The sequence below is a fragment of the Pelobates fuscus genome, chromosome 1 (genome assembly GCF_036172605.1).
Source record: "Pelobates fuscus isolate aPelFus1 chromosome 1, aPelFus1.pri, whole genome shotgun sequence".
In the NCBI taxonomy this organism is placed as follows: Eukaryota; Metazoa; Chordata; class Amphibia; order Anura; family Pelobatidae; genus Pelobates; species Pelobates fuscus.
This window is the reverse complement of record NC_086317.1, coordinates 85,044,012-85,165,907: the sequence shown is the minus strand read 5'-3', so window position 1 is coordinate 85,165,907 and position 121,896 is coordinate 85,044,012. Positions and strand designations below refer to the sequence as shown.

The window sequence follows — 121,896 nt, the reverse complement described above, 5'->3', positions numbered from 1 at the left end:
TAGTGAAATTAAAACTGAATTACAAAATAGCTGATTCAGAAACAATTCTGACTCAATACACTACAATTTTTTGTTTAGTAAATAAACCTTCTAGCAAGAGGTTAATGTTTATACAGCTAGGTAGGTTGGTTTATTCTACTACTCTGCTTGAAGGATCCCACCAGGCATATCATCTCATCAGTCCAAAGGACATCCATCATAAGATGTACCAGGGCACTGCATGCTAGGTTGACCTCAGACTGAAATACCCACATGTTCTACAATCAACCTTCCTCCCCCAATGTATCCTGTGTCATAGATATTGGCCTCCACTGTTTCATTGTAGTCCTTCAGCCATAGGAAGCCCTGGCAAATGGAATAGCCGAGGAATGATGGGATGTGGAATTGTGGAAGTACAGACCTCTGATCTTTCCATAATGCCACCAAAAATGCAAATCGCACCTTGCAGGACACTCTGATCCCTTGAACAAATCTCAGTCTTATGAGGAATTTTGTTTCTTGCCACCCACTTGAAAGCTCCTTCCTCTCTTTCACTTATTACTATATAGCATTGTTAAATATTCTTATTGTTTCTACAGAAGGATTTCACTTAATTTTACCTATTCATTTAAAAACACCGAAAAAACATTTTTTCATATATAAAAAATGTGAGAGATATGAAAACACAACAAACAAAACAACATTGATTTTATGCATTGCATTTTAGTGAAGCTTTATACAAATGTAATGTTATTATAATACAAAACTTTGAAATCAAACCATGTCAAACATGGTTCTTGTGCCATATCAATTGAAAGGGGCTATGTACAAATGTATTGGCAATTACCGAAATGGGGATGACATCGCTAATATATTTCATTTTTATACTGAGTAAGTATCAGTCTGTTAACAATTGTGCAAAACGATAAGGCAGCACTGTTATTGGTTAATAGCTAAGATGCATTTATAGTCAATAAGTAACTCCCATCAACAAAACATGAACATCAGTTTCTCAATTTAATACACAGATACAAGATACTGTGAATTATTTTGTTTTACAATTTTCATTTTTGAAGGTTTTTGTTTTGTTCAATGTAAGCTAACCCCTTCCCTCCAATTGTTTTGTTATTTTAGCAGGGCTGTTCTTGTAACAACGGAAGGATCACTAAAGGAACCCAGAACTCTTCATCTCAATGAAGTGGTCTTGGTGCAGTAGACCATTAGTTCTAATGCTGCAAAGTAAAACATTGCCGTTTAGTTGATGCAGCAATGCTTACGTTGCAGGATTAAACATGCCTCTCGTGGATATATTCCTGACTGTCACAAACTCGCAGATAACCTCTATTTCATTGGAGGAGTGCAACGCTGGGGCACATGTGCTTTTCGCCACCAATGCACTTCTATGAGGAGCATTGGATTGGATGAAAGACATAAGTATTCCTAGTGCTATTGCGTTCCTTTACTGTTTATAGTGAAATATTTAAAATCTAGAATCTTTTAAATTAGTGCAAATCTTTAAAACACATCAGGATTAACCACTCTCACGCACTGAAGCCAAGTGACTAAAATGCGCAAATGTCGTGGATTGACCGGGTTAATCTGGACAATGACACTGATGTGCCTGTAAAAGTAATTAATTAAAAGTCTTTGTACACATGTCAAAAAAAAAAAAATTAAGTTAGCGGAACATTTTAGAAAAGGGATATGAATTCTTAGTCTGGCAATTCAAGTACTGCTATTTTTTATTTTTTTTTGATGAAAGTGAATTCAGTAGGCATTAAATTGTGCTAAACATCTGACTTTTACAAACGGGAGTGTAGTCTATGATACAGGTAATTTAGGGCCCAGTCTCTATCTAGAGGATTTACTTACTAAACTGAAATATTTGTGAGAACCATTGAACCTACTGGCAATTTGAGGCCACAGTAGACCAAACTGGAAATATAAACATGTCTAAGAATTTTCCAGTACTTTGAGTTAAGCCTACATTTCGTATTTTCCTTGCAACTTCTCCACTAATTCCAGTTAAGCAAATAAATCCCGATGTTTAGTATTATCAAGTATGAACCCCCCCCCCCCCAAATCTTCTATTTGTAAAGATATATGGAGCAAGTCAATAACTAAGAAATCTGTTACCGCCAGTAAGATTGGGCCCATGCTCCACTTTTTCAGCCACAAATATTTACACAATAAAACTGAAGTTTATTACAATTTTAACAATTCTAGTTGCTATCTACAATAATATTAGGCAGAATTAGCACTTTGTATTATCTGCTCTGTTATCAAATACATATCGGTTTTTATAACACTGAAAATACATATTTTTCCAACAATAACAGCTGGTTTCCCCAACTGTTGAAATCTCTCAGAATCCTCTTCTTGCAATTTGTTTGCGGGAGTTCTAGAGCAGAGCAAATAACACAGGAAGAGTTCCGCCCACCTCCGCCTGCATTCTAATAGTGAAATAATATTGTCAAGTATAGATAACAGGTTCCTTTATATTCCCTAACATTGAAGACATGTGAGAAGACAATGTCATTTTGAAAAAAAGTGCAATGGGAAAATCCACCAAAAAGCAAGGAGTGCACAGCTAAAACCTATAAACGCCACACCTGCTTTATGAATACCATACAAATTAATGGGTATATTTTTTGAAAATGAAAGAAAAAAAAATTCTGAGTACAACTGAAATGTTTCTGAGTTCCTTGTATCAATATGTAGGTTCCAAACAAGAGTGCGCAAGTTCCGACTGCATGACTCTTTTGCATATATTAGGACTCTCTGAAATTCTCGAAAATTTACATTTCTGTCTTCTTATTTATCTTTAAATTGGTGACTTGTTCCTCTGTGCCATTTAAAAAAAAAGCAAATGAATCCTAAATGTAAATCGTTTGAAAGTTTTCTGTTTTCCTCTTCGATCTGATGAAACTGGAAGAAAATGAACTATTTACAAGTAACAAATATACATTAACACTAGACGTTAAAAGCTAACATATGATGTGATTGTCCTGAACTCTCTCTTTTAAACTAGAGTTCGATTATGCGTACACTAGGACAACTGCCGCAATTATTCACCCAATGCTGTAATGGACTGTTAATTTCAGCACAGAAATAGTAACGGCTGAAATGTAATATTAATTAAAAGAATCATTTAAAAAAAAAAAAATATCACTCTGTGCTTGCAATTCGCTTGTATACATAAAATCTTTATATATATATAAAAAAAAACAAGAACTCCTGTTGATAATATTAAGGATGAATTTGAGAACGATGACGTTATCTAGACTCAATGTCCAGGGCTGAAACGATTACAATGGGCTGCTGTGTTTTTAAATTTTATTTCTAGAAAAAAATAACTTAATGCTTGTAATAAGTTATGTTTCTGTGTACGCATGTGTACATACAGAATTAAAAGATTTTAATTATATTTCAAAATTAATTTTATTTTAATGATCTTTTACAGTCAGCATGATGTTTGCATTTTATTAACTATTATTGACTGACTGTAAAGTGAACATTTTCTTTAAACTGTGTACAATCAGTCATCTGACACAGTTGCTTAATATTGGTATTTTTTGTAATAGTAAGCCTTCATTTTACAGGTTACAATTATAGAATAATGGCCTAGGCCTGCTAGCCACTTACACCTTCAGATACTGTCAATAGAATTGTGATCCCTTAAAATGGGGAAAAGCCACATTAAGACAGCTATGTTCAAATTAAACAAATTATAAAAGTGGTTCTTTAAAATACAGTAAAAAAGAAAGGAGATTAAAGGAAAATAAATATTTCAACCGTTACTATTTCCTTTATTAATTAACAGTAGATTTGTTCCTTGTTAAGTGGTAAATTATAAAATTTAGAAAGCTCTAGGGAATTGTAGCTCCACGTAGCTTTTTCTTTAGTTCAGTCTAGAGAGAAAAATGTATTGGGTGCTTTGGAAATTTCTTTTGGTTTACACGATTGCAACATGCTTGGAGCCAGACGTGTTAATGTATGATGGCATCGCAGTATCCAGTTCCATGAAAGACGAATACACGGTGGTTAGATGGATGTCCCCTAATCCCATTTGTGAAGCACTAGTAGGGGAACTAATGTCAACGCTGTTGCCAACACCGTTTCCATTGTGAAGGTAATACTGCGGCGGAGGTGGAGTTGGTGAGGAAGAAATAAGATTCAATGGATCCAAAGCCAAGCTGTCATCCTTTAACTCCTCCCAAAGATTCCCTGTCAATCCAAACAGAAATACTTATTAATTTCATTAAAATTAGGATGCAAATCAGTAAATTATTGAAAAATGATGGAGAAATCTTTCAGGTGCTAAATTTATCTACAATACAGTAATGACTTTTTTTGAGAACCATACAATTTATATTGCATATCCATAAAAAAAACTGTGCAAATCCACCTGTCTCTGGGGAATTTAACACTGCCCTACACCTGCCTGGCTACAACCCCAAAATTACACCACTCCTTTGTGCTAATTAAGAGACTGTCCATGTTGTCTGGTCTTGTTCACTAGAGTTCGGTGGCTCCCTTACAAATAGGTCCAAACCCCAATGATTCTTGGTCATTTGTGGCTCTATTAACTGTGAGGATGACTAAGTTACTTAAGTGAGCTTTACCCACTCTTTAAACTATATTAAACTATTTTGACATTGATGAACACATGGTTGACATCAATACCGTTATGCAGATATTGCACTAAATATGTACACTTTTATTTGAGCACTGAACTGTTAATTTATATGTAAGAGTTACACCATATGTAACTGCAATATGTCTTACTTTATTACACTATACGATTGTTCTAAAGATAAATAAATGTCTTTCACTGCACTTGCAAATCCAAGGATGTTTATTAAGCGAAAGGACACAAACATTCAACATTTTCTACCTAATGCAAACCTTACCCATCGCCATCCCCGGCCACTTCTTCAAGACCATAACCCGCCTTTTCAACACCTTCATATAAGCAACCAAGGATCACACAAAAAATTCTCACATGTCCTAAGCTACAGGGTGGTCTCGGGCTGCCCGACATCGAACATTACCACAAAGCTATGATCCTAGCCAGAATCTATGAATGGGCAAATCCCAAGAATCCGAAACACTGGGTGTACCTGGAAAGCCTGGGATTCCAGGACCAGATATGTACAATCCCATGGCAGGAGAGAGCAGGCCCATCCCTCACCCCGAAATACACATCCCACCCCACTATACCAGCTATGCTGAAGGTATGGAATAAACTCCGATCACAACATAATGTCTCAGCCCACCCGTCACCGCTTTTCCCCATACCCAAGCCCCTACAGCTCCACCTGAATCAAAAGGGGACCCAAGACGCCACAGGCCATAATCTGCCCTACCTTAGACTAGGTTCTCTGCTCAGTACTCAAGGTCTGAAACCCATGACAGAGATCTTACCAACCATAACACCCCATACCCCCCTACAAAGATTTAGCTACTCCCAACTAACACACCTCTTCAAATCAAATCCCACCCTTCTGAAGGGCAACAGAGAACTCACCATGTACGAAACCACATGCTGCGCCTAAACCATTAGAAAAAAACATTTATCCACTTTCTATAAACTACTACAACAAAAAGAAACACTTACTTATCCGAAATTCCTAACCCATTGGGCCACAGAACTCAATATCACATTCAATGAAGAAGAACACAAAAACATAATGACCAACATCTTCCGCACCTCAGTTTGCACTGCTATCCATGAAAGCAATTACAAACGAGTTTCTAGATGGCACTACACGCCCTCACACCTCCAACATCTCTTTCCCAATACCCTGGACACATGCTGGAGATGCGGTCAATCACAAGGTAACGCAGGGCATATATGGTGGCGATGCGGGATAATCCAAAGCTTCTGGACATGCATGCTGACAATAATTCACATGATCACAGGCAAACAATTACCTCCTACACCAAAGTGACAATATTTCTTCTATATCCCATACCCATACCTAGAGACAAACGTACACTACTGAACCACTCCTAACCGCAGCAAATCTCTTAATTCCGATGCATTGGAAAAAAACGCAAGCCCCAACTATACGAGATTGGATAACAAAGGTAGAAACACTGAGGGTAATGGAAGAACTAGACTATTCCTTATCAAACCGGTACCAAATCTACCTAACATGCTGGCGACCATGGCAGATTTACCTGGAAAAAGCAGGCAACTCTCCACCACAGGCAACTTTCCTCCCTAGGCAGCAACCCAACCCATCACTTTCTAAATGGTAAAGGCCGATCTACAACCCCTACACCACCACCCTCCATCCACCCTCCCCTCCCCCCCTTAATCCCAACCTACCACAAGGGATCAACACATACTGGTTCCGAAACCTGTTATAGCCACCAAGGCAACGCCACCAAGGTTTTAGTGACCACCCTCCACAAAGTCATGTTAATTAATTAATTAATTAATTAATTAATTAATTAATTAAAATAATGCAAGAAACAGCACAGTCTATGATCCAATGTTCTAATATAAATCCACTCCAGGCTACGTTACTACTGCTCTCGAGCCAACTAGAAAAGCAATGTATTGTTAGAAATGACAAAACGACACTGTTATACTATATTGGTATAATGTATCATTGTATTAATAACAGGCATATCGCTTGCTAAACGTTGTTTATGTATCATGCAAATCTTTCAATAAAAAAAAAAAAAAAAACTTAAAATCCCCCAAAAAAACCACACACACACACACACACACACAAAACATTCAACATTTTGGACCTTTGGCCTTAATAATTTACAACGTATAACTACTTGTTGAGGATTGTTGGTACCTGCCACATAACCCAGGCTGCTGGTGATACTTTACATAACGTCTTTTCCTACGTTCCTAGTTCCTAGTTCCTACGTGCAACACTTCATCCGTTCTACTACTAGATTATTTTATCTCTTCTCATTTTACGCATTCTCATCTACAATCAGGTTTGGTTGGTTGTTTGTTTTTTGTCATTTTAATAATTTATGGTGCTGTTACTAATGCTGTGGAAGAACTTCTATTTTAATAATCTGGTATATTTGTTCCTCTTGACCATTCAAGTCAATTCCTCTTGTACTAAAGTCAATGTGGATCATGCACCAAAATTGTAAGATTAGATAGGTGGCAAAAAAAGTATTGTACATAAATCAGTTAATCCCTCAATTCTGACAAGTGCAAAATTTAACAGTGAAGAAAAGCAGTACATGACATCAGGATAAAATAGGAAAAAGAAGGGGAAATGGTGATAGCGAGGACACAGACTAATAGTTCTGGAATTGTGTATGTGATTATTTCAAATAATTTGTTAAGCTTTGTGAAATGCTTTTTTTTTTTTTTTTGTGAAATCCTTATTTGGACTTCATTCCTGTTCACCACAACCTTAATTTAGCATAGGTAAAAATCACATCCAATTCTAAAACGCTAAAACCATTTAGTAGAAAGTCACTTTATAAATATATATATTCAGGGAATCATTTATGTAAAGAATGTAATCCACAATTTGTACGATTTTGAAACTGTAACTAAACCATTAGGATATGTGTAAATCTCAGCACAAGATGCAAAAAATACAAGGACTACACCCTAAGTGGTGGTAATGAATAAGAATGAACTGAATTAACGATTCATTCTCTCAAGCTTCTCTTTGAGTTTCACACATCATTAAGATAGAACTAATTTCATATAATTTTGGCAAGCTGTGGAGTCAGATCTGGCCAGAGGGAGTGTGAAAAGACACGGTGAATTCCATATGGGCTTAAATCCTAGACAGGTCCCACAAACAGTTGTGTAAGCCTTTTAAACTGGTTTTTAATTTGTATAAAAATATAAATGGTATAATGTTATGTTATATACTTTTGTTGTTCATTATTTGTTCGAAAATAATGTTCTGGATATTGGGCAAATAGGAATCAATGTGTCCTTGAAGGAACACTATAGATATACATCTCAATGAGGTGGTGTGGATGCCATATCCCGTGTTTTAAGCCTGCAAGTCTTTTCATATGCCTCTAATGACTGTCACTTCGACAGCCACTAAAGGTGCATCAACAGAAATAGCAGAATATAATTATATTTCCATCAGATTTCTATCAGATGCTCTCAGAGAAACCATCAGATTGGTGCAGGGTGTTTTTTTTTTTTACCATGCATGCCACTACCCTTACAATGCACAATAGGAAAGCATTGGATAGGCTGAGGACATCAATCTCGATGATCTCAGCCAAAGAGGTGGAGCGGCATGCTGGAGATCAGAGCTGCTAGGGAGAAAAGGTATATATATATATATATATAGTGCATTTGTGGTTTATACATAAACAATGTGCATGTGTAAGTAAAATATTGAATGCATATATCTAGAGCTATATAAAGATTCAGAGTAGAATGTTCATAGTTTTATTCTTACCTTGAAGGTCAAAGTCTGTAAGGGATGGATTGAGGGCATCAATGTCGTTGCTAAGCTCCCCTTCGTTGAGATGCTCTTGCATGGTTCTGGCTGGAGAATGCTCGGTCAGCATCTTTATGTTATGCAGAGGTGGAGTGTGGGCAGGGATTGGAGAGTCCTGGGGGTTGATAGGCTGTGCTCTCAGTTCAGTTTGGTTATCTTGAGGTGAGAAGTGATTTTGAGGGAGGCAATGAGGTTGCTGTATCATTGCAGGAGATAACTGTGGGTAGCCATGAGGTAGAGAAGAATAACATGGCGGCTGGTGACCAGTTAGTTGCTTTTTAACGTGTAAAGACCCGGACACGTCATGGACGGACTGCAGTGATGTGGGCACAGAAGGTGACATGCTGGATTCACACAGTGTTGTCTGCATAGACATCTGCATTGCAACAGAAGAGTTTACAAGGCCAACTGAATTGCAAGCCATGAGCGAAGACCTCAGTTTCTCGGTTCTCTCACCTATTAGCTTATCCAGATCTTCTAGAAATAAGATAGGGGATACAACAAAGCTCTATTATTGACTGTCTAATCTCAATTAACAAACCCCAAGCTGTCAATGAAAGTTCCACGTTGTTTGGCACACAGCATTCTATGCCAAAAAAATAATTCCAAGATATAACACTTTGAAGTGTTCTTTCATTTAAGTTTAAAGGAACACCATTTTTACTACAGCTCGCTATAATAATGCATAGACTAAAAGTGTCAGCTGATCACTCTCAGCCAATGAGCTAATCCCTGCACTGCCGGGCTTAGCTCAATGACTAGATGTTCTGACTTCCACTAAGCAGTAATGGAGAAAAGAAGGGACATCCAGATAACAGGTCAAACCATTCAATTCAAACTGACAGTTCCTGTTAATATAAATCTTAAATACAATTTTCATTTTTTTCATGGGTTTTTTATCTTTTGCAAATAATTAAACTACTTTGTTGTGAATGATATATGTTAATAATATTCACCCCTCCTCCCCCCCTCTTTTTGCATTGCATCAATATCTATTAACAGCATTTACATTGTAAACATGACCACATTGAACATAGTCAATTCTCATAGATCTATGAGACAGGATAAAAGGATTACATTTGTTCTAAACTCACCTGGCTTTGCCATGCTTTTTCTCACAGTGATGGGATCTTTTCGTTTCCATTTCTGCAATTCCTCTTGCATTTTATCGATTTTTGCAGGGTTGAGGGCCCACAAACATCCTTTTCTGGAAGAACTTCCAGATTTGTTTTCAACTTTCTCAAAGCACTTATTCAGGGAAAGGTTGTGGCGCACTGAGTTCTTCCAACCATCTGGAGCCGTCTAACAAGGGAAAGAGAGCACACCTCTTCAGTTTCTCATGAAACAATAAAATAGATTGGTTTGAAGTGATTTATCAGAATGAGAACTACTATAAATACATGAAATAAACGAACATTTTCCTTACATAATCACATTTGCAATGGCTTACTCCATACGTACAGAATCAGAAATGTACTTTTAAAAGGAAAACGATTACTTCTCAGGATTTTTAATATTATGTTTACATATTCCCTGAATTTTACAAAAAATTGTATTTGTGAAGTTTGCTCCACATTGCTCTGTCCTTTAGCCGAGTCTATCTGGGCTCCCTTGACATTTCCATCAGATTTTATCCAATCATGAATTATGCTGGGAAAGGTCACTATATCTACATTTATTTATTTATAAAATATTTTACCAGGATTAATACATTCAGATTTCTCTCGTCTTCAAGTATGTCCTGGGTCCACAAAACATTACATTGTTACAATAGGATACAATATTACAAAAATACAATATACAAGCTACCAATATATATACACATACACACATATAAATGTAATACATAACAGGTAATAAATATATTCACCAAATATAAAAAACAGAGAAATTCCCCTTGATCAACAAAGATCAACAAAGAGTTGAATCTGTGGCTAGGGAAATGGGTCAGAGTAGGTGGTACCAGCTCCACCAAATATGGGCATGAACCCTTTATTGTAGAAATAATGAAAAACACACACTGGATGGTAAGGTTGTGCCCCTTTAAAAGAGAAACTACCCAGCAAGCTGGTAAGATGACAAACAGACACTAATATTGAGCCTAATAAATCTTAAGATTTGGAGTCCAGCAGATAGGAGAAAAATAGGGGAGAGAAACTAGGAAATACCAAATAGTGCTAGATATTATTAATACAGTGCATAGAAAAGTATCTCAAAATCAACAGTGATTCACTGAAACTTTATTAAACTGCTTATAGAAAGAGATACAATCGCACCTGTGTATCCAAATATAATTCTGTATCCTATAAATGGTTATAATATCTATCCTTGGTATACAAATGAACACTTTGTTCAAAATGCTGTTCCCAGAGGAGTATAAGACGATAATCCCCTAAACAGTGTGGTCCCTTGAGGTATCTCTTATGCAATCTATAAATATGACCATGAAAAACACAGTATTGAATAAGGGAGGACGTATAGCCAATACTGATATAAAGTTGTAAAGTAGAAGGGAAATGTCTAATGGCATACAAAAGCAGCGAAAATCATGATGTATAATGAAAAAGGTTGTATCTGATAAAACAAATCTATCACTGGTCTACTGTAATTCCCTTGCTTCTGCTAATAAACACCTTCGTGGGTGTTCTAAGCTAGATGGCTAAGCTAAATACTGTTTCCCATCAAATTATATCAGACTCCAAAAAATTAATAACCAAAGAGATAATTGTTAACAAAAATTAAACATAACGAAAATAGTGCAGAGAGGGTTTCCCTTAGTGCATAATAGGTGGTGCACGGTGAAGTGTCAAAGTGCAGTGGCTGGAAATATTCGGGGGGATAGGTTTAGCAATTGCTGGCGCACTGAGCTTCAGCAACATTGCTGGGATTTGATCTGGTCCACACTGGTTTTTCATTTTTATATTATTAAGATGCTTATTAACGACACTAACAGGCACAGGTCTAAGGTTGAATCTCTCTATATGAGGATTTTTTAAGATTTGTCCGGGACTGATCTTTATTTGCGGTCTGAAAACGAGTGTCATTTGTTAGATGCATTTTGTTTTGTCTGATTAGTTGATGTTCTTTCAAAGACAACTTACAAAACAACTTATTTTTTCCCCACTTACCTGCAAAGAAATTGAGTCACGTCAATCAGACAAATGACAGATTTCATGGCTCACTTTATATAGCTGCGTCTGAGACTTGCTATGTAATAGCTATATTCATCTGTCTATCAAGTACATTCCGCCCCAGATAATTGCAAGGAATTTTTATTTCTACTAATACATCATTAAACACTGGGAGGTGCACATATTTAGCAAAGAAAAAAAAAGATTTAATTGCACTAGTAAAAGAAATCAAAAATTCCTGTTCTATGTATACTCTGTATGAATGGGGGTGGAAATCAAGCTTACTTGGAAATTGAAATAAAGCGAAGTTCAAAGGCCAACCATGAAAGATAATTCTATGGTGTACTTATATAATGGCATATTGTGCCCAAATTATACCATGGAAATGATATACGGAAAGGACGTGGCAATCGCAAGTGAAATGTTTATTATTAAACTATGGCACAAGGTTTCTGTATAAAATGTGTGGATTTCCGCTGTTTTTGCTTTATCCTCATGCTCTCCCCTGATTTGGGATTTCTTGTTTAGTTATTGAGTATCTCACTGACCCCCCACACATGCTGATTTCAAAAGGAGAGCAAGTGTAAGGTTTTACTTCAGGTGTGCCCAAAAGGAAGATCCCCAGATGTTTTGAAAACTGCAGCTTCCACGATGCTTTGCCATTCTAAAGGCATTCGAAAGGCATGCAGAGCATCATGGGAGTTGTAGTTCTACAAACATCTGGGGATCTACCTTTTGGGCCACCCTGCAGTAAGCAAAGTTCAAAACTAAAAGTTGAGTTGGAGATACAGCTGAGTTGGCGATTTTTTAAATCTTCATCGTAATTCATTGTTTAGCGATTAGACCCCTATGTATCAGGGATTAGGTAAATCATTTCACAAATATTCAGGAATATACTCATGTTTAAATGATGTGGGGCAGAACACGTATTTGCATCAACATGAGGCTTTCCTAAACCTTTAATCAACACAAAAATCTGACGGATTAGATTTAAGTGACTAAATTAGATGGAATGATTTATAGGAGAAATAAATGACGTGCGTGGCTTACCTTGAAGTAAGGAAAGTGTTCAGTCATAAAATTATAAATCTCACTCACAGGTAGGCTCCCCGTTTTGCTGTTCTTCAAAGCCATGAATATCAGAATGCTAAGAATATAAAGGGACACAATCTCATTATGTGTATAATGTAACTACAAATGCAATCAAATCTGACTTGTTATCAGACATTTTCATGACGTAAATGATTTTAAAACAATTCACTTAAAATATTAATACGTTTTTTAATTTAACATGCCATCGTAATTGCTTGTTGAGGATGTGACCATATTCCAGAACCGAGCTTGCCATTAGCGCTGGACAAAAACTCAGTTGCCATCCTCTCCTGAATGCTACACCGTAACTGATTAACCAATAATTCTTTTAGCCCGTCATGTTGGTAACTTACTTACAACCCATTTCTTTTGCGTTTTTAGGAGAGAATTTACCCGTCTAGGTGTGCTGCCTCCCCCCTAGTTATTTAGCGCTGTTTCATCCCTCTTTTTCCTTTCTTTTTTTAACTTACAAGGATACTCCAGTCCCACTCCGAACACCAACTTAATTTAGTGACGGAAAGGAAAGTGTCAACACTTTCATTCTTTCTTTATATACCTGAAAGATCATTCTTACTTTATTTAACTAAAAGATCACAAACCAAATTCAACATAGCTGCAATAGAATACAAAACTAAATCCTGATTCACATTAATTGTTGCGTGAATCTCAGATGTTGTATCTGTATTACTTGCAGGGAATATTTGCTGGAATGAGAATTCAAAATTCATTTCCTATTTAGAGCAGAGTAGCAAAACTGTAAGTATCGCTAAATTAGGGAATTTTCTACTTTGGCAAATTTATACTTAAATATGAAATTCACTTTAAATTTGCTTTGAATTCTCACTTTAGTAAATAGAAACCCTGTTAGAGTTTCACATAAAACCCCGAAAACCATCTGGAACAGCATGCTGGCAGGTCTGTAGAAAATATTTTGGAACTTTCTGTATCATTCAGTTTAGCACAACAGGCGTATAATTGCAAGCCCTCTACTGATATAGATGCGTTTACACAGACAGGCACTCACAACAGACACTGGCCTGGGATCTGCACCTACAGTTACCACGTGTTTAAAAGATAAATTAGAAGCCTTCAATCATTTTTGTTAAGAAGCATTTATTACTTGGCAACATTTTCACTTGTTTGGGTCTTAAGAAATAACATAAACCTGAAGGCTTCAAAATGTAGCAAGGTCACTGATGGTGGATGTTGTAAGGCAGGGGTCCTCAAACTGTGCCCTGCGGACCACATCCGGCCCGCTAGGGTCCTGAGCCTGGCCCAAGCACTCATGGCCACCTGATGGGCCCTATATCTTCTATGTGTCTGTGTGTATGTGTATGTATTTATGTCTGTCTGTGTGTATGTATTTGTATGTATGTGTGTGTGTGTGTATGTATGTCTGTATATATGTATGTATGTGTATGTCTGTGTCTGTCTGTTTATGTATGTAAGTCCGTATGTGTGTGTGCATTTATGTCCTTATGCATGTGTGTGCAGTGTGCATAGGAATTAGTTCATAATTTTTATAGTCCAGCCCCCAACAGTGTCTGAGGGACCGTGAACTTGGCCCCCTGTTTAAAAAGTTTGAGGACCCCCGTTGTAAGGATTTACTATGTATTGAACCCTAAATATTTGTCTACTCTACTGATATAGGACTTTTCCGTTTTGGTTTATATTATTGAAAAGTTCTGCACATCCTTCAGCATTCACCAACACAGTATTTAAAAAGCAATGACAATCAACACAGAAGATCTCAGCAAAATACATTTGTAAATGACACTCTATAGATCATTTACGCTGGCTGAGCATCATGGGGAATACAAGCCACTACATCTACAGTGCCAACATTAATCATCACCACTTTAGCACTACTGCATTGTTTACTTTTAGAATTTGTTGGTGAAAAACACATTTGTGATTTTCAGAAACATTTATCATTAAAACAAGGCATATTTAAGAGGCTCTTTGGGTGCACTTGAGTACCTTTCATAGGAAAACAGCACATTTCAATATGAAATTGTGCATTATTAATATAAGGACTTGGGAGGACTCATTCATTCAGTGCTAATTCATCTTACGAACCTGTAGGAATAGATGGGTTTGGGGTAAAGAGGCTGCTGGGACTCCAGGCTGGCTTGGGGTGCAATCCTTTGGTATGGATAATGCGATGTGGAAATATATGTCACGGGATAGCTTCCCCCTGTAGAATACTAGAACACAAAATAAAGACAGGTGTATTATCCATCTGAACTATAAGTTGTGGAGCAGAAATAATGATAATATAATTAACAAATCATCTTCCTCTCACTTCTTGTGTCACACTACACATTGTATGTACACCAACGAAAATGAGATCTATAGGTTAATCACGTGAAAATGGAAAATTACCAGTATATGTGTGCATGTATATATATATATATATTAGTATATTGATTGCCACTCTTCATAAAAATGTCACTGTCACTGTTGGGGACTTTACAGATTTTACAAAGAACCTGTCCCTCACAAATCATTTTGTGAAATTAGAGATTAAATTCAGTTTGGCTTTTTTTTTTTCTTGCATTATACAATTTAATAAATCTCACCAGATTGCATAATTTATAGGAAACACACCATACTTTCATGCTGGCAAACATTTTTATACAGGAAATTTTTATACAGGAAAGATTTATAAATAATTAATACAACCTCTCGACAATACTTCCACAATAAAAAAATGCAATACTTCAAATTGCTAGGTAAAGATATGGAACACTGGGGAAAATAACTAAAGTAAATAGTATATAATAAATAATATAAATACCCACACAAAATAAAAACCCACACTGAAATCACCGCACATCATAAATACCCACACTAAAATACCCACACGAATAAATACTCACAATAAAAACCCACACTGAAATCACCGCACATCATAAATACCCACACTAAAATACCCACACAAATAAATACTCACAATAAAAACCCACACTAAAATCACCACACAAAATAAATACCCACACTAAAATACCCACAATAAAAACCCACACTAAAATCACCACACAAAATAAATACCCACACAAAATAAAATCCCACACTAAAATACCCACACAAATAAATACTCACAATAAAAACCCACACTAAAATCACCACACAAAATAAATACCCACACTAAAATACCCACACAAATACATACTCACAATAAAAACCCACACTAAAATCACCACACAAAATAAATACCCACACAAAATAAAATCCCACACCAAAATACCCACACAAATACATACTCACAATAAAAACCCACACTAAAATCACCACACAAAATAAATACCCACACAAAATAAAATCCCACACTAAAATACCCACACAAATACATACTCACACAAAATAAAAACCCACACTAAAATACTCACACAAAATAAAATCCCACACTAAAATACCCACACAAAATAAAATCCCACACTAAAATACTCACACAAAATAAAATCCCACACTAGAATACCCACACAAAATAAAATTCCACACTAAAATACCCACACAAATACATACTCACACAAAATAAAAACCCACACAAATACATACTCACACAAAATAAAATCCCACACTAAAATACCCACACAAAATAAAATCCCACACTAAAATACCCACACAAAATAAAATCCCACACTAAAATACCCACACAAAATAAAATCCCACACTAAAATACCCACACAAAATAAAATCCCACACTAAAATACCGACACAAAATAAAATCCCACACTAAAATACCCACACAAAATAACTCTTTTGTTAGTCACCCTAGCCTTTTAGTATAAACCATTATTGCCTTGACTGTTTTCAAAGTAAACCTATTTGTTTGAAGACTAAAAGGTGTCTATTTTAGGACAAAAAGAAGGTGGCAATGTTAAACCCTAATAAATAAACGTATTTACCTCATCTTGAAAGGTTCAAGGCAAGGCGTGGACACTGGGGATTATTATGAAACACAATTGAAAATATACTTTCTTTGCAGATAATGATTAGTTACAAGGTCCTCCTTTTAAGTTCCAAAGTGTGACAGCACTTTATGGTTTTATTGGAGGTGGGAATACCCGATGTGACTAGCTTTCTGCTTTCATGATGTGTAATAAACAGGAAGATATACAACCATCACCAAACAGATTGTATTGGTTTGGTAACAGCTAATTTAACTGTTTTTATAACAGGCAGGTGATAAATGTTCTTTACTTTTGTTTATACTTTGTTAAGAAGCACTTGTATTCTGAAATATTGTATCTCTTCTTCTGTCTGTCTGTATATATATTCTTCTGTCTGTCTGTGTGTATATATATATATATATATATATATATATATATATACAGACAGAAGAAGAGATACATTTTTTCAGAATACAAGTATTTCTTAACAAAGTATATAAAAAAAGTAAAGCACAAAAGCACATTTACTTTTACTCTATATATACTTTTTAAAAATAAAATGTTACTTTTTTTATCAGGCTGAGTAGCCATGTTGGATTTAGATTATGCTGTTAGTAGTGCCTCGAGTGGCCGTATGTGTGATAGCCACTAGAGACATTTAAATCCTGCAATGAAAACATTGTCATTCTGCAGAAACATCAATGTTTTCATCTGCAGGTTTAAAACAGGGATGGGGGATGGGGGAGGGGGGGGGGGGGGTAAGCAGGGGGGATATGGCACTCAGACAATTTCATTGAGATGTGGTGTTTTTGGTGCATTTAGTGTCCCCTTAATGGCACTTCAGGTGAATATGTTAATATTAGATAAATGATTTTGCTTATTCTGTGAACACATCATTATTTTTTTTATAAAATATCCATCCTCTGCAATATCTAAAGGGTTCACTGCACTATTGCTGCAAAAAATAAGCAGTTGCGGGAAAAGTATACATACAATCAGACACTTTGGGAGCAATATGGCAAGTAAAATGCACAGAAAACGATCTACATATAGTTTGATTAATTTAGCCAAGTTAGGTACCCACAAACTTTAACAAGAACATGGCTCTGCAGAATTCTACAAATAGAAGTTTTGAACTGTGGGATGGGTAGAGCTTGAAAAATAATAATGCATTTCATTGATCTGATTACTCACTTAAGGCTAAACATAACCTTTTATTTTATTCTCCAGTTGTATATGATTAAAACAGGTACATTGGTTAAACATTTGAGAAGCACAATGTTTCGGATTTTGGCTGATGTGTAATTTAGTTGCCACAAGACACAAGTATGACATATAAAAAATATTTGTAGACAAATAGGATACACCTGTTTGTATTTTGAATTAATATTAAAAAAATATATATATATTAATTTTTCAGAAGTGCTGCTAGAGCCCAAATATTTTTTTTTTACAAATATACACGGTTATTCTTACAGTCCTGGTGACTGCATAATTATTGAACACCTATTTTCAGAACTGGGAACAGGATTCGCTGAGCGAATAATTAATGGATAACATGACATACATATAGACACTGTTTCCGTTTAGATGACAGAGAATGTTACTGGATATTTCACAGATGCTAAAAGTGACACCACTGGAGAGCTCATTTGTATGTCCACACATGAGATATTATTGTAGAAGTGCAATAAATCAAATGAGTTATGCGGAAGAGGATTGGATATGCTTGACAGACACGCAGATGGGCTTTTTCTTTGTTGCTCAAAGGGGAATAATACTCCAAAATAAAGGCAGTCATGATGGATTTTGTGAAACGTGTGTAGTTAGTAAGCGATACCACGTTAGTCAAGCAAATACACTTAATAAGTGCAGCAAGGGTGATACTTTTAAAGGTCAACAAAGTATAATATATCCTTCGTGATAGCACACAAACTTATGCAGTTGATGATGGTGGATATACGGGCCTCCCCAAATTGTGGGTCTTGAGAATCTGGACTCTTCACTATTGATTAAATGGCTCAGACCACCCAGCAGAGCTCGAGGCAGCCATTCTACCCAACAGTGAGTTTCTCACCCCATTGACCTATCTATAACTACTTTCTGGGACCTAATTACAACTACCCACTGACATAAGGGGCTCCTTAGTATGCTCTAATTTAGGATAAATCATGGTCTGCACCACCTTTATCCCAGACAATCTGCCCCCCCCCCTCGTGTTGCACTGAGCCTAATCCAAAACGGACACCTGTTTTTTTTGTATGTTTTTCTTATTTGTTTATGCTTCTGTGGTTTTGTCTGTTGACAAGTTCACACTCATACAGGGAATGTTATTATCCTTTACACTACATGGTAAACTGTGCCATAGTCTGAAGTGGCTTTTTTTTTTTTTTTTTAAATCTTTATTTTGACGTGCATAATGATGACAAACATGCCGGCACTGCCACAACAGCAGGAGCCGACCATTTTGTGCTAATAAACATGGATTACATTTGCACATTTTTTTTATATAGTATTCATGCTTATTTTAAAGTTAAACAGTAGCTATGTCAGTAACACAGGCAATGTAAAACGTGGAAGACCGGAATGCAGACTGACATTAAGGTCAAATAATAAAATAATACAAATGCATGCTCAACAGGTTAACGTTAGGTGCGAAGGTTAGCGAGAGGGTGAGGTTTCTTCAGTTAGATATGCTAAAAAATTCCATGCTGCATAATATATATATCTGGCATTCAACTGTGCCCTCTCGTTTAAATAGTATTAGTCGAGCCCTAGTAGTCTAGCTGTACTTGCTGTGCTATGCTATGTATTAGGGCTAGTCCAAGATCGTTGTGACTTTAACTGACGATTTCCTGCTATGAAGTGTAGCCTGCCTGTGGGGTGCGAGTATGATACAAGAGATTAATGAAGTATATAGCTAGCTGAGACCCACATGTCTACGTGCAAGCTAAAGTAGGAGATTTACTAACAGTATATGATGTACCCTCTCTAGGTGCAGGTGTTTATGGATAAGTACGGGTAAGGATGCGGCAAAGAGAGGGAGTGATTAATCCACTGAGGCTAACAAAACGGTGTGGCGCCAGCAGCTGCATGCTATAAGCTCCATCTGGGAGCTCGGTCAGGCATATGTCAAATAGGCAAAATATCATAAGGTTGCATAAAATAAGTAGACAACAGGTCTAACTAAAACATAATGATAATAATAAACATCTCAGGTGATGACTAAAGATATCACTCAAGTTCAGTTGCTCAACTAAGCTTTCAGCAGGAGAAGCCTGGCTGTCAGCCGATCCCTGTGTGTGGCAGTCCCCTCTGGCTTTGTGGTAGTCCACGCCACATTTGGTAGGGCGCTCTTGTGTTCCCCACACCCGTCTGCATACCGGGTCCGTGGGGGTCTTGTGCTATCTCCTGTCGGCCGGGTAAAGGTGTGCGAGGTTTCCGTCTTCCATGTCTTCGGCCCAAGGCCTTTGTGGGAGCCCGTGCCTGGTGTCCATTGATCCCTTCATCAGGATCGTAGGCCCATGGGTTCTCCGGGTTTCGGATGACCTCCTGTGTATATGGACGGCAGTGGGGGGGGGAATACCTCCATTTGAGCCCCCGGCTCGGAAGAAGAACAGGCGTGGAGGGCCTCAGCATCCCTCATCCGCACCACAGGAGGTGTAGGTACATGCGAGCTGTGTCCCTTCATAATCTCCAGTTTGGGTGAAGGGTATGCTTCCACGGTGTTGTTGTGGGACCGTTGTTCTGCGTGAGAGGCTTGCCTCTGAGCTCGGTCGTGAATCTGGCTCCAGAATTTCTGGCAGATGTCGTCAAATCTCTGATTGAATGCGGTGAGCCAGTCCTGTGTTGTCAGGCCTGGTGATGGTTGCTGAGTCACTGGGATGGCGGCCATGTTAAGTACGCCGCGTGGGTCTCAAATTGGCCCCTGGCTTAATGCTGAATAGCGAGAGTTCTTCAGTGGGGACCGGGATATCCCCCCCGGTCCAGAGGGGGGGGGGGGGGTAACGAGGAGAGTGGTAGACCTCTTTTGTTGCAGCTTCGTGTGTGGCAGGTGATCGGCCATTTCACCCGCCCGGCAGTGGTGGTAGGCCGCAGTGTGGTCTCCGCGGGAGAGTCAAGCAGGTAAGTCCGCTAGGTCGCAGGGACTTCCCCCGGGTTCACATATAGCTGTATGTAGCTTTATAGGGCATCGGCAACTGGCTGGGTGTCCGATATCAGGCAGATTGTGTGATTCAAATCAGGAGCTCAGACGATGTGCAGCCAGCCGCCATGATCCTGAAGTGGCTTTTAAAATGTCATTGTAGGTTTTATGGAATTCCATCCAAAAGTTGCTCACCAGTTTTCAGTGATATATATATGTGTGTGCAAATGTACAACTTAATACTGATTAAATAAATACTGGTTAAATAAATTAAAATCTGCAATTATGCCAATCGTTCATACACAATTGTGGGGTATGGTAGCATAGCCTTGCAGTCTTGTATACATAAGTACTGGTGTGAAGGGGTTATCGAAAAGGACAAAAGAGGCAAATGGGACAGGGTGGGGGGTTGTGAGGGAGAATGAAGGAGGGCGAGTATGACATGGTTTGATGAGGGAGTGTGACAGGGCGAGAGGAGGTAAGTTTGTCAGGGCAATAATGGCATGGTAGGAGGGACGAGTATGACAGAATTGGATGGGTTAATGTGACAGGGAAAGTGTGGCATAGTTGGGGTGGGGTGAGTATCACAGTTCTAGGGGGAAGGGTGAATGTGGCATGGTTAATGGGGGTTAATGTGACAGGGTGAGTGTGATAGAGTGTGACAGGAGTAGAGGCATTAATGTGATGGGATATGTGTGGCAGGGTTGGGGGTAGAGTGTGACAGAGTGAGAGAAGGTGAGTGTGACAGAATTATGGGGGGTTAATTTAACAGGGTGAGTGTGGTATAGCGAGGACAGGTGAGTTTGGAGGGGGTGCGATTAACAGGATTAGGAGTGGTTAATGTGAGTGTGGATGCATGAAGGGGCTGAAAGTGTGGAGGGGAGATGACAGTGTGGTGATGGGTGACAATATATGGGGATGTGACAGAGTGAGGAGAGGTGTCAATTAAAAAAACAACATATACCATGTATAAGAGCACTCAAAGAAATTACAGTGGAACAAACACAGAGCACAAATCCTAGGTTTTGTTTGGGTTCATATGTAAGCCAATTGCCTCCATCCTTAAAAGGTTAATGGGTCTTGGCAGGGGAGGGCTGGTAACTTTTGACGTAGGAGACACCTTTTTTTTTTTATGTACATAAAGCTCACAGATCCAATACCTTAAGGACCCACAGCCCAAATGTAAATCCACACAGAGTGTGACTAACAAGCTACTTTCAATCAGTATTGTACTGTGTGGCTTACGCCCACAGCTTCTCTATATCAGTGGCCCTGTGGGCAGTGGTCCCCCAGTTCCCCTTGGCAGCAATCCACTTGAGCTTGGTATTAAAGGAACCTGAACAAGTACATTTCTGACACTAGTTGACCTATTTCTGGTATATTGGCAGGTCAGAAATTTGCTCATAGAAGTGGACATACTGCAATTATTACTCCGGACACCTAAAGCATTTTAGTATGCTGAAGTGCTGTAGTGTTACTTACCTGGTCCTCGTTTGCGGCCCGAAAAGAAGACCAGACTAAGTAAAGCTACTTATGTAAAGTGCTTTGTGTGTGAAGAGTGTGTCCTATTTTTTATTTTACAAGTAGATTTCAACTGAAAGTGGCAGATTTATAAATTAACCTTGTTACACCCATGAACTGTCAATCAGACAACAGGTCCTGTTATTCTTCTGGATGTTTAGCTCAGTGGAGCTAAACTCAAGAGGCAAGAATTGCTCAGAGCGCCTGTCTTGGATGTCTCCAATTGGACACTCACAGAAAGTCTTGGCGGGGAGTTCTTGGAAAGAATGCATACAGCTTTTGCAATATGTTTTTAGATATACCTCCATACAGTGCATAATTAAATGCATGCCTGTTTTCATACAAACATTTTTGTATTTGAACATTGGAGCGCCCTGTTAAATGCCGGAAAACATTTTGCAATTTTAGCTATAATCATCAGTAGCATATTTTTGGGGGTTCCCCATATGAGAGTGCAGGGTGCTATCAAAAGAGTTTGTCAACAGAATAGTCACCTAACATTGATATGTTCTAAAAACTGACCTGTTATTCATTTTAATTCTCATTCTTATAAATATATAAAGTCATCCAACAAACACATAATAAACTATAACCAATTTGAAACTTACATTCCGAACAAATCTCAGACATGCATTAATGAATCACTGACAATATTAATCAAAGATGTTTCACATGCTTGTAAACTTCCCCCTATTTGATACACAGTTCAAAAGGAAAGGCAGGTATTCCACGAACTTGACAGTACTTGTAAGGTCTTTTCTTAAATTAGTAATCTGAGCATATATTTTATTATCTTGTATGTAATTATGCCAAAACATGTAAAAGGTAATTCCTAATGTTCGATTGGGACACATTTCAGCAAATTACATTTGTATATATACTTACCTACAGGGTAATGGGATTTTGCATTTTCATCACAAACCAGGAAATCCCCCTATATGATGATCCTCGTACTTATACAAAGTTCAACGTTGTTAAATGTGTTTCTTAAAACCAGCTATGAATTGCTTTTTTATTTCTTTAATGAGTTGTGATGATTAGAGATCATCATATTGAGCAAAAACTGAATAACCATGTTTGGAAACTCGCCTGCTTTTATTTACCTAGTGTCTAGATCAGGGGTAGGCAACCTACGGCACTAGTGCCATGCACGGCACTCGAGGTGTCTTTCCACGGCACTCAAGGCTGCTAGAGCCAAACACACTCTGGCCTATCAGGAGTCAGTGAAACTTCAGATATCTGCTAATACGAAAAGGTGGTGAAGGAAAATCCTCAATTTATGCATTGCAGCACGTAGAGGAAGTGATCTCAGATCAGTTCCTCCCAGCACTTATGAATGGGAATCCACACTGTAGTAGAGCAGCCTGCAGCTGCTGTTGCAGCTCCTGTCCTTGACCTGTACTTGGCCAGCCTGGTCCCCACTGGAACCCAGGGAAGCCACCCACACTACTAGATATACACAGACCTGCAGAATAAGCCTCCCTTCATACAAATAATACGAACAGCCCACACACAAACATACACATAATCCCCACAAACGCAACACCACTAACAATCCACATACATGCACACAATCCCACATGCAGCCTCTCACATGCAAAACCCCAAACAGCCCCCATACACTACCTAACACACAATGTGATATATCCATCTACACACAATTCCACAAGCAGCCCTCATACACAGCCCACATTCATGTGTATCACACATGATACCATAAACTACTAATGAACATATACAATATAATAGCTCATTAACGCACAAATACAACGATACAAAGCAATTACAGTAAAAATAACACAAGCAGAATACGGCAGCATACATGCCTCAATTTAAAAAAAATAGGATCGGCACGCTACGGGACATCACAATCCTATATCGGCACAGTGCTGCTAAAAGGTTGCCTACCCCTGGTCTAGATAGTTGCTAGAACTAGGTTACACCTCTAGAAGAGCAAACAGAACCCTATATCCACCTGGTCCAAGTTTCGTGTATGAGACAATCACCTTTCTGTTAAAATTTTCCCTATTTATTAATTTCATCAGGCAAATGCAACTTTTACATTCCCAGATTTACTCATAGCTAAATGATGCCCTCTCCCGAACTAACCTTCTCTCTCCTTGCTTTTCCTTCTAAGGATACCTACAGCTTGTGCTTCAGGGACAACATACTATAACGTGGGGGATAATCATGCACATGCTATGATAAGCGATTCAAAGAAATTTGCCCTAAACGATGATGTGGCATGCTGCACCAGAGTGCAGTGTATAGTTAGATAATAGTGGCAATCTATGTGATAAACCCCCACCTGGTCCCTGGGCAGAATACCAATTTGAGGCACTTTCACTCTTAGCATAGGGATTCTAAGTGCATACCGCTCAACATATCAAATAGACAAAGAGGGACACTTCAATTTTAGGAGGGTGAGTGGGCTTGTGGCCAGGGGAGGCAATTGGTGAACCTGCTAAGTTGATCTTTTGGCAGCACCAGAGGCTGTATATTCTTTTAATTTACTTTATTGTATTTTTATTTTATTTTCCTTTAAAAAAATTAGATGTTATCTGTGCCAGTTCGGCTTATGGTGATTCATATATACAATTCTTAATGTTACTCAGCTGTATATGGAAATTAGCTGGAAATTTAAGAGTCTGTAATAAAAATATTAATTGCAAAAATGTAACTTAAAATTTTCATTATTTATTAAAAAAATTTTTACAGTATTCCTGTTCTCAATGACAGAGTTGTTTTTTTATTAATACATATATATTGTTTTTAATGATCTGTGATGAGCCATTTACCATTTTATTAGAGTACCTGTCACCTGAAATGTGTATTTACATAAATCAGTATAAGACAATATTTAAACATGCTGTAGTATGTTAGATGTTAGATGTAATTCCGAATGGAGAGACGTCCCTCATAAAATGACTGCTATTTAAAAAAAAATTTTTAAGGGACTGTAGAAGAAATAAACTGCGATGTACTACCTTTGAACCGAGACTAATTTAAGTTTCAGATGTCATTTATTTCACTTTTTTTGAAAAACTATCCATCTCCTGTCTGTCAATCTGGCTGTCTGCTACCCTGCCAGACTTTCTTTTGTTTTGTGTTCATATATAAATGCACATCTGCCTGTCTGTCAATATGTATTTAAAAAGTTGACTACAAAATTAAGAGAGCTAATGTTGAGCAGTGTTTGATTAACAAGTAAATGGCGCCTCTTTAATAGAAGCGCAGTGTTCTTACAGTGAAATTGTGTAGATGATGTACCCAGAGTTATTATAGATGTTATAAAAAGTTAGGGCAGCTTGGTGCTTAAGGTTAAAGGTTTACTCATTGCACCATGACCACTTCAGAGACTTAAAGTGCCCATGGTGCTTAGAGTCTGTATGCAGCATTTCAAAATCACTAAGAGATAAAGCGCTTTGCTATTGGAGGTGTAAACTCACTGTGCTTATTAGCAGACCAGAACTCAGATGTCAGATCTGTGCACAAAAGGCATACATCATCTGCATGCACAGCGTGGAGAATTTAGGCTTGGCTAAGGGCTGCAGGTACGTTTTGCCTTTATTGTTTTATTGTTATTTATTTTAAAGAGGGAAGATCATGGCAGCATGGGTTAAGGGGTACCTGTCTTTAGGGTATGATCTGCAATGCCTTGAAGGCAGGCATCCAAAATATTAAATTAGAAATTATTTTGTAATATAATTAAACCTTGAGCTACAATTTAAACGCAAACTCAACTAAAAGATAAATGATTAAAAAGTAGAAATTACAAAATTATAGTTAATAAAAAAAAATATATCTATGTGGGCGGTACTTTGATTCTTTGCTCTGATTAAAATTTCTTAAATCTGTAACTACGTAGCTTCTAGACTTCTAACTAACACTGTCCTATTGCATAGTTGTCCTCAAAAGTATTGATATTAAATAATAGTCAATAAAAAACCTTGCATTGAAAATAATTTTAACATGAAGCCTTCACACACATGTAATTTAAACACATCAATACATAGCCTTTACAGCGTGGCAGCTACACACATTACTGGAGAAACCTCCCCAAGGCTTGTGAAGGGGGGGTGTGTACGACAAGGTTTGTCAAGCTGCCAGTCTGCAGGTGGATAGATACTGGTAACATTATAGGAGAGCATGTCCCAACTAGTCCATGTTATTCCTAATCCTAAGGCATGTTTTGTTTGCTACAGTATCAAAGATTTATGCCAACATGCTGTAATACAACTGGCACTGATCTAGCAGAATGGGTGGCTCTCTGTTTTTTTCCCACTCATTAAAAGATATAATTTGAAGAATATTACTTCCAGATACGTACAATATTGAATTTTGCATCTGGAACAAGATGACAGCATTTAGTCTGAGAGAACAACAGGTATGAAAAGATAGATTGTCGAGAGGTTCCACCCAAATGAACAAACTATCCCATGTTCCCAACATTTTTAATTACATAGCCAAAGATGTATCTTCAACAATGATCTGAGGATGCACAACTGTCAATAAATACCCAATTACCTTGACCATTACAGTATCAGCTCATCACAAACTGGCTAAAGATGTACACAAAGTCTCCACTAGAAAATCTGGTGGTCAAACTTTGCTACTACACATAGTGTGGGCTATATATACTATGATGCTGAAAGAGCTGACCGATGTCCATGGCTAGCTGACCATTACTGGACTCACAAACCACAGGGGAAGTCAAAAAGAGACCAAAGTTCAGTGAAATGTACTATTTCTTATATTAAATGTGGTTCTTGTCTTCATCCAGCAGCTAAACCGCATAACATCCTGCTCTAATAAAAATGGTCTATGTCTTGCAAAATGGCTTTAGTCATTGTATTCCATTTTCTGAGTAAGTGGACTTTGCACATGTTATTTGTACGTCACTTGAGATTCACTAACACGCATCCATCCATCCTAAATTAACAGCACATGCTCATCAAGTTTTAGAAGTATTTAAAAATAAATAATAAAAAAACAAAAAAACAAAAAAAAACTTCCTGGGTATTTAATTATGACTTTTTTTTTTTAAAGAACATTTTTAAAAAGTAAATGTGCTCTGTATTACACAATGGGAATGTTTGAGAGATGTGACTGCAGGTTATTGATGGAGACTTGCTGTATAGGTTTTACCTTCACTACATGTGTCTAGTTTTAACTTCCAGCAAATTTAAAATTAGGAACTCACCTGTGCTAAATTCAACTTTCTTCTTCTCACTCCTCATTAAATATGTCAGGAGCCACGAGAGGAGTTGAATATATTAATAATGAGCATGGCTCATGCAAATTATGCCGAGATGAATGCCCCTAGAAGGGAATTATTTTGGTGGATGACAGTTCATCATTAATCTACACAATCCACTCTGACAATCTCCATAGTGAAATTAGAATGATACATGAAAGGTAACATATATGGCATAAAAGAATGTGTGTGGGTCTAAAGTCATATTTTGGAGTTCTACAAATGGAATGGAATTTACCTGTGGAAATGTCTGTGGGGTGCAGTATATTTGTTGTGTTGGTGACTGCGACCAGTACATTCGTTGCTCTTTTTCCTGTTGACGCATGACCAAAGATGCTGGCTTCAGTTTCACTTCTGACCCCATCTGGAAAGCAAGCATTGCAGTCACATGTATAATCGATAAAAGCTTATTTATAGGACTTAATAATAGAGACAATGGTTTGCACAGTGAGCTGGGGTTTTGTGACAAATCCATGGATAGAAAACCTTATGTTTTACCATTCACCCAGTTTGATATACGTGGAAATGTCTCTGTATGATGGAATTGCAATATCTTTTAACATATATATGGAGTATCTTGGCAGATAGCAGGTAGATCTGTATCAAGTGTATATATCATTTGGAAGAAGTGCAATTTATCCCTATATTCTGATATCTCTCTAACCCTAATAACCTCTGTTTCTCTGGTGCATTGGCTTATGTTTATCCAGTGAATTTTAACATATTTATTTGAATCGTGCAAATGCTCTTTCAACAAGCCTAACATGTTGCGGATTAAGAGAACGCAGTGATATAAACTTATACGAATAGAAGCACAAGTGATGCTATTTAAAGCCATAGCAAAACGGAACGAATATTCATTGCACTCAGACTGCTGGGATAAATATAAGAAAATGGCAAGCAGGACAGATATAACATTTGTAGTGGCAAATTGAATAAAAGAACCTAGAATTCAGTGGTGGAAGTTAGAAACATAGAAACATAGAATGTGACGGCAGATAAGAACCATTCGGCCCATCTAGTCTGCCCAATTTTCTAAATACTTTAATTAGTCTCTGGTCTTATCTTATAGTTAGGGTAGCCTTATGCCTATCCCACGCATGCTTATACTCCTTTACTGTGTTAACCTCTACCACTTCAGTACAAGTTCAAGTTATAAACACTGCTATCCATATATGAATTGTGGGATGTGCTATACAGAGAAAGACCTGATCAGGCATGTTAGCAGAAAGATAATTAATTAATGTTAGAAATGAAGACATAACAAAAGTTACGTAGGTATCATTAGCATTAAACTTTAAAAACTAAACTATCTCATAAAGAAATTGTCTGACATGGGATCCTAAGAATCACACAGACGAATAACTCACTAAACACGGTGACCCATGCTGGCTTCTGCATTACATGTATATGCTCCAGGCCTTTACGCCTTACAAGCTACCTCAACTCTTAACCAGTTTTATAGGACCAGAGGGGGGTAACAACTGCACATGATTAAGTTTGTCAAAAGGGGGAGGGGAGCTGACTAGCAGGATGCAGATTGAATTCAGGCTTGTGACGTGAGGTAGCTGAAGGGACTTGGTGGAATGCTCGCTACACTATGGTACTTTAAGTTACGCTCCCAATGCTGTACTATGGATCTCTATAGGCCGATCTACCATCGCCTGACTTATTGAAGACTCTGGGTCTTGGGGAGAGTTCCTAGTGTACTGTATACAACTGTACTTGATTCTACCCGACAAGCATTGGTCAGGAGAAGCTATAATGACAGCTATTTATTTGCAAGTCACTGTTAAGACCTAGCCATGTTTAGATCTCATCATGCCCCTCTTTGTAATATGTTTTCACATTTGCAACCTAGATATTTGGCCCTGACACAAGCAATGAGCTGTTCCTCATCCTATAAAAGATGAGATGGTAAAACCAATTAGGTTTCACAAAGTGGAAACTGTGGGAAATGGACAACAAGAGGTCAACATATCCATAATTGAAACATTATCCAGTTCTGTTGTTTTGATATAACATTTACAATGCCATAGTCAATTCCCTATTGCATTGAATAAACTCCATTATAATTCTGATTGAATTTAAATAGAACATTGACTATCCCTTTTAAAAGTATAAAACATTACATAGAAGGTGAATATATTGAACTTTTTATCATACTGTCTCATAGCAGTATTAAGATTGTGTTCTAAAGAAAATGAGGATGGCAAGAACTACCACATCTAAAAGAAAATCAACTCATCTTTACCCATTTCCACACAGACTGTCTCAAGCTAGGAGAAGTACTCTACGGCAACTTGCCAATTCTCCCAGCCAAAGCCCTTTAATTTCCCCCCGAATTACAGTTTCACTGGGCTCACATTGTAGTTGTGTATAAAGCAAATTCCAGCCTGCAGTGCAGCAACCACTGTGCACACGTTGAGGGCCACTGGTGAATACTCCGCCAGCCTCTGCATAGGTGTTATTGTTGACCCTCTCCAAAGCCTCTTCCACTATGTCATAGGACAGGATAGTAATAACTGGGCAAAAAAAATCTAATCTTTAACACATCTCATTTCATCCCTGCAGTTGCCTAATAACCTCCCTTCATTGTAGTATCTTCTGGGCTGTAAGCTTCTCAGCCCATCAGTATTTTGGCACCCTGCACCAGTATTAAGAAATCCAACAAATTTTCCATATGGGGACGGTTGATTAGTGGTTCTATTCAGGTGACTTCCAAGAGAGTGTCTTCAGTTTTAATTGTTTTCACCTTCTTCACCACAGGTTCAGTGAATCTCTCCAGGATGTTCCGGTGAACAAAGCAACAAGTCCAATTGCAGCACACCTGCCTCTGCATGAGGAAGTTTGCCACCTTAGCTCCATTCATAGCATTTGAAGTCACAGTTTGAGAAAATAATAAGCAAATACTTCTCACCAAGCTCCAGGTTTACAGGTTTGATACCTTTAGGTGGCATTTCCATGATCTTGTGGGGCCTGTAGGGACACATCTGGGTGTTTACAGAGGAACTCCATTGTGGTTGCTCCACCACGGACTACTTTAAAAGAGACCAGAAGGAGCACCAGCGACTGCAAGGATCATAGCCAGCATGACCACACTGACTGGAGTAAAAGGATATGGCTTGTACATTACCGCATACCAGGTTGGGGCCTGCTTTCCAACATGTGGGGTAATTCCAAGCGCCAATGCCTATGCAGACCCCTGAGGTTCCTGCATTGTGTATGCAAACAATCCTCCTGCAAGCTGCACATGTTGCCTTGTCATAGAACCTGCGAAACCTGCATCATACTCCAAGGTCAGCAATGAAATCTCTAGACCCACTCTACTTCCTCCTCCAGAGCAATCAATTTTGCAATAACACAGTCTGTTAATGGCTCATATGCTTGCTCTTTTCCGACTGAGTCAATAGGTTGCACTCATTGGCCCCACACAGTAACTGAGAGGCATGGAGGGTTGGCATGTTTTGGTACTGAGTGAACAGCCCATTGTGAGTCGGATGTTGGGGATCAGTAAATGTAAAACTTGTAGGAGGTTTATTCAGAGTTTGCGCTCCTGCAGCTTCCAGCGATTCTCAAATACTCTCTTTTTTGACAAACTGTTCAAGAAGAAAAAGGGGGTGCTACATTTAAATGCTGTATCATTTATTTCCTTGTCCTCTTAACCACTTGTTAGTTATAACTGTGAATGCTTTGGATTTTTCAAGTCACTGCGATTCCTTGGGGGAACTAAGTACGGAACTTGGTTCCACCAATGCTTTTCCCATTTCCACCACTGACAGCTACTACATACCTCTACTGGCACCTTTTACAGTATCCCACCAGCTTCCTCCTGCACAGACAACAGTATCACCTCCTGTGAAAGCTAACGACTTATAAGCTACAACCACTTGTCTAACAATGCAAACATAGGTGCTATTGACCAGTCAGCCATCAAGTACTCTAAAATGTTCCTTTGCATTATTTTCTGTTTTGTGCCAAGATACTATCTCTTGCCATTTAACTGGGTTCCTTTTATGTTCCAAAGACGTGAGAGGGTAGAGCAATGAAGTGGCACATCTTCAGTCCCAAATCAGAACTGCTAATCTTTTTTTCGCAACATTACACAGTGTTTGTACACAAATCCTCAGAAAAACAACAAAAAATGAGGTTTGTCAATTCCTTCCCAGTGTATTAATGTATGTTTTATAAGTTTACAACATCTTAGTGCTATGTTCACTTGATAAAATGCTGTGGTCTCTTTTACAACTATTTTCCTAAAACCATTGTTGACTATATCTCTCTTCTTGACATTACACTCATTTTGTGAGTATATCTCTAGTATCAAAGCAGAACATGAGAATGCACAAGAGCAATTATACATAGAGTCTACAAGAAGAGGGATAGGTCTACATGGGTATAAAACGCTGATGACACTAGCAGCGAAGACAGTCTGAATAATGAACTTTCAGCAGTTCTTCATTTATGGAGCCACCCTTATGGTTAAGATATTTATGTATATTTAAAAACTCCCTTTTTATATTTGAGAAGCTGCATATTCACTCCCCAATTACTGACACGATTGCAAAAACCTTTCCCTTCAAAACTCCATTTCCCTCTCTCTTGCTTTCTATTATATCAACACATGAGACATGTATGCATTTTGTTTGTTCTCCACTTGAATTACAAAGTTCTGAGATTCTAACCTTTCTCAGATGAAGGCAGGTCCTGGAAGTTTTACCAAAGTAAAAAAGTGATTCAGAAACTATCTTTTACATTTTACATATTTGATGGATTATTTACCTCCAGAAAATGACCAAGGACCCTTATTTTAAAAAGATTAGGCATAGATTAGGAAAGAAATGAGGAAAAGCTTTTATGTGAGTTTTTTATCCAGCCAGAAGAAACAAATTCATTCCCCTCCACCAACGCACACATGCATCATTGCAAGAGCCCTTCATACTTGCCCCAAAAGATGCTGAAACAGCGAAAACACCAGAATCCTTCTATTCACCAGCAGAGTCGATAGCCAGATGCAATAAGGCACTAAAGAGTTTTACATGGAGCAACACATTTTGGAGACCCACCTTGGAGAATAACAAATAAGGAACATTTCAGAAACACTTTGCATAATGGAATGTGTGGTATGTATGAGGCTTACAAATAGAATATCAAATGCACACGTCTAATTACAGATATTTCACTATTTTGACTTCTTAGCTGCGGTCCGTCAAGCACCAGTCACAGCCTCTCTGCCAGCCAAAAGCTCTTTGCTCTGAGCTAAAATGACATTGCAGTGCTTAGCTCATTGTCTTATAGAGATCAGCTGTCACTACCAGTCAATGAGTTAGTCATACACAGAAAGGTTTAGCCAAGGAGAGCTAACGGAAGCTCCATGCAGAAGCTTTTGGGTCTCCATAGAGGCAGTGACCGGTGCTTGGCAGACCCCATGTAAGAAGTCAAACCATAAGCAAACAGTTTGACTGCTTACATTGGAGGCACCAAGGCACAGTAATCACAACATGATGCTGTAGAGTTATGATGCTTGTAGCATTCCTTTAACCTCCCTGGCAGTCTGATTATGTCAGTATTCTTTAATGGTAAAGCGGTACATTGTTTTTATAATGTATTGAGGGTATATTTTTACATCAGGGGCTCGTAGGGACAAGGTAAGAGATACTACAGTGTAATCCCGAGCGTGGCTCAGGGCTACAGCTTTTGGTACTAAAGATTAACTCCGAGCCATGCTCGAGATTACCGCCAGGGAGGTTAATTGTAAATTTACAGGACTGTATGCAGGAGTTGGCAGTCAAACACTTCTATCTTGTCTGTTTAAACAAGCTTTATGTTCTCAACCTATTAACCACTGCACTGAATGAACAGAGAGGTATCACTGTTGTGTTTATTTGCCTTGTCTTGAAAAGAGAGGAATAATAGAGTTTAAGAAGGTACAGTACACATGACCATAGACCCTAATAAAGCACTACTTAAACAGTGTGTCTGTAACTTCACATTAAACTCACCATTATCTGCGACCCTTCATCTTGAGCTGAATTGTACTGCAGGGAATTGCACCATGTGGTCTCGGCTGAAATATCATGTGTGGCAAAAGTTTCTGTATCTTCAGGGACAGATGGTCCACAGACATCTTCAAAGACCTCTATCCCATCCATGTCTTTGAATGTTTTTTCTCCAAGGGACAGAGAATGTAGGGTGTCTGGAAAAACATCACTGAATTGCCTCTTGTATGGGTGGTACTGATTTCTACCTTTCATGTACTTGTTATAGCTCCGTTCTGTGGCATCGTCACAGCTGTACCTTCGGTACTCTTCATTGGGAGAAGTTTTAATTGGAAATCTCACATGGAGGTGGTCTGTGGGTGACGATGACGAGAGATTGGGGCTCATAGAGGAATCAGAGTTCTTTCTGTTAGCCTGTGTCTCAGAATCATGTGATTGGCCACCAAAGCCAACTGTATCCTGCGAATAGACAAATTACATTAATCAAAGCCAACAGGCAGTGCTAAAGATATTTTTTTGTAAAATGCCAACATATGAGTTAGTCCTGTACAATGGACTGGCTATTGGAGACCTTTGGCTACACTGATTCTCAGCCCTCTTGACCATCATCAATCCATCATCAATTCAGTACATGGCTTTAGCTTGGCAAGCAATCCTAAATTACAACAGAGATATTTCCAAAATATTAAAGATTTCCAGCTTGATTTTTCTCCAACTTTCTTTAATGAACTGAGACCGCGTCAGCTCTACTAGTGGTCATTTTTCTGTATACCTAAAGAAAACCTTTAAAGAAAACTTTTTCAGGTAATAAGACTGACAAACTTGAATTAGGTCAGTTGTGGACGCTGCAAGCTGAACCTGTATGAAACTCTTTAATACCACATCTAGTAATCTCCTTTAACATATAACAGGGTTAATCAGTAAAGTGAGAATCAAAGTGAATGTTAAATTCAAGGCTAGATTAGAATGGAGAATATAGTTGGCTTGCAGAATTACTAAGTAGAAGGCTTAGAAGCATAGCTTCAAGCCAAGCCTTCAAGCCCTCTGCGTATAAGAGTTGGCATGAGAATTGGGAATGTTACTTCCCGGCTCTCATACTGTAACATACTGAGACATCAACTTGTATGTGGATGTTCAGAAATAGAAACAGTGTTTTTCTCCTTCTATAATGCAGTGTGTGCCCTGGCTGTGCTGTGTGAACTGGATTCCTAGGTCAATGGCTAAATCTTTATTATTCATTTCAAACAAATGAAGAATCACATACAAAAAAATCCAACATAAATTATAGGTGATTTTCAATGTTCTACTCAATGGTTTAATTTCCATAAAATTCCCCAATTCCCCTTTAAGAAAATATAGTAATTGAAATTCAAGGCATACTGCCTTAAGAAAATATAGAAAATATAAAAACTGAGCATAATATACATTGCCAAGAGGTGAAACATGTGAGCAGGTGAAACATATCAACTTTCCTTTCTTTGGCGGATACTTTTTACATGAACTCACCTTTCTCAATCCTCTGATACATTTCACCTGTTTTATCCAATCATTTTACGACATCAAAGGGTGTGGGATTTTTTAATTATTATTTTTACTGCATTTAGCATTGTAGAGAAGTGAATTGCAAACCTTAGATCAAAATAGATCAAACTTTAGCTGATTTGGAGATTTTCTCCAATTACATAAAACACCTAAAATATGCAATTCACTTGTCAATTCAACACGGTTCCCAGTTAGTCAATCAATTATCGAGTCCAAACCTTATTTATAAAGCTTATTATAACACTGCATAAAACTTAGTTATGAGTAAAGTCATAACGCAAAACATATACATTTTCTTGAAAATATAGGACAAAAAGATGAATGAGCTCGCACAAAAATAGCAAAATACGGGGGGCGTGGCCTGACTGGGAAGCAGTGCAGTCGCATGAAACTAGAGCTCCCAGGCCTCAAGCAGATAACTTGCTAAAATCGGGGGCAAACTTAACTAAACCGGCTCCTCATTCACCGCTTCTTACTCTGCAGACACCGGCGAACAAGGGGATACCTTATATGCCAGGAAAACTCGCAGGAATGACCGAGCTGAGGACTGGGGCCTATACTAAGCAGGGCAACGGAGAGGCGGCCGCTCTCCCAGCCCATAATCGCACGCAGCACCCGCAGCAAACGACTAACCCCCCCCCCTACGGACCGGTGGGGGTTATCCCGGTCCCAAACGCCTTGACTGGCAAAACCCAGAATAAACTAGCAGCACCAAACTTGCAAGCAATCCATGATATTAAAATGGCGGACAAGCAACCTCGTGGACAAACGGGGCCTTCACTACGAAGCCCCAACACGCCTGACTCCCTTAATACCCGCCTAGACAAACTGTTTGACGCCTTCTGGGCTAAGATCGCGGCCCGACATAAGGCTGAGCGAACCCAGCTACTTGTGAGCGGCGATGCGGAGGGCCTACATGGCGGCACAGACCGGAGCGGGACCAGGCTGCCCTCGGGTGAAGCCGTGCAACCACAGCCCAAGACACTCCAAACCAGCCCATCTGGGCCTAGGGCCACCAGGGGATCAACCCCGGAGCATCGGCCACGCAGGCGGAGACCCGTACGCCGAAGGCGGCATACCTTCAACCCCAGGATCTCCAGACCTACCCCGAAAGGGAAGGACTCGGCCTTTGATAGCCCCCGAGTCCGCGGCCGCAAGGTGCCGGCTCTACAACGGGCCCGGAGCGGGAGGGCACCACTGACTAGCTCCCGACCGACCGCCAAACTCCATGCCACCCCACGCAAGCTTCAAAGGGCGCGGCAACACGCATCTGTGGTAAGAACCCTTCCAGCGCACAAAACACTGAGCCCAGCGAAGCCATCAGCAACACAGAGGGGAAAACTGACGGGATACAGACCCCAGCCCTACATCGAACTTTGCATGCCACGGAGAGCCGGATCCCTGATTACAGACCAGCACAACCTCCTACCTGGGACTTACACTGATATTAACTCACCCTCCTCAATCTGCGACTGGACACACCAGGGTAGGAGAGCAGAGCAGCGAGAACCAGGCAAAAGACAGCCGAGCGGCATTGGCTGACTGTGACTAACATTACCTCACAATACGTAAAGCAGAGCCCGTGTCTCCTTACTTTTTTCCTTTTTCTTTTATCACTTTTTTCTAATGCTGTTGTTATTTTAAGTTTAAATTTATATGTGTCAGAACAAGGGCCCATTCAACATGAGACCTAACCGGATTTAAGCAAGCTAGCAACATATAATGATAAATATAGTCAGCACAGAGCTAAATCAGCAGGTTCTAGTCTCTCCTATTATAATGGCATAGGCTCATTTACCCTAGACCGGCCTAAATTACCTGTCATAACCGACATTTACTTAACTTGCAAACTAATGTATCAGTAGTATATAATTCTCTTCTGGGTCTGCACCCTTAGTCTGTAACCTGTGAGTAAATCGTGTTAATCTTATTCCCTACCTATCGACGTAACATAAGATTGCAAACTGCATTAAAAGCATAATTGTACCTCCTCCTGTTACTCGAAGTTCAATGCCTAATTAACCTAGCATGAAACCATGTTAATGTGACGCAACTTATTGTTTTCCAGCGTGTTTATATAAAAAAAAAAAAAAAAAAATGAGGCTGATACTCCTACGAGAATTTGTAATTTGTCATGATGTTTCTCACCTGTATGACCCCTGCAAATCTCCCTCTCTTCATTCTGTACCACCATAACCACTTGCCTCAATAAAATAAAGATTGACAAAAAAAAATAGCAAAATACAAAAAAACAATATATACGAGTTACAACACTATAAAAATTTTTGTCCACAAGGAGATCCAGTAATAGGTAGTCGATTGGCGTGAGTAGCAAATGTATTGTTCTTTCATTATGATTGTCAGTCTCAATCATACTGTTTTCTATTCGTGAACATGGTATGTTCTTTGTCCATTGTTTCACTCACTGTGATAGACTTGTTAAAGCTTCAGTGATGGGAAAAATAATTCAGTGAGTTAGTAAGAATACTATTCCAATTAAAACTCCAGTTGATTTTACCCAAGGTATTTGTGTCCAGAGGAAAACAGAGTATCACAACACACTTTGTTTAATATGCTCTTGAAAATCTAGAATTTCACATGTAAAGTGTAAACACATTTTACAAGAAAAGAATGAGAACACCACAACACAGATAAGTCAAAAATGTTTTTTTTTTTCTTTAAATGAATGGTATAATAAGTGACATCTACGGTAATACTACATTTAAAGTTCACACAAATGGGGATAATATGACAACATAAGGGGTAGTTTGTATGGTGCAATTATGAGGCTGCAGATGAGGTAATGACAAAAAATGGAACAATTCATATGGGACACTATATAGCGGATAGTTTGATAACATGCTTTAATATGACTAGGGACAACATATAGAGCAAAACATATGGTAAAGGTGACACTATGGGGGCATTAAGGTGTCATATATTTAGTTCTAGGGCACTATAGCATGTGTGCTAAGATTATGTCAAATGTGAGAGATTGTACTGTAGCACACATTAGGAGTTCAGGAAAAATTGCAAAATGTTAAATATCAGCAAAAATGAACCAAAACAACTAAATCTATTTGAAGTAGTTTTGGTGCATATATGCAGTCCTTTTTCCTGTGTTTTCTTTCATTTGTAAAAGAACGCATCTCTGACTGTTATGAAAACAGCCACTAGAGCTTATCCAACAAATTGTAGGTCATTTTATGTCTTCGCCCCCAGCATTTTGGCACAAAACGCTGTAAATCTGTAAATGTATAGAAAAGCATTGGACTCAATATTTCTCTGTGGGAAGGAAAGCATTGGATTGGCGATGCTTGGTGATTACTGCTCATGCATCCAGTGGCGTAGCTTGGGGGAGGGGACACAGCGGTGGTTGCTCTGTGTTCAAAATTTTAGGGGCGCATAATGTAAAAAAAAGAAAAGGAAAGTAATAAATAATAGTGCACCCACGCCTCACGCAGTAAACCTCCCAATATTCAAATATTCTAAACAGGTTTATTAACTTGATAGGGTAAATAAACATTGCCATGTAACATTTAACAGTACTTTTCTTGCCAATTACAGCCATACTGTCCTCATGTAATCCTTAACGATGAATTACAAAATGTCTATAAATAGTGGGATTTCCGATTTAAAGATTCTGGCGGCCTATTAAAAGGTATCGTACTGGTACTCTGGTAAAAGGCCGCTAAGATAGCCATGCTCCTACTTCCCTACCTGCCTCGTCTCCATGATGTGTGTAACACTATTTGCGTTGCATCATTTTTAAACTCCACCACCAAATCAACAGACAAGCTGAAGCTTTATAAAATGGCACACGCTATGTATTCACATGACTCCCAAGACCAGCTGTCCCCTATCTTGGTGGGTCCGCTCAGGTTGTACAAGGACTTCTTGGCCAAGCTCAGAGATCGTCTAGAGGCATCTGGAGGTGAGCCGCTGATACCACCTTGCCTCCGTCTCCACTTAGGGTGCTCTTCACAGTCAAGCAAAGGCTTTCCACAAAGGGGCACCTGTCTGGAGTGAACCACAGATATATGGGTCTGGGAAGCAGCAGAATCGTCTGAGGTGAGTTTGACGCCTGTATAAACACCAATCATGCAGAAGAGGGCAATGGTGCAGCAGTTTGTGTGACATCTGTGCCTGGGACCCCTCCTATTACTTGAGCCACTTGTCCATGGGCTACTCATCAACTTGCAAGACTGTGCTGTGCCCTCACTGACTTGGTCTCAGTGAATGGGCCTAGTCCTTCAAACCCCCCTACTGTTGGGATATTTCAGTCACACTTCTACTACATGCTTATTATTTGATTCACCTGCATGTGTTTGGATTATTTTTATGTTGTCTTTCCTCTGACTACCTGAGCATACCATGCCTTTTGTCTTCATATGATTTGCTCTAAGCATGTGGTCTCTTCGTGTTAAACAAAACAAAAAATGAGCTATGATTTCTGTTGCTAATTTGCTACATATATGTTATATGCTCTTAGCACTACATTAATTGTATCGTGAGCAAACACCTCAATAAAAAAAAAATTGGATTACAAAAAAAAAAATTGGTTAACATAACTATTAGTGCCACAGACACACATCACAGAGACGAGGCAGGTAGAGAAGCTTTAAGGCTATCTTGGCACCCATTAATGGACTCTGGGAGTGACAATGGTCCACAGGTTAGGGGACGCAATACTTGCCTTGCCCCGGTCGCTGGCGAGGTCACTTGCATAATGTTGCAGTGCAAGGAGGGCTACAGAGTGGAGACTGTCATCATTGTATTAAAGATGGAATAGTTTTTGCGTTTTTTATTTTAAAAAGTGGTGGTCCTTTCTTCCACATCATGGGAACATGTTAAGGCTAAATATAAGTATATTTATTTTAAACTTTAGAGTGTTGTTTTTATTTATTTATTTAAATGTAATTCCTGCCCATGTTTTGTGCTATTGTACCAAATAACATGAGAAATACATTGACACAATACTTTCCAGAACACAAAGATATAAATTTAGATTCTGGCATTCAAGTCTTGCAAATGATTTGGTAGTGGAAGGGTAAAAGTAGTAAAATAACTCAATAAATCAATCATTGCAGTTTAACAGACAAAAACACATTATTACTGTGTCACTAGGGCCCTACTTATCGGTTTATCTAAAGCTATAAAGAGCAGATGCAAGTGTAATGCACAGGGGCATATTCACTAAATAGTCAATTGTAGGAAACTGAAAATCCAAATTGTAAAAAAAACTGACCAAAATAGCTGAATGAAATAAAACAATCTTCCAATTCTGCTTGGTTAGTTTGGTCTATCTATCACAATTCCATTTTCATTTTACCTCCGTTTAGTGAATAAACCCCAAGGTGTGAGCCAGGACACAAACATACGCAAGGACATATTTACTACTTTATTGTGTTAGAATCCTACCTTTTGAACTTCTTGCATTTCTGCTAATAAACTGCTTAGTTAGTGCTTCTCTTTTGTACCCCACAGCACTGCGCATTCCATAAATTCTAATTGGAATTGCCTTATCTTGTATCAAGTAATATACTAAGTGACAGTTTGATTATGATATCTTGGGGGTCATTAAAAGAGCACCATGGAAATATATAGCTTCTTGATCACAGTTCAGCTGCAAAGAGAAACCAAGTCCGTTCCTAGACAGCCGAGATGTGCCCCAGGCAGTGAATGTACTATAACCTCACACTGTGCATTCCTATCTCTAAGCAAAGTCCCCTTTGTAATTACTGGAGTCTAGTTTAAAAACATATACATTTTCTCTTTTTCCCCATTCTTATATCATTTTAACACTGGTCGAGTTAAGGTTCGCTCCTTGCGTGATGCCTCCTGACTTATTACTGGAGGTAGCGATCAAGCATGGAATGGAGACGATATTGTAAATTCTGGACAGGTATCCCATTGACTTTCCCGGAGTCAAGACTTGTATGTAGGAGAACTTGTGGTACTGTGGGATAAGGCGTTATTGTGCTAATGTTTCTTATTCACTTGTATATATACTGGAGAATACTGAAGCCACTGTAAGTAAATGAACTATGCCCGTCACTACGGTGAGAACAACTGTTCCCATTGCAGAGAATAATGTACCCAGTGATATGTAACCCTGTCAATTTCCCGCGCTTGTACTAATGTACCGTACTCCTGACCTGTACAATGTGAAATCATACGTTTGCTGTCTTTTCTTTTTCTTATGTTGACAAAACATTGAAATACTGATAATAAAAACAAGATATTGAAAAAACAACCAACATATTAATTTAATATTATTGCATGTGTCAAAAGTAAAAATATATGTAATGTGCCCTCTTATCACCTACTTTCTATATCAGGGGTCCTCAAACTCCAGCCCCCCAGATGTTGCTGAACTACAACTCCCATGATTCTCTGGCTATCTATGTAATTCAAAGAATCATGGGAGTTGTAGTTCAGCAACATCTGGAGGGCCACAGTTTGAGGACACCTGTCCTATATGAATGCCAAATTTGCTGTGATTCAGGGAACGTATATGAATGCCAAATTTGCTATTATTCAGCGAACCCAGAACATACATTTTTTAAAATAACACTCCTACAAGAGCTTCACTTAGCTCAACTGAGCTAACTACTGTCATGCAATGCCAACTCATTGGCTGAGAGCATTAGCTAAGGTTTTTTTTTTAGCAAGTAAGTTCTGCACTGCCTGGCTTAGTTCAGTGTTAGTGCATCCTGGGGCAAAGGAGGAGACGCTCGACAGGCCTCAGGGTCTGTCATGCAATGCCAACTCATTGGTTGAGAGCATTAGCTAACTACTGTCATGCAATGCCAACTCATTGGCTGAGAGCATTAGCTAAGGGCTTTTTTTAGCAAGTGAGTTCTGCACTGCCTGGCTTAGTTCAGTGTTAGTGCATCCTGGGGCAAAGGAGGAGACGCTCGACAGGCCTCAGGGTCCAGGTATGTGTCAATCTGTTCTAAAATAATTTCACTTCTTTAGCTGGCACCATAACCACTAAAATGTGCTGCAGTGGTTGTGGTGCTTGGATGTTCCGTTAGTAGTGAGGTTAAAAAAAAAAAAATCCAAAAAGAATTCAACACACAAATACGAAATTTTAAATTAACCTAACTTACGCCTGATGTAAAAAGTAAGCTTCTTATACAAAAAAAGAGTGTATGATATTGTTTGTGGTATTTGCTCATTTTAATGTGATATCTCTTTTGTGCAAATGTAATTAGGGTTTGGGATTTAAAGCAATTCAGGATTAATTACCTAAATGTGGGACAGTTTGAACATTTCACTGTTTTCCATGGTGACTGTTCTATTTCCAGAAATTTGCAACAAAATAAAACTGTGTAGACAATCAGCAAACCGCTCTTTTGTAACCTGTTCGTTAACAGGACCACATGCAGCAGAGGTCATTCTTTGAGATTTGAGAGGATAATTTTCCTATAGCATGGAAAGTATTCTTTCCGGTAAAAATGATAAATGTGGAAATCTTTGACTAAAGTATTTTTTTTAAATAAGATTTTGTAATGATTTAAAAAAAAAAAGTCTAAATGCTTCTTTTAGTAAAAAAAAAACACAATTAAATATACTATTAAACATGAGTGGTGACTGCTTGCTGATCTAAAGCAGGGGTGCCCAAAAGGTAGATCCCCAGATGTTGCAAAACTACAAGACCAACAATGCTTTGCATGCCTTTAGAATGCCTTTGAAATGACAAAGCATCATGGAAGCGGTAGTTTTAAAACATCTGGGGATCTACCTTTTGGGCACCCCTGATCTAAAGAGATATATCTGATTTTTTAATCATGAAAGAATTCGGGTGCAAGGAGTATTTGGATGTGTTCCCTCCAGTTTCTGCTAACCTGTTTTTGGGTGCTTTGACATAAATTGTGGCATCAATCAGCAGTCAGTGACTGATCATATTTTCTGCGTTATCTGTCAAATCAGGTATTGTTAATATGGAAAATAAGCTTCAGATGCAGAGAGGACCCTATTTTAACCCCTTAAGGACACATAACATGTGTGACATGTCATGATTCCCTTTAATTCCAGAAGTTTGGTCCTTAAGGGGTTAAACACAAGAAGGAGTACAGCAAAGACTTCTTGCACTACAAGTGGTGTGGTAATGGTTATGACGAATAGAGTGTCTGTTTTATAGCTCACTCCCATTAACTTGCATTCTACGTAGATGTAATGCTACCACAATGTGACTATGAAAACCTTGCATTATTACCTGCTGTCTTACTCCTATAATAATACTATAAAAAAGGACAGCCACAAATGCAGTTACAATAGATAATAAAGGAAAAATACGTAAAAATGTCATGTTGGAATTGGCAAACAGTAATCCTGATGTAATAAATCGCAGATTAACATCTCCTTACCATCTGCAAACAAGCTGACCCAGTTTGATCCAATATTCCATCATCTGATTGGTTGATAGGAGAACATTCATTATCTAAAGACCCGGAAGAGAATTTCAAGTTTGACTGATTCTGCATTATTGAGGAAACCACCAAGTCCTGGTTGGGCAAAAACACTGTGAAAAAAAACCCAACAAAAGACAACAAAAAAATAATTATAGTGAAACACTCAATGTAAATTTCCTCACTAATTAAAAAAAAAAAGTTGTATTCTAAAATGAACTAAATTAAAGCATTGAACAATTAAATGAAAATATGTATTAAAAAGTCAATAAAAAAACAAGTAATTAATAATGTTCAAAGTTAAGACTTATGAAAGTTTCTTAAATCATATAAGGGGTTGGCCTCCATTAGCAAGCAAGATCCAAACAATAAAACTCTATAAAAAAAACAAAAAAACAACAAAAACAAAACACAAATTACCAAAACAAGCGATGTAAAATGGGCTTTGAGACTTGTCTTTTTAAAATTCAATCTATTCTAAAACCTACTAGCAAAAACAATGAAATGGCAATGTTCCACAATTAATTTTTTTTTACATTTTTGTTCATACTATATTCCTTTTTTGTGAGTATCACAGTCAACCTATTCTCTCTCTCTCTACAACCCTCTTTAATGCTAACTTTTCTACATGACCTAAGGGCACAACACAGGTTGGTATGCAAGATGAGTGGTGTCTTGTAAAGTTCAGGTGTAGGAAGAATAGTAAGTCAGTGAATTTCTGCATATTTACAATCAATTAGTACATTCCAGACTTGATAAAAATTTTGGTACTTAGTAAAAGTAGAACTATAAAAAGTAGTCCAATCCCAACAGGAGCTAAAACTAAACTAAACACATGTATAAAACAATTTTTAGATGAGTGAAAATACCAAAAGTACATTCACTTATGTCCATCCAGCATTAGACCTGGTATAGGACATAACCATTAATCCTACCTGGATGATATATAGACACTCCCCACTTCCTGACCGGGTTCTGTTCCTACGATCCGGTCGTAGAACGAATTGGTCGATAAGTGAGGAGTTAAGGGATTCCCTCCTCTGGTGCGTTTGTCTATGTTCGGGGAAACTTCCCCAAACAAAGATGAATGCACCAGAGCAGGGAATCCCTCTTATCTATGCTCGGAGAAATTTCACCAAACATAGATTAGAGGGATTCCCTGCTCTCATGCGTTTGTCTATGTTAGGGAAGTTTCCCCAAACATAGACATGCGCACCAGAGCAGGAAATCCCCAAGACGTCTCGCACTCACGCCTGGGCGTAAGTGCGTGCTGTCGTAAAACAGGTAGGTCGCTAAATGAGAACCACTTGTATACAAAGTTATTCCAAACCTGAAACTACAGAGCTGAAAATTCTAGTGTAATATTAGGATACACAAAACACAATGTATATATAAACTCCCATTGTATTGAATTCCAATCCCTCCTATCACAGCCTAGGGAAGAGACCTTTTAGTCATCCTCATTGAGTAAGCCCCCTTCACAAGATTCAACTAGACATGAGATTATTATATATATATATATATATATATATATATATATATACTAGCATTGTAGTTATCCTTTTATAATATCATACTATCGACACTGTTTTAAATCGTAAAGTGAAGCCGTAGTGATACTACGTAAATCGTAAAGTGTCGCCTGTGATATTGGAGTGGCCTTTTTCTTTTTAACGTGACCAGTGATATCTATATAAACATTTGGATAATAAAGCTTTCAAAGATAGAGATACACGTTTCTTAATTTTTTTTTCTTCAAAATTCTAGGCTGTGATAGGATAGGATTGGAATTCACTACATACTATATTTGTGTTTTGCACATCCTAATTTTACAACTCTGTAGTTTCAGATTTGGAATACCTTTATATATATAAAATATTTTGTTGCCTACAAAAACAGCACAGTCACATCTCTCAACAGTGGTGGTGTTAGTTGGGCTGACTGAAAGCCTCACACGTAATTTCCAACTGAATGTTTTATCAGCCGCAAGACAAGCTGGAAAAATATCCTATTTATCGGAAACTATAGTGCCAGCAAAATAAAGTTGGTTTCCTGGCACTATAGTTCGCAATAGTGCCCTGTATGTCAAGGCCCCCCATGGCACAGAAGGGGTAAAAAAAAAACTGACGTTCCCAACTAATGCACTCACATTAATACTTCCCCAATAGGAAAGCATTATTCAAAGCTTCCTATGGAGTTTTACATGAGGCTGGATGCCCTCATGCTTAACGACCCTGAAGTCCCTCCAATGGCTGTCTGATAGGCAGGCACTAGAGGTGGAGTTAACCCACAAAGGTAATTATTGCAGTTTATGAAAAACTGCAATAATTACCTTTGCAGGGTTAATGGACCTGGGAATATGCACCCAGACCACTTCAATGAGTTGAAGTGTTTAGTTTAATTTTTTTCAACTCTTTTACTTTATTCTGTATGTTGCAAGTTAGTTCTCAAGTCTCCACAACTTACTGTTAAGTTCTCAGACCTCTGCATGCTGTGAAGTGAACACATGTGGTGGACAACAGTGTTAGCCCATACTTGTTGTTGAACTTTCAGGATTCCAAATCATCCCAATTTTGGTGGGTCATTCCCAATTTCATTCCCGAGTCCTTTCACACCTTCCCAGGTTTGTTACCTGGTGTCCTGCTGTTCCAAAAAGTGTACCGTGAGAACATCCCTAGAAGTGCTTCCAGTCGTCTAAGACCACTAGGACCATGTACTTTAAACAAACTGTGTGTATTCACACTTGGCTGACCTGCCAGTACTATGGATGGACTTGCCCCCCAAGCATGCCAGTAATGTATCTCTGGACTGCCCCCTTTTACCGAATCCCCAAATGTCTCGATTTACATGAACTCCAATGTGGCAACGCACCATGGCACCTGAAGTTTTACAACAAGCTCTGATCTACCTTTTGACCATTTTATACTCCTTACCTTCCAAAATCTTGTCATGCACTGATTTTACTTGTTTGTCCATCAAGATCATATCTACATCCCAAATGTTCTTAAAGTGACACAATAGGCACCCAGACCACTTGAGCTCATTGAAGTCTGCCTGTAGTGGCTGTCTCCCACAGAGCCACTGGAGGTGCTTCCTGGATCCAAATGGACCTTTGGTCTAGTAACCGACGCTGGATGTCCTCATGCTCTGCATGAGGACATTCAGCGCCAGATTTTTCTCAATAGGAAAGCATTGTTGTTTACCTATAGGGAGGTCTGATGCGTGCGCATACACATTAGCACCCGCTCATAGCCGGACGGAGGAGGAGCTGCGACCCAGTGCCAAGGGATATTGGTAAATTTACTTACCTGGGATCAGGTAATTAAAAAAAATAAGTATTTTTCACCCTTTATTCACTCACTGGGGAGGTGGGGGGAGGGTGCGAGGGAAGGGGAGGAAGCTATTCCTGGCACGCATAGTATCCCTTTAATTTGCTTTACTAGTATAACTGTGATAGGCAAAAAAATTAAATGTTTACATTAAAGTGAAAAGAGCCAACAAGAATTACATTTTTTTTCCTGTTGAAGAATGTTTACATAAATTTAAGTTAAACCATTTTTTCTGTTACTGTTCAGTGGTAATACCCTAAATAATACATTATAGGCCATGGGGTTGCAATATTAGAGTTACAAGGAATATGTATTTTTATGGATAATTTACTATGTACTTGAAGGCAGGGTACGCTAATCCTGCTTTTGTATTTTGTCAAAAGGTCTAAGAAGTGAACCTTTGATACCAGTGAGTAGAAGCTTAGCTAATGGACATGGGGTATTAACATTTAACTTGAACGAGGACTTCAAATTCTAACACCTACAAAGCCTTTTTAAAATTATTTAAACTGGACCAATCTGTTTAGGAAGATAGATATGTTTTGCATGGCAGGAAAGTCTAAAGCTCACCTTTTAGTATTGAATATCGGCAGCTGGAAAAACGCCTTTGACAAATGGCCTATATTGTTACCGCATTTTGTAAATGTTGCATGACATCTCTGTGCTCTGATTACCAAGTCACTACTGAAAAGTCTATCAGTGAGTGTAAAGAGGTGAGACAATGAAAGCTGAGAAGCAAGCGTGGCAATGCCGGATCATAGCAGCTGATTCATTAGTTTTGCATGGATAAGGAACCTCTGGCAAAGAGCCTCTACTTAGACAATATCTTGTTTTGTTTCCTTCCTGGACCCATAGGAACCAGGGAGACTCACGACACAGTCCCACTCTAGCACTTTGCCATCTGTGTTGTCCAACTCTGTAGAGCAATAAGAGCTCCTTCAGTTGTTCGTAATGTATATAAAGGACAAAGACCCCCAAAAAAGCAATGCAAAGTGTACTAAAACTAAAAGCCAAAATAGGTGCACCAAACTGGGGAGAACCAGTTGATTAATTAAAATGCCGGCCTGGAATTGCATTACAGCTGTCTTGATAATCTCTCTTTATTTGTCAATAAGTGTTTGTATCTAAAACAGTGATTCTAAACTCATGGGAAAGAATCCAAAAATGGTCTCACTTGTCATTATAGTAGGTCACCACTGTTGAGAACAGGCACAAAATATAGACCAGAACCCAGGCAACTGCCCGGAACAACATAAAATGCATAAAAAGGGTGCGCAATAAACTTACCAACAGTAAATAAGTGTGGCAAAAATGAAGTGCAATGGAATAAACTTAAAAGTGAAAAAAAAAAAAAAAGTGTTATTCACTAAACAGCGCTAAACATTCTTGGCAATACTTATGCACCAAAGCTGGTTCTTTCAACCTAAAATAAAACATATAAGGAAAACTAACAGTGCTGGTCAGTAAAATAAACAAATGTCTATATATGATATTGGCCCATGAGAGAAACTAGACTTTGGACTATAGACTAAATAAGTTCCACTCCACACTATTAGGCATAGGGAGGACCAATTCCTAGAAGCCTGGCTGAGGAGGATGAGGGACTTTTCTGATATCAAAGGGGGGTGAAGAGAGTACCTCTTGAAAGGCAGACTGTACAGACTTGGGGTGAGAGGCTTAGGAATAGAGGTAAGAAATGCATAAAGTCGAACATTAAAATAAACATGGAGGGTTGCACCAATAAGAGGATGTTGGGAAGCTTTCCTGGGGTCCCCTCATTCTCCTGTCACAGGGAAGCTAGTAGGAGAGGGCCTACAGTGCCAGTTTTAAGGGGCGACCAGTGTGCAATCAAACACAAACATTAGAAATAAACACCTGTATTAAAATTCCAAAATTACATACAAACACACCTTAATGCAAACACCACCACTACACACATAGTGCACCTGCATTTAAAGCTAACACTACATACAAACACAAACATTACATAGAAGTACACCATTGTATGCCAGTGGCAGCAGTACACACAGTGGTGTATTTTGAGTTTGTGCTGCAATAGGCATGATGGAACTCGGGCACCCCCTAATTAAAATTTACCCCACCATTTCCTGTGAAGGCCACACCTCTTCCTGTTAAAGACTAACACACGCTTTGACTGACATACACACAGACACACCCACTCACTGACCTGCACACATTCTCATATACACAGACAAACACTCACTGGCAGACACACATACCCACACACTCACTGATTTGACACAATCTTTCAGACACACACAGTCACTGATTTGACACAATCTGACAAACATACACAATCACTCAGACAAACACTGACACGCACACACTCTCTGGATTTTTACCTGGGGTCCAGTGAGACAGCTAGGCTGGCCACTGAGCAGGCAGGTGTGCAGGATAGAGGTCAGACAGGCATGCAGGATGGAGGGCGGACAAGCAAGGGGGCGGGTGGGTGCGCAGGATATTCAGCGCGGGAGCTCTGATTTTCCTGCTCAGCTCCCTTGCACGCCGCTTAGTAATGCGGGGCGCTGGAGTGATGTCATTCCGGGAGAGCTCGCAGATCAGCGCTCCCTCGCCACCCGCAATAGAAACTGTCTGGGTGTCCCGGGGGGCTCAAGGGTGGCCAGCTTGTCATCTCTTGGGCCCCCATAAGTCAAGGCTAACAAGGAATTTGCCAGGGCACTTGGGGGGTGGCGTTTTTTGCCGCCCCCTGGAAAGTGCCGCCCAAGGCAAATGCCTTGTTAGCCTTGCGCTAAATACAACACTGAGTACATACAAACACATGTACACACATACACAATACAAAAACATTATTACATTCAAACACACACAGACACTTCTCATAAATTCAACCCTGAAGGATGGGCAAATAATAGATCCCCAGCTGGCATAGCATTGTAGGAGCTATATGATAGATGGGGATCTACCTTTTGGCACCCTTGCACCAGAGGGGGGCAAAACTATTTTTTTTTGCAAAAGGGCTCTCTCTACATTAGTTCCACCACTGGATTCATGTCAGTCAATTAAGAAAAGTAGATGAGCTGCCCTGTAATATGTGATAGATGACAGAAGAGCTGAACTCCCTTTAGATTTTGAAAAGGCATAAGTGTGGAAGCCTTAGTCTTGGCTTTTTCACTGCCCAAACAAACTGGATAATAAAGGAGTTAAGTGCTTGGAAAAACCTTTGAGGAATCTTGATGGGATGGTTTGCAGAAGATATAAATGCTTTGGGAGGATGTTAATTTTTATGACATTTATACGCCCCATCAATGAGACATGGGCAAGCACCCATGCTTTCAAGTCAGTTTGTAGGGTGCGAAGTAGAGGAAGTAAGTTGCTTTGGTAAAGGCTATAAAGAAATAGAGTAACCTAGACACCTAGGTATTTTAGCTGTGAAGCTTGAATGGGAAAGAAGACGGTATCAGTGCGACCTGGGCAGAGGGTATGGTGATGTTTGAAATTTCGGATTTATGCATATTTCATTTCTTGAGAAGGTTTGTTAGTGTCAGCACCAGGCTTTCAACAAAAAAGAGCACATTGTCTGCTTTTAAGGTGACTTTGTGTCCACTCCTTGAAACATGGCTGACTCCTACTGGGAAAAGAAGGGCTCTATGGTCAAGGAAAATGGGGGGTGTCAAGGTATCCGATATGGACCTGTTAACCCAAGTCCTAGCAGTGGGGCACATTTAGAGCGACTAAATGAATGCCCTTATTTCTTCCCCAAAACCTATTCTCTCCAGGACCACAATCTAGAAGGGCCAGTCTACCCAGCATAAGCTTTCTCAGTATCCATGGACAGTATTAGCATCTGCATCTTATGAAGGCGAGACAGATGCAGGATATTAAAAAGTCATATAGTGTTGTCTTTGGCTGCTGTGAATTTATATCAACTTTAAGCAAATAACCTCAATTTTCACCAAACTCTTACATACCACTTCACTTATCCACATGTTTGTACATGGTAAAGGCTCACTTTGAAATGTGTGTGCCACATCTGACATTTTTTTTATAGGCCCCTAAATATAGAAGTCTGGATGCATGGATAACAGCTACGAGGGGCTGACCTATAATAGCAACAAGTATAAGAAATCAATGCAGTTATAAGCCACTCTCAGAGAGTGAACTGAGGCTGGGTACGTGTCACATGTCCTACCATCATTCCTCACCATAAAGTGGAATTACATTTAGGGAGCACAAGGACCAGTATTTATTGAGCTGCCAGCTATCAGAGCTAAACTCAGAAATAACCTTGAGCACTGCATACTTATCGTTAACATAAACAATTTATAGATGATCATTATTCTCAGTTTCGAAATTACAAACCTACCAACTTAGGGACAGTTGAGTAGTATGCATCAAAGTTTCCCACCTGAACTGAGAGAGCAGGGGCCCAAAACTGGACCGTCCCTCTGAATTCAGAATAGCTGGGTCGAACAATGGGATTCTGGTTATAGATCATTCATACATATAATACTGTATACAAGCTGCTTATTTTTTTAAATAACATATTCCTATCTTTTTTGACCCTTAAAATTGCACGTTCCTCTTTTATCTTTCTCTCTGCATGTTCTAAAGTAACGCCCAAGACAGGAACATTTTAATAATTAGGTCATGAAATAAAATGTATGATTAATGTCAAATGAATCACAGGTGAGCAATAAATATAAAAAAAAAGTTGCTTTTTATGTGTCTGCCATTGTGTTCTCTCTTTTCAGTACCTAGATACAATACATTGTTGAGACACATATCTGGATCAGATAAAAGAATGGGGTATATGCACTGAGCAATTATTTATGGCGACTTGAGAATCAACTGCTGAAATGCATTTTTTCCCCAACTTTTATCTATTTTACTCTATCTTTTCAGTTCTCAGCTCACCAGCTATTGTTGAACTACATCTCCCATTATGCTCAGCAAGAAAAAAAAGCAACCAATGGAGATCAATGTTATTCTACCCTGTGATAGAGGAAGGAATTCACACGATTAAAGTGTCACTCTAAGCACCATAATCACCTTGTCTTGCTTAAGTAGTTATGTTGTATGGTCCTGTCCCTGCAGTCTTCTTCTTTTTTTTTTTTTAAGTGTCACTCTGGAGAAAAAAAAAATGTTATGCTGTGTGTAAGGCTGCCTCCATAGACTTTCAAAAAGCAAGTCAGCTGGCGATAATATTTTTTCTCAAATTTTGCGTCTGGTGTCAACACTCAAAGCATGCTAACCCTCAAATCCTTGGACAGCTTGCTCATGGATGAGTGAGTTGTGCACACATTTTTATTTATTAATGTGAGAATTGTTGGGAAATGAAAGAGACTTTCAAATTTAAGGGTAAAGTAGGCAAACAAGAAGCATAGCTGATTTGGAGAATTTTCCGGTTATGCCATAGGGACACTATAGACACCAAAACAACATTAGCTTAATAGAGCAGTTTTTGTGTATTGAATCCCGCCACTGAGGATTCTATGTTCAATTCTCTGCCATTTAGGAGTTAAATAATCACTTTTGATTCTGTTTATGCAGCTCTAGCCACACCTCCCCTGGCTATGACTTTCACAGCCTGCATGAAAATAAAATGGTTTAATTTTTTAATCAAATTTAAGTTCCTTTAAAAGTTGTTATCTCCTGCTCTGTAAATTTAACTTTAATTACATACAGGAGACTCCTGCAGGATCTAGCAAGCAATTAACAGAGCAGGATATAATAAATTCTAAATTAAACAGAATTTGCAATAAAGGAAGTATAAACATTAGATGACTCTTTACAGGAAGTGTTTAGAAAGGCTGTGTAAGTCACATGCAGGGAGGTGTGCCTAGAGCTGCATAAACAAGTGGTTTAACGCCACAATATCAGAGAATTGAGCAGTTAGAATACAGAGGCACGATATATACATCAAAACTGCCTCATTAAAGGGACACTATATGGTCAGGAACGCAAACATGTATTCCTGACCTTAAAGTGTTAAAAACACCATCTAGATGGAATAAAGTAAGTGGCTGAAGGGGTTTTAACCCTTTCACCCCACGGGAGGGGGGCATGAGGGAGGGGGGGAGGCGCTCCAGGAGCCTAAAGTGCCAAGAAAATGGGTTTGTTTTCCTGGCACTATAGGATCCCTTTAAGGGACTTTAGTTTAGTGCTGGGATTTTTCCCGACATGGCCAGACTGACTAAAGCTTTGCGACTGTTGTCAACTCAGCACAATTCGCTGAATAAATGGCAACATTTTATAAATGGCAACATTTTACATTATATTGTACCCTATTGTAACAATGCAGTGTTTGTGGCCCCAGTCCATACTTGAAAACGAGAAAAAAATCTAATTGTATCCTTCCTGGTAAAATATTTTCCAAATAAATAAATAAATAAATGTTTCTGTGAAGAAAAAAAAAATGACTCTTGCCACCTATCCCAGATTTTGTGTCTTCTACATAACGTGACTGACGTGCAATGTTCTAACATGTCTACATGAAACTAATAGCAGATTGGTCATAAGGTTGGGCTTTGATGAGTGGTCTTCATTGTTTCATGTTTCTAAATTCTTCCTGATCCATCTTTTAAAAAATAAACTGCCTATTCCACTTTCAGTTCACTTAGGGATCGTGTGCCATCTTCCTTTCTTTACTACAAAGGCGTGTCCCATGTTCCACCCTAATTGTTTCTGTTTTTGGCTGTGGCAGCTTGTTTTATACTTGGGTGTGGTTTAAACCCACATGAAAGTCTTGCATACCCAGTTTTCCCTTGTTTTTATTTCTCACTACGATATTCCACACAGGGACTACTGTACCTGTTCAGAACATCAATTATCGACCAATCCTCAGTCACTCCTACCGACCTGCTGGGAATCGCCTAAAATTAAGCCCTGTAATTATCTGTCTTCTGTGGCATGTAGTTCAAATTGATTTTTTTTTTTTTTTGTATGGGGATACATTAGGCATTGTATTCTGTTAAGTCTAGAGGAAGCCATGTTTGAAATATGTCACAATACAATCCAGTGGGATTACTAGTTGATTCCGATAATGGCAGTGGGGGTACAAAAACATATATTTATAAAGGGTACACTAAATACAATTAAATTAAAAGAATAATCATACAGACATTAAAAGGGAAAGTTGATTATCTCATGCTAAGTAGTCACTAAGAGGATTTTAAAACAATTACCGAGAGGATTAACTAAAGTAATTAACCTGCCTCTCAAAAAAAAATTAAAATAAAAAAATAGATAATTTCTTAGTCATATCATATACAGTAACTGTCTGCAACGAGCATGCGGCATATCGTGTATAGTAACTGACTGCACTGTTATTCTTATTTTCCTGATTTATTCTTCGATCCTGGCTGCAGATGAGTTACAGTGCTTGCAATATAAATACGTCACGAGCCTGTATGTGATGATTAACTCATCATTTGCAAAATAAAACTTCGCATTTATTACTAAATCATACATAACCCTCTACATATACCTAACAACATTTCAAAAGCCGAATTGTAGCACTTTACTTGACATAGGGGCACGGGACAAGACTAATAGATGAATATTCAGGCGACATCATGACTGATGGCTTTTCACAGGAATTTATTTAATACAAGACTAAGCATTTCTATCTACCCACTCGAGCATTAACATACAACAGTTCAAATAACTATTACTGTTATTACTATTAGTATTATTCCTGTGAAGTTCCGTGATATATACGTGCACACCCAATGTTCTGAATTCCAGGAATGAAATTAGAAATTAGGGAAGGATAGAGGGACGTTTGGATTCCGAAAGGGGAATGAGGGAAAAGTGGGCTACATGTTGAATCCAGTGGTTCAGTAGTATTGCAGAACCAGAGAGACAATTTCTGTCTTTTCATAATTGTAACAAAATCTGATTTGTTCAAAACTTGCTTGGAAAGAAATGTACCAGTTTTGTAAATGCTGAGTAACTGATTGGTTGAGCGTCAGTTGTCTGCTTTCACCCAATCAGCAGAGACTCTGCCAGGCGGCACTACTTGCTTCCTGAAAGTAAAATTTCAGAAGCAGTGAGATGAGTGCCCCTGGAGGCCTCTTGGCACATAGCAACTTAATTTTGATGAAGTTGTTTTGGTGCCTAGACTGTCCCTTTAATGCTTAGCCTGGGAGACTGGTTACTCATTGGCATAGTAGAACCAATATAGTTCTTTGCTGACCCATTTCAGGATGCTGAAATGTACTCTGTTGATAAATGAGGTATAAAAGATTAAGGTATAGATCTTTATCGTGCCGGAGACGTCAAGTAATTTGGCAGACGTGCACCCAATTAACTGTGCATTCATTTCTGTTGCTTGGCGTTACAAAATTCCTGCTTTAATAAATGACATTTCTCACCAGCAATCATTTCTGTACTCCTCTATGCATCATAAATCTGGGCTAAATATGTGGAGTAAGCCTTCCCTTACTGATGAGAACATTGATTATAAAACTTTTAAGATATCTAAACAACCATTTCAAGAACTATGGAGAAATGGAAGTCATTAAATTTCCATGCCTCCCTTTTTTTTTTTTACATAAAATTTCCTTTAATTAAGTTTGAATTCTGCAACAAGTAGGGCTACCACTGGCCATAAAGAATACTCGGCCAACTTCAGTGTGGCCTTAATTTTAACTTCTTACTGTCGTAAGAATGTATAACATTTGATGAATAATGTCCACCGCTAGATTGAACATTTAGGAATAAAATTCCAAACTTGTTACAGATGTTCATGGAAGCTTAAATATTTATATAAATTGATATCTAGTTTAATTCTTAATTTACTTGTTATACGGTATTACTAGTGACATTTCTCAGAAATTTTTTGTCAAAATATGATGTAGTGCATAGTGTATAATACCCTTTACCTTCCTATACTTCAAATTGATTATCAAATATTGCACACACAATTAAGATTTTTGTCACAGAATCAAACACTATAATTATGCTTATTCCATTTGAACCAAAAAAAACGACATGCATGCATGGCTGAAGGACTGATCAGAGTCAATATTCAAAATGCAATCATGCCCATGTGTATTATACCCCACCTCCTATAGACTGTAAGCTCATTTGAGCAGGATCCTCTTCAACCTATTGTTCCTGTAAGTTTTCTTGTAATTGTCCTAATTATAGTTAAATTCCCTCTCTAATAATATTGTAAAGCGCTACGGAATCTGTTGGTGCTATATAAATGGCAATAATAATAATAATAATACTGTATGCAAGGTTTTGGAATGTAAGAGTTAATATAATTTCTTTCTTTAACATTTTTAACCCCACGATCATTGAATATTGTATGTTTATGATAACATCTGTTTGTACATTTAATATGTATGACTCAGCAGTGAACAAATACAACAAGATTTACCAACGTCTTATTCATATCACAGGGGTTTGTACCCTAGACACTAAATTCAAGGGAACTGAAAAGGTTATTGCTAAATTTTGTTAAAAATTGCTGAACTGGGAAAATGCTCCAACTCTGCTATAGTCACAACTTGGCAATTTTTATCCTAAGTTTTGAAATTCAATTTTCAAATCACTGCAGTTTGGTGTTTAGTAAGGAAACCCCACTGAGTTATTCGCTAAACTGTGAATTATCAGCAATACAAGAAATCGCAGATTTTAGACCAAAATAGTAGGACTTGAATCCTTCTCCAGCTCAGTTTTCAAGATTAATTTATTTGGCTCTTATTTTTCTTCCCATTCATAGAGTTTCACATTAAGCAGACTTTGGAAGTTTTTGCAACACATTCTTTATGCATCTGTTATTCGTTCTTATTGATTTTGAATTGATTTTGATCAAACTTGATAGAGCTTTATATATTGGAGGAATATAGGCAATCCCATAACAAGCTGATTGACAGGGTAAAATGAAATTTGACCTTTACATATTTTACTTTAGGTAATACTAATGTTTGAACATTTCTGAAATTTCTGAAAATTATTTTAGAATTTAGAACTAAGCTGTTATCGATTTAAATTTCCATTTCACAAATTATGCAACATAATGATATGTCTGTATGTCAATAAAGCACTATAGAATACAGAATTGCTATTTCTTATGATATCACTTTCTCATGTGTCCCCAATGAATGGTCCCAGGAAAACAGAAGTGTATGGGCAGAATGTAATATTTCTTCTAACCAAATTCCAGAGATAGTACAAGCTGAAACCTGACCATTAGATCTCATTCTATAGATGTAAAGATTGTTTTTTTTTAACGATTGCATCTAGCTCTGGCTTAATACATGTGTAACATTTATTTAGCAAAATACCTATCATGCATTAAATATTTTTTTTTTAGGTTTACTCACTAAACTATCAGGGTTATTTACTAAATCAAGAATTGTTGGGGGATTGAAGTGAATTAAAAAAAAAAAGTCAGATATGCTACCATTTCAGCTATTTTGGGCTAAACTTTTAAATTCAATTCAAATTCTTGACAATTCTCACTTTTAGTGAAAACCCCTGTATATGTTGTTGTGAGCAGATGGGTAAAGAAGGGACAGTCTCTATTTTGGTCCTGAATGCCTCTGCCCCCCTTTCCTATTGTAATATCCCTTATTTGTAAGAGCTTCATATTGTTAAATTTTATTTGCATAAATAGTTATTAGTAAGTCGCAAAACATTTCTCAAAACAGCACCGCCCAGTTCACCCCCTACTTAGACCTTAAAATTGAAGTGTCCCCCCTTTGTCCATTTAAAATATTGGGAGGCATGGGTTAGATATTACTGACCTAGAATAATGTACTTTAGTTTATCACATTAATCATCTTATACAGACACATCCTTAATCTAGATACAATTAAACAGACTATAACATGATACAAGTCTGGCTTGGCCCTAGGGTATAAGCTGTATGCCTAATGTTGGGTTTGGCAAATCAGCTCGATTCAGATGCATGAGTTGTCTATTTAGAATATGATGACTGCCTCGAGGGACAGGGCCTAAGGATGACTGCAGGAGTAGCTATAGGTGGTGTAGTGTGATACCACAAACGTCAAGTGTTTGATCTGCATAAATTTATTACACTTGTATTATTGCTTTAATAAACTAACATCTTTATTTGTTTGCCCCTTTGTTAACGGTGGCCAGCTTTCCAAATTGTATTGAGATTGATGCTAAAACATCTAATTTGATGGCACCAAATGTCAGTCCACCTTGTCTACTGTGCCACCATGTTTCAACTAATTTCTGGGCACACCAATGTCACATCAAACACGTTGCTTTTATTTACATTTGTACATCATATACATCATGTACATTTGTTTGCTTTTATGGCGATTCTGTTATTTATTTCCAAGCTAGTCCTTAGGACGAAATGTGTTGGAAGAAGCTGTGGTATGTTTTGGTGATGTTTCAACTCCTGGATGTGCAGCTTTTTATTTGTGTATATATCCATGTAGGTTTAGCAAATAGGTTTACCAGATCCATCATGTTTTCCAGGACACATATAATTTCTTCATATTTATGAAAATGCATGGAAAGGGTTGCCCCGCAGTATGTATAATGCATATTCTGAAGGATTCTTCATAGCCTTATTACTTCATCTTATACACCTTCTTCTAAAATATACTTACTACAGGGCAACCCTTTTTATGTACTGCCCATCAATATGTATACATGATATGTGTCCCTGAAAATATGGTGGATCTAGAAACCTCACATATAAGGAGTGATCATTGTGTTTCTTTTAGATAATTGCACTCTGGTCTATATTTCCAATAATGTATTTTGGCTATCATCAGGGGAAATGTAGATATAACTCTCGATACTTTCAAACTTAGCTGTCACTGCTAGAACCTCAACTACCTAATCACTCAATATTACCAGTTAAATGCAATGTATGTTGAGCGAATGGTAAGAAGGGTTTTTTTGTAATGTCAGTTGATCTAACAGGTAACTCAACAGACCCCTGTCTGTTTTGTGCTTTTGCTAAGGCTGGGAACAAAAGAGACTATGTTGTATGTTAGCTCACAGTCACATGGCTTGCAATGCAAACAAGGGAATCCTGTTAGAAATGGAGAATTAGCAAGGTGAAAAAATGTTAGTTATCCTAGATCCCAAAAGACCAAAATCTCTTAATATGATTAGCACACATGTTAACCTCCTCTCAGTATGATATGTATAATATTTGCAGAATCGTTTTCCCTTTTAGGCACCGTAATTCACACTTGGAATTCAGAAATGGATTTTAGCAGGTAATAAATCATGTTATTCACTCACTGATAAACCTTGCTGATCCTGTCTTTTGTTGTTGGAATAAAAATTTGTATAAACCTTTTGATATTTATGTAATGTTAAGTCAGCATACAATGATTAATATGCTCTAGATTGGAAAACTGATTGATCTGCTTTCTGGTACCCTAGATTGTAGCTTAAAGAAACTGAAATAGATAATTATGTCACGGTGGCTTCCCAATGTAGTAGCAATGGATTCTTAGAGGGAACAGGGATAAACAATCTAGCCTTAGCAGCCCTAGTCTGCTGCTCCCCATTCTTGAAGACCGGACTCCGACACCTAAATGTTTACAACACCAAAATGTGTATAATAGGAAAACAAGTGGTTTGATCACTTATAAATGGGTAACCCATTGTACAAATGTTCTCTGTAAAGTCAAACACATTATTTAAAGACATAATTGAAAAAAAATAGTGTTTTTGAAACTTTATAGAACATTCTTAATGGAACTTTGACTTACCGGACTGAGAGTTCACCATCTCTTTATCCAGGGGAGAATATTCGCCCTTATCCGATTCCATTAGATCAAATTATATGAGACTTCTGTTAGCATCCATCGGATTATGAGTGCCTCTGAAAGGAATAAAAAATAATGAAGAAACTCCTTTTTGCTTACTAAATTCAAGCCAGCAAATAGCTTTTATGATTCACTTGTAGAATCCACTGCATTGTGGGTAACTGATAAATATAGACATATTAATTATTTCACTTATTCACATCCGGATTATCTGACTTTTACCACTCCTCACAGCCTACGTATCATCCAGAAAATGGACACAGAGTGATTAGAAAGGAACATTTAGTGTCGTTTAAGCTTTGTATTGTTTTCCAGACAGTCATTTAAAGATTTATTTACTAAACAGCGAGTTGTGAGTTACAAAATCGAGGCCAAAAATAGCAGAGTTGGGAAATTTGGCTGTTTTACTCAGTTTTACTCACCATAACTCTTAATTTAGTGACTGACTACCTAATGAGTAAAACATCAAACTTGCACAATAAACTACCAGTTTATTAAGGGAGTGTTTTTTTAATTAATTTTTCTCTGCCCCAATCTTCTCACAATAGTCATTTGATCGTATGCTCATAACTAATCCAAGATATTGGTGAAATAATTTTCACTATAATATTTTCTTATACCCCTGAAGGTGATTTGTTTATTCATATAACGCACCTTCAAACTCTTATAAGAAAGTAAAAAATATGTATGCTGAACGCTATCGCACATTCCAGCCAATCACACGGAGTCACTATAATTTATTTTTGGGCACTGTACCACCACAGAGTGCTGATCACTCACCAGCAATTAGTTAGTCCTTGGGTAGGCACTCCAGATGTTGTGGACTACATTTCTCAAAGTGCTCTTACAGCTACAATGCTGGCAAAGCATCAGCAGAGATGTAGTCCACAACATATGGAGTGCCGAAGGATGCCCTAGTCTAAAAATTTACCACCCATATCTAACCAGACAAATGGTACGGAAGGTCTGGGGAATCTGGCAGACCCTGCAAGCACAAACGATGAGAGGAAGTACTTTTCTCATTCCTATAAACATTTGGTCCACAAGATCTCTGCTGTTTTATTGACTCCCATGCTTCATTAACCATCCAGCTCCCGATCTTATTATTATTGACCGATGCCATAATTCATAGGTGGGAACAGGGAAGTTATCTTCTGGTATCCGACTGGTCAGTAGGATTTCTGGAGATCCAAGCCCTTTCTATACCCCACTTTATGAGTAAAACATTTACTTTCAATAAAATACATCTGTATCTATAATCTAGATTGATTTTTTAATTTCATTATTCTTTTTTTGCAGGATAGACTTTAGAGTGATTATAATTGAGACATTTTTACCAAATGGAAAGCTTGGAAAGTTTTACTGGAACAGATGAACAGCTCCAAAAGATACCATTAAAATCATATGTATCATCTCATGAATTCACAGTTAGTTTAATATAGACCACTGTGTTTAAAGTACTACAAAATGGGCCTCAGTAGAAAAATGCTAAATGCAACTCTGCCGTCACCCTTAGAGTATTCATTGAAGTGGTCCGGGTGCAGTGACCCTGTCCCCTTAACCCTGCAATGTTAATTATTGCAGTTTCTGAGAAACTGCAATGATTACATTGTAGGAATAATCAGTCAGACAGCCACTAGGGGCACTTCCTGCTTGCTAGGCGACTTTGGCCGACTCACGCTCTGCATTAGGTTATCCAGCATCAGTTAAATCCCCAATATTAAGCATTGCAGCAATGCTTTCCTACAGGGAGGGTCTAATGCACATGCTGTGATGCTGTGCATGAGCTAGCTTGCCCCCCTCATTGGGTGGCATAGAAGGAGGCAGGGGGCCGACCCAGTGCCGAGGGAGATCGGCGCTAGAATCGGGTAATCCTTACATGACTGGGGGGAGAGGAAAGGGAGGGTGGGACCAGGGGGAATATAGTACCAGGAATACCGATTTGTATTCCTAGCACTATAGTATCCCTTTAAGTTAACACAATTTTATAAATTCTAGGCCGTGACAATTCTGTTTTAAAGATGTACACATTGATCGCAAAAAGCCCTTGATTACTGTATAAAAGCCCTTCTGTAGAAATAATCTCTGTTTCTGTTTTGAAGAACAAACAATTCTGAAATATGTTGATGCAGCATTACAAAGAAAAGGTGTTTCAGCTGTCTAAACATCAAGACACGAGTTAGCTGTCACAGTTTTGGAAAAGTTACATGGGTTGCAGTGTCTCAACATTTATTATCACTCCATATTACTCTAGATGTCATACTAGCTACAAGATTATATTAGATATAATTAGGTTGCATTATTATAAATGACTACACTTTGCACATCTTGTACCCTAGTTATCAGAAATATCTGTTCTGTACAATTTGTTTACACAACTCTTGCAAGAAGACAGCTGCTCTCTGTTTGACTTCATTTTCATTTATGAAATAAACCTTCAGTGGTTTTACTTTCGTTGATAAAGATCGCAGGATATTTTACTAACAGATCTTGATATGTAGTGACTCAGCTAGCATTAGAGAAACTGACTGGTTTATAGGCAAGTAGAGGTCTGCTGCTTCTGTCATTTGAGTATCATTTTTTTTTCCTACAAAATGGCTGGACACAGATCAGTCCAATGCACTCAGAGTATGGTGACATAGGAAAGGTTAAATTCTAATTTGAAAGAAAAAAACACATCATTTTGAGGAAGGATGGTAATCCAAGAACTGCAATCATTCAGAGGAAATATTGCACTAATGTTATGATTAATGGGTTATCTAAAGAACTAGTGGGAGGAAAAAAGCAAATATCACACTCTGCCCATTTTTTCTGATGTCTATGTCATACTATACTCACGAAGCAGCAAGAAATTGCAAATTAGAGGACAATATAGCTGAATTTGAAGTTTGTTATCAGGTAGGCTAATTTGCAAGCTATGTGGTGAATTACCAACAAATCATAGTTTAGCGAATAACTCTGAGTGACTTTGCATAACTCTGTGTGTACCAACCTAGTGAACTACCGTATATAATGTTACGTCAGCATGCTACCTTGTGCCAAACATGGTAAAAAATAAAATACACCTTTTTCTAACATCAGAGGAGCTTTTAATATGTGCAATTATATCTATACATTTTGCAACAATCTTGCAGGATTCATTATAATATTACAGGAATTGTGGTCTTAATTTTGCAATTTAGTTTTGCTTAGTGCAAACACCGTACATTCCCAATTTATGAAGATAAGATATGTTAATTGAATTCAAGAAACAAATAATTATGAAAATATAATCATTAAGTCATAATTCAAACTTGACTAGGTTACATTTGGCAGGTAAAAACATCCATTATTCGTTCAGAATTATATTAAAGGATAACAGTACATTAAATAATAAAAATTATTATTTTCCCTTTTTTAGAATTTGTCCGGGAGTCTGATCATTGGACTCCTAATCTGTCATTTTGGAATAAACACCTGCTGTAACAATTTCAGTTAGGTAACTCTGTAGACAGGGTTCTATCTACAGTATTTAAGAATTTTGCAGGTTTGATTCCTGGCAGGGCTTCAATAGCCAACCATCCTTCTGAGGTCAATAGAAGGAGTACCATTAAATGTAGTGGTTCTGCGGCATATAGTCTGTCACTGGAGGGTGAACATTGAAAGTGTCTCCTTTTCAAGGAAAAGGCAGTGTTTGCACTGCTGCCTAAATCCACCTCTAGTGGCTGTCACTTGGACAGCCAGTAGAAGGACTACCTGGACTAGGTCATGCTCTGTGTCTCGATGGCCTGTATGGAGATGCACAACGCTCCCTTCGAGATGCCTTAATCGATGTATCTCTATGAGGAGATGCTGATTGGCAAAGCATTGGAAAATCATCGAATTGGCTGAGATCATCAAGATTGATGATCTCAGCCAGTGTGATGGAATGACCATTTTGAGACCAAAGCACTGCAGGAAGAAAGGTTAGTAAATCTGCTATTTTTCCTTTACACAGGCATGCGGAAAAGGCAATAATCTAAATAGGTAATAGGGCAATAATGCATTTGGAATAAGTGTTTATATTCCTAATACTATAGTGCCTCTTTAAGTTACTAATAGTAACATATTAACGCATGAATAACTATTGATAGGTACATGTACCTTCTTAATATTAAATGCTTAAACCTTGATATAAGGTTTTGGTTACTTCTACTATAGTTAAAGATGACATTCTGATCTTGATGAAACCTTTCTGCTCCTTTTAACAAATGATGATCTTGCAATGCTATTTCATTATCCTGATATCCTTTACTATTCATCAGATTATATAAGGGCCAATTACTAAATACTTATTTGGAAATGTAGTCCGAAATAGCTGAACTGCAGAAAACTCATTGTGCAAACTATATTATATTTTGTCCAATCTGAGTTATTTTTTTATATGCTTGTTTGTTCATTTTTCACCAGCTTGGGTTTAACCCTAACTTAAAAAAATAAAGTATAGGTAAGGTGCATACGGTGCTCTGGGTCCCTACCTAATTAAATTGTAACGCTGAAATAATTTGTGTGAGAAACAAACAGGTAATTTAAGGCCAGAGTAGCCAAACTTACAGAATAACTGTAGGAGAATGCTTTCAGTTTGACTATTGTGACCTTAAGTTCTCACTTTAGTGAATAACTATGATAGGGTGCATCTCCAGCAAATGCAATCAGGAGGACACATCCGTAGCAATGTGCACAATATGTAAAGAAGGACATTCTCACAAAATAAAGAAACATCTTAAAGGTTGAAATTGCAAACCACAAAACAAAACTTTTTTTTCTCTCTATTTTAATCAATGTACTACAAAAACTAACTGAAAACCAAACGAGTTATAAAAAAATATATTTGTTGAAGAATTTTTCCAATTCATCTTATTTTTAGGCCTTAAATGTTGCAATGTTCTTGTCAATTCATCGCTAATTCTTGTTTAATGGTAAATCCCATTGTGTATTATTACATAATATTACGCAGGGATGAAGCTGTGCATTCTTTCTCACATGCTACAATATTATGCGGTCTTAGAGAACTCGCCCTGGATATAAATTTTGTCCACTAGTCGGAAAATGCGCCTACGTCCTTGTCACTCTGATGGAAAAGTGAACTATTGTCCGTACTTTTTTTTTGTCTTAATTCTTTGAATGCCAGAGATACCTTCACCAGGTACAGAGCAGTATTTAACGTGCAGTAAAAAGTACCGATACTTTTAAAATAGGGTTTATTCACTTAACTGGACACTGACAAGGGAATTTCCAATTACAAGCATCCGAGGCGAAAGTTGGAACATTTTTCAAAGACACCTATTGTTGATTTTTCCTAATCCAGTTTAGCGAATAAATCCCATTGTGGTTTGCTTATTTTTTTTAATAACATATCCTCTATCATACTCTGAACTCTGAAATGACATGTGAATGTCTTTCGCACTCTTACCAGTAATTAAGTTGTGCTCAAATAAATGTATTGTTTCACATGATTTATCATTTAAACTGTTAGCGGGATTATATCCCCCCACCCTCCCCATGACTCCTCTCCTGCAACTGTCAAAAATAACCTACTAAATTCTCAGTGAATACTTTTCTTTCAACCTATTTCATTACTCTTGCTTATACCCTTTGTGTCCCTATACCCCACTCCCTCTAGCATGTAAGCTCCATTTGTCTGGTTACAATTACGTGTCTGTTAGTCCCCCCGTTGGACAGCGCTACGGAATTTGCTGGCGCTATCTAAATAATAAAATAATAATAATAATAATATGTGGCACTGGTAATATCTTTTTTGACTGTAGATCAATAGTGTGCTAGCATTACTGAGCTGCACAGATTTAATACCTGTTTTGTGTAAATATACCTTGTAAATATGGTGACACACATTATTACTGACTGACTTTAGCAGTACAAACATTAACTTAAACTTGCACGGTGAGGAATGCATAATGCGTATAAAAAGCAATATTTTAGAAGTGCTCTCTAAAAACAATAATCAAGCATCATTTAGTAGTTTACAAGAACGTGCATAAAGAAAAAAAGAAGACATAAAATGAGAAATTATGAGGAGACAGACAGAAAAGTGGACAGACGATTAGATAGATGGATGGATAGACAGACAGACAGACAGACAGACAGACAGATAGATAGATAGATAGACAGACAGATAGATAGAAAGACAGACAGACAGACAGATAGATAGATAGACAGACAGACAGACAGACATATAGATAGATAGAAAAAGACAGATAGATAGAAAGACAGACAGACAGACATATAGATAGATAGAAAACGATAGATAGATAGATAGATAGATAGACAGATAGATAGATAGAGATAGATAGATAATAGATAGATAGATACAGATAGATAGATGATAGATAGATAGATAGATAGATAGATAGATACAGATAGATAGCTAGATAGATAGATACAGATATATAGATAGAGATAGATAGAGATAGAAAGATAGATAGATAGTAAAATAGCTAGATAGATAGATAATAGACAGATAGATAGTAAAATAGCTAGATAGATAGATAATAGATAGATAGATAGATAGATAGAAAGATGGATAGATAGATAGATAATAGATAGATAGATAGATAGATAGATAGAAAGATGGATAGATAGATAGATAGATAATAGATAGATAGATAGATAGATAGATAGAAAGATGGATAGATAGATAGATAGATAGATAGATAGAAGGAAATAACTAAGAACTGGGACACTCATGTTTAGTAACCTGATGCCTGTGTGCCTAGGGTAAAAATATGATGGATGCAAAAGAGAAAAAGCCAGATGAACATAATATTTACAGCAGAGAGGTGCTTGTTTTATTTGTCAGTAATGTTATCTCTCTCTTTCTCTCTCTCTTTCAATATCTATGTATCATATCTGTTTCTGTTTATCTAAACATAATATGAATAAATCGCTATAATAGCAGGAGAATAACATCAGAGAGTAACAGAAGGAAAAGTTGAATATATGCAAAAATCACTCCTAAAGCCACTGCTTAAGTAAGTTGCATTCTCCAGTAGTGTCCGTTTCTGTCTTATCTGTTGTAGATGGATTTTAATATAAAATAAAGCCAATTCAAAATTTAGATTAATACGGCATTAATCTAAATCAGCACGCCAAATAATATTCACATCAACTGCATTTGCTTCTGCATTACAAACGGTCATTTAATTTAAATGAAAATGTTATTATCTTTCCATTAAAGTCTGTCCTGTGCATGGGGGACACTTACCGGTGCCTGGTGTCCTGGGATATTCAAGCTGTGCTCCTTTTGGCGGAGGAAACTTGTTATGGGACAAAACCCACGGAGATGCGCACGTATCGTAAAAGAGACCCAATCCTCGCAGTGTTCCAGTTGGAATATCCAAGCCGGCTGTCTCCAGTAACAAGCCGCATTAAATAGATGAGCCGGGGCAAAAGATTTCTCTTCTTGTCTTACTTTGGATTTCACGCATGAGTTCTAAAATGCTTGTAGAAGATGCAAACCGATTCCCTTTACCTTACTACTGAAGCACATCAGCGTGCTGCTGCTGTAGTCTGAGAACTATCTCAGCGAAACATGTCAGAAGTGAAAAGGATTCATAAAAAAAGGATGTTGAAATACATCTGAGATTACATCAGTTTCAAATAAGGCAGGCAGATGACTGTGTGAGCCAATTATTATATCAGCTTAGCTCGCCCCAGGCAAATTTGCATGTAATAAAAAAAGAGAGAGGAATAGAAGAGCAAATGACTAAGCCTCAGTTTTTAGTCTATCTACCTTGTACGTGAAAAGCACATATGTGTTAATATACATACATATAAAATTATACTTCATGTTTATTTAGCAAAATGCTTTCCTAGTCTATGTACATTTTTACAATATAACCAATAAGGTGACCTGCAACTTACACATTCTAATAGCGAACTAAAACTGTATTCACTTAAAATGCTGTTGTGAGAACTGCATACTTAAAATATCGAGCATCATTTGGTTGTGATAATCACAATGTGTTTAGAAAAAGCGCACCACCATCAGATCTCTTTAAAAAAAACTACTCGGATTTAAACGTTACCACTTAGAGGGGACTTAGGGTTGGTTTTGAAAGGGCATACCTTCAAATAAGTGGAGGTTTGGACATGGAACAGGTGGGTGCGTGGGTCAGCACAGGTTATAACCAGGGGCATACCCACGGTGTGGTGGGACAATGGGTGCACAGAGCAGGCAGAGTGCCGATGTGATGTGAGTACACACTGCACAGCTATTGGAACTTGGGATGTGACCAATGGCATAACTAATGTTCAGAGAAATTATTTGGGAACCCCTCTGGTGCAACAGGGGCCAAAAGATGTAACAACCAAAATATGTACCAAAAAAAATCCTCATCTGTCGTACAACTCCCTCAATGCTATGCGAGCTGGGGTCTACCATTTGCCCATCCTTGCAGGGTTCTATTTGTGAGCAGTATAATGTTTGCATTTGAATACAGCAGTGTGTTTGTACATAACTTTGGCTTTTAAATGCGGTTGTACTGTTTGTGTGAAGTGTTGGTGTTCGAATGCAGGATTTTTATGTAATGTTTTGGGCTGGACAATGATTGCAGAGAGATCCCGGCAGCTACCCAATGGATAGTGATCCACTCCATCTCTCCTAGTCAAGGTAAGAAAAGGGAGGTTTGGTCTACCTAATTTTTATTTATTTTTTTAAATTAAGTATGTGTGAGTGAGTATGTGTCTAGTTTCCCTAACAAAAGAGAATTGGGGGTAAGGATTGACACACAATCACACAAAAATAATTCTACAATTTGGGAAGGGGGAGCAACATACATTTTACCCTGCTGGTAAAAAAAAAAAGTAACTTAAAAGTATGTTCCACAATGGACGGGAAAGAAGAAGACCGGTGTGTAAACTGGGCAGGTCACCTGAAAATGGCAACTTTCAGCCTGAAATGGATGCACGGCAGTCTGTCTGGACAGGCCCACTCAGGACTTCCAATGAGCAAAGTACTTCTAAAGCGATCTGTTGTTGGGCTTAATGACTTGAGTTTATTCTGCTTAACATGAGTGTGTCTAATGATGTTCTCATGGGGACATTTTTCTGGTGGGACAGAATCCAGAATTCTAGATGTTCCTCTGCATAATACACATTTGGAAGGCATTGCTATCAAACTGCCCACATCTGCACTAGTGTATGCTCACGGTCAAAGGATTCAGGATTACAGAAGCTGGAATATATATATATTTTGCCACATGTTTCTTGTATGTTTATCTTTTGAGGGAGTTGTTTTTCCTCTATGCTGCAAACCATGGAGCAAGCAATTAAGAACTAGTTATTTTGTAGGGGTATCTGAAAATTCTGTGCTTACAAGCACTTGAGATGTAGGTCCAACCCTGCACTTGCTGTTTTAAAGTCACTAAAGGTGAACTATAAATAGTTTGGAAAGGTACAGCCTAGCAGCATATGCAAATATAAAATGTCCCATGATTCCTTGCATGTTGCTCATGAACAACATAATTTGTCAGGGAATCATGCAAGCATTGTGTGTAGACATGCAGTGCATACCAGGCAGTTAAAGTAGCTGGTTACTTTTAATATGGAATGGGTAGAACATTGTTTCTGTATACCTGCAATGCGCACCAATAAACGTATCAATAATTTGTCATTTAATCAGCTGTGGAAATTTATTAAACAGAAAGTAGAGGAATATAGCTGATGATCTACAGAAAAAAAACACAGTACAATAGTGTGATACAGTAAATAATACAGTATAACTGCGCCAATATGAAATGCACTCAAAAGATGAAGATTGGTAAAATCGCCTTAGGGTGCCTCCCCTTACATGGTTGAGGGGTATATCCAGCCCTCCCTCTCATCTGGTTGGTAATATCGCCACAATATGGAAGTCCGGACTCAGGAAGTAGTAAAAAACAATCTGCTTGATTAATATCTTAGTGTATAGATAAAATACAAATGCGGTCCTACGCATCTCGTCTTATACAAGACTTCCTCAAGGACCCAATAGTAAAAGCTAATTTGTACAGGTAAAAAAACAATCCTAACAAAGGACATATAGCTGTATATAACACTTCCCTCCCAAGTCCTTCCTTATAAATGGCTTCCTCAAATTTCATTGGTGGTCTAATGGGTGTTTCCAACGATATCCAGCTGTTCCAGGGAATCCCAAAGCTGATTTTCCCGAATATAAAGTACCCGTATGTCATCACTTCCGGTGTGTCACTTCCAGTATTCACGTCCGAGTGATACACCCGTTCCCACTAGCGGCCATTATGCATTCCACCTTCGGTTTTTCTAATTGGCCCTCAAACACTGATGTAAGCATAACAATTTAGTATTTTAACAAGATCTCAATGAAGCTTGCAAAGCTCAAAAGCAATAATTAATGAAGTGTTTTTAAGTTTAATTATAAAATAATTAAACTTTAAAACATGTCATTACATATGGGAGACACCACCATGCATCAGCCTTGATTATGTTTTAATTTTATATAATATATTTGGTTATGGTGTGATTTATAGGCATACACTTGCAGGCTTCCTTGAGATCTTGTTAAAGGACTAAATTGCTATGCTTACATCAGTGTTTGAGGGCCAATTAGAAAAACCGAAAGTGGAATGCATAATGGCCGCTAGTTGGAATGCATAAGTCACTCGGACGTGAATACCGGAAGTGACACACCAAAAGTGACGACATACGGGTTACTTTTCACCCGGGAAAATCAACTTCAGGATTCCCTGGAACAGCTGGACATCGTTGGAGACACCCATTAGACCACCGATGAGATTTGTGGAAGCCATATATAAGGAAGGACTCAAAATTATTCAATCTCTTTATCTTTAACGCTTCGAAGAGCACCCATTTGCTGTTATGACCTGCTGCAAATGCTGGCAGCGTACCTGAGGAATCTTAGCCGATTGCTCATGAACGATAACCTTCAGTTCAGTAATATTCTTGGGTTTGCTGCTGCAACCGCCTTCTTCAAATCCCACCAGAGATTTTCTATATGTCACGATTCGGGGAACCCAACACGCTAACACACACACACACACACACACACACAGAAAAGGTGCAGTACCGGACCTTAGAGTGGCCGGGCTAAGCACACACAGAATAAAGAGGGAGGCCTATGTAAAACCTGTCTAAACCGGTTTAACAGAGGTACCCAGTCGGGGTGCCAGGCGATCCGTTACACAGACCCGACAAGCCTGTACAAAATCCACTACGTCTCGCTTAAGTGAAGGCCACCAGAACTGTTGAAGGAGGCCCTTATAGGTTTTGGTAACCCCCGGATGACCAGCAGTTTTGGCGGTGTGAAATAAAGTCAACAACTTTTTTCTGTCATTTGCATTAACGTATAGTTTACCAACCGGCGTCTCAGGGGGTGCTTGGGTTTGGTATGTCTTAATACTATCAAGGAAAGGAGACAAAACAACCAAACGGGTAGCAGCTATTATCTGAGACGCAGGTACTATAGGTTCAGGAGTCGGGTTAACAAATTCTAATGGTTCATGCTGTTGAGAGATAGCGTCTGCTTTGGCATTACGGCAACCAGGTCTATAGGTGATCACGTATTGGAAGCGTGAAAGAAATAGAGACCATCTAGCCTGTCGGGCAGATAACCTTCTAGCATCCGCTATATAGGAGAGGTTCTTATGGTCTGTTATAACCATAATTTTGTGTCTAGAACCCTCTAATAAGTACCTCCATTCCTTAAAAGCTAACACAATGGCTAAAAGTTCCCTGTTACCAACATCGTAATTCCTTTCCGGATCAGACAACCTTTTAGAAAAATAACAACAGGGATGGAGGGGTTCGTCATACGACAACCTCTGTGACAGTACTGCTCCCACACCCGACTCAGAAGCGTCTACTTCCATAACAAAGGGAAGAGAAGGATTAGGGTGGTGCAGCACTGGAGCAGAGGCAAATGCTTTCTTGAGAGTTTCGAAGGCCTTAAGGGCTTCAGGAGTCCAAACCCTAGGGTGTAGTCCTTTTTTAGTCAGCATCGTTATAGGAGAGATAAGTGGTGAAAAGTTTTTTATAAATTTCCTATAATAGTTGGCAAATCCTATGAAACGCTGGATAGCCTTCAGTCCTTGGGGAAGTGGCCAAGACAGTATGGCTTCCAATTTAGCAGGATCCATACTGAAACCCTGTTCAGTAATTATATAACCTAGGAATTGCACAGAGGTCTGATCGAATAAACATTTTTCTAACTTACAGTAGAGTCTGTTCTGTAATAACCTTTTGAGCAGCATCCTAACATGGATATGGTGTGACTTCAAATCAGGAGAATACACAAGTATGTCGTCAAGGTACACCACGGCACAGACATGCAATAGATCCCTAAGGACATCATTTATGAGGTCCTGAAACACTGCAGGAGCATTACACAGTCCAAAAGGCATGACCAGATATTCGTAATGCCCACTGCGTGTGTTGAACGCTGTCTTCCACTCGTCATTCTCCTTCATACGGACAAGGTTATAAGCCCCCCTGAGGTTTAATTTAGTGAAGAACTTAGAACCTTTAACACGATCAAACAACTCAGTGATGACGGGGATAGGGTAGGCGTTTTTAATCGTTATATTGTTCAGACCCCTATAGTCTATACATGGCCTCAAATCGCCCTCCTTCTTTGCCACAAAGAAGAAACCAGCACCAGCAGGGGAGGAGGACCTTCTAATAAAACCTTTACTTAGGGATTCCCGGATGTACTCCTCCATGATCTGGTTTTCTTTCTCAGAAAGAGGGTAGACCTTTCCCCTAGGAGGCATAGTACCCGGTAACAGGTTTATGGCACAGTCGTACTCACGATGTGGAGGTAGCTTATCTTCCTCCCTTTTTTCAAAAACCAAGGCAAGGTCTGCATATACAGAAGAGACAGAAACCGAAAGTGGTTTAGCCGTGGGCACATTGAGTTCACAAACAGGACGTACATGAGCCATACAGTCTCGTTGACAAAATTCTCCCCAGGAGAGTATGTCTAAACAACCCCAGTCAAGTACAGGGTTGTGCTTAACTAGCCAGGGAAAACCCAGAACGATGGAGGCAGTAGGAGAGTCAATTATTTGGAAGGTTAACCTTTCCTTGTGCAAAGCACCCACAGACATAACTATTTCCTGGGTTTCATGGGTCACCAGGGGTTTCTCAAGTGGTCTACCATCTATGGCCTCAACGGCCAAGGGTGTGAACTTTTGGATCAAAGTCAGGGCTGTGGTTTTGGCAAAGTTCTCATCCATAAGGTTGTCTGCCGCACCTGAATCGATCAAGGCTTTGGTTGTTATAGTGGTTTTATTGACCAAAAGAGAAACCGTAATAAACGGTCTGGAGATGGACACATGAGGGGACAAAGTCATAACACCCAAGGCCGACCCCTCTCTAGGCCTTAGGTGCTGTAGTTTCCCTGTACTTTAGGGCAGGCGTTACAGTGGTGCCCCCTCTTCCCACAATAAAGGCATAACCCCTCCCTTCTACGGTACGCTCTTTCGGCCTCAGTTAACCCCGTAGCACACAATTGCATGGGTTCAGGGGATGGTTGCCTAGGAGCGGGTAAGTGCAGTACTGGGTAGAGCAGGTAACACCCGTGTATCCAGCCGTCTTTGACTACGCCTCTCTCTAACACGGTTATCAATAAGAATCATATAGTCTATAACATCATCTAGAAGAACAGGCAGTTCCCTGGATGCTATTTCATCCAGTATATAAGCGGCCAAACCCTCCTGAAAGGCTGTTACGAGGGCATCATTATTCCAAACCACTTCAGCTGCTAGAGTGCGGAATTCGATAGTGTAATCCGCTACAGATCTGTTACCCTGTCGGACCCTTAGCAGAGCTTTGCCAGCAGAAGCAACCCTACCGGGTTGATCAAACGTGCGTTTGAAAGCTGTCAGAAAATCTGCAAAGGACATAGGAGACGTATTCTCCCACATGGGGTTGTCCCATGCCAAAGCTCTCCCGGACAAGTGGTTTATCAAAAAGGCAATTTTAGATCTGTCAGTGGGATAGGAACGGGGATTTATCACTAAATGGATGTCGATTTGGTTGAGGAAACCACGACACAATGCTGGGTCACCGCTGTAGCGCTGTGGCGGCGTCATGTGTACTACATGAGCAGGGACGTGTACTGGAGTGGGAATGGGTTCGGGCACAGCAGCAGCAGCCTCCTGAACGGCAGGCTGGAAGTGTGCAGTACGAGCCAGTATGTTTTGCAAAGCTTGAGCAAACTGATCCATACGGTGGTCCAAGCCATCCTTTCTAGCCTCCTGATTAACTAGGAGCTGTGGTATGTCAGTAGGTTCCATTATGGCCCTGTTGTAATGTCACGATTCGGGGAACCCAACACGATAACACAGACACACACACACACACACACACAGAAAAGGTGCAGTACTGGACCTTAGAGTGGCCGGGCTAAGCACACAGAGAATAGTCATGAGACAAGCCGAGTAAGGGGAACCAGAAGACAGAATAATGAGAAACAAGCCGAGGTCAAAGGGTAGGAGAAAGTCACAAAGTCAGATTAACAAGCCAGAGAGTATGTAACCAGAAACACAAGTTCAGTATCAATACTAGTAAGCAAAGACCACAACAGGGCAGGGAGGAACAGGAAAGGTAAGTATTTAAACCATAAGGTTAATTCTGAGTGGATAATTTCCAATCAGAATTAACCATCACACGTGGGAGATATCTAAACCTCCCACTGTGATTGAGGCACTGTGCCTTTAACGCCGGGTCAGGTGACTGACCCCGGCGTGTCATATATTGGGCGGTCTCCCAGCGTGCAGCGTCATGCATGCTGCCGCTGGGGGACATGGAGAAAGACGCGGGCGGCATCCGAGGCTGGAGGGATGTCGCTCGCCGAGCCCACGTGGAGGAGGGGACCGCGGACGGCTGGAGGGTGAGTACTGCGAGCGGAGTGCAGCCTCCCCTCGCAGCCGCCCGCGGGATCCCGACACTATAGAGTTCAAGTCAGGTGACTGTGATGGCCACTGTAGAATTTTCCAGGACGTCTTTTGCAACCAAGCCTTGGTGAAATTTGAGGTATCCATTTGATCATTGTCTTTTTGGAAGTTCCAAGAAAGCCCAAGCTTCAGCTTCCTCACAGACGTCATGACGTTTTTTCCTAAGACTTTTCTTCAATTTTGTCTTCCGCACACTGTAGGTTTCTAGTGCCAGATGATGAAAAGCAGCCCCAGAGCCTCACTGAGCCATCATCAATCTTAACTGTAGGCAGAGTGTTTTTTTCAGCATACGCTTCACTCTTCTTCCTCCAGACATACCACTGATCCACTGGGCTGAAATGTTCCAGTTTTGTTTTTATTGCTTCACAGAACAGAATCCCTAAATGTCTGTGGCTTATTTATATGATTTTGAGCATATCGGAGCTGACTTTTCTTGTGCTTTTGGGTCAGAAGTGGTGTACATCTTGAAGTTCTGGCAGGGAAACCTTTGTTTAGTACACTCCTTACTGTGTTCACTGAAACATCAGTGCCTGTTGTCACCAAGTTGTCACAAGTCTTGCCCTAGGTCGTTTGCAGTCAATAGAGAGGCTTTCACAACCTGCCTTCTCAGAAATCTGGTTGCAGTCATTGACAGCTTCCTTTTTCTGTCTAGTCTAGGTAGTGTAACCAGGGCCGCCATCAGGGGGTGACAACCATAACGGTTGTCACGGGCCCGGCGGCCCTGGGGGGCCCGGCCGCCCGGGCCCCACGTGTAGCGCATGCTGATGGGGCCCATCGGGTGGCCCACTCACTTAGGGCCACCCCATGGGCCCTGTATCTTCAGGGGCCCGGTCAGCGCTGCGGCCGTGCAATAGCGCGACCGGGCCCCTTAAAAAAAAAATCCCAACCGCAAAGTACTGCTGGGAGGAAGTGGCCGTCACTTCCTCCCAGCTCCCACCCCTCCCCTCCCCTCAGCACCGCGCGGGAGGCAAGAAGGACAGGCCTGCAGCCCGCAGGAGCCACGCCGACTCCCATCAGCCACAGCCTTCCACCTGCAAAAAAAGGTAAGAAAAATTAGCTGTATTTGTGTATGTATGTATGTATGTTAGAATGTCTGTGTGTATGTTAGAATGTCTGTGTGTATGTTAGAATGTCTGTGTGTATGTTAGAATGTCTGTATGTATGTTAGAATGTCTGTATGTATGTTAGAATGTCTGTGTGTATGTTAGAATGTCTGTATGTATGTTAGAATGTCTGTGTGTATGTTAGAATGTCTGTATGTATGTTAGAATGTCTGTATGTATGTTAGAATGTCTGTGTGTATGTTAGAATGTCTGTACGTATGTCAGTATGTCTGTGTGTATGTTAGAATGTCTGTGTGTATGTTAGAATGTCTGTGTGTATGTTAGGATGTCTGTATGTATGTTAGAATGTCTGTGTGTATGTTAGAATGTCTGTATGTATGTTAGAATGTCTGTACGTATGTCAGAATGTCTGTGTGTATGCCAGAATGTCTGTATGTATGTCAGTAAGTCTGTGTGTATGTCAGAATGTCTGTGTGTATGTCAGTATGTCTGTACGTATGTCAGTATGTCTGTACGTATGTCAGTATGTCTGTACGTATGTCAGTATGTATGTAAGAATGTCTGTATGTCTGTATGTCAGTATGTCTGTACGTATGTCAGTATGTCTGTGTGTATGTCAGAATGTCTGTACGTATGTCTGTGTGTATGTTAGTATGTCTGTATGTATGTCAGAATGTCTGTGTGTATGTCAGAATGTCTGTGACTGTCTGTGTGTGTATGTCAGTATGTCAGTATGTCTATATGTATGTATGCCAGTATGAATTAATGTATGTCTGTGTGTACGTATGTGATGTCGGTGTATGTGTGTGTAAGTCCTCATGCATGTGTGTCTGTATGTATGTATGTTAGTATGTGTCTATCTGTCACTATGTATGCCTGTGTGTCTGTATATGTGTGTATGTCTCAGTATGTGTGTGTCAGTACGTATGCCTATATGCGTGTATTTCTGTTTCAGTATGTGTGTCTGTTAGTATGTATTTTTTTTTGTGTGTGTGTGTCTGTGTCCTTTTGTATCAGTGTGTGTTTTTGTGTCTGTGTGTATTCCTGTGGGCGGGATTTGGAGGCGGACCCTGTGGGCGGGATTGGAGGCGGGCCCCAGGGGGCCCAGACCCTGAGCTGAGTTAGGGGCCCCAAAATTTCTGGTGGCGGCCCTGAGTGTAACCACTGTTCCTTCAACTTTGAACTTCCGAACTATGCTTCTAACGGTGTCTCTAGGAATATTCAGTGCCTTTTGTATATTTTTGTATCCTATTCCTTGTTTGTGAAGATGATGGTTTCTTCTCTTAATTTTGTGGAACATTCTTTTGACTTAGATTTCTAACATGCAGTCAAACGTGACACTCAGCAAATCCCCAGCAAGTTCAGGTATTTAAAGTGTTCCAGCTCAAGCACACTTGATGCAACTAATAAAGCCCTTGATAAGTTGCATCAGGTGTGCTTGAGGCAACACCTGTTTTGCATATTTGTGCTGTTGTGAGGGGAAAAAAAATATTTTCAATGGGGGTTGAATAATTTTGATTACAACTTTATATATATGTAAAATTAACAGGCATCAGATGATAACATGATTTTGCATCTTTGGTACTGCATCCTAGAACCTGGGTTCTTCAGCCTAATTGACGTGTGATTCACTAACAGGGTAGTAATTGTTGGGAATTGACAATATTTTAAATAACATTTTAGAACAAAATACCCAAATGGAAATCATGTTATTACCGATCCCTAGGTCTTCCTTATCTTATGTATTTAATCATAACTTGGGAATAAAGCAAGTGATGTCTATGCAAGGCAGTATAAATTGGTTTTCTAAACTTTTGTTTCCCATTATGCTTAGATACAAAATGTCTGAGCATCATGGAACATGCATCTTACAGGAATGGTGCTGCTGTAGTGACCAAAATTTATACATAATACAGATTAAGGACGAAGAGCACACATAAAAATACATGCATCATGAGAAACACATTAAGTGTGACTTTTATCCAACAGTGGTTTGTTTTTGTTTTATTGTTGGGGAGCTCTGGGATACTCCTGTACACACTGCATATTGTTGTGAGTTTTATTTCTGGGAAGCTCTGTGATTATCTCATAGACCAGTGGTAGTCAACCTTTTTTTACCTACCGCCCACTAATGCATCTTTTTGGTTGAAAAAAATTTCCTTACCGCCCACCAGTTTTCGCGCAAATGCGGAATATTTTTTTGAAAGGAGGGTGTTTTACAAAAAATAAATGTACGTACATTTATCTTTTTATTTCTACTTAATGCAGGTTTCTAAGGTTTTTAACTTTATAAAGTTTAATGAGAAAACAATAAAGTAAATTGAAATTACCTTTACTAGTGATTAATGAGATCCTTGAGGTTGATGCTGCGAGACTAAATATTTGATATCTGGTTCGATTTTCGTAAGGAACAAACGAAGGTCTCTTTCAGTGATATTCAGACGACTTCTCTGTTTGCGCATAATATGATTTCTCATTTGTGCATCAGCTCATCTCCTCTCCCTCCTCAATTCCCCTCCCCACCTTTTTTTTCCCATTTTTTCTATTTTTTAACCTTCCTTGTAGCAATGCCCAGTAGGAAGGCTGAGCTAGGTAGCCCACTTACTATATAGTCCACTATAACAGACAGACATACGTACAAGACACACGCACAAGACACACATACAGACACACATACACACACACATACACACACACATACACACATACATACACACATACAGACACACATACAGACACACATACAGACACACATACACAAATACAGACACATACATACACACACACGACACATACATTCACACACACAACACATACACACACACACACATGACACACATACAGACACACATACAGACACACATACAGACACATAGATACACACACACAACACATACATACACACACACACAACACATACATACACACACACATGACACACACAACACACATACATACATACACACACACACACATACACATACACAAGACACACATGACACATACAGGAACACAGACAGACACAAATACACACAAGACACATACATACAGACACACACAAGACACACATACCAACAGACAGTCACACATACATACACACACACAAGACACACATATATACAGACACACACACACAAGACATACATACAAAGACACACACACACATTATATTTAAGTCACCCTCCTGTTTCCTACCTTTTAGATTCAGGAGGGTGACTTTCCCTGGGGTCCAGTGGTGGCTTAGGTGGATGGGAGTCAGAGTTCCCACTCTGACTCCCTGGTCTTCCTCCCGCGCGGCTCTCAGGGTTAGCTGGGAGGAGTGACGTGCAGTCACTTCCTCCCAGCTCTGCGATATCATCACAGAGGGCCCGGTCGCGCTGTTAAAGCGCCCAGCGCTGACTGGGCCCCCTTACAATCCACATCCATCGGGTGGCCCTGACAGCATGGGCCACCCGATGGACCCCTCCATATGCGGCCCCGGCGGTTTTCCGCGCGGGCCGGGGCCGCAAATTGTCACGGAGGTACCCAGTCGCAGGGGTACCGCCGGCTCGCACCCGCCCGCCCGTCCGCCCGGTCGTCAGGTCGTCAAAAATCCCTACCGCCCACCTGAAATCCTAAAACGCCCACTAGTGGGCGGTAGGGACCAGGTTGACGGCCCATGTCATAGACAATGCACATTTCGGTGAGTTTATTGCTAGGAATCTCTGTGATACACTCATACACACTGACTGCATATTACTGGGAGTTTATTGCTAGGAAGCTCTGGGATACACTCATACACACTGACTGCACATTACTGGGAGTTTATTGCTAGGAATCTCTGGGATACACTCATACACACTGACTGCACATTTCGGTGAGTTTATTGCTAGGAAGCTCTGGGATACACTCATACGCACTGACTGCACATTACTGGTAGTTTGTTGCTAGGAATCTCTGGGATACACTCATACACACTGACTGCACATTTCGGTGAGTTTATTGCTAGGAAGCTCTGGGATACACTCATACACACTAACTGCACATTACTGGGAGTTTATTGCTAGGAAGCTCTGGGATACACTCATACACACTGACTGCACATTACTGGGAGTTTATTGCTAGGAAGCTCTGGGATACACTCATACACACTGACTGCACATTACTGGGAGTTTATTGCTAGGAATCTCTGGGATACACTTATACACACTGGGATACACTGGGATACACTGGGATACACATTACTGGGAGTTTATTGCTTGGAAGCTCTGGGATACACTCATACACACTGACTGCACATTACTGGGAGTTTATTGCTAGGAAGCTCTGGGATACACTCATACACACTGACTGCACATTACCGGGAGTTTATTGCTAGGAATCTCTGGGATACACTCATACACACTGACTGCACATTACTGGGAGTTTATTATTGCTGGGCCTCGCTGGGATACACTCATACACACTGACTGCACATTTCGGTGAGTTTATTGCTAGGATCCCTGGGATACACTCATACACACTGACTGCACATTACTGTGAGTTAATTGCTAGGAAGTTTTGGGATACATTCATACACACTGACTGCACATTACTGGGAGTTTTTTGCTAGGAAGCTCTGGGATACACTCATACACACTGACTGCACATTACTGGGAGTTTATTGCTAGGATCTCTGGGATACACTCATACACACTGACTGCACATTACTGGGAGTCTATTGCTAGGATCTCTGGGATACACTCATACACACTGACTGCACATTACTGGGAGTTTATTGCTAGGAAGCTCTGGGATACACTCATACGCACTGACTGCACATTACTGGTAGTTTGTTGCTAGGAATCTCTGGGATACACTCATACGCACTGACTGCACATTACTGGGAGTTTATTGCTAGGAATCTCTGGGATACACTCATACACACTGACTGCACATTACTGGGAGTTTATTGCTAGGAATCTCCGGGATACACTCATACACACTGACTCCACATTACTGGGAGTTTATTGCTAAGAATCTCTGGGATACACTCATACACGCTGACTGCACATTACTGGGAGTTTATTGCTAGGAAGCTCTGGGATACACTCATACACACTGACTGCACATTTCGGTGAGTTTATTGCTAGGAATCTCTGGCATACACTCATACGCACTGACTGCACATTTCGGTGAGTTTATTGCTAGGAATCTCTGGGATACACTCATACACACTGACTGCACATTACTGGGAGTTTATTGCTTGGAAGCTCTGGGATACACTCATACACACTGACTGCACATTACTGGGAATTTATTATTGCTGGGCCTCGCTGGGATACACTCATACACACTGACTGCACATTTCGGTGAGTTTATTGCTAGGATCCCTGGGATACACTCATACACACTGACTGCACATTACTGGGAGTTTATTGCTAGGAAGTTTTGGGATACATTCATACACACTGACTGCACATTACTGGGAGTTTATTGCTAGGAAGCTCTGGGATACACTCATACACACTGACTGCACATTACTAGGAGTTTATTGCTAGGAAGCTCTGGGATACACTCATACACACTGACTGCACATTACTGGGAGTTTATTGCTAGGAAGCTCTGGGATACACTCATACACACTGACTGCACATTACTTGGAGTTTTTTGCTAGGAATCTCTGGGATACACTCATACACACTGACTGCACATTTCGGTGAGTTTATTGCTAGGATCCCTGGGATACACTCATACACACTGACTGCACATTACTGGGAGTTTATTGCTAGGAAGTTTTGGGATACATTCATACACACTGACTGCACATTACTGGGAGTTTATTGCTAGGAAGCTCTGGGATACACTCATACACACTGACTGCACATTACTAGGAGTTTATTGCTAGGAAGCTCTGGGATACACTCATACACACTGACTGCACATTACTGGGAGTTTATTGCTAGGAAGCTCTGGGATACACTCATACACACTGACTGCACATTACTTGGAGTTTTTTGCTAGGAATCTCTGGGATACACTCATATACACTGACTGCACATTACTGGGAGTTTATTGCTAGGAAGCTCTGGGATACACTCATACACACTGACTGCACATTTCGGTGAGTTTATTGCTTGGATCCCTGGGATACACTCATACACACTGACTGCACATTACTGTGAGTCTATTGCTAGGAAGTTTTGGGATACACTCATACACACTGACTGCACATTACTGTGAGTTTATTGCTAGGAAGTTTTGGAGTACACTCATACACACTGACTGCACATTACTGGGAGTTTATTGCTAGGAAGCTCTGGGATACACTCATACACACTGACTGCACATTACTAGGAGTTTATTGCTAGGAATCTCTGGGATACACTCATATACACTGACTGCACATTACTGGGAGTTTATTGCTAGGAAGTTTTGGGATACATTCATATACACTGACTGCACATTACTGGGAGTTTATTGCTAGGAAGCTCTGGGATACACTCATACACACTGACTGCACATTTCGGTGAGTTTATTGCTTGGATCCCTGGGATACACTCATACACACTGTGGCGAAACCAACCTCGCCACTGGGCCCTGGAGAAGCCTGTTTGCTAGCCTCCTACCTACTGACTATGGCCCCTGGGTCATTTGGGGCATATTGTACTGTATATTGCTGCTACTGGCCCTTTTAACAGCATCTATGGACATATTGGGACTTTTGGGACTACTGTCCCTTTAAGACTGTGAAGCATATTCGAGTGTACTGCCTGTAATATTATATATGTATTTATAGATGTGTTAAGTTTATCCTGGGTGATTTGTATGCAACATTCATCTGATTGTTCGGTAGAATCACTCCATTCAGTATATTCAGTGAAACTACCGAACAACCAGACCACCCAGGAATGAGTGTGCCTCCAATTACCGTTTGCAACAATGTTGCAAACAGGTAATTGGCAATCAGTGCAGTGTGGTCTTTGTCCTCTGGGTGGCCGCCATTCGGGAAACAAACACGTGGCGGCGGCCATCTTAAACTACCGAACAGCGGTGTTTTGCCGTCGAGTGTCTGGAACTAAAATCGGACACTTGACTAGGCAAACACCGCTGAGACCTCCATACTTCCAGAAATTCGTATGGAAACTACCGAATGACCCGCCGTTCGGTAGAAAGAGCCCCATAAACAAGGGAATTCATTCAAACCCTCTCCAGGCTCTATAACACAGGCAATTCGCCTGTTTTCATTCCCTTGTTTGTGACCGACCGCAGGGCCAAAATGCATGGAACTGTTTTCGGATACTTTACCCATGCGGTCGGTCAAATCTTTGGAACCCCATATCTCACGAACCATTCATCCGAATTACTTGAATTTTGGATATGTTGTCCCCCTGAATAAGGGCTATCCAGCGATGCTGGATTTAAAGGTGTACCCCCGGGTTTTGGGGTACATCTAGAACTTGGCTGAAAAAGGGTACCGGATAATTGAGTTTAATGATATCTGAGGGGAGGGGATGTGTGGGCTGAACCATGTATGTGATTGGTTATTTTATGCCTCCCCCTGGGAGTGGCCTGTATGTGGATTAGTGTAATAAAAGCCAGGCTGGATGAGCCAGTCCAGAGTTCCTGTTTTACCCTCAAAGTGATGTGTCGTCTCATTATTGGGGGAAGGATTTATTGTATGCTGTTCCAGTTGACTGCTAGGAGTACAAGCCTATTCGTATGGTTCCTATTCAATGGTCTACAGCATTCATACGCTTGGGAGAATTTAAAGGTTTCTCGGATTCGGTGATTATGGTGTCTGCCAGAGTGCTTGGAGTCCTCAGGAAGCACTAGGAGCATCCATTAACGGAGGTACCAAGTCGGGGTGCCAGGTGATCCGTTACACACACTGACTGCACATTACTGTGAGTCTATTGCTAGGAAGTTTTGGGATACACTCATACACACTGACTGCACATTACTGGGAGTTTATTGCTAGGAAGTTTTGGAATACACTCATACACACTGACTGCACATTACTGTGAGTTTATTGCTAGGAAGTTTTGGAATACACTCATACACACTGACTGCACATTACTGGGAGTTTTATTACTGGGAAGCTCTGGGATACACTCATACACACTGACTGCACATTACTGTGAGTTTTATTACTGGGAAGCTCAGGGATACACACATACACACTTTTAGTTGTAATGGTTAGTATGGGGGCAGTATTTTTTCCTTTGGGTTCAGGCAGCACGATATCCAGAGAGCCCAAATAAAAACTGTCAATCAGTGCTAGTTAGTTGCAGCTTAAATAGTTTATGGTGTTTTGTTGTTCTATAAGCAACTACAGAGCCAAATGGTTTATAAGTACTTTGTTGAAGACCACTCAAGTGCTGATAATATATAGTGTATATTTGGCATAACTCTCTTCAGTTCTTTAATTGTCTCCATGTTATTTTTTTTTAATGCTGATTACCGTCTGGGTTTACATTTGTGTGTTTCTGTTTGAGAATGATTTTTTTGACAGCTGTTTGTTTTGCGTATTGTCGCACCACTCATCAGAGCAAAATTATTTCACTCTATAGTATCATTTAAAACTGATGGCCTGTCATCAGTTTAGCCTTTCTATTTTGACTATTCCCTTTCATCATCTTTTAGCAGAACTGTGTTATTACAACAATGTTTTTATTTACTATGACATTACACTTGGTTCCTCCTATGTGCATTATTCCCACCTGATCTGCGTATCAGCAAAGTATTACATAGGATACCTGTTTCTATAAGCATATTTTTAGACCATATATAATGAATGTTATATTTTGTCATATTCTTTTCTTATCGACTTTCTGTATTTCTAAAGAAGAAACTTAGATCTAAAGTTGAATTTAAATTAATAAGTTAAAAGTAACTGTTTTCTAATGACTTGAAGATAACTAAGAGCTAGCCAAACCAAAAATACTTGTAAAATCTGGAAAAACAGAAATCTTGAAGTAAAATAAAAAAAAACCAACAAGAATGGACAGTGTTTATGCCGAGGACACGGACAAATATCTATACTAATTTGCTTTATCATACTATCATGCATTTCCTACTTAACTCAGGATTTTTCTATCTCTAGATTTTTCTATCTCTATGCTTCACATGTTTCAATAGTCAAAATACATGTCTCTCATACAATCAATTTCTAGTGCTTTACATTTATTTAGGAATTTTCCTCTTTTACTCTATCTGTCTGCCTGTCTATCCTTACCATAGGACTGCACTCACCGGAACATGCATACATTATAAGATTATAGGGGTGCTATTGGGGCCAACTAAAGGGATACTATAGACACCAAAACAACTGTGGCTTGAAGGGGCACTATCTCCTGCTTTGTAAATTGAACTTTTATCACACACAGGAGACTCCTGGAGGATCTAGCAGGCTATTAACAGAGCAGGAGATAAATTCTAAATTAAACAGAATTTACAGGGATTTTAAAGGAAGTGTAAACATTAGATGGCTCTTTACAGGAAGTGTTTAGGAAGGCTGTGTGAGTCACATGCAGGGAGGCATGCTTAGGGCTGCATAAACAAAGTAATTTAACTCCTAAACACCAGGTAATTTAGCAATGAGACTGTTGGGGCATGGTCTATACACCAAAACTGCTTCATTAAGCTAAAGTTGTTTGGTGACTATAAAGTCACTTTATTAATTGATGTATAGATCCTACCCTGCAGCTTCACTGTCAATTCTCTGCCATTTAGGAGTGTAATCACGTTGTTTATTCAGCCCTAGTCACACCTCCCTGCATGTGACATGCACAGCCTTCATAAACACTTCCTGTAAATAGATATCTAATGTTTAAACATCTTAAACCTCTTTTATTGCATATTCAGTTTAATCAAGAATTTTCTTGCCTTCTGCTCTGTTAGCCTGTCAGACATTGCAGGAGCCTCTTGTATGTAATTAAAGTTCAATTTACAGGACAGGATATAAAATATTCTAAAGCAAGTTAACATCTTATTGAAAATGAAATCATGTTTGCAAGACTTTTTTTTAAAATAAGACGCACACTCACTTAAGGTCTCATTCTGAAGAGCTGGTCTCAGTTAGCTGGGGGCATAAGCTACAGCTGCACAGTAGAGCATAATAGATGAACTACCCATAGTACCTGCGGGGCTTTCTCACTGCTTGATAAGTCAAGTGCTAAATGTTTTCAGAGTACGACAGTCATTTTCTGTGTGTCATTCAATGGATTTCTCTTAAGTGCCAAGTAACCAATTTCATCACATCTGAAATATAAATACGCTGCTCTACTCACAAAATCTGAATGTTTTCCTAGATTTGCAAGATTTTACTTCAAGGTGTAATCTAACATCATATCACCTGCTAGAGTTCTTTCAGCCTCTGGCCCTTAATATATGATATGGGGCATGTTTCACTCTTTTCCCATAATGTAACCAATGTATACATCTTGTCACTCTTACAAAAATGTATACAGTGTACTATAACTACCTGCCTTATTGATTTCTTGTAAATAATGGATATGCTGCAGTTTGTCTCATTGATTTATCACCTGATTAATTTATCCCCTGATTTTCTACCTGCAGCATATGACTTCTACATAATGCAGGGCAGCACTTTCTATATGTTGCTCATCAATCTGTATAAATGATACGTGTCCCAGAACCATGGTGGATATGGTTTCCCTAACTATCACCATAATATGTATTTTCCCCATAATAAGTCTTCATAAGAAGTCATACATTGATACATGTTTATTGATACATGCATATGAATATATATATATATATATAGTTGCCACTATTTTAATTTTTTTTTCAGTTCTCACCACAATAGAATTGATTTCCTTTTTATTGCAACATAAATGGGTGTCAGACTGTCCCATCCGCCCCCCTTTGACCAGCCTCCACTGGTAATATGTTTAAATTAAGTGCAGATTTACTATGTTAGTTTTTGGACAAAGGACTATTATAGGGTGTGACCAATTTTGGGTAGCATGCTACATGGCATGGAAAAAACAGGTTGGAGTTTATCGCTTTTCTTGCTGTTGTTTCTGTGCGTGATTGAATTAAGACATGTTTGCTTGCATGGAGGTGACTTAAAAAAAATACATACCAGACATCTGATTCCTAGTTCGATCTTCAGCTTCTGTTGGATTAATCTGCCTGTAGTCTGCATCACTGCTGTACTGATATGAATGCATAAAAGTACAAAATAGAGGTCTTCAGAAGATCTCACGATTCCACTGATCATCTTTCAATCTTTCATCATTCAATCATTTGCTACACGTATCGGCTGATGGGAAATTGAAGAATGTGGAGATAAAAGGATTGGAAGGGGAGGAATGGAGCCTCCCTCCCCCCCAAAAAAATGTTTAGTGGGGGATTAGAGGGGTAAGATCCCCCTTCCCATCCTCAATCTTCATGCTGTGGCTTTTAAAATCAATCTAAAATCAAAAGAAAGAGGAGAAAAAGAAAAAAAAAGAGTTGCGTGGGATAAGCATAATGCTATCCTAGACTTAAGATAAGGCCAGGGACTAATTCAAAGTATTTTGAAATATTGGACAGACTAGATGGGCCGAATGGTTCTTATCTGCCGTCACATTCTATGTTTCTATGTTTCTAAGCTAGCTGAAAAATTATCCCAAGCTAAGGTTCAAAATATGCCTTCTTTAAGAAATGGTATGCCTCTATGGTGTAGCTGGAATATGTAACCTGCTCCAAATTGGGACACGGACGCATCAAAACCCTCCATGAAAATTCACACTTAAAAACCTGAACTTGTCACGTCTCTTTTACAGCACTGTAACTTCATAAAATAGTGTCTAGGTCATACATTGGGCATATTGTTTTACTCAAAAGATGTAACTGAGCATAATTTGGGGGATTTTATGACAGTGGTACATATCAAGTGTAAGAAATACTCAGCAAAAATGCAACATATATGTAAAAATGCCATTTTCCCCCCCTCCCCACAAACATTGACATAAATTGGTGAAACAATGGTGACAGGTTAAGGCACAATATACATCATATAAGATACTCTGGGGTGTCTGCTTTATCAAATGGAAGCCCTTTGTGGGGTTATTTGAACAGTCAAACAACTATAATACCCCAAATGAGACATAGGCCCATCATATCCATCCAAATTCTAACTATAGAAACTGAAATAGCCTAGTCTATTTTATAGCATTGTAGCTTCACAGAATAGTGCCAAAGGCATACAATGGGTTATCGTTATAATCAGCAGATGTAGCTGAACACAATATGGGATTCTATGCAGAAATAGCATACACCAGCTTTACGAAATACACATTACAAAAACCTTGTTATATGTGTATATGCCAAAATAGAGAAAAAACACAATTTTATAACAAGACAGGAGGCTCGTATTATGCATTAACTTTCTTTACTTAACTCCAGCAGCAAAGACATTTTTTCAATAAAGTTTAGTGAATAAAAAAGGTAAAACAGAGTAACTGAAATAGAACGTTGGTAGCCAATCAGCATCCAGCATAGTCCATATAGTGAATGATCCCCCAATATTCTCCCTCTTTCTTTGCTGCTCCAGTAGAGATACGTATCATATATATTCACTTATGCTACTGTTTTCTAAACATACCTTCTAGTTTGATTATATGTTTGACATATGTATGTATTCATTGGAATATATGCTTTTCTGAAGTAATTCTATGTTTCTTATAGTTTTTTAAACATATATTTTTATATTTGGTACACTGTCTTTCATGAATTCTGTCTGGTAATAAATCGCGGTTCGTCCGCGTTCGGTAGTTTTTGTCTTTAAACTGTTAGGTCAGTATTTTCTATGAATCGTGTTCGTTAGTTTTCACACGAATTACACCCATTTACTTTCGCATGTACTTTATTCTCGCGTTCGCGGGGTTTTTTGTATACGAACGGTCAATTCACTGTTCAGTCATTTCGGCATTTTTTTTACACGAACCGCTGCACGCGCGTTTTCTGTCAGTTAGTCCCTTACACATTGATGATGTTTTATGGGCGGGAATACCAGTTAGTTGGTCCTCAGCTAACTTTCACGCCCACTTTACCTCAGGACTTGTTACTCTATAATGGTAATTAATATTATAATTTGAACTATTTGAATTCCTGTCAATATTTCCCCTCATTATTGGCAACATTTATTTATTATTTAACTATTCTACGAATAGTAGATACAATTACTATTTGTTGCAATTTAGAAATTATGAACTCTAAGGAGATCAGACAAATTGAATCACCAAAACCTGGTGTTTCTCATGACTGTGAAATCCTCACTGAGGATTCTTTACATAATATGGTGGATTTATCCGTTCAAAAGTCAGTTTCCTCTGCTATCTATACTGCAATGTCCTCTATGCAGGAGGCAATTGCAAAGTCTGTGGCTCAAGCCATAAATAACTCAAAACCCAGTGAGAATACTCATTTAATTATTACTCATTCAGACCAATTCTGGTCATCTGTGGAGTCTGAACGAAACCTAGCTCAAGGTTTTAGGAGGTCTGGGAAGGCCACCCAGAAACGCAAACATTGCTTTGATGGTCCTGCAGAATCCCCTAATGGCTCTAAGCAAATTAAGAGAGGGAAGGACCAAGACAAGAATACAATGCGTACTTCACGCAAAACTGAAGAGTGTAATCAATCACTCAAAAGACCCTCTGCTCGTGAGGAAGTTAAACGGGCTCGGAAGGCCATTCACAGGAACAAACCTGATTCCTATAAAACCTTCTCAGATAGTGAATCATCTTCAATCTCAGAGGATGAAAAATCTGACTCTGATTCTGCTTCAATTTATTCATATATCTCAGAGAAACCTGAGCTTATTTCTAAATCTGATGATGAAAACATTATTTTGGATTTTAATGGTAAACCATTATTTGACCCAGACCATATTAAACACTCCAGGTCATCTGAATGGGTCCCTATGGCTCATGTAGCCAAATATCTTGAACACTGGTTAAGGAAACCCCTTGACCAAGCGACTAGAAATAAACTAAGGGCTGAATGCCCTAGACCGACCTTATCAAAGAAAGTCGCACAGACCCCTGATCTAGATCCTACTATTGTACCATTTTTTATCAAAATCAGGGAAGAACCCAAATAAAGGCCTTGACAGATCACTGAAATCTTGTCAAGATAAATTAATGGACATTTCTGGTCCTGTGACTAAAATGTTTGAAACTTTGGAATATGCGGCAGCTTCTGGGAATCCTCCCAGCATTGATACTTTGAGAGGCTGGGCCCAACGCATTATATGTCTTTTGGGGAATGCTAATGCAGTGCTGACCAGCGAACGCCTCAGGTCTATTTTAATGAAAATTGACCCTCAACTGTCAAATTTAGCTACTTCCGAACCTGGTCCAGCTGCGGAAGGTCTCCTATTCGGAGAATCCTTTATTAAAGACATTAATAAATATGTCAATCTATTTAGTTCCCTTGATAAGGCTCAGTCACCCCTGAAGAAAGCTTTAAACCCTAAGGTTTTTGGAAGTGCTGGAAGAGGAAGGAACCGTTCTTCCAGCCGTTCCTTTCAGCATAGACAGGTTCCAAGGAACACTTTTCAACCCACCAGATACTCATATGACACCCAACAATCAACTCCTTTCTTTCCACTACGTGGCAGACCTTGGAGATCAAGAGGCCATCGAGGAATGTCTCGCTTCAGATCTTCATCCGGTGAGTATGACAACTCCCCGTTCTTTCCCAGTAAGGTTAGGGGGCAGACTCACTCGTTTTTTCCATGTCTGGAGTCAGGTTACAAACGACTCTTGGATACTAGACACGGTTCTAGGTTACAAAATAGATTTTATATCATTCCCCATCCAAAGAAACATACCTTTCCCGATAAAATTTTTGACCCAAGACCAGGACCTGGTGCATCAAGAAATATTACATTTATATTCAAAAAATGCCATCATACAGGTGCCCATGAACAGCCCAGGCTTCATAAGCAATTTATTCTTGGTGAAAAAGAAAGATTCTGGTCACAGACCAATCATAAACTTGAAATACTTGAACAATTTTGTCAGATACCACCATTTCAAAATGGAGGGAATTTATTACCTCAAAGACCTGTTGATGTTCAGCGACTGGTTGATCAAAATAGATTTGAAGGATGCATACCTTATGGTACCTATCCACCATTCATGTCAGAAATATTTACAATTCCTATGGCAAGGGAAGAAATGGCAATTCAAATCATTGTCATTTGGTTTATCCTCGGCACCTTGGTGTTTCACCAAATTACTGAAACCAGTAATATCCCTACTTCGAAGCAGGGGAATAAGAATGATAATATATCTAGACGACATACTGATTATGTCACAGAGTGTGCAAACTCTTCAACTACATTCTCAATGGACATTGAATCTGTTAACAAGCCTTGGCTTTGTAATAAATTACGAAAAATCGATTTTAACTCCCTCTCAGGAGATAGAATTTTTTGGATTTCTAGTAAATTCCAATTTAGCCACTCTCAGCCTTCCATCACGGAAGTTGAAAACAATTCGGAAAGAGATCAGGTCAGTTCTAAAGAAGGGATTAATTTCCATCAGGTCGTTAGCAAGGATTGTAGGACTTTTATCAGCCTCGATCCAGGCTATCTTTCCAGCCCCCCTTCACTATCGGGGTCTTCAAAGATTGAAAAGAGAACATCTAAACAATGGTCTCCTTTATTCAGACGAGATTTCTCTAACTTCAGAGACAAGAATAGAACTCTCCTGGTGGTTAGATCACGTTCAAATTTGGAACGGGAAAGCCATTTTCACATCATTCCCAGACCTAACTATAGAATCCGACGCAAGTCGTTTAGGCTGGGGAGCTCATTGTGGAGGCAATTCCACAGGAGGCAAATGGTCTCTAGAAGAGACGAATATGCATATAAACTGCCTAGAACTCATGGCAGGGTTTTTCGCTCTATGCAGTTTTGCGAAACACAAATCCCATTGTTGTATCCTTCTCAAGATGGACAACATATCAGCAGTCCAATATATAAATCGCTTAGGAGGTACAAAATCCAAGCAACTGGCCGACATTGCCAAAGAATTATGGCATTTTTGCCTCGATCGAAACATAACGTTACGAGCAGAATACCTTCCCGGCCTTTCCAATACAGTAGCAGATTGGAATTTCCGCTTTCTAGTGGATTACAGCGACTGGATGTTGGATCCCAACATCTTCCAACGAATACTTGCTCTGTGGGGTCCATTTCAATACGACCTCTTTGCATCACGGCTCAATCGCCAATTGGAAAAAAATTTCAGTTGGCGGCCGGATCCAGAAGCAGTAGATCAAGATGCTTTCCTCCAATGTTGGAAGGAAGGGGTCAATTATGCTTTCCCCCCGTTTACGATGATATCCCATGGTACTTCTGAAAGCATGGTCTCAGAATTCGACCTTAGTGATTATAACCCCTCTCTGGCCATCACAACCATGGTTCCCTCAGCTTCTCAGCATGCTGATAGACTACCCTCGACTCATACAGATGCGTCGGGATTCTCTTCGCGACCCAGAGGGAAATTTTCATCCTCTAGTACTGTCGGGCCAACTACCCCTGATTGCATCCCTTTTCGGGTCACTCGAATCTCATAGTGAATTTTCAAACACTACTAAAAACATTCTCTCAGAAGCATGGGCACCGGGAACCCGTGCAAATTACAGATCAGCCTGGAAAATTTGGCTTAATTGGTGCATGGAACGGGCAGTGGATCCCATACATTCAGATTTAGCAAACTTTCTAAATTTTTTGTCAGCCTCTTTTGACTCAGGGAAAGCTTATCGCACCATTAATGTCTATAGCATAGGCGTGCGCATGGGGTGTGCCGGGTGTGCCTGGGCACACCCTAATCCCCGCGGCACGCACTATGGATTGACTCCTGCAGGAACAGCGTTCCTGCACTTTTCTTTTAGCAGGAACGTTGTTCCTGCAGGCACTCAGCGCCCCAAATGCCCCCTTCCTCCCCGTGTTCCCCTGTCATGGGGGGGCAAGAGGTGATGGATCCCCCCTCTCTCCATATCAGCCGCGGCGAGGGAGCTGTGTGCTCTCTGCTCTCTCTCGCCGCGCGCTGTCTGCAGATGCCGGAGCCGGAATATGACGTCATATTCCGGCTCCCAGCTACAGCAGACAGCCCGCGCGGCGAGAGGGAGCAGAGAGCACACAGCTCCCTCGCCGCGGCTGATATGGAGAGAGGCACCCTCCCCACTGCACCCCAGGGACAAGTCCACACCAGCTCTCCAGGTAAGGAGGCTGGGTGGACATTTTTTTATTAAAAAAAAATAATTTGTGACAGTGTGTGTCTGTGAATGTGTGTATGTGTGAGTGTGTGTGTCTGTGAATGTGTGTGAATGTGAGTGTGTGTCTGTGAGTGTGTGTGTGTGTGTCTGTGAATGTGTGTGTGTCTGTATGTGTGTCTGTGAATGTGTGTGTGTGTGTGTGTCTGTGAATGTGTGTGTGTCTGTATGTGTGTCTGTGAATGTGTGTGTGTGTGTCTGTGAATGTGAGTGTGTGTGTGTGTCTGTGTTTGTGTGTCTGTGAATGTGTGTTTCTGTGTGTGTGTCAGTGTATGTGTGTCTGTGAATGTATGAGTGTGTGTCTGTGAATGTGTCTGTGAGTGTGCATGTGTGTGTACGCATGTATGTATATATGTATGTGTATATATATACACACACACACACACACACTCGAGTGTATATTATTTTTTGGGGGGGGTGGGAATCTTGGGAGAGTTCCCACACATTATTCCACAGGACTTGTACCCTCCCGATCTCCCCTGTCGGCTCACACAGAACCGGCGCTATCTGAGTGCCGGCTCTGCTCTAAGCCTCCATGGGCCGGCAGGGAGATCAAAGATCTACCTCACCGGCCCACAGCAGCATGGAGGGAGGCAGGAGAGGACCCAGGGAGCTCTAGACAGCAGCTCCACTAGGTTCCTCTCGCGATATCTGAGCGTTGCCACAGCAACGCTCAGATCTTGCGAGAGTTAACTCTAGCCCCGCAGGCTAGAGTTCACTCTCCACTGGACCACCAGGGATGGCACATGGCAGCAAGGATCCCCCCTCCCTACATAAGGTCAGAAGGGAGGGGGGATATTTACTAATCTGCCCCACCTCCACAATCCCTCCAAACATACAGCACACACACATACAGCACCTACACACATACAGCACACACACAGCACCCTCACACACAGCACACTCACACATACAGTACACTAACAGCACCCTCACAAACACACACAGCACCTTTACAAACACACAACACCCTTACACACAGCACACTAACAGCACCCTCACAAACACACACACACACAAACCGCACCATCACAAATACACAACACTCACACAAACAGCACCCTCACACCACAAACAAACACAAACACCCTCACCCACAAACAGCACCCTCACAATCACACACACACAAACTGCACCCTCACAAATACACAACACTCACACAAACAGCACCCTCACACCACAAACAAACACAAACACCCTCACACACAAACAGCACCCTCACAAACACACACACACAAACACCCGCACCCACACATTACACTAACAGCACCCGCACCCACACATTACACTAACAGCACCCTCACCCACACATTACACTAACAGCACCCTCACCCACACATTACACTAACAGCACCCTCACCCACACATTACACTAACAGCACCCTCACCCACACATCACACTAACAGCACTTGCACACACACACACAAAGCAGTGTATGTATGTGTGTGTGTGTGTGTGTATATATATATATACACACACATACATGCGACGTGTGTTTGTGCTTTAGGGTGCACACCCTAATGCAATAGGCTGCGCACGCCTATGGTCTATAGATCCGCTATCTCAGCGAATCACGACCCTATTGAATTTTTCCCTGTGGGTAAACATCCTCTAGTCTGCAGACTTATGAAGGGTATCAGATTTAAACGTCCTCCATGCCCTAAATATAATTCCACCTGGGATGTTACCCTGGTACTCCAGTTGATAGAATCATGGGGGGCCAATGATTCATTATCCTTAAAATTGCTTTCGTTTAAGCTTACCACTTTACTTTGTCTCATCTCTTTCAAAAGAGTTTCTGATGTTAAGGCTTTAGACTTAAATAATAGACAATATACTCCTGATGGTGTTAAATTTTCTATTATTAGACGTACCAAAACTAATCTCCGTTCTGTATTCTATCCTTCATTTTCTGACCATCCTCTTCTATGTGTTGTCAGTTGTTTTCAAACATATGAGTTTAAAACCTCTTTGATTCGAAATTCTAATTTCTCCCAATTACTAATCTCCTTTCGTAAACCTTTTCTACCTGTCTCCTCTACATCTTTAGCTAGATGGGTACGACAAACCATGTCTATGGCAGGTATTAATATTTCAATGTTTGGAGCTCACTCATCAAGAGGAGCTATGACTACTAAAGTGTTTCAAGCAGGAGGCTCTTTATCAGATCTATTAAAAACGGCAGATTGGTCTTCAGAATCTACATTTAAACAGTTTTATTTTAGACCTAGCCAGCATGTTTCAAAAATAATATTGTAATAACTTCTGATGTATGTTATATTATGACTACATAGCTTTGAACATGCATAATACGAGCCTCCTGTCTTGTTATAAAATTCAAGATTTTCCAAGTCTTGACGTCAGAAAATATAGATTTTATTAAAGACAGGAGGCGAGTATTATCCCTCCCATTAACCCACCGTGTTATTTATATTTCAGATACAAGAAATAGGGGGAAGGGCTGCGCCACAAAACGTCAGTGTATAAAATAGTCCAAGTAAAAAAAGTGAAAGAAAGTCTTATCTGGAACAGGTCCAATAGGGGACGTAGGATCTATGGATGTTGGTCCGGAGCGGATATCCTCTTTCTCCTCCTTCTTAGGGATTCACTCAGATATAGGAAAAAATAGAGAAAAAAAATAGTGCAATACGTCTAATAAAGAGATACAACAGTCTAAAAGCTGGTATAGAACTCACATGTGGAGGAGCTGTAACTCGCTCTAGTAAGAAAGGCGTTCAGCGGTATAATCCCCGCTTATGGGATATATGGAAGGTTCCTCCGTCAGTGGTCAAATATATAGAAAGAAAGGAGACAACAAATAGTGCTCACTGGGTAAAATCCACGGATAAAAGGGAAATAAAAATAATACTCACAAGAATGGAGCAGACCAACTGCTCCTTGATGGTAGCGTTGGTGGTATTATCCCCACCTAGGGATTGCTTGGGGTCCAAAATGATGCCAGGTAACAAACAGGTATAAAACAGTGCTCAGTGTATTAAAAAGATAAATGGTACCAGTAAAAAAGTGACCAAATAATCTTTAATATAATAAAAATACACAGTAAAAGTCCACATACGCGTTTCGCCAATAGTCATTGTATACTATTATACCTCATGAGATAGGTTGTAAAGCTATCAAAGATATATTAACAAAAGAAGGTAAAATTGCTGGTACACAAATTGATTTTATATTAGAAGGTATTAACATTATTTAAAAAAATAATTATTTCTGGTTTTTAAATTCCTTTTATTTACAAAAAAGAGGGACTGCAATGGGTACTAGGTTCGCTCCCAGCTATGCCAACTTATTTATGGCCAACTGGGAGTCTGAAGCTATTTTTAGTGATCATGCCTGGAGAGCGAACCTGGTCTCATTTTTTAGATATATTGATGACCTCTTTTTTATTTGGGAAGGTTCTGAGGATGATCTTAACTCTTTTATGGATAATCTTAACATTAATAACAGAGGTATTATTTTAACCTATGAGTATAGTAGGGAACATATTAATTTTTTAGATCTGAATATTTTTATAAAAAATGGTAAAATACATACGAAAACATTTTTTAAAAAAGTCTGTGTCAACACTGCCATAGACAAAACCAGTTGCCACTACCAACCCTGGCTCGATAGTGCCCCCAAGAGCCAAATATTAAGACTCCGAAGGAACTGCTCTGAAATAAGTGATTTTAATATGCAAGCAAATCTTCTAAAAGACAAATTCATTGAGAAAAATTATTCTGAAACAGAGCTTATGGATACCATTGAAAATATCCAGAATAAAGATAGAAATGAACTTTTACAATATAAGTTAAAAAATACAGATAATCCTATGCCCCTGCCCATCATTTTTAATTATAACAATAAAAGTAATAATATAAAAAAAATCATTAAGAAACACTGGCATATAACAGGATGAAATTCTCCAAAAGATTTTACCAGAACGTCCGAATATAGTTTTTAGGGGAGCTCCAAATTTTAAATCAATATTAACTAAGAACTTTACGAGAGAAGCAACACATGCACCCTCTTTTTTTCCACAAATCAAAGGTTTTTGCAAATGCAAAATGTGTATAGTGTGTAGAAGCACGGACCCCACAGTTCCTAATAAAGTCACCCAATTCACTTCTAATATGACAAATCATGTTTACAAAATTAATGATTTTATTAATTGTGCAACTAAAAATGTTATCTATCTGCTTGAGTGCCCTTGTGGCCTCCAATATGTTGGAATGACCACAAGGTGCCTGAAAACGCGATTAAGCGAACATTGCAGAAACATTAAAAATGGATACTTAAATCATTGAGTATCCAAACACTTCATTAAACATAATAGAGACCCTAGATCAGGGGTAGGCAACCTTTTAGCAACACTGTGCCGATATAGGATTGTGATGTCCCGTAGCATGCCGGTCCTATTTTTTTTTTTTTTTTTTAAATCGAGGTGTGTATGCTGCTGTATTCTGCTTGTTATTTTTACTGTAATTGCTTTGTATCGTTGTATTTGTGCGTATTTGCAGGGCCTTCTTTAATAGTGACTGGACCCTGGGCAAAGCATTTGCTTGGGGCCCCCTGGTCCCTGTCCCCCCTCCCCCCTCCCCAGGCATGCAATCACGTCCTCCACCTCAGCGCAGTGGCGGACCTAAAGAAGAGAGGTGCAAGAATTTTTTGGGGTCTCCCTGTTGCACGGGTGATTAAAAGGTAGATCCCCATCTGTCGTGCAACTCAAGAATGCATTGACAGCTGGGGCTCTACCATTTACCCATGTTTGCAGGTCTGTATTTAGCACTAAGCAGTTTTTGTGTGTTTGAATGTAAACAGGTTTTTGTATGGAATATGTTTGTATGTGGTGTTGGCGTGATTGCAAGCATGTATTTGTGTAGTGTTGGTTTTTGAATGCAGGGTGTATTTACATATAATTTTGGTGTGTAACACAGACATGTGTTTGTACGTAGTGTTGAAATTTGAATGCAGGGGTGTATTTGTGTGTAGTGTTAGTGTGTGAATGCTGAGATGTATGCACATATACACAGACAGATATATACACACTGAAATGAGCACACACACACACACAGACATACTGACACACACACAGATACACTGACACACACAGACATGCTGACATACAAACATACTGACACACACACAGATATACTGACACCGATATACTGACACACATACTGACACACAGAGATGCTGACACACACACACACAGATATACTGACACACAAAGACATAAGCCCCCCTCCAATCTGCGCTCCTCTCTTTGTAGGAGGAAGTGATGCGCGGCCGTCACTTCCTCCCAGCCTGCTGCCGAAAAGCAAGGTGCCCGCTTGCGCTGTTAAAGCGCCTCAGCGTGCGACCGGGCCCCTGCTGACAGAAGCCCACAGGGTGGTCCTTTGTGCATGGGCCACCCGGTGGGCCTCCTTAGTGTGTGGATTACCGGCCAGAGGGTTAGAAATAGTTGAGGCCAGCAGGGCTCCTGGTGCAGCTGGCCAGTTTGCCCCGCGTTAAAGACGGCCCTGCGTATATGAGCTATTATATTGTATATGTTCATGAGTAGTTTATGGTATTGTGTATGATACATATGAATTTGGGCAGTGTATGGGGGCTGCTTGTGGAATTGTGTGTGTGTGGATGGATATGTCACAGTGTGTGTGGGGGGGCTGTTTGGGGTATTGCATTTGGGGTTGTGTGCATGTATGTGGATTGTTAGTGGTGTTTCATTTGTGCGGATTGTGTGTGGGCTGTCCGTATTATTTGTATCAGGGGAGGGTTATTCTGCATTTCTGTGTATATCTAGCAGTGTGGGTGGCTTCCAGTGGGGACTAGGGCAGCCAGGTACAGGTCAAGGACAGGAGCTGCAACAGCAACTGGGAGCTGCTCTACTACAGTGTGGCTTCCTATTCACAAGTGCTGGGAGGAAGTGATCTGAGATAACTACCTCTACGTGCTGCAATTCATAAATTGAGCATTGTCCTTCACCACCTTTTTGGATTAGCAGATATCTGAAGTTTTACTGGGACTCCTGATAGGCCAGAGCCTGTTTGTCTCTAGCAGCCTTGAGTGCCGTGCAAAGACACCTCGAGTGCCGTGCATGGCACTAGTGCCGTAGGTTGCCTACCCCTGCCCTAGATTATTAAAGTGTATTGGAATAAAAAAATGTACTATTCCATGGAGAGGGGGGAATATTAAAAACTTTCTAGGAAAAACCGAAATGGAGTGGGTGTACACACTCCAAACTCTCACACCTCATGGTTTAAATGTTGATTTCGATTTATATAATTTCTTGTAATCTTATGCCTTTTATCCAGCCTTTTACTATTTCTGCTTATATAGCTGTGCAGGTTTTACCATAGTTTCCCAATATGATTGTACCAATATTTTATACTGTCTATTTAACTGGTCATTTCTGTGGTGTATTTATTCATTATAATTTGTTATGTGGTTATTTATACATTCATTTTATTGTTTTATTATATTAGGCTAATGTCTGATGATACTTTTCAGTATATCAGACACCTAGCCTTCTCCCCGTTTTACCGATCACATTCCCCTGTGATCGTGAAGTTAAGCTGGTTCCCTAGACGACGGCTGCAGCTTTGTGCCAGCCGTCGGTTTTACTATGTGTTTTGGGTCTCCATGACGACGGCCGCAGCTACACGCGAGCCGTCGTCACACCACAGTGTGCACTGATTCGTCAGACGCCGGCCGCAATTACATGCGAGCCGACGTCTAATTCCATCCTCCCCACACAGACGCCGGCAGCTGCGCAGTGCTTGCCGACGTCCATAAACTCCAAGCCCCAGAATCCCTTGCGGCCGCTTGCCGGTCACATGACAGTATTACAAAATGTATTTTTACCCTATTTAACCTCCGTTTTTCTAATACTGATATTTTATAAGGCTCATAGAGCCTATTGTAATGTATACTGCATACAATCAGTTTCTTTTAATATGTTATTTTATTACTGCTCATTATTTTAATTTTGATTGGCTATTCCTAATTTTTGGCGCCAATTTTAATTATCTGAATTGCTATTTAAACTTTACCTTGCCAGGTATCAGGTTCTTTTTCCATATTGATAAAGCCGTATTGGCGAAACGCGTATGTGGACTTTTACTGTGTATTTTTATTATATTAAAGATTATTTGGTCACTTTTTTTACTGGTACCATTTATCTTTTTAATACACTGAGCACTGTTTTATACCTGTTTGTTACCTGGCATCATTTTGGACCCCAAGCAATCCCTAGGTGGGGATAATACCACCAACGCTACCATCAAGGAGCAGTTGGTCTGCTCCATTCTTGTGAGTATTATTTTTATTTCCCTTTTATCCGTGGATTTTACCCAGTGAGCACTATTTGTTGTCTCCTTTCTTTCTATATATTTGACCACTGACGGAGGAACCTTCCATATATCCCATAAGCGGGGATTATACCGCTGAACGCCTTTCATACTAGAGCGAGTTACAGCTCCTCCACATGTGAGTTCTATACCAGCTTTTAGACTGTTGTATCTCTTTATTAGACGTATTGCACTATTTTTTTTCTCTATTTTTTCCTATATCTGAGTGAATCCCTAAGAAGGAGGAGAAAGAGGATATCCGCTCCGGACCAACATCCATAGATCCTACGTCCCCTATTGGACCTGTTCCAGATAAGACTTTCTTTCCCTTTTTTTACTTGGACTATTTTATACACTGACGTTTTGTGGCGCAGCCCTTCCCCCTATTTCTTGTATCTGCCATCTGTTTAAGGGTTTTTTTGAGAGATCCCCTTATAGGGTTGCTGCCTTTTGGGTATTTAGCGCTTACTCTTATTTTCTGTTTTTACTCTATTTATATTTCAGCTTAATCCTGTTTGGAGTTTCATCATTCTATCCTTGGAGTTACTCTACTAGACACTTCTTCTACATTCGCAGCTCGAAAGAGGGAGAATATTGGGGGATCATTCACTATATGGACTATGCTGGATGCTGATTGGCTACCAACGTTCCATTTCAGTTACTCTGTTGTTTTACCTTTTTTATTCACTAAACTTTATTGAAAAAATGTCTATGCTGCTGGAGTTAAGTAAAGAAAGTTAATGCATAATACTCGCCTCCTGTCTTTAATAAAATCTTTATTTTCTGACGTCAAGACTAGGAAAATCTTGAATTTTACTCCAATGTTTAACAGAGATTGGCGATGAAATGGCTATGTAAAAAGTGTTAAAATAACCTAAGGTAAATACCCTGTGATGTCTACTTTATATAAATATATACTTTTGTGTGGCAAATGTGTTTTCTATGATGGCTACTAAACCTACACGACAAACTTCTAAAATGGTTTCACATTGACATTTTATTTTAGTCCTTGTATTTTGTGACCTGTAACTTTCAAAATAAGCTGAAATCCTATACATATTATGTACTCTATAAATCAAGATACATAAATTAATATATTTTGAATTACTTTTTCCAAGCTGGATATATCATGCACACGCTATTATTGCCAAAACTGTGAAAAAAATAGTTTTTTTCCCCATTTTTTGGCATTTGTTTTATAGTTAATGAGAATGTATCTATGTATATGTGACATCAAATTCTAATAAAGATAGTGTACAGGTAGAGGCTCGAAAAAATCAGGTGCCCTTATGCACCTTCGATAGATGAGAGCAAAAAGACCTGGACAAAAACGTGCACAAGTAATATGATACATTTGTCTTTTTTAGCATATAATATGATCATCATTGATGTATAATTGTACTCAAGACATTCAAAAATAAATAAATAAATAAAAATAAACTTTCAGTAGCCCCCGACACCTGTATTTCTTGACTGCCCTCTTTTCAAGCTATAGGCTTTCAAAGGGATTCAAGTCCAGAGACTGTGATGGTCATGGAAAATGTTGATCTTGTAGTAAATTACCCATGTTCATGTCTTGGAGGATCTACTTGAGACTGTGTTGACAGCAGTAGATCTTCATAGTAGACTTTGAGATATGGTTATCATTTACATTTAATCATAAGCTGCCTGTTAGACTTTTTGAGGACTATCACAATTAATAAACAATCATGTGTTTTTTTTCTCTCCCATTACAGTGTTTATTATAATGTCACCATAACCCCTCTCCTTTTCTATATCCCGTTCTCACTTTCCAAGGATAGCCAATAGCCCATTCTCACTCAATATAGCCAGTAGTCCATTCACTTCCCATTTCTTATCTTTTCCCTTAGTAAATAACCCACCCCCTACACCAATAACCCATTCCTCCCCCCATAAGCTGGTAGCCAGTTCCTAATACCTTCCACAGCTGGTAGCCTATACTCATCATCTAACACTTCTTAACTATTAGCCAATATCCCCCTCTAATCCTCCTTTTGTCTAGCAGCCCATTGTCCTCCCACCCCCCTAAGCCTTGTTAATTTATTACAAGGCCAACATCATTCAGGGCTGATTTTCCCATTCGGCAAAGTAGGCACCTGCTTATAGATGCCTGTCCTGTAGGGGGCACCTGTGTTAAACACTTATAATGTGCCTATGTGGAGCTTAATTGTATTCAGTAGTCCAGTCAGCCTCCTATGCTTGATAGCAGAGTTGCAGAAACAGTAACAGAGGATGTAAAACTCAGTGCTGTCCCAGCTTCTCCTGTGTCTGTGTGTGAGGCTGGACAGGAAGTGGAAGGGATTACTTCCTATCTGCCCACTAACAGCCTCTCACACAGGAAATGCCTTGCTGACCCCTTTGTGTTGATCCTGACTACACAGTAACAGTGATATTTACTAACTCCTGTGTAGTAAAAATGTAACATCATATCAAAGCAATCTGCATAGAGCAGAGGAAATTGCCAGAACAGTTGCGCTAAACCTCGGGAGTCTTTAAAAATAGGAACAGGGGTTAAATGAACCCCATGCATCCAGACTTTTTAAATAATTTGCGATAGTGACTGATATTACATAAAAATGAGATTTGTGGATATGGTCCAGGACACCAACTTGAAATAAAATAACTAAAAAATACTACTCAGATAACATGAGGTAAAATAACTGTAAAAAAAAAATTAAGTTTGCCTGGGAGGGTTTTTTTTTAATGTAAATGCATGCCTTTCTGATCTAGAGCCCATTTCTCACACGAATTTCAGCTGATACAATCTGCAGGGTCTCTGTGTGTAGAACAATTGGGGCAATCAGGTATATTAATCTTTAAAGCAAACACTATATCACAGAAAATTGTGTCACTTATATCTGTCGGATCTTTTTCTTATTAACATCTGTTGCTTTTTTCACTCAAAATTCCACCAAGTTTAAACATTTAGTGCCAGAGGGTTGAAGACAGCACTCTTTTAAGATTTAAGTAGTTAAGGTATATTTTCTTTTTATTTTGTAATTTATTATATTTCCCGTGTAATTGCTTATTCCCTTTATATTTTTCTAGCAATTTTAATTTATTTTTAGAAATTTGAAGTCATATATATTGCCAGTCTTGTTCGTGACATTGAACGAACATCTTTAACAAATATATGTATATTTTAATGGATACTAGTGCTAAATGTTCTATGTATCTGAAAAAGTCAGGTCTAACCCAGCACTAGCACTGGTAAAAGAAGGGCTTAACCATAACTATAGCCTTTGTAGATGGTGCCATTAAGAAACGTGAGTCAGGCACAATTTGCATGTTATCACTTTGGCACTTCAGCACTTTATTTAATTCTAGTTTGTCTTGCTAGTGTGTCTCTGTTGTTGCAAGCAGAGGGCTTATAGATGTGTCGAGCATAGTGGTAAGGTTTAAAAAGAAGGGAGGGAGAAGAGTGGCTAATCAGGTTAGAGTAAACTCTGATACTATGTGAGAACGTGTGAGTAAACCTTTGATGTGTGACCCAATACACTGAAGTGGTTATGGTGCTTACAGAATCCCTTTAAAGCTGTCTAGCATTACCTTATCATACGATCCTCTGCTTGCCTTACCGCCGGTTCCAATCTGTGTTTAGCTGCAAACTGGAACTATTTATTCTGCTTTTTTTCTCTTCTTTTTCTTAATTAATGACTTGGATTCCTAAAAGTGTGAGAATTGTTGCTGAATGATGCTTGTGTGAACTGTACCCAACATATTTCATCATACGTGTGGCCTCCTCGGGGGACATGAACAACCATTTGAATTATTCACTAAACTCTGACTTTAATGGATGCAAGACTGTCTGTACTTGTGCTGGAATTGCAATGTTTTTTTTCTTCAAACTAGACTCTGGATATTGTCATTTTTTTCCTGGTGACAATAGAGAATCTTGCTGCTGAATAATTAGGCAGCATTTACAATGAATGGTGCAATATAGACATTTACAGAAATAACTGAAAACATCAGTGACATATATAATTTTGCTTGTGGGACCCAAAAGCTCTTTGCAGACAATTAAAAAAACAACAAAAACAAACAAACAAAAAACTTAACAACAAAAAGGCAGCAGAGAGGATAAAAATCAGTACTGAAAATAATAGTACATGGGCTTGATCACTAACACAGTGTTACTGGGTGGTTTTGGTGGGAGGAGACGTTTTAGTAAGTGGCCATTGGTTATTGTTAGTGATATGGCGAACATAAAATTTTCCGTTCGTGAATGGCGAACGCGAACTTCCGCAAATGTTCGCGAACGGGCGTACCGGGCGAACCGCCATAGACTTCAATAGGCAGGCGAATTTTAAAACCCACAGGGACTCTTTCTGGCCACAATAGTGATGGAAAAGTTGTTTCAAGGAGACTAACACCTGGACTGTGGCATGCCAGAGGGGGATCCATGGCAAAACTCCCATGGAAAATTACATAGTTGATGCAGAGTCTGGTTTTAATCCATAAAGGGCATAAATCACCTAACATTCCTAAATTGTTTGGAATAACGTGCTTTAAAACATCAGGTATGATGTTGTATCGATCAGGTAGTGTAAGGGTTACGCCCGCTTCACAGTGACAGACCAAACTCCCCGTTTAACTCACCGCAAACAGTCCATTTGCACAACCGCAAACTCCCCATTTGCACAAGGTTGGATACCAAGCTAGTCATGTCCCGTTCCTTGTCCTCACTGATATCATTGAAGGTCTCTTCCTCCACCCAGCCACGTACAACATCAAGGGTCCCCGAAAGGTGACAACAAGCCCCCTGTTCGCCAGGAACTATTCGCCAGTTATTGTACCACACTAGTATCATGTAATATTTATTAATGCCAACCGTTGGGTTGTTTTTAGATTATCATACTTCACAATAGTTTATTGGTCCTCTTCTACTGCTTAAAGGGACACTATAGGCACTGTAACTGCTTCATGTTACTGAATTGATGATAGTGCTTGACGTCCTCTGTGCTGTCCATCCATTCAGTGTTATACCATTTTGGAGCACTTTAACACTAAATTATGTTCCCTTGCCATCCACAGCCTGGCATCTACTGTAGGTGGCTAAGGAAGATATTGCACACTTCCTTCTAGCGATACACATTCATGCTAATTAAAATAGAGGGGTTGGTGTAGGACCTGAAATGCCCTTAGAAGATATGTAACAACAAAAAGAGGAATAATGGGACGTGAGAGTGTATAGGAAATGAGGAATATAAAATATGCACTCACACTTTTGGAGAGCTTAAATCCAGCTCCAACTTGAACGTCTGGGCGGATTGATCACTGCCTTGGGATATAGGGTAGTACTGGTGCAGCTGGCAGTCCTCACGCTATACCTTAGGATCAACTACTAAGACTCCATAATATTTGAGTGTACATCTTTATACCTACTTTTGTATTTTTTTAGCTTGACAAACTGCACTTTTTTTTTTATTTTATTTAGTTCCACTTTAGTATTTCTACTAGAATACCTATAACCATAAGGACTGCCTGCTGCACCAGTACTACACTATATCCCAAGGTGGGGATCATTCCAATTGATCACTAACACAACCTGGACAATAAAATATATGTTATAATGTCCAACTTAATCTTGGTATTATGATAAATATTTATATTATATCTCAATGAAAAGATTTAACTATTATGATTTCCCATTTTCCTTCTCCCTTTTGTATGTCAAAAATGCAACACTGTACAGGAAAAGAACAAATTCAAATCTGAGCTGCACAATAGTAAACTATTTGGCCAATGGCAGCGGGCATCGGGTGGGGGACTTTGAATGAGAAATGGGTGGTGGACGGATTACTGTCCATCCCTTTGGCCTCACCTGTGGCTAGGACTTTTGGGTAAACAGGTGAATATGCATTTTGGCGCTCCCCCACCCACCCAAAAAAGCATCTTCACCTGTGGGCCTCATAACTCCCCTTTTGTGTTTCTCTCCTCCTCTCCTCTTTTATATGTCTTACCCCGTTTAGTGTATATTAGCCCCTATTTTTCCCCATTGTGTGCCTTACACCTCCCTTGTGTATCTCTTACAGCCCCACTTTGTGTGTCTTACTCCCTACAGCCTCTTTGTGTTTCTCCTTCTCTCTCAGCCCTTTGTGTCTTTTACTCTTCCCAGCTTCTTTGTATGTTTTTCTTTCACCACCATCCCGTCTTTCCCCCCCCCCCCAGGCCCACTGTGTGTCTCTTTTTCCACTTCTCCAGCTACTCTGTGTGTCTCTTTCCCATCCAGCCCCTCTTTATGTCTCCCCCCAAACACCTTTGTGTATCCCTCCAGATCCCTCTTTCTTAACCCCAGGTCCCTCTGTGTATCCACCCCAGGCCGCTCTGTGTCTCTTTCATCCCCAGCTCCTCTGTGTATCCCCCGAGGCCCTTCTGTGTGTCTCTTTCATCCCCAGCCCCTCTGTGTGTTTTTCTCCCTTCAGATCCCTCTTTGTGTCTTTCACACCCCAGGCCCATCTGTGTGTCTTTCTCTCACCTCATGTCCGTCTGTATGCCTCTCTATCTCCTCCAGGTCTCCCTGTGTGTCTCTTTCTCCCCCACCAGCCCCTTTGTGTGTCTCTTTCACCCCTTCCCCCATTTCTTTCTGATCTCTTCCACTCCACACTTGTCCTAAATGCATCCAAACATTCAGTGTCTCCTCCCTCTGCATTTAGACACTGAACTTTCCTCATAGAAATTCATTGATTCATGAGGAGATGCTGGTTGGCCAGGGCTGTGTTTGAATTGTGCTGGCACTGCCCCTGATCTGCCTTCTTGTCAGTCTCAGCCAATCCTATGGGGAAGCACTGTGATTGGATCAGGCTATCAATTCTGATGATGTCAGCAGACTGCTTGGTTTTTATTTAGGCAAACAACAGATCTACAGCTTCTGGCTTAAATACAGTAAGATTTTGCTATATTTGTGAAGGCATGATGGGCCCAGGGGGCCAGATGGTGGTTTTAACACTATAGGGTCAGGAATACATGTTTGTGTTCCTGACCCTATAGTGATCTTTTAAGGCCAATATAGCCAAACGGAACAGAGAATACAATTGGAGAATGACTTAACTTAGATTACTAAAGTAAGAATTCAAAGTGAATTTCAATAAAAAAACAAGCATCAACAATGAGTGCATCGAGTTGTGAATTTCAAATTTCATGGTCAAAATAGTTGAACTGGAAAAAAAGACCTTGATTTAATTTTTTGGGGTAAGCTTTTCAGAGGATTTAATCATTTTGGATACATTTTTTAAATGATTTATATTTTAAAAACATTTTATTATTTTTATATTTAATAAACATTTTTAGATCGGATTATTTTTTTAATAAATTGAAAAAAATTATTTTATCCAAAAATTTTAAATTATTTAAAAAAATGCCTGTGTTATATCAAATATGTGGAAAATGATATTCAATTTATTGATACCTTTCCCTACCACATATCTTGTAGGATCAGGCCTTAGTGCTGTTAATCATTTTATCTCCAGAGAAATTGTCTGAATATCACCGAAAGAGGAGACCTTTGTGTATTACTTACAAAAATTGAACCAGATATCAAATATTTCGTTTCACAGCCTCAAGAATCTCATTAATCATCAGTTAAAGGTAATTTCAATAAATTTTATTGTTTTATTGTTTCATTTAACTTTCTTTTTCTTCAATTTAAGCAGCTCCAGCGCTATTAGGCGCTGCATTGATGAGATGCGGAAATTCATTACATTTAAATTATATATGTATAAACATGCATAAAGTAGAAATAAAAAAAAAAAAATTAAGTAAATATTTTTAAAGAAACCCTCTTTTCTAAAAACAATCTTGGCACTTGCGCAAAAACATTTGAGTTACTGTGGCACCGGTGAGCATTAAGGAAATGTTTCCATCAACAAAGATACATTAGTGGGCGATAGGTATTAAAAAGTTGACTACCTCTGCTCTAAAAGGTGACTATGGGGGCAAGGCTGAAGTGTGACACAAATGCAAAAAAAAAACCAAAAAATTACTAGTATAAACATAAACTGTAATGCTATTTACCAAATAATAATACAGCATGTCCCACTTGGAACATTCCTCTTGTATAAACAAGACCCATATTCTTGGCATCAATTTCATTTTAAGATTTTCTGTTAAGATATATTTCATTACAGTTTTGCACAGGTAATTAGTCAAAGTTGCCATGGTGATACAGTGCAGGAAATATTCGTGTATTTCTACCTGTATTTTTTTTTTAATCACTGGAACATTTGATACAGTGTCTCTCTAACATATTTTGTGTGTCATTGAATGCACTTGCCCCAATAATTTCTTTATTGCTGTTGCAGAGCTTCACCCTATATTAGTCACTGGGAGCAGAAACTGACATGAATTAGTCATTTGTCTGATGTGGCAGCTTTGATAATTTATAATTTTTTTTCCAGCATTTAGTCTGCTTTTAAACCACTAAACTACCTTAAACACCAGTAAAGTTTTGTGGTTATCTCACCATAATTACACTTATTGGACACATTATAAGGTACACCTTGTTAATGTGGTTAACCAATAAATCATGTTGATGTAACACAATATTTAAAGGGACACTCAATGCTGGACATTACTCTTTTTTTAATGCGTTCTTTAGGTAATGGATTTAAAAATATGCAAAATAATAATACATTTAACAAAATTATACTTACTATTACAATTTGTAAAATTGGTAGATAGTCCCCTCAAAGATAGGAAGAGACACTTGTCCAGCAGAGGTTTATGGGATAGGAATTTCAGCCTGCTGCTGCAGATCTGATCAATTTATAAGGTTATATGAATTGATAATATATACCATTGCTTTTATTCTATCACTAGTGCTATTCACAGTTTTGTAAACAGGACTGCGCACAATGTTCCCCAAAGCATAGCAAAATATATTTCTTTAATATGATTTGTTCAATTATACTTTTTTAGTGATTACTTCTATACATTATTTTAATGGATTATCATTTTTTTTAAAGACATGCAAATTATTTCTTCCTGTTGTTTTTTAAATATTTGTATTCCTTAGCTATCATTGCTCTCGTTTGGTAATAAATTAATTTATTTGTCAAATTCCATTTTGTTGTTTCTTTGTGTTTAAAGGACCACTATAGGCACCCAGATGAAGTGGTCTGGGTGCCTGGTCCATCTAGGATTAACCCTTTCTGCTGTAAACATAGCAGTTTCAGAGAAACTGCTATGTTTACCTATGGGTTAATCCAGCCTCTAGTGGCTGTCTCATTGACAGCCGCTAGAGGCGCTTCCGCGCTTCTCATTGTGATATTCACAGTGAGAAGACGCCAGCGTCCATAGGAAAGCACTGCTTTCCTATGGACTGGCTGAATGCGCGCACGGGTCTTGCCGCGAATGCGCATTCAGCCAATGACATCAGAAGAGGGAGGAGAGTCCCAGCGCCGAGGGAGCCCGTCGCTGGAAAAAAGGTAAGGGTTTAACCCCTTCCTCCCTCTTCAGCACCACGGGAGTGGGACCCTGAGGGTGGGGGCACCCTCAGGACACTATAGTGCCAGGAAAACAAGTTTGTTTTCCTGGAACTATAGTGGTCCTTTAAAGAATTCTGATCTATCTTGTCCACAAATATATGTTAATTCCTCTGTGCAGAGTTTCAGGATAATAGCTCTTCATTAATAAATGAACACTCCAAGTACCATAACCACTGCAACACACTGTAGTGGTTATGTTGCCGGGAGTACTCTGCCCCACCTCATTGTAAGAAGCCATGCCATTTTAGAACTATCTGACTTTTACCTCAGGTCTGCATGATTCACAAATTAACAGTTGGACGCTTACTATATTGTTTTTGTCTTTACCTCAGGTCCGCCAGGCGCTACTCCCCTCTTTCACTACTAACTCTGGAGAGCTGGAAGTTCATAAGCAGGAACTTCGATTAGTTCTCCTGATCTTCAATATAAAGATTATCATGGTGGAAACCCAATGTGATGGCAAATGTTTAGCTACACATGACACTTTTTTCCATGGTTTAAAACCATTCTTCCCAGAGGATTACCCTCCATTTTACAGGTTTAATATCAATTTTTTTTTTTGTGTTTGTTTTTTTAAGCGTGCATTGATATGTTGTCTAATGTGGTTGGCACGGCAAAGTTTTCCAAATTAGCCTACAATAAAATATATAAACCTTTGATTACTCTCTGAATATGGAATGTAGTGCTACAGGTTTTTAATGGGAACTGTTTTTGCTTTAATAGTAGCTGTTATCCTTTAAACCAGCAACTTTGTATTCCAGAGCTCAGATTAAAGTGCTACTTGTTTTACAAAATTAATGGCATGAGGGGTGGGGGGTTACATAACCCTTTTTCTAAATAAATATGCACTCTACATTCTTTCATGTTTTAGGGAATCAATTTCAGTTTTTTTAACCCCTTAAGGACACATGACATGTGTGACATGTCATGATTCCCTTTTATTCCAGAAGTTTGGTCCTTAAGAGGTTAAAGATCCATTGAAAGATTATGTAAAAAAAAGCACCATGTTCACATATACTTCTTTCTGGCACTTTTCCTATTTGCACCACAATATTTTCACAGTTCCTGGCTTCCTTCTATGTTTTTTTTTTTTTTTTAACTCATTCAATGTTTCCTTTTTTTTTTTTTTTTTTTTTTAAAGTGGTTAAAAAACAAAAAAAATTTCCACCATTATCAGGTTTCACCTCCTTTCTTTTTTATAGATATAAAAACAATCCTTCAACTTGTGAATGTGCATTTTCTTTCCTAGTAATGTTACTGATTTGTGTTGTTATTTTGTGACAGTAAAAATCAGGGGAAAAAAAGGGAAAAAAGTGACAGATATATGGATTATTTTGGTGCACTACAGAAAAGATGTAAAACAGGCAACAGTGTATAGAGGATACAGTAACAGTTTCATACATAAAAAAACAAAACTTCGCCCAGACAGAAAAGTTAATGTGATATTTTTTATACATAACCCCTATTGTTTTATTCTGTAGTTTAATTGTGAAATTGTTTTGAATTTACTATAATGATCTGACAGCTTCCTCAAAGTAAAAGATATATAATTTTATCGACCTATGAAGTTACCTCTACCTACAGTTTGTCACTGTTAATATTTTTGGATGTCAATTACTTAATAATTATAAATCCTTGTAGAATATGTTGGTGCTATGAAATAATAATAATAGTTCACTTCGACTTCCCAACAATCCCTAATTTAGTAAATTACTAAATAATAATGATTAAACTGTTTTTTTTTTCTAGATTTTATGTGTGCTTTATTCACAATGATGTTTTCTTTATTGTTTACTTAAATTACTTGGCAAAAGTGAGGAACTATTCTGAGACCTCCCTCTCATATGATTTATTTTTTGGAATAGTTATTATGTATTCTCTGCTCTGTTTTTTTTTTTGTTTAACCCTTTAAGGACCAAACTTCTGCAATAAAAGGGAATCATGACATGTCACTCATGTCATGTGTCCTTAAGGGGTTAATGATGAACCAATCCTAAGGCTGCTCAGGTAAAACCGGTACTATGGACAAATATCTCAGATTGTGTAGAATTTAGATATGTGAGTTCATGTCAGAGTTGCAGCAGAGCTGTCTTTGGCGCTTAAAAGTTATACCTGAATGTCTGGCAGAACAGTCATGATCTTAGGCCCCTGGCCTGGTATCCTGCATTTTTCTCATTTTTTGGCTTTATACAATCGTACAATGTGCTTTCTATTGACTAGGTACTAAGTGGACCATGGCAGCTACAATGGGTAGTAAGCTATCCAAAGAAAAAAATGGTGACCATAAGCACTGTCAAACACTCCACCACCAGTCAACCTAATATGTTTAGTCTGGAGTAAATGGATAAGGCTGTTTCCCTCACAAAATAGCCATTCAGCAGTAGGTGGCCATGATTAGTCAGCTTGCATGTATAGCTGTCAAACATGTTGTAGACGCTATGGGACAACACTTCCCTATTGAGGCAACTGCAACCAAAATGTAAGCAGAAAGAACATTATTGCCCTATCTGCTCAGATTACATATACTGGAAAGAAAGGATTGCCTCTATACATCCAATGAGGCAGACACACAATCAGTTACCTCAAAGGAGACAGTTATATGTATGGTAGGCAATATTTGTGTAAATAAAATGAGACCACACAATAAACACACACAACTTTTAATTACTTTTAATTGGCTTGGCCATGGTGTTTATTCAAAGCTTAAAGGGCTTGCAACCATAATTTTACAACTATAACCATATAACATAAACTTTAACCTTTCAAAAACGTTAACGTTATTAACCACCAAATAGCCAGTCAGTCTTAGGTGAGGTGTCCGCCTTTTATTTAAAACGTTTAACTTTATTAATCACCATATTGCAATTAAATAAAAAATAAAGAGATGGAGGGCAGGGTCCGTCAGCACTGTTCCTGCTTCAGTCCACTCTGACAGGATTAAACTTGTGCTGCTTCTTTTTTATACTGTTCCAGTTTGCCGCTCTTTTACAGCTTGCGACCTTCAACCAATCCCAGGCCAGCTCCAGCCCCCAGCAACAACTGTGGCATCAATTCTGCCCAGATACCTGTCTAACTGACCAACTACCACAAAATGTAAAACTTCCTCATATTCAAATCCCAGACAAGGCAGACTGACTCATTCATTGCCAATATATATATATATATATATATATATATATATATATATATATATATTCCACATATATTGCCTATATATATATATATGTATATATATATATATATATATATATATATATATATATATATTCCACAGTGTTTAGTGCCTGTAGCTTCTATTCTCAGTCTAAATTTTTAGACATCTAACATTAATTTTGTGCATTCACAAGAATTTGCTGAGAAGAAGAAAACACTGGGAAGTTCCAGTAGACTGCAGTTTTGTTTTATGTTACTACTATCGCACATACAACTGTTTCAAGTTGCATTGGTACCTGGAAAAATGTGCTTATTTCTTTCCCAGTTTCTAAATTACACACTAAAGATGACAAATACTCAAAACTTTTGAATATTCATCATCAAAATGGCCTCATCATGCTCACTGATATTACTGTGATGTGACTGTCTTAATGGAGCTCTTAGAACCTGACATGGGCATGTTCCTATTCTTTCAGAGGGATTCTTGTTAGAAGGTAAACCTGGAAGAATTGGGAGGACTTGACTTTGGCAAGGTCAGGAGCATGTTTCACTTTTATTATTACATTTGTATGTTGGTTTTGATAATGTGGGTTTGAAGTGGAAATCAATCAATAAATTGATTACTTTGTGTATCTGCCCCTGGCCAAATTAAGAAACAGTGCGTGCATGCTCCCTGAAGTAATTCACACCAGACACAAGTTTCAGGCTAATGAAAAACTTGAGGAATGTTTATTCAGAGGGGCAGGCGACCCCTTATAAAGCACAATTACATCATAAGCATTGTCAGAGATAACATTGATATATTCATCAATAATTGGTTAGGGGTTAAGTGGTTGATTCATTGCTCGTCCTACCGGGTGTGATGTCACTGTCATCTTGCGGGTCTCCCCCAGATTCCAGCGCCATTTTGTTAGTGAGGATATGATTCGATGACTAAGGGAAACTCCCTGGCCCTAACGGCCATTTTAGGTAAACTAAGTAAATCACATTATAAAGTTATGAATGCTGATTAAGAACTATATAAAGAAAATAGACATTTTACTAATCAGAAAAATTAGAGTATTATTTCGTGTCCACAACAGTCCCCCCTTAAAATGGCTATTTACTTAAAAGACAACTGCAACTGTCCCTAAGGTGTCCCTAATTGGCTGCAGCTCATCTGTCTAAACAGGCCTCGAACACTTCACTCCGTGGGTATCACGCAGTGGCTAACCAACTACTTCTCCCACGAGAGACTACTGCCCGTAAAGACAGACGCTATCCCTGTGCTTCCCCTAGAGAAACGCAGTTGTCTGTTTGAACTGATGTGACTGAAGGGGTGTGTGTGGTGTGTCACATTCTGTGTCATTGATGTCTTGATGTAGAAATGTGGGAGTTACACTATCAATGGTTTGTCCTACTGTCTTCTGTAAATATTTCTGTATGCAAGGTAGTATGCAACAAATCAAGAAGAGAAAGATGACCGTCACCGTGGGGACTGCCACTCCAACTTGGAATAGGGTCTTCTGCCACCCATTCATCCATCCATCCAAACCACCTATCCCATGTGTTGGGGACCCCAGAGTTCTTTTGCAATTCATCAGAGAGGCTGTCCAACTTTTCTATTGCCATAGTCACCTTCCCATTAGGCCCAGTATTGTCAGGGATAACGGTACAACAGGTTATAGTGTCAGGGAGTATTTTACATACACCCCCCTTTTCTGCCAGAATCATATCTAGGGCCATCCTGTTTTGAAATGTCATCTGGGAGGTAGCTTGTAACTGTTCCGCCAGACCCTGTAGGGCATCTCTGGTGTAATTGACAAACCGTTGCTGATTATAGTAAATGTAATTAATCCAGTTGACATTCTTATTAGCAGTGATCAGAGGGAGTAGGGATTCAAATCCTGCTGCTACCTCATCTCTAGCCTTAAACTCATTGGGCACCCCCCTTGGCACCCCGATGGCATCAATATATACATGTGGGTCAAAACTGCCATGGAGAGGAATTTCTCTTTTAACTCGGAAATACGTATGTGGGGAGTCAAGTGGGCCTTGGTGATCATCTGTAATAATATGGATGGGCATTATAGCCTTAGTCAGGGTACATTCCCCCCACCATAGGTTTGCTAGCTGGGATCTCAGTTGCATATCACCACATAGCCAGTAGATATCTCCAACTGATTTAACGTGGTTTATCAATAAAGTCATAGGTGGGTCATGGTAGGTGGCACATTAACCAGACGGGAACTTGCCCATAAACTTACCAATGGTTTTATGTACTGTGTAACAGGTGTAATTACCTGCATATAATGTGACTCCATCAGGTGGTTTAATATTCCCCTGGGTGATGGGATACACCCTTTTCCATGATTCACATGTTGACGAGTTAGAAGTTGTCTGTACATAAAGGCTTAGGAAGCACAATTCAACCTCAAGAGGTAGGTTAAGGGGCACTGTACCCAAGTGGGGTCTAGCCCCGCCACATACATAACAATTAGTCTTGTTGTGTGAATTAGCATTATATCGCATCCATTCCAGCCACAGGTTAGTGTCTGAGAACCCAGTTTCAACAGCCATGGTATCTTCAAAGGTAGGATTGTCAATAGCAACCATGTCTTTTAAAGTCTTAATGTGAGGTTTCAGTGGATTAACAGTCATATATGTTGTACCTACCCAGTCGGGCGATGTGAGCATGTCTTGTAAATAGAAAGTTCCCAACTGATTGTGTGAACCACCTCCCTTCCAGTACATACCCATTACATATTCCCCAGCATCCCCTGGGCTGGGATGTTCTATGTTTAAAGTGAGTTTCATAGGGGTTGACCCTGCGGGTTTACACAGTGTCATTCGGTATAACAAGGATTTTCCATTTCTATCAACCTTGTCTAGGGCACATTGGGGTTTATAGCCCCATGGTCTACCAGTGTTCCACCCTGCTGCTTTCCAGGAACTGTAGTGATGCCCCCAGCGACCCCCTGTTACACAAATGTATGGGTCCTTTTTGTTGGGTATGTCCTTATATATGGCAGAGTGTTGTGTCTGTGGAAAAGTGCAAGTAACAATATCACAATAATCAAAGGTAAATGTAGCCACATGTGTGTTTGAAGAGTTGTACCAAAACGTGTAAACATGATTATCATTAGTAATAGCAACTTGTTGGGCCTCTATTAGGCCTAGCAGCAATGATACTGTCACGTTCACATAGATTGAGATGGAGCTCAACTGCAGATTTCAATGTAATTAATTGAGGATTCAGAATTAAAGAGGATAATATAAGAAATGACAGTTCAATATAGAATTTACTGGTACTGTGTCTTTAATTATTGATTGAAGAAAACATAGGTGCTGTATCTTTAATTGCTCCAATATTGATGAGCGGTTTCTTATTGCCACTTGTACAATTTGAATTGCAATAATTAAAGTAATTGAAGGAATTATAATGAAGATCTAACCAGCAGTGATTTGTTTTAGCTTTATAGTAGGATCCGAAATCAGCTGGAGCCTTAATGGTTAATGAGCGGGTTTACAGCACTAAAGATAGGAGAACTTGAGAGCAGACCGAAGAATGATTTGTTTAAGAGTCTGAGGAAAAGTTCGTATAACCGATAACTTAGCTTCCAGAGGTTGAAGTTGATCCCAGAGTCCCCTCTGGGGAGGTTCCGTGGGAGATAGGTCGAGAGGAGTCCAGGTACTAGCCGTGGTCGAGGAAAGGAGAAGGAGGTTAGTCGAGTATCAGTCCGGTTCGGTACACAGGTAAGTTGCAGAGAAAGGTGGCAGCCGGTTAAATTCCGCGGTACGCTGTTCATTAATCCAGCGTTTGGTGTCTGGCGCGGTCGCATTATGTAGCGTGATGAGACCGCGTCAGAGAGGGGGTGTGGCTACAGTCCGTCAACCCGGAAGAGACAGGAATTACTGGTAACGGCCATGACAGATACACACAGGAAGCTCATGACTCAGCGGGGGCGGCTTCCTCTGGATCAGGTACTTTTTTACAATGCGAAGCGTGTATCCAGGAACTTTTTCCGGCCAACTTTACTGAGGTAGCCGTAGTCAGTAGTAGAGAAAATTTATGCCAAACTTACCGTAATTTTCTTTTCCTGGCCATTTCTCATGGCAGCATCACTTATGGGTAGCTCCTCCCTTAGCAGTCACAGGACAGGAATTAATTAGATTAATTAATTAATTAGACTGATAGGTATAAAGAGTCCCTCCTCCCCTTACACCACAGTCCAATTATAAAGCTGAAAATAAAAAATGGGCGGGAACCCTGATGCTGCCATGAGAAATAGCCAGGAAAAGAAAATTACGGTAAGTTTGGCATAAATTTTCTCTATTCCTGGCTAATCATGGCAGCATCACTTATGGGTAATACCCAAGCTCACAGAAAATAGGGTGGGAATAAAATCACGATAAAATACACAGAACAAATTATTATGCTATGACTGAATTTAATATCAACGGGACAAAGAAACCGTAGACAAGACACTCTTCCCAAATGAGGTGGAAGGAGTATCCACATCTAGTTTGTAGTGTTTCATGAACGTCATCGGGGAAGACCAGGTGGCTGCCTTGCAAATGTCATCGTATGGAACCTCTGCCCAATTAGCCCATGAAGTCGACAATGCCCTGGTTGAATGAGCCTTTATCTTCAGTGGAGGAGAGCGATCTTTATTGAGATATGCCTTTCTGATTACAAGAGCAATCCAACGCTTCAACGTAGATAGAGAGGCTGCCTCACCTCTCCTGGCCCCTGAAGGCAAAACGAAAAGCTGGTGAGTTTTCCTGTAAGGAGCAGAACGTTCAAGGTACATAGACAGGCAGTTCATGACATCCAAACGTTGCCACTTGATCTCCTCTGGTGAAGAAGGATTGGGGTAGAAGGATGGCAGGACCACCTCTTGAGAGAGATGGAAACGAGAGACCACTTTAGGCAGAAATGCTGGATTAGGTTTCAGGCACACCCTATTGTGGTAGAATTGTAGACAAGAAGGCAGGGTGGAGAAGGCCTTGATCTCTGAAATTCTCCTAGCGGAAGTAATTGCTACTAAGAACAATGTTTTGTAAGTTAGGAGGACAGTATCCAAATTCTCAAGAGGAACGAATAGATCCTCAGTCAGGTAGTCGAGAACAAGCGGAAGGTCCCAAGGAGGGGTAGTGGATCTCGAAGGCGGTCTCAACTTGAAAGCTGCCTTGAAGAACCTGGAGATCAATGGGTCTGATGACCAAGAGGTGTTGCACAAAGCTGACAGGGCCGAAGACTGAACTTTAAGAGTGCTGATGCTAAGACCCTTATCCAGACCTTCTTGCAGGAACTCCAAGATTTCAGTGTTGCGAGGGCGTATGAAGTCAACTCGCTTGGCCGAAGCCCATTCCTGAAACACATCCCAGATTCTATGGTAGCATGAGGACGTAGAAGCCTTCCTTGAGTGTAAGAGGGTATTGACCACTGCTTCTGAAAGGCCTAATTGTTGAAGTCTTTCTTTTTCAAGACCCACACCCCCAATTTGAGGCGTTCCGGATGAGGATGGGATATTGGACCCTGCGTTAGCAGATCCTTCAGAACAGGCAGGGGCCGAGGCTGTTCCTGGCTCAACGTTGACAGTAGGGGAAACCACGGCCTTCGAGGCCAAATCGGGATTACGGCAATAACCTTCTTCCCTTCTGCCCAAACTTTTCTCAGGAACCTGGGTACCATGGGTAGGGGAGGGAACGCATACCCCAGATCGAACGACCAAGGAAGAGATAGAGCATCCTGGCCCAGTGCCTGACTCTCTGGGTGGAGGGAGTAGTAATTCTCCACCTGGCGATTCCTGAACGAGGCCATCAGGTCGATCTGGGGCATGCCCCACCGATGGGTGATCCAAGCAAAAACTGACTGGTGAAGTTTCCATTCTCCCGGGAGAATTTCTGTTCTGCTGAGAAAATCTGCCGCTACATTTTCCGAGCCTGGGAGATAGATAGCCTTCAGTCCCTGGAGACAGGTCATGGCCATTACCATTAGAGGAGCCAGCTCTTTTAAGAGCTGCTTGCTCCTTGTGCCTCCCTGGTTGTTTACATATGAGGCCACTGCTCGGTTGTCCGTCTTGATCAACACCCAGGAATTCCTGATCTTCGGAAGGAACACCTGAATGGCCTTGGAAATAGCTCGCAGTTCTCTTAGGTTCGAGTGGAGCCGACTTTCTTCTCGAGTCCACCACCCCTGAGTCCATGAGGAATCGAGGTGGGCACCCCAACCAGAAGAACTGGCATCCGTCGTAATAACGGTCCACGGAGGCTCTTCCAAGGGAAAGCCCTTCGCTAGGTTCTTCCCGTTCTTCCACCAGTTCAACTCTCTTCTTACTGGCAGTGGCAGAGATATTTTCTGATCCCAATCCGTTTTTTCTCTGTCGAACTGGAGAAGGAAACAACTCTGTACAGGGCGAAACTTCCATTGGGCCCACTTCACCAAACCTATCGTAGATGTTAAAGAACCCAGGAGACTCATGACTTCCCTTGCCGAGGCCCTTTCGAGAACCTGGAGCTTCTTGACTTTGTCTTGTATCTTCATGACCCTCTCTGGAGACAAAAACACACGGGCAGAAATGGTATTTATCACCGCTCCGAGGAACACGATGGTCTGAGATGGAATCAGGGAGCTTTTTTCTATGTTAAGAAGCCACCCGTGATCTTGCAGGATGTTCATTGCCATAAATGTATGATGCTCCACTATTCTTTGTGAAGGCCCTATGATGAGTATGTCATCCAGGTAATGGAATATCTCGATACCTCTCATCCTTATGACGGCAATCAAAGAGACAAGGACCTTCGAGAAAGTCCTTGGTGCTAAGCTGAGACCAAACGGAAGCCCTCGGAACTGGAAATGTCTTCCTAAAGCCCAGAACCAAAGGAACTGCATGTGATTGCTGTTTACAGGGATTTGGTAGTAGGCGTCTTTTAAGTCTATGGAGGTCATCCAATCTCCTGGTTTTACGCACTTTAGGATAGTCTGTAAGGATTCCATTTTGAATGTCCTTACGTCTAGAAAGGCGTTCACTCCTTTCAGGTTCAGGATGAGACGCCACTTTCCCTGGGGCTTTGGGGCCAAAAACACAGTGGAATACATCCCCTGGAACCTTTCGTGAGTAGGGACCTCCTCCAACACCCTCTGTTCCAGCAGAGTGGAAATGCAAGTCCTCATGGCCCTTCGTTTGACACCTTCTGACACTTTTGATTTTCTGAAATGGGCAGCATGTGGACGAGAGGAAAATTCTATCCTGTAGCCTTCTTTTATGATTGAGGTGACCCACTCGTCTGTGACATTTGCGGCCCATACCGGGTAAAAGAACTGCAGTCTTCCACCCACCGTACCCGGATGGGCACGAGGACCTTCAGAAGGTCTTCCCGGAGGTTCTGGCACCTCTACCTCTGGAAGCCTTATTGGAAGAGGAGTGAGAGAAGGACTTCCACGAAGAGTTCCTGGAATACTCCCTTCCGGGCTTGTAGCTTCTACTGTCCCGAAAGGACCGATCCTTAAATCGCCTGGTTTTCCAGGAGGAGGAAAAACTCTTTCTGCTGACTTGTGGAAGAAACGCTTTTTTCCCATCAGCTGCTTTCTGAATGGCATCCTCCAGGATCTTACCAAACAGGAGGTCCCCCTGGAACGGGAGACCACACAAGGACGCTTTGGAGGCATAGTCCGCCCCCCAGGAATGAAGCCATAAGGCCCTTCTGGAGGCCACAGATAGGGCCATACCTTTGGCAATCATGCGAGTGATGTCCAGGGAGGCTTCAGAGCAAAATTCAGTAGCAAGGCTCAAATCCTTGAGACTTTCCAGGAGATGTTCTCTACGGACACCCTGACCAATATCTTCCTCCAAATTAGCGAGCCAAACTCTTAAGGCCCTGGAGAGAGTGGTCAGCGCCACTGCCGGATGAAGGGCGGAGCCTAGCGCCAGATAGGCTTTAATTAGGTCACCATCCATACGCTTTTCCATAGGTTCTCTTAAGTATGCCATGGAGTCTATAGGAAGCGTGGTCTTTTTAGCCATATGGATCACTGCGGCATCAACCTTGGGAACCGAATTCCAAAGGCAGCAGTCCATGGCAGAATAAGGATAAGTCCTTGTGAATTTGTTTTTCAAGGTGGACTTCCTCTCCGGCTTATTCCATTCCTGAAGGATCATGTCCCTTATAGAGGAATGCACTGGGAACGTTGGTCTATTAGGTTTCAAGTCCTCAAAAAACCTGTCAGCCTCTCTCAATTCAGATTTTTCTTCCGTGAGGCTAAGAGTGTCTCTGAGGAGGGTAATAAGTCGATCTATAAATTTAGAGTCCAGAGACCTGGAGGCATAGTCAGCCTCCTCCTCCCCCTCATCAGAGACCTCCCACAGGTCAGGATCCTCCCCAGAGCTGGAAGACTGAGGTTCCGCTCTGCGTCTCTTAGGAGGGCCACCACATCCCGTGGTAGACTTAAAGCCCTCAGCAATTGCACAGGAAATCCAACAGCCGGATACATATTCCTGGGGAGACAAAACTTGAGATTAACAGTGTAAATATCATTGTGAAGGGTTGCTCCCTTGTCCTTCCAGCTCTGTTTCTCTTGAGGGGTTGCTGCAGCTTGTTGTTCTCTCAGAAGATTGAGATCCGGCAAGGTTTGCATAGTGTAAATTGGAGTTTCTTCGATGGCCACTCTACTGTCCACTTTCCATCCTTGCCTTGCGGCTTCCTTGGTGGCCTGGTCAGCCAGATGGTTACCCTGGGCCTCTTCTGAATTCAATCTGCTGTGGGCCTTTACTTTCAACACGGCCACCTCTTCGGGTAGTAACAGGGCATCCGCTCCATGTTTTACAGGAGTGCCAGTAGCTGTGAGGAAACCTCTGGTTTTCCAAATTAGACCAAAGTCGTGTGCCACCCCTAGGGCATATCTTGAATCCGTATAGATATTGACACGTGTTCCTTCAGATAGTTTGCAAGCTATGGTGAGGGCGGTTAGTTCGGCCTCTTGAGCTGATTTTGACGGTGGGAGTGCAGCAGCTTGTAAAACTTGACTTTCCGTAGTGACTGCATACCCAGTAGGATATTGTCCTTGTTCATCAGCA

The 121,896-nt window shown here is 39.6% G+C and overlaps 1 protein-coding gene across 2 annotated transcripts; it reads right to left on the bottom strand.

The window, feature by feature from the left end:
- Positions 1-3,811: 3,811 nt before the first annotated feature.
- On the bottom strand, positions 3,812-67,096 carry FOXN1 (forkhead box N1). 2 transcript variants are annotated; one of them, XM_063449958.1, is made up of 10 exons: positions 66,780-67,096; positions 59,483-59,595; positions 43,405-43,559; positions 33,491-33,946; positions 27,727-27,852; positions 14,750-14,877; positions 12,629-12,725; positions 9,542-9,749; positions 8,406-8,924; positions 3,812-4,206 (listed from the first exon to the last, which is right to left on the bottom strand). In XM_063449958.1, exons 2-10 carry the CDS (start codon positions 59,541-59,543, stop codon positions 3,935-3,937), a joined length of 2,022 nt encoding a protein of 673 aa, XP_063306028.1. In that variant the 5' UTR covers positions 59,544-59,595; positions 66,780-67,096; the 3' UTR covers positions 3,812-3,934. The 2 variants fall into 2 exon arrangements, with proteins under 2 accessions (XP_063306028.1, XP_063306029.1); XM_063449959.1 differs by having other exon boundaries at positions 8,406-8,921.
- Between the last annotated feature and the right edge of the window lie 54,800 nt (positions 67,097-121,896).

What these genes read in the sequence shown, in the direction of transcription:
- FOXN1 (XM_063449958.1), bottom strand. Translation starts at nt 59,543, where the DNA reads ATGGAATCGGATAAGGGCGAATATTCTCCCCTGGATAAAGAGATGGTG. An exon ending in CCCCACAGACATTTCCACAG is followed by an intron (nt 14,878 to 27,726) that starts GTAAATTCCATT and finishes TTTGTGTTCTAG; the next exon opens with TATTCTACAGGGGGAAGCTA. An exon ending in TACAGACTTTGACCTTCAAG is followed by an intron (nt 4,207 to 8,405) that starts GTAAGAATAAAA and finishes TTGGATTGACAG; the next exon opens with GGAATCTTTGGGAGGAGTTA.